General features: G+C 46.1%; 2 protein-coding genes across 2 annotated transcripts; both read left to right on the forward strand.

Moving 5' to 3' along the window:
• Positions 1 to 13,525: 13,525 nt before the first annotated feature.
• YTHDF2 (YTH N6-methyladenosine RNA binding protein F2) lies at positions 13,526 to 53,531 on the forward strand. The gene is made up of 5 exons (XM_066375621.1): positions 13,526 to 14,426; positions 14,933 to 14,957; positions 15,541 to 15,620; positions 18,922 to 20,508; positions 52,698 to 53,531. The coding sequence occupies exons 1-5, from the start codon at positions 14,400 to 14,402 to the stop codon at positions 52,719 to 52,721; spliced, it is 1,743 nt and encodes a 580-aa protein (XP_066231718.1). The 5' UTR covers positions 13,526 to 14,399; the 3' UTR covers positions 52,722 to 53,531.
• A 39,453-nt stretch (positions 53,532 to 92,984) lies between these two features.
• Positions 92,985 to 130,146, forward strand: OPRD1 (opioid receptor delta 1). The gene is made up of 3 exons (XM_066375657.1): positions 92,985 to 93,211; positions 126,138 to 126,487; positions 129,608 to 130,146. The coding sequence occupies exons 1-3, from the start codon at positions 92,985 to 92,987 to the stop codon at positions 130,144 to 130,146; spliced, it is 1,116 nt and encodes a 371-aa protein (XP_066231754.1).
• The last annotated feature ends 9,790 nt before the right edge of the window (positions 130,147 to 139,936 follow it).

Here is a 139,936-nt window from a genome sequence, read left to right on the forward strand (position 1 = left end):
TTTTATTTAACAAAATGTTTAGTTGCTCCTTAAATTCTGTTTACATTCGCTTGACCAGGTGGTGGCTCAGTGGATAGAGCATTGGACTGGGATGCAGAGGACCCAGGTTTGAAACCCCAAGGTTGCCAGCTTGAGTGTGGGCTCATCTGCTTTGAGCAGGGCTCAACAGCTTGAGCCCAAAGTTGCTGGCTTGAGTAGGGGGTCACTTTCTTTGTTGTAGCCCTCTGGTCAAGGCCCACATGTGAAAGCAATCAATTAACAACTAAGGTGCCAAAAACAAATTTTTTTTTTATTTACTTTCAACTTTCAGTACATTAAAATACATATTTAGTTTTAGGACTGAACCTAGATCATGATACAACTTAGTTGGAATTTCAGAGATCTGGGGCAGCGGGAGGTGACCAGATTTTCTCTTTGATGGGCAGCAAGTCCCATTCACCATCCCACAGGTGTATTGGAGCTTGGGAAAGTACATTTACCTGATGAAGGATTTTATATTTATTTATTGATTGATTTGAGAGAGAGAGAGAGCAAGAGAAACATTAATTTGTTGTTCCACTTATTTATGCATTCATTGGTTGATTGTATGTGCCCTGAACAGGGATCAAACCTGCAAACTTTCTTGCCAGGGCCCTTCATCTGATGAAGGATTTTATTTTTCATTTTATTTTATTTTTCTGATGAAGGATTTTAGAACTTAGACCATCTGTCTACCTGTCACAGGAAGTGCTGATTTATCACTTTGTTAATGATCCTATTTAAGATGATGCTGATGTCAATGTTCCTAGTTAAGAACTTCATTTTTTTGCTAAGCCCAACCCCACATACCAGTTGTTACACAGGAAACCTACTACATAGAACACTGATAGTATTATAAAACCCTTGCCAACTGATCAAAAAACAAATATTCTACAGCTGCACCAACAAAAATAAACTACTGTACCTCAGAAATGCTAAGTTAAGACTTCCATTGACTGAGACATTCTGGTTAGCCTTTCTGAGCAAACTGGACATGACCTCTCATATTCTTACCTTATTTAAGTTCTCTGTAGCTACCACCTGACGACCAAAAGGGAACATTTTAAAATTTATTTTAGAGGAGAGGTGAGAGAGAGAGAGAAGAGGGAAGGAGCAGGAAGCATCAACTCCCAAATGTGCCTTGACCAGGCAAGCCCGGGGTTTTGAACTGGTGACTTCAGTGTTCCAGGTTGATGCTTTATCCACTGCGCCACCACAGGTCAGGCAGGAAGGTTTTATCTTTAAAAAGTGTCAGAAATAAGGCCCTGGCTGGTTGGCTCAGTGGTAGAGCATCGGCCTGGAGTGCAGAAGTCCCGGGTTCGATTCCCAGCCAGGGCACACAGGAGAAGCGCCCATCTGCTTCTCCACCCCTCCCCCTCTCCTTCCTCTCTCTCTCTCTCTCTCTCTCTCTCTCTCTTCCCCTCCTGCAGCCAGGGCTCCATTGGAGCAAAGTTGGCCCGGGCGCTGAGGATGGTTCTGTGGCCTCTGCCTCAGGTGCTAGAATGGCTCTGGTTGCAACAGTGACGCCCCAGTTGGGCAGAGCATCGCCCCCTGGTGGGCGTGTCAGGTGGATTCTGGTCGGGCGCATGCGGGAGTCTGTCTGAGTGTCTCCCCATTTCCAACTTCAGAAAAGTACAAAAAAAAAAGGGTCAGAAATAGTTTAGATGCATTGACTGGTTTATCCTTTTTTTTTTTTTTTAATTTTTAAAAAATTTACTGATGGCCTGACCAGGCGGTGGTGCAGTGGATAGAGTATCGGACTGGGAAGCCGAGGTCCCAGGTTCGAGACCCCGAGATCGCCAGCTTTAGCGCGGGCTCATCTGGTTTGAGCAAAAGCTTACCAGCTTGGACCCAAGGTTGCTGGCTTGAGGAAGGGGTTACTTGGTCTGCTGAAGGCCCACAGTCAAGGCACATATGAGAAAGCAATCAATGAACAACTAAGGTGTCTCAATGTGCAACGAAAAACTAATGATTGATGCTTCTCATCCCTCCGTTCCTGTCTGTCTGTCCTTGCCTATCCCACTCTCTGACTCTCTCTCTATCTCTGTAAAAAAAAAAAAGTTTATTGACATTAGGAGAGAGAAGAAGGGAGACAGAGAAAAACATAGACTTGTTCCACTTATTTATGCATTCATTGGTTGATTTTTGTATGTGCCCTGACCAGGGATTGAACCCACAGCCTTGTTGTACTAGGCCAATGCTCTAAGCAACTGAGATACCTGGCCAGGGCCACACCTGCACTTTATTTTTATTTTATTTTTTCACACCTGCACTTTAAAAAGAGTCAGTCAGCAACTTATTTTGAGAGTTGCTTTTTTTCTTTCTTTCCTCTTTCTTCTTTTTAGGTGAGAGGAGGGAGATAGTGAGGCAGACTCCTACATGCGCCCTAAACAGGATCCACCTGGCAACCCCACCTAGGGCCGATGCTCAAGTACTGAGCTATTTTTAGCACTCGAGGCTGATGCACTCAGACCAATCAAGCTATCCTCAGCTCCTGGGGCCAATGCTCCAACTAATTGTGCCACTGGCTGTGGGAGGGGAAGAGGGAGAGAAGGGGAGAAGGAGGAGGAGAGAAGCAGATAGTTGCTTCTCTTGTGTGCCATGACCCAGAATCAAACCCAGGATGTTCATATGCCAGGCTGATGCTCTATCCACTGAGTCACTAGATTCTCAATTGAGTTAGAGACTTCCAAAGTAAAAAGCAATATTTACGTGAACAGATAAATTTAATATACCAAAATAAATTACGATAAGGCCAAGATTATGGGTGAACGAAGAATAGAGTACTTTTTGCTTGAGAGAAGAAATAAATCTTCACTGATCAGTCTTTTTTTTTTTTTTTTTTATAGAGACAGAAAGAGTCAGAGAGAGGGATAGACAGGGACAGATAGGAATGGAGAGATGAGAAGATCAACCATTAGTTTTTCGTTGCGCGTTGCAACACCTTAATTGTTCATTGATCGCTTTTTCATACTTGCCTTGACCACAGGCCTTCAGCAGACCGAGTAACCCCTTGCTCGAGCCAGCAACCTTGGGTCCAAGCTGGTGAGTTTTTGCTCAAACCAGATGAGCCCGCGCTCAAGCTAGCGACCTCAGGGTCTCAAACCTGTGTCCTTGGCATCCCAGTCCGATGCTCTATCCACTGCGCCACCGCCTGGTCAGGCCACTGATCAGTCTTGAAGGAAAGATAGAAGTGGGGTGGAGGAGATGGCAAAAACGTTTGAGGCAGAACAAATTACATATCTGGCCCTGGCTGGATAGCTCATTTGCAAGTGTCTTCCCAATATGCCAAGGTTGTGGGTTCGATCCCTGTTCAGGGCACATACTGGAGTTGACCAATGAATGTATGAATAGGTGGAACAACAAATTGACGTTTTTCTGTCTCTCTCAAAAAAAATTAAAACTGCATATGCGGAGCATGGGTTCCTGAAAATAAATGTGTATTTGGGAAAAAATTCAGTGTGGCTGGAGCATAAAATACACCGTGAGAAATGTACAGGGTGAGAGAGTAGTAAGCTTTGTACACTGTGTGGACTAGAGAGAGCCAGGAGAAATCTTTAAGAATAAGTTGTTACACTCTGGCTGGTGGTGCAGTGGATAGAACATCCTCCTTGGAGTGCCAAGGTCGCCAGCCCAACCCTGAGGTCGCCAGTTTGATCTCTGGTCAGAGCATGTATGAGAAGCAATCAATGGGTGCACAACTAAGTGGAACGAGTTGGTGTGCCTCTTTCTTGCTCTTCCCCACTTCCTCTCTCAAAAAAATATTTTTACACTGTCAGTTGTGTGAAGTATATAAGTATTTATCAAAGAAGTTCTCTTCTATTCCTGTCTTACTAAGAGGGTGATGGGTAATGAGGTCTACTGTTCTTGAAGAATATGTAAATCTAGCCTCCTTTTCTACTTCTTTTCTCTCTTATTCCCACTGCTCCTTATATATATCTAGAAAGAGCTCTTTGGTTTCCACATTCCAGAAGTTTAAAATGGTAGAACCAGCCTTAGCCGAATAGCTTGGTTGGTTGGAGCATCATCCCCAAACGCACCCAATTCAATTCCTGGTCAGAACAGATTAATATTTCTGTCTCTCCTTTATTCTACCTCTAAAAATCAATAAAATAAAATAAAAATAATAAAGTGGTGGAACTAGAAGGAAACTGAGAAGTTATTATGGTCTAACTTCCTTATTTTACAGTCTTTGAAATAACCTGAGTGAGGAAATGATTAACTTTCCTTGTTTTCTTACTTGCCTTCTTTTTTTTTAATTTTTTAAATTTTATTTTATTTATTCATTTTTAGAGAGGACAGAGAGAGGGAGAGAGAGAGACAGAAAGGGAGAGAGAGGAGAGAGAGACAGAGAGAGAGGGAAGGGGGGAGGAGCTGGAAGTATCAACTCCCATATGTGCCTTGACCAGGCAAACCCAGGTTTCTACCGGTGACCTTAGCATTTCCAGGTCGACACTTTATTCACTGCGCCACCACAGGTCAGGCTTACTTGCCTTCTTTATCTCTGGTTTGGTGCTGCGCCTTTTGTTCTCCCACTTCTGAGGAAATTTCATGGACTCCTTTGGCTTCAACTAACATTCCTATACCAAAAACTCCATGATTTGTATTCTCAGCCCTGTTTTTCTTTCTATGCCGCAAACCCCTTTAATTGTCTACATAACAATTTCTGTCTGATGGTTTACGTTCTCCTTAAACCCAGCATTGCTAAAGATAAATTTGTAATCGTTGCTCACTTCTACAAATCTCCATTCTTCCCCACATTAGAATGGGCACCTTGCCTGACCTGTGGTGGCGCAGTCAATAGAAAATCAACCTGGAATGTTGAGGTCACTGGTTCAAATCCCAGGCTTCCCTGTCAAGTCACATACTGAGAAGCAACTACTATGAGTTGATGCTTCCCACTCCTACCCCATTTCTCTCTCTCAAATCAATAAATAGCTTGACCAGGCAGTGTGCAGTGGATAGAGCGTAGACCTGGGATGCTGAGGACCCAGATTCGAAACCCTGAGGTCTCCAGCTTGAGCACGGGCTCACCAGCTTGAATGCTGTGTCGCCAGCTTGAGCATGACCCCAATGTCACTGACTTGAGCCCCAAAGGTTACTGGCTTGAGAGCGAGGGGTCACTGGCAAGCCCCCCAGTCAAGGGATGTATGAGGAAGCAATCAATGAACAAAGAAGCTGCAACAAAGAATTGATGCAACAAAGGAGCTGCAACAAAGAATTGATGCAACAAAGGAGCTGCAACAAAGAATTGATGCTTCTCATCTCTCTCTCTTCCTATCTGTCTGTTCCTACCTGTCCTCCTCTCTCTCTCTCACACACACACTAAAAATAAATGAATAAATAAAATGATAAAATCAATAAATAAAATCTTTAAAATATATACATAAATAAATAAAAGAAAAATGGCACCTTGCCATGGTTGGATAGCTCAGAGTGTTGCCCTGATATACCAAGGCTGTAGGTTCAATCCCAGTCAGGGCACATACACGAATCAACCAGTGAATACATGAATAAGTGGAACAATAAATTGATATTTCTTTTTTTAATATTTTATTTATTCATTTTTAGAGAGAGAAGAGAGAGAGAGAGAGAGATAAGAAGGGGAACAGAGAGTATCAACTTCCATATGTGCCTTAACTAGGCAAGTGCAGGGTTTCAAACCAGTGACCTCAGCGTTCCTGGTAGATGCCCCTATCCACTGTGCCACCACAGTTCAGGCAATATTTCTTTTTTTTAAATCAACAAATAATCATTAAAAAAAGGCACCTCATCCACCCAATTGCTCAAATCAAACTAGGTATCATTCTTGATACCTGCTCCTTCTTTAGTGCCCTCCCTCTAATCCATTCAATTACCAAGATTCTCATTTTACCTTCTAAACCAGTGGTTCTCAAACTTTTTGAAGTCGGGGCACATTTAAAATCCTACAAATAATTGTAGGTGCACTATATACAAATTTCTGAGAAATATGTTATAATAATTAAGTCAAATATTAAAGAAAAAATATAAAGTCCAAGTGTGCTTTTATGGTAATTAAATGAAATAAATACGACAAAATTAAATTTATTCAGACATTAAAAAACATTTTTGTTATATTTTTTGAGTTATGCTTTTTTTTTTTCATTTTTCCAAAGCTGGAAACGGGGAGGCAGTCAGACAGACTCCTGCATGCGCCCGACCGGGATCCACCCAGCATGCCCACCAGGGGATGATGCTTTGCCCCTCTGGGGCGTTGCTCTGTTGTGTCCAGAGCCATTCTAGCGCCTGAGGCAGAGGCCACAGAGCCATCCCCAGTGCCCGAGCCATCTTTGCTCCAATGGAGCTTCGCTGCGGGAGGGGAAGAGAGAGACAGAGAGGAAGGAGAAGGGGAGGGGTGGAGAAGCAAATGGGCGCCTCTCCTGTGTGCCCTGGCCGGGAATCAAACCCGGGACTCCTGCACGCCAGGCCGATGCTCTACCGTTGAACCAACTGGCCAGGGCCGAGTTATGCTTTTTAGAATTCATAAAAAAGAGGGGTTAAAAATTTAAAAAATGAGCCTGACCAGGCAGTGGCACAGTGGCTAGAGCATTGGACTGGGATGCCAAGGACCCAGGTTCAAGACCCCGAGGTCGCCAGCTTGAGCGCGGGCTCATCTGGTTTGAGCAAAAGCTCACCAGCTTGGACCCAAGGTCGCTGGCTCGAGCAAGGGGTTACTCAGTCTGCTGAAGGCCCGTGGTCAAGGCACATATGAGAAATCAATCAATGAACAACTAAGGTGTCACAATGAGCAAGGAAAAACTAATGATTGATGCTTCTCATCTCTCCCTTCCTGTCTGTCTGTCCCTGTCTATCCCTCTCTCTGACTCACTCTCTGTCTCTGTAAAATAAATTTTTAAAAAATGACAAAAAGTTATCTTTTTATATATATAGATACATTTTTAGTAAGATTTAGTAAATTCAACAGGTCTCAGCGCAAATGTGTTAAGTTTTTTCATTCTTGTGTTTATGAGAAACATGAGCCTGATGTGTCCTAGCAATTTCTTCAATGTTTGGGCATATATTTGAAAGGCAAACTTCATTTCCTTGTTAATACATTGAAGAATTCTTCTCTTTTTACTCTTAATTGTGTTGAATATAGAAAATCCTAATTCACATAAATAGGATGTTGAAAATTGTGGTAAAATGTTCAAAGCTTTTTTAGATATTGCCATATATTCTTCTTTTATAGAAATCCAAAAGGCTTCAAGAGACAATTACTTATGTTTAATCATCAATCCAAAACCCCCACCATACATATCATCTTAACTTTATACCAAACAAAGGATAGAAGAAACTTGCCTCCAGTCTTTCTGGGGAACATGGGGGGTAGTGTAAACAATCCAGCACCACAGCTTAACAGCCTTTTGCAACCTAATCAGGCAAGTGAGGGGGGGGGGGGTTGGGCAGACTGTCAGCTTACAGCCAATTCCTCTCACTTCTGTCCCCCAAAAATCTAAACTCCAAAAACTCTGTTGGTTATTTGGTCCCCAACAGGCATATATTTCTCTGGAATACCATAGGGCACACCTGGAAATCTTCTAGGGTGCACCAGTGCGCCCTGGCGCACACTTTGAGAACTGCTGTTCTAAACTGTCCATTTCTGACAGTTTTTACTGTCAGTATATTAGACCATTTTTTTGCCTGGACTTATTGCAATACTCTTCTAATTCCTAGTCTTCTCTGTTCTTCCTACATTTATTTCCCACACTACAATCAAAATTAGCAACAAAACATAAACCTGAGGATGCTATGCTCTTATTAACCTTTTACTAGCTGACCATTGTTTGTAGCTAACATCTGAAGTTTCTATTTTTCTCCTTTCTGCCCAATTATTATTATTTTAAAGATATTTTATTAATTGCCTGACCAGGCAGTGGCACAGTGGATAGTGTCAGCATGGGACTCTGAGGACCTGGGTTCAAAACCCCGAGGTTGCATTTTGAGTGTGGGGTCACCAGCTTGAGTGTGAGTCATAGACACAACCCCATGGTCGCTGGCTTGAGTCCAAAGGTCACTGGCTTGAAGCCCAAGGTCACTGGCTTGAGTAAGAGGTCACTGGCTCAGCTGGTGCTGCCCCTCCCACCCCAGCCTCTGCCAAGGCAGATATGAGAATGCAATTAATGAGCAACTAAGGCACTACAACTATGAGTTGATGCTTCTCATCTCTCTCCCTTCCTGTCTGTCTGTCGTCCCTGTCTGCCCCATCCTCATTCTTGCTAAAATAAATAAATAAATAAAGATTTTATTTATTGATTTTTACAGAGAAAGGGGGGAGTGAGAAATATCAATTCATAGTTGCTTCACTTTAGTTGTTCATTGCTTACTTGTTGCTTGTCGTATGTGCTTTGACCCAGCAAGCCCTGGGTTTTGAACCAGTGACCTCAGTATTCCAGGCTGCTGCTGTATCCACTGTGCCACCACAGGTCAGGCTTGCCCAATTCTTTAGTCTTATCTGGTGCCATCCTCTCTCTCATTATGAGCCAGTTGTGCTGGCCTTCTTTTGGTTCCTCAGCAGTGCCAAGCTCTTTCCCTGCTTCGGGCCTTTGTACCAATTGTTCCCTTACTCCCTTCCTTTGTTGTCTGGTCAATCTCTGGTTATCCTTCAGGCTTTAACTGGAGCTCACCACTTCAGGGAAAACTTCCTTTGCCCCCACTTCTGTGCTTTCTCATTGCACTTTGCACAACTGTATTTGCTTACAGCCGCTTTCCTTGATTAGTCTATAAGCTTCAAGAGAAAATTAACTCAAGAAATTTGTCCTCTCAAGCACATTGCCTGGCACACAATAAAGATCGAATGCTTTATCTACCCAGTTGCAAAGCTGAAATTAGAACATAGAGCCATTACTAGTAGTTTTGTTTTCTCAAACCATAAAGGGTCTGTCACATAAGATGGTATCTCACATTCCAGACTTTCTCTTCCTCTTTCCAGTGATTAAATACATCAATCTTGTTCATCCTGTTCAAGGGCCTATTAAAGCCAACCTGGTGAACTAAAATCTAGGTTTAGAGATTACCTTTCTCCCCAAGAATATTTGCATTTTATTTTTCTATTTATTATTTTTTAGAATATTTGCTTTTTTTTCTCCTTTCTTTTTCTTTTTTTTTTTAGAGAGGCAGGGAGAGTCAGGAACATTGAGCTGCTCATGTTTGTGCATTGACATGGGAATCAAAATGGTAACCCTGTGTTCCAGGACAATCCTCAAACCAATCAAGCTATCCAGCCAGGGCTTATTTTTTTTTTTTTTATTTTTTTAATTTTCTGAAGCTGGAAATGGGGAGAGACAGTCAGACAGACTCCCGCATGTGCCTGACCGGGATCCACCCGGCACGCCCACCAGGGGCGACGCTCTGCCCCTCTGGGGCGTCGCTCTGCTGCGACCAGAGCCACTCTAGCGCCTGGGGCAGCGGCCAAGGAGCCATCCCCAGTGCCCGGGCCATCTTTGCTCCAATGGAGCCTTGGCTGCGGGAGGGGAAGAGAGAGACAGAGAGGAAGGAGGGGAAGGTGGAGAAGCAAATGGGCGCGTCTCCTATGTACCTTGGCCAGGAATCGAACCCGGGTCCCCTGCACGCCAGGCCGATGCTCTACCGCTGAGCCAACCAGCCAGGGTCTTTTTTTTTTTTTTTTTTTTTAAGAGACAGAGAGAGTAAGAAAGAGAGGGGAGGGGTAAGAGAAGCATTTATTTATTGTTCCACTCAGTCATACATACTTTGGTTGTTTTTCATGTTGCCCTGACCGGAGAATCGAACCCACAACCTTGTCATTTTTGGACGATGCTCTTAACCAATTGAACTAAGCAGCCAAGGCTTAGAATATTTGTATTTTATTTTATTTTAATTAATTAATTAATTAATTTTTGACAGAGACAGGGAGAGAGTTAGAGAGAGGGACAGATAAACAGGAAGGGAGAGAGATGAGAAGCATCAATTCTTTATTTTTATTTATTTTATTTTTTTACAGAGACAGAGAATCAGAGTGAAGGATAGACAGGGACAGACAGACAGGAACGGAGAGATGAGAAGCATCAATCATTAGTTTTTCGTTGCGCATTGTGACACCTTAGTTGTTCATTGATTGCTTTCTCATATGTGCCTTGACCACGGGCCTTCAGCAGACCGAGTAACCCCTTGCTTGAGCCAGTGACCTTGGGTCCAAGCTGGTGAATTTTTGCTCAAACCAGATGAGCCCACGCTCAAGCTGGCGACCTCGGGGTCTCGAACATGGGTCTTCCGCATCCCAGTCTGACACTCTATCCACTGTGCCACTGTCTGGTCAGGCAAGAAGCATCAATTCTTAATTGCAGCACCTTAGTTCATTGATTGCTTTCTCATATGTGCCTTGACTGGGGGGCTACAGCAGAGCAAGTGACCCCTTGCTCAAGCCAGCGACCTTAGGTTCAAGCCAGCGACCATGGGTTCAAGTCTATGATCCCATGCTCAAGCCAGTGACCCCATGCTCAAGCTGGTGAGCCCGTGTTCAAGCCCCATGAGCCCACGCTCAAGTCGGTGATCTTGGGGTTTCGAACCTGGGTCCTTCGTGCTCCAGTTCGATGCTCTATCTACTGCACCACTGCCTGTTTAGGCTACAATAGTTGCATTTTAACTGGGAACTTCCATATGACAGAAAGTAATCCCCAAAATATTAATCAACATTTCAGGCATTAGGAAGATATCATTGGAAGGAGAGAATTTTCACTATCATGCCTTAATGCAATTATAGGGAAGGAATCTATAATGTACCAGACTTGCTTCAATGTCTCTCTTTTTTTAACTTTATCTTCACAATGAGCCTTTAAAGGAGATATTATTATCCTCTTTATCAAATGAATCTCTGAAAGGTCTACCTGATGTTGCATATCTAGTGGGGAAACCAGTATTTTGTCCCTCCCCCTCCCAGAATATGACTCCTGGTCAATCCTTCTTTTACGATACTGTGCTGTTTTCAAGGGTAACTGTAGGCAACTGCTTACAGTTTCCTTATTTTTTACAAAGATTTTTTTTTTTTTTTTTTTTTTTTTTCTGAAGCTGGAAACAGGGAGAGACAGTCAGACAGACTCCCGCATGCGCCCGACCGGGATCCACCCGGCACGCCCACCAGGGGCGACGCTCTGCCCACCAGGGGGCGATGCTCTGCCCATCCTGGGCGTCGCCATGTTGCGACCAGAGCCACTCTAGCGCCTGAGGCAGAGGCCACAGAGCCATCCCCAGCGCCCGGGCCATCTTTGCTCCAATGGAGCCTTGGCTGCGGGAGGGGAAGAGAGAGACAGAGAGGAAAGCGCGGCGGAGGGGTGGAGAAGCAAATGGGTGCTTCTCCTGTGTGCCCTGGCCGGGAATCGAACCCGGGTCCTCCGCACGCTAGGCCGACGCTCTACCGCTGAGCCAACCGGCCAGGGCCCAAAGATTTTTAAAAATAGATTTTATGGGGGGGGGCAGCAATGAAAAGTAGTTGCTTCACTCTAGCTGTTCACTGGTTGCTTGTTGTATGTGCCTTGACCAGGCAAGCCCAGGGTTTGGAACCAGTGACCTCAGCGTTCCAGGTTGATGCTCTGTTCACAACACCACAGGTCAGGGTGCTTACAGTTTATACATAAATCTGGGTCAGAGGTTAACTTGCTGAGTATCTTTAAAAAGGGTTATGGCGGCCCTGGCTGGTTGGCTCAGCAGTAGAGCATCGACCCAGCGTGTGGATGTCCCAGGTTTGATTCCTGGTCAGGGCACACAGAAGCGCCCATCTGCTTCTCCACCCTTTCCCTCCTGCAGCAAAGGCTCCATTGGAGCAAAGTTGGCCCGGTGCTGAGGACGGCTCCATGGCCTCCACCTCAGGCGCTAGAATGGCTCCAGCCATAACAGAGCAACGTCCCAGATAGGCAGAGCGTTGCCCCCTGGTGGGCATGCTTGGTTGATCCCGGTCAGGCACATGTGGGAGTCTATTTGACTGCCTCCCTGCTTCTAATTTGGGAAAAATACACACATACACAAAAGGGTTATGGCCCTGGCTGGATAGCTCAGTTGGTTAGAGCATTGTCATGATATGTCAAGGTTGTGGGTTTGATCACCAGTCAGGGCACATACAAATCAACTAATGAATGCATAAATAAGTGGAACAATCAATCCATGTTTCTCTCTTCTCAAAATCAATAAATAAAACATTAAAACATGGTTAGTAGGTTTCTTTTATTCCCTCGGTGGGATCTATTCTGTGACTTGACATTTTACTGTCCCTTCCAGAAGTCCATCACAGTTGGTGCCTGACCTTACTAAGTTTAACCGTAAGTACGATTATGAGAAGAAAAAAATTGAGCACTTAGAACATAACTGTGATACAAAACCCAATGTGTTGTGTTATTTTACTACTGAGTCCACCAAAGGCTCCTGTATCCAGGGAGGGGATGGTATCAGGTTGACACTTAACAGTGCATTATTTATCTGTTTACTACTATTTGCAATACCAAAAGCTATTAGGAGATGAGCTGTACTAGGATCAAATAACCCAGCATGAGTTGGGTTTGCCTCTGATTAAAAATGCTTTTGCCCATCCTTTGATTACCTCTGGATTCTGGTTCCCGAATGCAGGATTTCTCTTGCGGGGTTGAGGGACACTATTATATTCTTCTTTTTGAAAAAAATTTAAAAAAAATTTATTTATTCATTTTTAGAGAGGGAGAGAGAGAGAGACAGAGAGAGAGAAGGGGGGAGGAGCAGGAAGCATCACCTCCCATATGTGCCTTGACCAGGGTTTCGAACCGGTGACCTCAGCATTTCCAGGTCGATGCTTTATCTACTGCACCACCACAGATCAGGCCATGTTTTATTCTTCTTTATGTCAGATACACCAGTTTAACAGCTTTGTGACCCAGGACACATTACTTAACTTCTCTGTTTCTCCAACTGTAAAACGGAGAGACCAACAGCTATTTTGATGATGTTGAAAGCCTTTAAGGCTTTGAAAGCGCTTAATAAAACCTAACACTGAGCAGGTATTCAAGTAGCACTAATTTCCTTTCTTTCTCAGATAAGGATATTTCCTTTTGAAGTCCCTACACTTATAGATTCTCTGGACTCGTTAAAAGTACATGAAAAATTTTGTGTAGATGTGTCAGGTGTGTCTTCCTTGGAAATAAAGGCTACAGTTTAATATAGTGGTAGTCAACCTGGTCCCTACCGCCCACTAGTGGGCGTTCCAGCTTTCATGGTGGGCGGTAGAGGAGCAACCAAAGTATAAATAAAAAGATAGATTTAACTATAGTAAGTTGTTTTATAAAGATTTATTCTGCCAAACTTAGCAAAAATCAGACATAAAGTACTTGGTAAGTAATTATTATTATATGCTTTAACTTGCTGTAAATTTGCTTTATAAATTTTATAAAGTAAAGTTACTTTCCTACTTTATAAATCACCATTACTGTGGAACCGGTGGGCAGTTAGAAAATGTTACTGCTAACAGAGATACAAAAGTGGGCGGTAGGTATAAAAAGGTTGACTACCCCTGGTTTAATAGATTATCACAGCGGCCAGTGACTAACCTAAAAAATGGTCGTTTCTCCTCCCTGCAATACCAATGGATGACTTTCGCAGAGGACCACATTTTTGTGGATGTTTTTGTTCTCTGAGCACTTTTTTTTTGCAGTCTGCTTACAGGAGGATAACCAGGCCTCAGGTGAGGGGCTGTCTTTCTGAGGCAGGGCCCCCATGAATTTTCTCTGAGGGGCTCTGAGACCCTCTTTGGATTCCCTCCCAGATGGGGGTGGTGTGCCATTCTGCAGCTGGGAAGCAGGTTTATTTTAAGGTCTCTCAGATTTCGGAAGTCATTCCTCACTGAAAGCCGGGTTTCCGAGGGTTTCCTCTAGGTAAAGTTACTCTCCCCAGGTGTTAGTTGAAAATCTTGTGGTACGACCCCGCCGTCCCCACCCTCCTAGGCCCCAACCCTGAGGCGGTGGGGGCGGGGAGACCGCGCGCGCCGCTTCCGCTCCTCCAGCCCACCAGAGGGCGCTGCGGCCCCGCCTCGTCCTTTTCGAGTTGCTTCGCGCCCGGCCCCTTCCGCGTGGGTGAGTGAATGTGAGAGTCAGCGTCGCGCCGCGCTCGCGGTCCGCCTCCGCCGCTCGGCGCCCTTAATTCGGCTGCAAGGGGCGGGCGCGCGCGTAGGGGCATAGAGACGGGCGTTGAGCTCCCTGGCTAGAGCGTCGCCGAGTCAGAGCCGAAGCCTGAGCCGCGCGCTGTGTCTCCGCTGCGTCCGCCGAGCCCCCCGAGTGTCAGGGACAAAAGCCGCCGCCGCGCCGCCTGCTCCCGCCGCCGGGGCTCATCCGCTGCCGCCGACGGTGTGAGGAGAACCAGCCGCCCTCGCCCCTCGTGAGGATCCGAGAGCAATGTCGGCCAGCAGCCTCTTGGAGCAGGTACAGGCCCAGCCCGCATGCCTCGGCCATTGTGTGAGGCGAGAGAGAGCCCGACTAGGCCCGGTCCGCCGCCCCCGGTCGGCCAGAGCCGAGGCGGCGCCTTTCGCGGGCCGGGTTTCGGGCCTCTCAGGCCGGCCGCGCCCTGCGCCTCACCCTCAGCCTGCTCTTCCCGCTTCTCCCCGGTCCTCGGTGCCCAACGCCCGCTCCGTAATTCCTCCTCGGCGGGCCTCGTTTTTCTTCCCCGTTTCCTTCCTCTTCCTTGAAGCCCCGGTCCCGCTGCGCTGCTGCGGCGCGTCCCGGTTTTTTTGTCCGCGGGCCCCGCCGGCCTGGCGTTACTCCGCACCTCCCGTTTCCAGCCTGCCCCCTCTCACCGCCCCTGCTGACGCCTCCCCTCCCCGCAGGCCTGCTCCTTTATTCCCTCCTCGGGCCCGGCGTTAATTTGTCTTCTCTTTTTCATTTCTTCCTCGGACAAACTTGCTGCTTGGCGACATTTCCTTCGCCCGCAGAGACCAAAAGGTCAAGGAAACAAAGGTGAGCCCGGCCCCGCCGGTGGCCCCGGGCGGGAGGGGGGCGCCGAGAGTTGGGGGCGGGGTCTCGGGGAGGCGCCCCGGGCCGAGCAGCCTTCGGAAGCCCCTGGGCTCGCAGGTGCCTCACTCGTTAGTATTTGACCCTTTCGGCGCGCTCCTGCAGCTGGGGAGCGGCTTTTTCGCGAACAAGGAGTAATTCATGAAGGGTGGGGGTGGATTCGGTTTTGAAATGTCTCAGGTCCTTAGTTTCCTGTAGGTCTTAGAAGGCCTTTGTTTTTCATCCTCGTGGATCACACTCTGGAAGTACTCACATGTGACCGGGGTGGGGGTGGGGGAAGCGGGAGGGCATTGAAATCTAGAGGAGCCAATAAAATGACCTTTTTAGATCAACTTGCTCTGGGTGGAAGGAGACATTTTTACTGACCGGTACTGCTGAGCATTCACTCTCATTTTTATCCTTTTGAAATTCAAACTTAATTGTTCTGTTTAGTAAGGTTTATCTCTGGTTAGTATAGATCTGATGAATTTGGGAGGGAGAGTGTATGATTTAAGACACTCCTAATTTGAATTTTTTTTTTTAAATTTAGTACAAAACGGATCTGTTCATCAAAAGGATGGATTAAATGATGATGATTTTGAACCTTACTTGAGTCCGCAGGCAAGGCCCGTGAGTAGTTAACCATTTACATGCCTGATCAAAGGGTGTATGCTATTCTTCCTCTTCCCTATCAATACGTCTCATTTTCGGGGGCAGGGGGTGACTTTCTTACTGTTAGTCAATGTGTTATCAAAAGTTGTTACAAATGTTATAGACTGTTAAGATTTCCATCTCTCTTGTCAGCAAACATTGTACTCTGAGACTTGTTCTGATGACCTTTTACAGTGTACTAACAGTAACACCTGTTTGACTAATTCTTCCTCCCTACCAAGAATATTCAGTGTTTCCTGTGTTAAATGTTCTGAATTTTCACCCCCAGACCCTTTTTCTTTTCTGAAAATTGGATTTATATGTGATGGGAAGAACGAATAAATTACCTGAACTTTATTCAGGGCTGCTGAACTGGGTACTTTTCCTCTCCTCTCGGTTACTAGTTAGCGGTGTCTTAGATACAGAACTATTTTGGAGTTAGGTATTTGTTTTTTGAGTTGAGCTGTAACTAGAGACCAACTTTGTATATATCTGAATTCTCACATAAGAAGGATGCTGCAGGATTTACAAAATGGAGTTAAAAGAAGATAAAATATTGCTTAACACAAGATGAAGAAGTGATTGAGGGTTTTGCAAATTAATCTTCTAATGTGAATATTAGTGGTGTACAGGTACATGACCTGTGTAGGTAAAAACTTATTTAATGTGGCAGTTCTTTTGTGTAAATACTTTCTGCCGCAAAGTTGTAGTAAATATAATTCCCAAACTGGTAAACCAAAAGGAAAATTGTCAATAACTCATCCAAAATATCCTAAAAGAAGAGGAAAGTTATGGAACATTGATATAAATTCTGAACGGGTGCAGCATGATATATGGTAATAGTCTAGACATATGAGTGTATGTCCATTTTTGGACCTAAATCTTATATAAAACTTCTAGATTCCTTATGTAAGTTTTTTTGCATTGAATATATAGAAACCACTTAAGCAAAGTGATCGGAAAAATGTTTTTGCAGAAGACAACCAGTTAATCAGGAAAAGTAGGGAAGGAAATAGAGGAATGAACTATTAATAGGTTCCTGCTATTGAAGTAGTTTGCTTACATAATCATTATAACAGGGAGAGTGGGAGCATTTGGAAATATAATTCTAGGTAGTCTTGTGAAACATTGTGTAATTCAGATTTTTGAGCTCGGGCATGTGGGAACCTGCTAGTTCAGGTGTAGGCATTCAGCTATATAATGGCATAACATGTGATGATATTAAGTGCATTTGTTTTTTTCTTTCTCAAGTAAGCTAAAACTTAAATGTCTATTTTTAAAATATTGGGGGAAAGTAGAAATCTTAGTTGAATAGACAATCTGAGAATCTTTGTCTATTGTAGTTCACCTTGAAGAATAATTCATCTCTTTTTTTAATCAATTTTCATCACCTTATGTTGGAGTAATTCTTCAGGCTTAATCCAGTCATTATAGACTGAATTTTTTATACATAACGGGTTTGGGTTTGTTAAAGTTAATACCACTATCTTAGAGAGATAGCGCTTTTTTTTTTTTTTGAAGTGAGAAGAGGGGAGATAGACTCCTGCACTCGCCCTGACCAGGATTCACCTGGCAACCCTTGTCAGGGGCTGATGCTAGAATTAATTGAGCTATCCTCACTTGAACCAATCCAGCCACTGACTGTGAGAAGGGAAGAAAGAGAGAAGTGGGGGAGAGGGAGGGGTGGACAAGCAGATGGTTACTTCTGTGTGCCCTGACAGGGAATTGAACCTGGGACGTCCACATGCCTGGCTGACACTCTACCACTGAGCCAACCAGCCAGGGTGAGAGAGATCCTTAATTTTAAGAGAAGTCTCTGTGTGTGAAGACAGTTTTTTTTTTTAAAGGAAAATTTTAAACTGGCAGAGAAAAAGCACCACCATTTTAATCAAAACCACATTAGTAGAAACATTTAATCTTTAAGAGATACATTTTAGTGTCTAGGGAGAAGTACTCTTAACTTTAATAATACAGACTTTTAAGGCCTAAGATATAGTGGTGGTTATCCAAGTCTCTTAAGACTAAAATTCCCTATTTTGACTAGTTAATGGAGTCTTATTTATTAGAGCTATTTTGAAGTTAGGGTAAAGTTCTCTTGAGTTGAGCTATATGTACATCTGTAGAGACCAATTTTATGTATCCAGCTTCTTATTTAAGGGACTGTTTTGTGAGCTATTGGATTTTTTTTTTTTAAAAAGTGAAAGTACTTTCAGCACAAACTCAAACAGTGATGGAGGTTTTTGCAGTGTAATCTGCCTTCTGATGTGAAGACTGTTGCATGTAAGTTTACATTTCTGGTTATTCTTCAGGATGATTCCTTTTTTAAAGATAATGGACTGATGTCTAATGGACTAATTTTATTCCTGATTTTAATGTGCATTTTATTTAGTTTACAGTCAGTTTTATAGGAGAAGCAGAATAGGTAGCAACATTTTTTTTTTTAGTTTTAAATCCTCTGGAAGCTACTGTACATTTCCTTTCCAGGTTATAATTAAATAGTGACATCTGTTGATGTTCCCAGATGGTTTGCCAAGAGGCTATGACTGTAAACTAGATGTAGTGAACCGTGCTTTTTTAATGTAATCAGATTCATTTGATATATACCAAAATCCTGTCTTTAAATTTTGTATTTTTTTGTGCCTTGAAAATAAATTAATGCACCAGTATTTTAACATAGAATACAGTGCAGGAGTTATGAACATATATAAAATAACAAATGTGACTATTAAAGAGTTAAGTTTTCTTGACACACAGACACTCTTGCTCTTTAAATATAGTTGTAAAACCTTGCCTTTTGATTCATGGCTTAAGGAATGGCTGCACAGATTTTTGGGATAGAACTTTTAATTTCTAGTTCTCTTTGTTTTATTGTTTTACTTATTATAGTATGGTCTTAATAGGAAACTCTTGAACACTCCTTTGTTCTACCAAAATTTTCTCATCCAAAGATACTGGTTTAATAAAAGCATCTCAACACTTAAAGAGCAAGGCTTAACTGTGGTTGAGATTCTGGATTTTCTCTTTTCTGAATTATGGTGCTAAAGTTAAGGCCGATATTCACTGTGGAAGTTCAGCTTTAAATGCTTAAGCATTTCAATTATTGAACTAAAATTTCTTAAAATAAAACAGAAGCAAGTTTATGGGACAAGACCATCTGGAAAGGTCACTCTCCTTTTTTATGGTAAAGGATGGAACACTTGAATTCTGTGAATAATTGGGAAGGTTTCTGATTGTTTTATTTATTGTGTTTAGTTTTGATTTGCTTTTTTTTCTTCCACAGAATAATGCATATACTGCCATGTCAGATTCCTACTTACCCAGTTACTACAGTCCCTCCATTGGCTTCTCTTATTCTTTGGGTGAAGCTGCTTGGTCTACTGGGGGTGACACAGCCATGCCCTATCTAACTTCTTATGGACAACTGAGCAACGGAGAGCCTCACTTCCTACCAGATGCAATGTTTGGACAACCAGGAGCCCTTGGTAGCACTCCATTTCTTGGTCAGCATGGTTTTAATTTCTTTCCCAGTGGTATTGACTTCTCAGCTTGGGGAAATAACAGTTCTCAGGGACAGTCTACTCAGAGCTCTGGATATAGTAGCAATTATGCTTATGCGCCTAGCTCCTTAGGTGGAGCCATGATTGATGGACAGTCAGCTTTTGCCAGTGAGACCCTCAATAAAGCTCCTGGCATGAATACTATAGACCAGGGGATGGCAGCACTGAAGTTGGGTAGCACAGAAGTTGCAAGTAATGTTCCAAAAGTTGTAGGCTCTGCTGTTGGTAGTGGGTCCATTACTAGTAACATCGTGGCTTCTAATAGTTTGCCTCCAGCTACCATTGCTCCTCCAAAGCCAGCATCTTGGGCTGATATTGCTAGCAAGCCTGCTAAACAGCAACCTAAGTTGAAGACCAAGAATGGCATTGCAGGGTCAAGTCTTCCACCACCCCCAATAAAGCATAACATGGATATTGGAACTTGGGATAACAAGGGTCCTGTGGCAAAAGCCCCATCACAGGCTTTGGTTCAGAATATAGGTCAGCAGCCAACCCAGGGGTCTCCCCAGCCTGTAGGTCAGCAGGCTAACAGTAGCCCACCAGTGGCTCAGGCATCAGTAGGGCAGCAAACACAGACATTGCCCCCACCTCCACCACAGCCTGCCCAGCTCTCAGTCCAGCAACAGGCAGCTCAGCCAACCCGTTGGGTAGCACCTCGGAACCGTGGCAGTGGGTTTGGTCATAATGGGGTGGATGGTAATGGAGTAGGACAGTCTCAGGCTGGATCTGGATCTACTCCTTCAGAACCTCACCCAGTGTTGGAGAAGCTACGGTCCATTAATAACTATAACCCCAAGGATTTTGACTGGAATCTGAAACATGGCCGGGTTTTCATCATTAAGAGCTACTCTGAGGACGATATCCACCGTTCCATTAAGTATAATATCTGGTGCAGCACAGAGCACGGTAACAAGAGACTGGATGCTGCCTATCGCTCCATGAACGGGAAAGGCCCTGTTTACTTACTTTTCAGTGTCAACGGCAGTGGACACTTCTGTGGTGTTGCAGAAATGAAATCTGCTGTGGACTACAACACTTGTGCAGGTGTGTGGTCCCAGGACAAATGGAAGGGTCGCTTTGATGTCAGGTGGATTTTTGTGAAGGACGTTCCCAACAGCCAGCTGCGACACATTCGCCTAGAGAACAACGAGAATAAACCAGTGACCAACTCCAGGGACACTCAGGAAGTGCCTCTGGAAAAGGCTAAGCAGGTGTTGAAAATTATAGCCAGCTACAAGCACACCACTTCCATTTTTGATGACTTCTCACACTATGAGAAACGCCAAGAGGAAGAAGAAAGTGTTAAAAAGGTAACCAGCTTACCATTCTTAAGACTTAGGGAAGGGAGAGAAGAATAAGAGAGAACAGGAGAGGTATTATACTGAATAATAAAAGCTCTGTAAATAACACAGGTATCACGTAACAGTTCAGTGCTTTATGGGAGTATAATTGTTCTTAACTATTTGAACCTTGTGAGGGAATGTGGGAACATTAAAGGACAGAAATATAGGCTTAAAGGAAAACAATGTAGAGAAAATTTACATGATGCAGAAAGAGGTGCAGAGTGAGTCTGAAAGAAATGCAAAGGGGATGTTTGAAGTAGTAAAACCATGGATGTTGAGGGGAATACGGGAGGGGGGGTGCATTCCGGGCAACACTAGAATCTATGTAAACACAAATTTAAAAAATTAACAAACCATGGAAACTAAAGTAGGAAAAGATTGAGGCTGTAATAAGGCAAAGAAAAAGATAAAAGTTCTGTCAGAATTAACTTTTGGCCTCACAAGGGTACTGTGGTTTTTTCCAAGAGTTTGTGTGTCACCAAGCCCTGACCTCATCTTTCAGCCTGCCTTTTGACAACTGGCAATATTAAGAGGATGTTTTTAAGAACGAACTTTCTTGCTCCTACCCTTAGTGTTTGCTTGCTTTTTTCAAAACCTTTTTCCCATTGGAAAAGTTAGATGTTTATTATATAAAATTGAGGAAACAGGTCCCAGAAAAGGTTGACTTCTTGCTCTTAACATTTTTTGTATTCCTGAAGAGTCACTTTCTCTTGTTTCCTTTTTAACAAGTGGGAATCTTGGGCAGCGTGATGGACATAGGTCCATACTAAAGAGTTGAATTTATATATTTGAAAGAGTTGATAATGCTTGGTCCTTGTGTATTGAGTGAATGTAGACTTTAGGACCATAAGGGAACGATAAAATACTGGTTAGGGCAGATCATATATTATTCAGGACTTAGTCACATTTAAATGTAGGAAGTAGGTAGAAGGATTATGGGCAGGGAGGAAAATTTTTAAAGAGATCTGTAAAGGAGAGAATCCTGAGTGGTTAGCTTCAAATGTAAAATAAAACTGAGGAATGAGGGGAGGTAGAAGAGGGTATAGGTGGGATAAATGGTGATGGAAGGAGACTTGACTTGGGGTGGTGAACACAATACAGTATACAGATGATATATTATATAATTTTACACCTGAAACGTAAGTTTATTAACCAGCATCACCCCAGTAAATTCGTTATAAAATAAAAAAATAATCTAACAAGCTTATGTAAATATATTTTCCTTAAATTTGTTAAGAAATTATAGAGAACTTATATATTTGATCAAGGATCTGAGGTACTGTATTTGTTTTTCTATAAAAACTTTCTCCTTTGAGCAGTGTGGGAGGCATGCCCTTTGGTTTATTCTTCATCTCTATAACACTAGGATCAGAGGTTCATAGTTCAACTAAAGTAGGATGGTTGCCATTTCATATTCTAGTGTGTACAGGTAAATAAATGGAGATACACTTGTCAGTAATGCTAAAAGCATTGGAGATATGGAGCCATATAACCGAAAAGTTGGCTGTCAGAAACTTCCTCCTTACTCTGGCTGCGTAGGCAGTTGGTTAGAGTACCATCATACAAGCCAAGGTTATAGGTTCCATTCCCTGTCAGAGCACATAAAGAAGCAGCCAATGAATATATTGATGGATGAGTGGAACAACAGATAGATGTTTCTCTCGTTCTTTTTCTCTTTTCCCTCTCCCCCTCCCTCACTCCCTTCCCTCTCTCTTCTCCCCCTTCTCTCCTTTCTTGTCCCTGTCCCCTCCCCTCCCCATCTCCCCCTTCCTTTCTCCTTTCTCCCCCTGTCCCCAGTCCCCCACTTCCCCTTTCTCTTCCTCTCTCCCTCTCTCCCAAATCAATAAATTAAAAAAATTCCTAAAAAGAAAAAAAGAAACTCTCCTTTTTAGTTTAGTTCTTTAAACTCACTCCTTCCCCAATTTAACATCTTAACTTAAAATCTTCCATAATCTTGTAAAAAAGGATAGTTTACTGGTTATTTTTTGCCAGACATCTGAAAGGTCTAAAGATGTCTTCACAGGCTCCTAGAAGTACAAGAAAGGAGGACATGAACTTTTAGGCACGATGTAGTAGCATGGCAGATTTTGGCGTCCAGGTGCTTCGTTTAACCGCTTGAAACATACCTAATATCTATCTCATATTATCAATCTGCTTCCTTTTGTCTGCTAAGTTCTGTCATACCTCTTGCGATTAAAAGCAGGAAGGCAGAGACAGGAATGTTTTAGGACTGCACACTGGTAAATGAGAAGATAAACTATGTAATTTTTTTTTCTTTTTGTATTTTTTGAAGTTGGAAACGGGGAGGCAGTCAGACAGACTCCTGCATGTGCCCGACCGGGATCCACCTGGCATGCCCACCAGGGGGCAATGCTCTGCCTATCTGGGGCATTGCTCTGTTGCAACCAGAGCCATTCTAGCGCCTGAGGCAGAGGCCACAGAGCCATCCTCAGCACCCCGGCCAACTTTGCTCCAATAGAGCCTTGGCTGCGGGAGGGGAAGAGAGAGACAGAGAGGAAGGAGGGGGGGGGTGGAAAAACAAATGGGTGCTTCTCCTATGTGCCCTGGCCGGGAATCGAACCTGGGTCCCCCGCACGCCATGCCGACGCTCTACCACTGAGCCAACCGACCAGGGCCTAAACTATGTATTTTTTAAGATTTTTTTTATTGATTTTACAGAGGGCGGGGAGTGAGAAGTATCAACTCAGTTTTTTAACTTTAATTGTTCATTGCTTCCTTGTTCTAAGTGCCTCAGCATTCCAGGTCAATTCACTGCACCATCATAGGTCAGGCTAAGATAAACTAGTATGTGTTAAAATCATGGAGAAACTTGGGTTTCAAAACGAAGTAGCGAATTTGAAGATGGTCAATTTATGTAAACTTATAATCAAATATGTATTGTATTTGTATTACATTCACTTGAGTGGTTTAGTTCATGATAATTGAACTTCATAAGTAGGTGTAAGATTTATATTTTGGAATTGACCAGTCTTGGAATGTTTTGATAAAGTGAGTGTAATAATACTTAGGGTTTTTTCTTTTTTCTTTTTTTTTTGTGATAGAGACAGAGTCAGAGAGAGGGACAGATAGGGACAAACAGACAGGATGGGAGAGAGATTAGAAACATCAATTCTTCGTTGCTGTTCCTTAGTTGTTCATTGACTGCTTTCTCATATGAGCCTTGACCGGGGGGCTACAGCAGACCGAGTGACCCCTAGCTCGAACCAGCAACCTTGGGCTCAAGCTGGTGAGCCCTGCTCAAACCCGATGAGCCTGCGCTTAAGCTGGCGACCTTGGGGTCTCGAACCTGGGTCCTCCACGTCCTAGCCTGATGCTCTATCCACTGCGCCACCGCCTGGTCAGGCAGGGTTTTTGTTAACTATAGAATCTTCTTAAAACCATTTCATAAAGATATTTGAGTATTTTCATTGTTTTCAGGTGTCAGATAACTTTTTAGTTTATCTTCTGTAAGAAGAGCTTGCTGGGTTTTACTTCTAGACCTAGTTACTTACCTTTTCAGTCAGTATTACCTTACTCTGCTACCCACTGTTATTCTTAATATCCTTACATAAGTGACTAAACTGTTCTTTCAGTCTTTATTAGGCTTCTGAAACAAAACAGATTTCGTGAAAATGGAACTGACTGATAGCTCATTGAGGCAGTAGATCTCCTTAGGTTTTGTGTTTATATGTGTGCTTTTGTATTATTTACAACAGTGGCTGTAAATAATGGTACTTAGTACATAGGGAAATATTTAAATTTTATCCTGATAATGATGTCACAGCTGTTCCAAAGTTTTGAGATTGGGCATGTTATCTTGGGCAGAACACATCAAAACAGAATAAGTAATTTTTTCCTTGCATTATTACTGACTTGTTCTGTCACATGGTATAATTCAGTTTCATAGAACATTCAAGCATTGGTGCTATCTGGCCTGAAATTTCTCACACTCTGGATATGTAGTCTACTTTGTTGTATATTTCAGATAAAATTTATAACCTGCATTGGCTTAGAACCTTTCCCTAATTGTTAAATAGTCTCCTGTGACATTATTTAAATTTTTTAAAAATTTTACTTTTTATTGACTTTTGAGAGAGAAGAAGGGGTTGGGAGAGAGATACCACTCTGTTTCTGTATGTGCCCTGACCGGGGATTGAATCAGCAGCTTCTGTGCAGTGGGATGATGTTTTAACTGGTTGAGCTATCTGGCCAGACCTCCTGTAACATTAAAAATTATTAATTTTTTTTGAAAATTAATTTTTAGGCCCTGGCTGGTTGGTTCAGTGATAGAGCAGCGGTCCCTGTGTGTGGATGTCCCTGGTTTGATTCCCGGTCAGGGCACACAGGAGAAGCGACCATCTGCTTCTCCACACCTCCCCCTCCTTCCTCCTTCTCTCTCTTTCTCTCTTTTCCTGCCGCCCTGGTGCTGAGGATAGTTCTGTGGAGCCTCTGCCCCAGGTGCTAAAAATAGCTTGGTTTGCTAGCATGGCCCCAGATGGGGGTTGCCAGGTGAATCCTGGTTGGAGTGCAAGTGGGAATCTATCTATCTTCCTTCCTCTCACTCAGAAAAGAAAAAGAAAATTAATTTTTAGAGAGAGACACACGCATCGACTTATTCCTCCACTCATTTATGCATTTATTGGTTGAGTCTTGTATGTGAGGATTGATCCTTTAACCTTGGCATGTTGGGATGATGCCTCTAACCAACTGAGCCTACCCAGCCAGGGCCAGTAACATTTTTTTTTCTTTTGAGAAAGAGACACACACACAGGAAGGGAGAGAGATGAGAAGATCAACTCATAGTTATGTCACCATAGTTGTTTTTTGATTGCTTCTCTTATGTGCCTTGACTAGGGGTGGCAAGGGTGTTCAAGCCAAGCCAGTGTGATCCTGCGCTCAAGCCAGCTACCCTGGTGTGCAGGCTGGCAGGCCTGTGCTCAAGCTGGATGAGCCTGGGCTCAGGCAGGAAACCTTGGGGTTTCTAACCTGTGACATCAGCATCCCAGGTCAGTCGATGTTCTATCCATTGGACTAGCGCCTGAAGCAGAGGCTATGTAGCCATCTTCAGTGCCCAGGCCAGCTTTGCTCCCATGGAGCCTTGGCTGCAGGAGGGGAAGAGAAAGAGAGAAGGAGAGGGGAAGGGGTGGAGAAGCAGATGGACGCTTCTGTGTACCCTGGCTGGGAATCGAACCCGGACTTCCACACGCCAGGCTGACGCTCTACCACTGAGCCAACTGGCCAGGAGGGCCTGTGACATCATTTTTGATGGCTTCATAGTATTCTATCATAGATATAATTTATCAATTCCTAATTGCTGAATATTTCATCGTGTGTGTGTGTGTGTGTGTGTGTGTGTGTGAGAGAGAGAGAGAGAGAGAGAGAGAGAGAGACAGACAGACAGACAGACAGGGAGAGGGAAAGATAGGGATAGGCAGACAGAAAGGAGAGAGATGAGAAGCATCACTTCTTCATTGCAGCTCCTTAGTTGTTCATTGATTGCTTTCTCATATGTGTCTTGAATGGAGGGCAGGGTGGGGGTGACTACAGCAGAGCAAGTGACCCCTTGCTCAAGCCAGCAACCACGGGGTCATGTCTATGATCCCACATTCAAGCCAGTGACCCCGCACTCAATCTGGCAACCTTGGGGATTCAAACCTGGGTCCTCTGCGTCCCAGTCTGACACTCTGTCCACTGTGTCACTGCCTGGTGAGGCTGTCAGCTTTTTTATTTTATTTTTTTAAAGATTTTAATTCAGTTTAGAGAGGAGAGAGAGAGAGAGAAGGGAGACAGAAGGGGGGAGGAGCAGGAAGCATCAACTCTCACATGTGCCTTGACCAGGCAAGCCCAGGGTTTCAAATTGGTGACCTCAGCGTTCCAGGTTGACGCTTTATCTACTGCATTACCACTGGCCAGGCCCAGGCTGTCAGCTTTTTAGTAATTTTTCTCCAGCAAAATACCACAGCAGTAAACATTCTTATTTTTTTTTTCTTTTTGTGACAGAAACAGGGACAGATAGAGACAGACAGGAAGGAGAGAGATGAGAAGCATCAGTTCTTTGTTGTAGCACCTTAGTTCTTGATTGCTTTCTCATATGTGCCTTGATGTGGGGGGCAGGCCGGGGGTGGCTATAGCACACCGAATGACCCCTTGCTCAAGCCAGCGACCCCAGCTCAAGCTGGCGATCCTTGATCAAACCAGATGAGCCTGCGCTCAAGCTGGCAAGCTCTGGGGCCTCGAACCTGGGTCCTCTGCATCCCAGTCCGACGCTCTATCCACTGCACCACCACCTGGTCAGGCGGTAGTTATTTATTTATTTATTTATTTTTAAATGTCTTTTATTTATTATGTATATTGGTTTGTTTTTGTTTTACAGAGAGAGTCAGAGAGAGGGATAGACAGGGACAGACAGGAATGGAGAGAGATGAGAGCATCAATCATCAGTTTTTTATTGCGACACCTTAGTTGTTCATTGATTGCTTTCTCATCTGTGCCTTGACCGTGGGCCTTCAGCAGACCGAGTAACCCCTTGCTCAAGCCAGCGACCTTGGGTCCAAGCTGGTGAGCTTTGCTCAAACCAGATGAGCCTGCGCTCAAGCTGGCAACCTCCGGGTCTCGAACCTGGGTCGTTTGCATCCCAGTCTGACGCTCTATCCACTACGCCACCACCTGGTCAGGCTATTTCTTAATATATTTAAATACTGTGTAAATATTAATGAAAAAGTTGTTATCCTAGAACCGTGGTGGCGAACCTTTTTATAAAAAACCGCCACTTTTGCAGGTCAAAAGCCAGTTTGAAACCCTGGACTTGCCTGGTCAAGGCACGTGTGGGAGTTGATGCTTCCTGCTCCTCCCCCCTTCTGTCTCCCCCCTCTCTCTCTCTCTCTCTCTCTCTCTCTCTCTCTCTCTCTTTCTCGCTCTCTCTCTCTCTCTCTAAACTGAATTAAAATCTTTAAAAAAATAAAACCGCAGCGGGAGGGACCAGCATGACCTGCAAAAGTGGACGGTTTTTATAAAAAGTTTTGCAGTCATGGTCCTAAAATATACTCAAGATATATTTATTTTTTAGTTTTTATTTATTTTTAAAGAGGAAGGGGGAAGAGAGATTGAGAGACATTGATTTGTTGTTCCACTGATTTATGTATTCATTGGTTGCTCCTTGTATGTGCCCTGACTGGGGATCAAACCTGCAACCTTGGTGTATTGAGAGGATGCTGTAACCAACTGACCTACCTGGCTAGGGTAGAAACTTTTTCTTTTTTTAAGTGACTGCTGAGAGCAGTTTGAAAGGGACTTTATTTAGTGATTTTTAGAGAGAGAGGAGAGAGAGAAAGAAGGGTTGGGGAGAAGTGGGAGGCATCAACTTTTTTAGTAGTTGCTTCTTGTGTATGCCTTAACCAGGCAAACCCAGGATTTTTTACTGGCGACCTCAGCATTCCAGGTCAAATGCTTTACCACTGCGCCACCACATGTCAGGCAAGGCTTCTTAAAGAAATATAGGCATGATTATTAAAGAGAAATGTTTCCTTTTTTAAAAAAAAATTCAGTTTTTCTGTAGTATTAGCACAAGTAATGTTTTTATTTTTCTTTCATAAGGAAGTCTTTTTTTTCTTATGCCCATTATTTTTCTTCTAACCCTTTAATTAGGGCATTTTGCTCCTTGTTGAGAAACATTTGAAGTTAGCACCATGGCTCCATTTTTAACTTTAGAAAAAATTTAAAAATAGCCATGGTTTAGTGATACCAAAGTCAGAGAGGAAGAAAACATTATTTTAGCCAATTATATTGTTTTCTTATTAAATCCTTAGGAAATAAATAAATGTGGGTATTGTTTCTTTCCATTTAGTATTTTCCTATTCCACTGCTATTTTAAATTGCCTCTTCACAATTAGTGGATATCTTGTTTAAATTGAGATGACAAACCTGAACTTTTTGTAAAATTCTGAGGCTGTCTATGTCTACTTCTGTCTTGCCGATAAATTTGACTCATGTCTGCAAAAATGGTTGAGGAAATTCTATTTGTATTACTCATCACTTTCCTTGCTTTGTGACTGATAAAATGCCTTTTTGTAGCCTCTTTAAAGGGGGTCAAGAAGTTAGATGACACTGACTTCGCATCTTCTTGAACCATGTTCTTTGTATCCAACTTTCAACAAATGTTTTTGTTAATTACTCGTTTAGAATAGATAAACAAGGCACCATCTTTGCCTTAGGACCAGGTAGTGTTAAGAGGACAACAGAATAAATAAAATATGGAATGAGAACTGTAATAGAGGAATGAAAAATATTTTGGCTTTCTGGAAAAGAGTGATAAATTTGGAGAAATTAAGAAAGGCATCGTGGAGAAAATAACATTTGAACCATGTGAAATAGAATGAGTAATCACTGAAATGATAGCACAGTGCTTGGCATGTAGTAAGTGCTTGGCACATAGGGCACATAAAAGTTTAGCTGTCTCATCTAATATGTAATTCTCATATTTCAGATGAGGAAGCAGGCTCAATGTTATTTATGTAAGGTCTCATAGCTTATAAGTGGTTGAGTTGGTTATTTCAGTGTTAAGTCCAGTGATGTACGGGAACTCGTCAATTGTGGGCCAGTTGTTTAGCTTTTAAGAATTTTAGTACTTGCCTTGTGGTGGCATAGTGGATAGAGTGCCAACCTGGAACACTGAGGTCACTGGTTCGAAACCCTGAGCTTGCCTGGTCAAGGCGCATATGACAAGCAACCAAGGAACAGCTGGAGTGAAGCAACTACTTCTTGTTCTCCCCTTCTACTCTCTATAAAGTCAATAAATCTTAAAAAAATTTTTTAGCAAGCTGGTTGTTAAACATGGTCATTATAAAACAACTTATATAAATTTAAAAATAAATACATGTATTGCCTGACCAGGCGGTGGCGCAGAGGATAGAGCGTTGGACTGGGATGCGGAGGACCCAGGTTTGAGACCCTGAGGTCGCCACCTTGAGCATGGGCTCATCTGGTTTGAGCAAAGCTCACCAGCTTGGTCCCAAGGTCGCTGGCTTGAGGAAGGGGTTACTCAGTTTGCTGAAGGCTCCACAGTCAAGGCACATGTGAGAAAGCAATCAATGAACAACTAAGGTGTTGCAACACGCAATGAAAAACTAATGATTGATGCTTCTCATCTCTCTCCGTTCCTGTCTGTCGCTGACTCTCTCTCTGTTAAAAAAATACATGTGTATATTAAAACATATTACATTGAATTACATGATAATTATTTGTAATGTAAGTTACAATTAAACTACTTAAACTGCCAATATTGTTACCATAATAAATATTCAAATTCCTGACTCTTTTTTTTTTTTTTTTTTAACTGAGATGAAGGGACAGATGGATAGACAGGAAAGGAAAGAGATGAGAAGCATCAACTCATTGTTGTGGCACTTTAATTGTCCATTGATTGCTTTCTCATACATGTCTTGATTGGGGGGGGGGGCTCCAGCTGGACCTGTGATCCTTGCTCAAGCCAACTACCTTGGGCTTTAAGCCAGTGACCATGAGGTCATGTCTATGATCTCATGCTCACGCTGGTGACCTTGGGGTTTTGAACCTGGGTCCTCAGTGTCTTAGGCCAACACTGTTCACTGCACTACTGCCTGGTCAGGCCAAATTCGTTACTCTTGAGGTAACATTTATTGTATCTTATATAAAATTGCTGTTACACATGTCTTCTCAACCCCACATTCAGTGATACCACATTGGTATTTGAAATCAGCCTTATTATTTACACCATGGAAATTGGAAAACACTATATATACAAATCACAACTTTTTTTTTTTAAATTGAGAGCAGGGGAGGCAGAGAGACTGACAGACTCCTACATATGTCCTGACTGGGATCCACCTGGCAAACTCATTACCGGGCAATGTTCTGCCCATCTGGGACCTGTTGCTCCTTTGGTTGGGAACCGAGCTATTTTTAGCACCTGAGGTGAAGGCCACGGGAACCATCCTCAGCACCAAGGGCCAACTCGCTTGAACCAATTGAGCCATGGCCGCAGGAGAGGGTAGAAATGAGAGTGAGAGAGGGGTGGGGGGAGGTGTGGAAAATCAGATGATTGCTTCTCCTTTGTGCCCTGATAAGAAATTGAATGCAGGACATCCACACGTGAGGCCCACATTTTACCACTGAGCCAACAGGCCAGGGCCTTTTTAAAAAAATTTTTTTGAGGGAGAGGAAGAGAGACATATTGGACGGGAGAGAAGGTGGGAAGCATTAACTCATAGTTGTGGGACTTTAGTTGTTTCTAATATGTGCCTTGACCTGGGGGTTCAAGCTGAGCCAGGGACCTCTTGCTCAAGCCAGCAACGTTGGGCTCAAGCCAGTGACCATACAATCATTTTGATGATCCACACTCAAGCTGGCAAGCCTGTGCTTAAGCCAGCAACCTCAGGGTTTCAAACCTGGCACCTTGGCAATCCCAGATCAATGCTTTATCTGCTGTGCCACCATCAGTCAGGCTTAAAATTTTAAGGAAATTTAAACTTAGCCAGCTTAGCAAAGTTGTTGTTCAAGTCATTTATGAACCAGTGAAGTTCTGACATGTCTTTTTTTCACCTTTGTCTAAATAAATAAATAAATGTATGTATGTATGTATGTATGTATGTATGTATGTATGTGTTGGAACTACACCTGAAGTGCCACAGAGTCTTTCTAGCCCCAAAGCCCATGGACCACTGAGTGATATATATGGAGTTTTCCAGATAGAAAAGCGAGAAGGGCATTCTAGGAAGAGGAAACAGCATGTCAAAAATATAGTCTTTTGAATGCTTAGGTTATGTTTTCAGAATAATAAGTTTAATGTGGAAAAGAATGGTAAGTGATAAAGCTGAACCAGGTTGGTTGGGTCTAGTGTATAAAGACCTTTGCACTTTATCCTGTATTTTCATTGTAGTTGGATTGTAGAGGGAGGGTAGTTAATGTGCAGCGGCAGTTTGGAGGATAGGAAGGATGAAGCACTGTTGTTTATGAGAGAGAGAAACTTCAATTTGTTGTTCCCACTTATTTATGTATTTATCAGTTGATTCTTGTATGTGTTCTGACCAGGGATTGAACCCGCAACGTTGGCATATCTGGGTGACGCTCTAACCAACTGAGCTACCTGGCCAGGGCTGAAATACTTATTGAACATTGACTTTGTTAGGTACTTGAATAGTCTTTAGTCCTCACAACAATCCTGGAGGCAGAATCCCATGTTTACATACAGGGAGATGGAAACTCATGAGGGTTAGCAATTTACCTAAACTCATTAAATGAAGAGTAAATGGCTCAAAGATCAAAAGAGAAGCTTCTGTAATAGTCTGAGAGAAAAAGACAATGAGAGCTTAAACCAAGACAGTGGAAATGGGGAAGTGGATCTGTGGATTTGAAGAGTGTGATGGACATGTTTTCCATATCTTACTTTTTTTTTTTTTTTTGTATTTTTCTGAAGTTGGAAACAGGGAGGCAGTCAGACAGACTCCCGCATGCACCCGACCGGGATCCACCCAGCACACCCACCAGGGGGAGATACTCTGCCCATCTGGGGCATCGCTCTGTTGCAACCAGAGCCATTCTAGCGCCTGAGGCAGAGGCCACAGAGCCATCCTCAGCACCGGGGCCAACTTTGCTCCAATGGAGCCTTGGCTGCGGGAGAGGAAGAGAGAGACAGAGAGGAAAGAGAGAGGGAGGGGTGGGGAAGCAGATGGGCGCCTCTCCTGTGTGCCCTGGCCGGGAATTGAACCCGGGACTCCACACCAGGCTGACGCTCTACCACTAAGCCAACCAGCAAGGGCCTTCATATCTTACTTTTAAGAGATTTTATTTATTGGTGTTTTTAGACAGGGTAGAGAAAGAGAATTGTGAGGGGAGCATCAACTCATAGTTGCTTCTTGCTTTCTTTTTTTATTAAGTGAGAGGTGTGGAGGCAGAGACAGGCTCCCACATATGCCCCATAGGGATCCACTTGGCAAGCCTCTACCAGGTGATACTCTGCTGCCCATACTCTGGCTGGCTGTAGCTCCGTTGCTTGGCAACCAAACTATATATTTTAGTGCCTGAGGCTGAGGCCATGGAGCCACCCTCAGCACCAGGGGCCAACTTGGCTCAAACCATTCGAGCCATGACTGAGGGGAGGGGAGAGAGGGAGATAGGGGAGGGTTAGAGATGCAGATAGTTGCTTTTCCTGTGGGCCCTGACTGGGAATTGAACCTGGGACTTCCACACTCTGGGCCAATGCTCTACCACTGAGCCAACTGGCCAGGACCAGTAGTTGCTTCTTATATGTGCCTTGACTGGGCAACCACAGGGTTTTGAACTGATTACCTCAACATTCCAGGTAAGTGCTTTATCTATTGTGCCACCATAGGCCAGGCAGAGTTTGATTATTGAAGGATATTGTACATTGTCTAGCACACAGCTGTCTTGAATACTTTGCATATGTAAATTTTTATTTACTTCTCATATTATTGTAGGGTAGGTGCAACTATCCCAATTTTACAGATAAAGACAATGAAGCACAGAGCAAAGTAAGTAACTTTGAAAAGTCACACAAGCTAAGAAAGTAGAACTGATGTTCTACTTCTGCAGTGTGGTTCTAGAGGCAACATGCAGTGAGAGAAGGCAGCCACATAAAGAGCTCCTAGAAATAAAAAAATTTAAAGGAGTGTTCAAGTGGGAGCAAGTGAAAGAGATTGAGATGGAGAAGAAGGAAAAGGTTATATCTTGAATGGAATTTCAAGCAGTGGGATGGTATAATCAGTTTATTCAGGGACTGCGGAGAGGTAGATGATGATGACTGCAAATGTCAGTGGCTATTTGTTTAATAAAAGTAATATCAGAGTGCTTTGCTGTTAGCTGTTTGAAGGTTTTAGTCTCCACACATCAGTTAACAGACTGCATTTGTTGTTTCTATTGTTCTGTTTACCAGCTCACAAAGTCTTTCAGGCTATCTGTTCCAATCCTTAAAGAGATTTAGTGAAGTGAGAGCAGCTTTTATTTAGTTAGTGTGGGCTATTTTGGTAAATTTAAACCATATAAAAATGGCAGTTTCTGTTTTTAATATGGTTAAAGATTGGTTTTTCCTCAGCAGAATAGATATTTTAGCAATGCTAGAATCATTCAGTATCTACTCTGAATAGTTTACATTAAGAATTATTCAGGTGTGAGCCATTCAGCTTATATGCCAGAAATAAAGATTAGTCCTCTAACATAGTGGTTTTCAACCTTTTACACTTAGGGACTGGTGAAAATAGAATTATTTCGGGGACTGCTAAAGCAGAAATCACCCTGATAATAAGAGAAGTAGACTAAGATCGTTGGGTCTATAGTCTTCATACCATATTAGGGTGGTTAACTTTTTAAAATTTTTTAATTAAAAGTTTTTTGGTTTTTGTTTTTGACAGAGTCTCAGAAAGAGGGATAGGGGCAGACAGACAGGAAGGGAGATAGATGAGACGCATCAATTCTTTGTTGTGGCACCTTAGTTGTTCATTGATTGCTTTTTCATATGAGCCTTGACGGGGGACTACAGCAGACCGAGTGACCCCTTGCTCAAGCTGGTGAGCCTTGCTTAAATGAGATGAGCCTGTGCTCAACCTGGCGACCTCGGGGTTTCGAACCTGGGTCCTCTACATCCTAGTCCTACACTCTGTCTACTGTACCACTGCCTGCTTGGTTAGGCTAAAAGTTTTTTTAAAAAATTGATTTTAGAGAGAAAGAGAAAGTGAGTGGGGGAACAGGAAGCATCAATTCATAGTAGTTGCTTGTCTTATGTGCCTTGATAAGGGTTTCACTCTGGTGACCCCAGTGTTCCAAGTCGATGCTTTATCTGCTGCGCCACCACAGGCCAGGCAGGGTGGTTACTTTTTCATGGACTGGCACAATATTTCTGGTGGATTGGTCTGCAGATCTGTGGTTGAAAAACACTGGTCTAACAATTTTCAAACATTAGCAGTGGAATACCCCGTTCCCCAACCCAGCCCCCAAACAAAACTTTACTCAAATGGTTGACTTTATATGTGTAGCCTCCTTACCCCTGGAAAATCCCCCAAGCATCCCTTTATGAAACATAATGTGTAACTCATTGGATGACATGAATTTTTTAAAAATAGAGGAATGGTGGGTAGAAGTTGGGGTGGGAGATCTGCTTTGAAATTGAAGAAATGTAAGGATTCTGCAGCTTTAGCATCTCATGTAAGTATGTTAGTTTGCTTACTCTGGAGGGGGAGAGGATTAGGAAGACACATATGTCATAGGAGGTAGGGAGGCTATAGCATTGGCTTTTTTTGTTGTTGTTGACAGAGGGACAGATAGGAACAGACAGACAGGAAGGGAGAGAGATGAGAAGCATAAATTCTTTGTTGTGGCGCCTTAGTTTATTGATTGTGTTCTCATATGTGCCTTGACCCGGGGGCTACAACAGACCGAGTGACCCCTTGTTCCAGCTGGCAACCTCAGGGTTTTGAACCTGGGTCCTCTGTGTCCCAGTCTGATGCTCTGTCCACGGCACCACTGCCTGGTTAGGCTAGCATTAGCTTTGCCCTAGTTTAAAGGAAAAATATGATAAGGGACTCTTTTTCTTTTCCTCCTTAAATGAGAAGCAGGAAGGCAGAGAGACAGACTCCTGCATGCTCCTGACTGGGATCCACTTGGCAAGCCCACCAGGGGGTGATACTCTGCCCATCTGGGGCTATTGCTCCGTTGCAACTGGAGCCATTCCAGCACCTGAGGTGAGGCCATGGAGCCATCCTCAGCTCCTAGACCAACGTACTCCAGTACAGCCTTGGCTGCAGGAGAGGAAGAGAGAGAGAGAATAGAGAGGGAAGAGTGAAGAAGCAGATGGTTGCTTCTGTGTGCCCTGACCAGAAATTGAACCCAGGACATCCACATGCTGGGCTGACACTATACCACTGAGCCAACCAGCCAGGGCAATAAGGAACTCTTACCTGTAGCTGCTCAAGAGTTGAACATAGAGGAGAAAAGACTGTTTTCTGAATTACGACAAAAATGATCTCTTTTACTGTTGAATCTTACAAGTTTTTAAATGAGCAAGAAGAAAGGCTCTTGAGTGTGTTGGGGAGCTCAGATTATCCCTTCTGTCTTTCTACTCCACCTCCCCTGGACCAAATTCTTCTCTACTCACAAAAACTAGGGGATATTTCAAAATGAATATGAAGTGATAAAATATCCCCTAATTTTTTTGAGCAGTATAGTTATAACAAGTAGCTCAGTAAATTGTGCCTTAATGGGTTTTGTCCCTTGCTGAATAAATAATTCCTCATTGAATTGGTTTAACTCCAGTTAACCATAGGGAGAAGATACCGAGTTATGAGATGAACAGTATAGGAGTGTGTATTAAAGTGCCAATTTTACAGTATGAGACCCAAATGCAGAGGAAAAGAATAGAAAGACCAGTTAGGATGGAATCAAGACATTTTTTTTCTGACCCTCTCCCCATTCCAGAGTCATAGTTGCGTCACTTTAGTTGTTCATTGATTGCTTCTCATGTGCCTTGACTGTGGGGCTCCAGCTAAGTCAGTGACCCCCTCCTCAAGCCAGCAACCATGGGATCACGTCAACAAGCATGTGCTCAAGCCATCAACCTTGGGATTTTGAACCTGGGACCTCAGCGTCCCAGTTTTACGCGCTCTGCACTGTACCACCAGTTGTCAAGGTCAAGACATTTTAATGGGAGACTGGGTTTGAGTTTGGTCTGGAAAGATGGATAGGAAAAGATAGTGGAAAGCTGAGGGAAGAAAAAGGCTAACCCTTAAGTGAAGTGTGAACTAATATTAGATATGAAGGAGAAAGGGGAGAGGAAGGCAGTTGCAGTTGCTTTTCTTTTTAACTCATCTGTACTTACTGTTACCATTGTATCTGGTGGTACATGAGGTAATTAGTACTATTACATATATCAGAGTTAAACATTTGGCTGTATCACTTGTGTAAACATGAAGCCCATTTAGGAAAGACAGACTTATATAAGCTTTGATTTCATGTAAACTGCATATTTTCTGTTTCCAAATTTTGTCTTTGTATTTATTTATTTATTTATTTGTTTATTTTTTTATGAAGTATGGATAAGCAAAAGCTTTATTTAGTACAGCGCTTCCCACCCCATGAGGTTCTCTGGTCCGGGGGACAGGGTCCAGAGAAGTCGCATGGAGGAAACCGTGTGGGGAAAATTAAAAGGGTCTATAGGATGGAGGTGAGTTGATATGACGTGGCAAAATCTCACTGGCTGGTGGACAGTCGCTCTTTTCCCAAGGACTCCTGGGAAGTTTCTTTTGGCGTGCATGGGTGTGGGCGGTTCCAGCCGAAGTTCCCAGGTCTGGTTCCTCATATGACCCTTCCCCATTGTCCACCAACCTTACATTCCGATTTGTGTTAAATAGGGGCGCTGCTATTCGTCTGGCTACTTCCTGCCGATTAGGGGCGTCGTGGGGAGGGGAGATCGGAAGGTGGTGGTTTTGAGGGATATGTATTTATTTTTCATTATAAAATATAACCAAATTATAAAAAGTGTAGAAAATGAAAGAAAAATAACCCATAATTTCTTGACTCATTTTGGCATTTTGCTTTCTCTTTTCCTACACAAGTGGTTTCTATATATAGTTATTCAGGGGTCCCAAACTTTTTACACAGAGGGCCAGTTCACTGTCCCTCAGACCGTTGGAGGCCACCACATTCAGTGCTCCCCTCACTGACCACCAATGAAAGAGGTGGCCCTTCTGGAAGTGCGGTGGGGGGCCGGATAAATGGCCTCAGGGGGCTGCATGCGGCCTGGTAGTTTATTTTGCTTTTTCCACTTATTCAGGTATATACCCACATATTTAGTCAGTCTTTGGACATCTGTATATTAAGAATTTTTTGTATCTTTACCATAATCCTGTAAAAAAGTTTATCTTCATTTTACAGGTAGGGAACTGGGAAATAAGGAATATGGGATGAGCAGCAGGTTAGGGTTATTCAAAAAGGTATAAAATATACCTAATATAATATAATATACCTTTTTTTATAATATACCTACCTAACCAAAAAGACTGAGAAGCAATGAAAAAGGAATATAATATAAAGTTATTAAAAAAGGTATAACTTTTGCCCTGATCAGGTAGCTCAAGTTGGTTAGAGCATCCTCCCAACAGGCCAGGGTTGTGTGTTTGATCCCTGGGTAGGGCACATGCAAGAAACAACCAATGAATGCACAACTAAATGGAACAACAAATCAGTTTCTCACTCTCTTTCTCTTTCTCCCTCCTTCCCTCCCCCTCTCCCTCTTTCCCCTCTCTTTTCCTCCCTCCTTCCCTTCTCCCTCTTTCCCTCCTTCCTTCCCCTCTCCCTCCTTCCCCTCTCCCTCTTTCCCCTCCTTCCTTCCCCTCTCCCTCCTTCTCCTCTCCTTCCTTCCCCTCTCCCTTCTTCCCCTCTCTCTTCTTCCCTCCTTCATTCCCCTTCTCCCCCCTCCCCTCCCTCCTTCCCCTCTCCCTTCTTCCCTCCTTCCTTCCCCTCTCCCTCCTTCCCTCTCTCCCTTTTCCTCTCCCCTTCTTCCTTGCTCCCCCTCTTCCCCTCTCTCCCTTCTACCCCTCCTCCCATCCTCTTCTCCCCTTCCTCCTGTTCCCTTCCTCCTCTCCCCCTCTCCTCCCCCTTCGCTCCCCCTTCCTTTCTATATCTGAAATCAAAATTTTATTCAAAAAAAGGAATAACTTTTTTCATGACACATAAAGTTGTAGAAGAACTGGAATTTGTTTTGTCCCAAAGCTTTTTTGTTTTTATACCTAGCTACAGCTTCAAATTTATCATTTAAAATAATTAAAAATGTTCTGTTACCTGCTGATGCTAGTAGCCTGCCATGTTTTTGTGCATTTATGAGGAGAGCATAATTAATTGAGTGCTAAGGTTTAATTGTCCCTCATCATAAGCACCAAAATGCAGTGAAGAGGATCTGCTCTACCTAACCTTGTGCAAGTTGCTGTTAAGGCAGCAAGGATAAGTAGGAACACATTGTTCTGGATAATGTTATAAATTGCACGGGAAGGATTTATTCTACCTTACTCTTATTTGTACACAAATTGCAAGATTACTTCACTTTAGTGGCAGAGCTAGTACCCAGACAAGTTTTTGTGTAATTTAGTCACTATGGCACATGTTACTTTACTTGTAGTCCATAAACCTGCAAAGGGATGGGGAGGAGAACAGGGGGGAGTGCTTCAGAATATGTACTTCAAAAAATGGTATCAAAGATTTAAAACAAACTTTGAGTCATCTGCAAAGTCTTTATAAAAATACTGATAACTAGGTTTTGCTCCCAGACTTCCTAACCTAGAAATTTTATTTAGTAAACTCCCTATGTATTAAACGATTAGAAGTGACTGAAGAAAAGTTACTTAATTTGCACAAGTTACCATCTGGGAGTACTTAGACTGAAGATTTTTGTCCTCCCTCACCTACTGAATTGAGTGTCTTTGGGGGTGGGGCCTTGGAATCTGCATCTGTCAATTCTAGGTGATTCTCTTGCACTTCAAGTTTGAGAACTCCTTAATTATGTATGTCATTAGTCAAAAGTTTTGTGTGCTCTCTGCTTTACAAAAGTTCTGGGTTTTTTTATCATTTTTAAAATTTAAAGAGGAAGAGAGTGAGGGAGGGAGAAAGAGAAAGAAGCATTTATTAATGGTTTCACTTAGTTTTGCGTGTGTTGGTCACTTCCTGTATGTGCTCTGACTGGAATCGAACCCACAACCTTGGTGTTTTGGGTCAACACTCTAACCAAGCTTACTGGCTAAGACTTTTCATGCTTATTTTCTTGCAAGTTTGATTTCTAGTTTTCTTTCTTAGTACTATAGTCTTGCCCTGGCTAGACTCAAGAGTTCATCTTGAGAAACTGGTAGAATTCACGTGTGTCTGATAAGTCTAAATGTACCTTTTAATACTGTGGCCTCCTTAAGTCTGAAAGGGTGTTTTGTTTTTTTTTAGAGAGAGTCAGAGCGGGATAGATAGGGACAGAGAGAGATGAGAAGCATCAATCATCAGTTTTTCGTTGCGACACCTTAGTTGTTCATTGCTTTCTCATATGTGCCTTGACCGTGGGCCTTCAGCAGACCGAGTAACCCCTTGCTTGAGCCAGCAACCTTGGGTCCAAGGTGGTGAGCTTTGCTCAAGCCAGATGAGCCCGCGCTCAAGCTGGCAACCTCGGGGTCTCAAACCTGGGTCCTCCACATCCCAGTCCGATGCTCTATCCACTCCACCACCGCCTGGTCAGGCTTGCATATACTTTTTGTCCATTAAAAGGTGGCAGTGCCTTTGGTTTAACATTCTACATATGTTCTTCATGTTATAATCTCTTTAAGAGCATTCATATTATAATCTCTTTAGAGGCATTATGGCTACTTTTAAGAGGCTTTAATGTTTTAAGTTTTACATTTAATGTCCCTTTTATTGTGTCTTCCTTTTTGTGGGCACATTAAATTTTTAGAGTTGTTAGGTAATTTTAAGCTATGAGATGTAGTGGCCACTAGCCAACCTGAAGTTGTCCAAACTAAGATTTTTTTTTTTTTTTTTGTATTTTTCTGAAACTGGAAACGGGGAGGCAGTCAGACAGACTCCCGCATGCGCCCGACCGGGATCCACCCGGCATGCCCACCAGGAGGCGATGCTCTGCCCATCCGGGGCGTTGCTTTGTTGCCACCAGAGCCACTCTAGCGCCTGAGGCAGAGGCCATGGAGTCATCCCCAGCACCTGGGCCATCTTTGCTCCAGTGGAGCCTCGGCTGCGGGAGGGGAAGAGAGAGAGAGGAAGGAGAGGAGGAGGGGTGGAGAAGCAGATGGGCGCTTCTCCTGTGTGCCCTGGCCGGGAATCGAACCCGGGACTTCCTCATGCCAGGCCGATGCTCTACCACTGAGCCAACCAGCCAGGGCCCAAACTTAGATTTTTAAAGGTAATCAGTTTTTTGGAATGTGGGAAGGGATTCTGTTAAGTGTATTAGATTGACAGGCCTTTAAAAAATATTTAGGTACACATATATTAGAATCCCAGATTCTGTGTCTTGTTAACCTATCCTATGTATAGTTGTGGAAAGGCTAGGGGCTCTGGAAGAAGACCTGGTGTATTATCTTCCACTATCACTGATTTGAGCAAGTAAACTTCTGAGCCTTAGTATTTTTTTAGAAATAGGGAATATACCATATCAGGTTGTTAGGAAGATTAAATATATATATTGAGATTGTTTGCATAACGGTCTTTATGAATGATTACTGTGATTTACAAAGTCAGGCTTATATATGTATATGTACACATAAATATACACACACCTTTGTTTACTTTGAACTAATCATATTCTTCGATAACTTTTGACCTAATACTTAATAGTACTACTGGTTTTCTATTTTTTGGTCTAATGCTTAGAATAGACTTTTTTCTTTTTTTTTCTTTTTTTTGTATTTTTCTGAAGCTGGAAACGGGGAGAGACAGTCAGATAGACTCCCGCATGCGCCCGACCGGGATCCACCCTGCACGCCCACCAGGGGTGACGCTCTGCTGAGACCAGAGCCACTCTAGCGCCTGGGGCAGAGGCCAAGGAGCCATCCCCAGCGCCCGGCCATCTTTGCTCCAATGGAGCCTTGGCTGTGGGAGGGGAAGAGAGAGACAGAGAGGAAGGAGGAGGGGGTGGAGAAGCGAATGGGCGCTTCTCCTATGTGCCCTGGCCGGGAATCGAACCCGGGTCCCCCCCGCACACCAGGCCGATGCTCTACCGCTGAGCCAACCGGCCAGGGCTGCTTAGAATAGACTTAAGAGAGCACAAATGCAGAATATGTTTATGCTGGGAATAGGGAGGGATTTGACAAGCTACTAAAAACCTTACCTGTTTAATTGTATTATGAAGTGTTTTGAGAGATTGGTTTTGTTGTGAAATTAATTTCGGTTCAAATGTAGTTCCTGTTGGAGAGCAAAGGGATGATACTGAGAATGGTCAAACCTGTCCAACCATTCTATTTGGATTTCTTTTTTTTTCTTTTTTTCTTTTTGAGAGAGAGAGGCAGGAACATCTCCTATATGTGCCCTGACCAGGATTGAACCCAGCAACCTCTGCTCTCTTGAGATGATGCTCCAAGCAACCAAGCTATCTGGCCAGGGCTTTATTTGGTTTTCTAATTTACTTTTAGTTAAGCTGAAAAATCTTCATGTACCTAACTTATTCTTTGTTCTGTGTTACTAGTCAGATTGCTTATTCAGGCACTGAAAATAGTGGATTATCCAGACTTGACTTCAGCCCCTTTTAGTGAAATGTATATAGGGGTTCAGCTACTAATTAGCAGTTTTGGATTTGATGGTAGGAAAGGTTATTAGTTAATGCATTTACTTCATCTTGGTGCTCTTACGTCAGTTCCCAGAAATTATTCCAACTAGATGTCCTTTTCTACACCTAGAAAAATTCAAAAGGGGATGAGAAGAAGGAAGTTTTTTTTTTTTTAAAGAGAGAGAGGGATAGATAGGGACAAACAGGAACAGAGAGATGAGAAGCATCAATCATTAGTTTTTCGTTCTGCGTTGGGACACCTTAGTTGTTCATTGACTGCTTTCTCATATGTGCCTTGACCGCGGGCTTTCAGCAGACTGAGTAACCCCTTGCTGGAGCCAGCGACCTTGGGTCCAAGCTGGTGAGCTTTGCTCAAACCAGATGAGCCCACACTCAAGCTGGCGACCTTGGGGTCTTGAACCTGGGTCCTCCTCATCCCAGTACGATGCTCTATCCACTGCGCCACCGCCTGGCCAGGCAGAAGGAAGATATTTTTAATAAAACTATTACAACCCTGCTTCATTTATTTTTATTTTCTATTTTTCTTTAAGTGCCCTGACCTGAGGATGGAACTCACATCCTTGGTGCATTGGGACAACATTTGAACTAACTGAGCCACTCTGCCTGCTTTAAATTGGAGAACTGATGGAAAATATTTTTGTTCCTTCACCTATGGAAGACATAATATTATATGTAACTCAGTCTTTCTGCCATTAGACTCATTTAACTTCTGTTAATAGCATCAGAGACTATAAAGATTGATTTTATAAGCCATATAAAGCAAATAAAGGAATGAAAGTGGTTTTAATAAAATTACATTTTTTTCATGTTCACCTATCTTAAGCATTCTCATCTTTGGCCAAGGGTACTGAAATTTGTATGAGATGCAATCAGTTAACAACTAAAGTGCTGCAGCTGTGAGTTGATACTTCTCATCTCTTTTCTCTCTCTCTCTAAAAAAAAAAATTACAAGTTGATTTTCAGCAGACTGTATGTTGGGGGGGGTTCCCCTAACCCCCTCTTGTTCAAGGGTCAACTGTGTATGTCTTATAGGAAGAAATTTCAAATATATAGACTTTTAAAGTAACATTGCCCCTACAGGCTTTTAGGGTATTTCCTCTAGAGACAGCAGCTTTGTATTTTATAATTATATAATAGATATAAAATGGGGAAGTGGGGTGGGTAGATAGTGTGAGTATTATATGAATCAGATATTGAAGGCTAGAATCTTCTCCTTATTTATAGTTTCTTAACACCTTTAGATTTATTTAAGATTGTTTCTTTAGTCTCTTTACTGTACTCTTTGAGGTGTGGGCTGATTTAAAGATTAGAACAAGTGTCCCAGTAGAACTTTTTTTATGGAGTTGTGAATTCATTAAAATCTTAGGGAATACATCTTTCCTTTTTAACATTAGGGCTGTTTTTTTGGTTAACTTGGACTTTATAATTAATTTTTGTATTTGTGTTTGAAGATCTTAGGTTAACCTCTTTGTACCGTGGACAGCCAACCTATGGCAGGAGATTGACCTGGATTGGCTACTCTGGCCTGTTCCTGCAACATCTCACTGTACCTGCCTTGCATGTGGCTCCAGGAACATAGGTTAAAAAAGTGTGTTAGGCTCCACATGGCAACTCTACAGGGAAAACCAGCTTACTACACTAGTTTTCCTGTTATGATGAGTCAGTAGCATCTTCATGCATAAAAGCTGGAATATCTGGCATACCAAAATGTTATGTTGTGCTTATGGCAGTTCTAGCTGGAATTCAGATCCATAGGAGGTCCAAGTTTGCTTTAATGTGGTGTTCTGCCTTTTCCCTTTTACTGTATAGTCACATCATTCTTGTCTGCCTGCCCCCCCCCCCCTTTCCTGCTTTTTGTTTATTATTATCATGGTAGGTAGGACTGGTTGATTAGAAATGTCAAGTACAGCTAACCTACAGGTGAAGCTCTTTGACCATAATTGTCAAAGTATTTAGTGGAATTGTTCACAGTGGTAATAGGAAAATAGTCACAAAAATGAAAGAAAACCTGCTGTAAGGGAAGTCTTTCATAGAAACCTGAAGATAACTTTTTAAAATTGATTTGAAAGAGGGAGGGGGAGAGAGAAACATCAATTTGTTGTTCCACTTACGCATTTGTTGGTAAATTTTATTTTTATTTAAATTTTTTATTGATTGATTTGAGAGAGAGACATTGATTAGTTTTCCACTTATTTATATATTCATTGGTTGATTCTTTTTTTTTTTAATTTTTTTATTTTTTACAGAGACAGAGAGTGAGTCAGAGAGAGGGATAGACAGACGTGAACAGAGAGAGATGAGAAGCATCAATCATTAGTTTTTCATTGCGCGTTGCAAACACCTTAGTTGTTCATTGATTGCTTTCTCATATGTGCCTTGACCGCAGGCCTTCAGCAGACCGAGTAATCCCTTGCTGGAGCCAGCGACCTTGGGTTCAAGCTGGTGGGATTTTGCTCAAACCAGACGAGCCCGCGCTCAAGCTGGTGACCTTGGGGTCTCGAACCTGGGTCCTCTGCATCTCAGTCTGATGCTCTTTATTCACTGTGCCACCACCTGGTCAGGCCATTGGTTGATTCTTGTATGTGCTCTAATAGGGGATTGAACCCACAGCCTTGGTGTATCGGGAGGATGCTCTAACCAACTGAGCACCTGGCTAGGATCTGTTGGTTTTTTTTTTTTTTTTGAGGTTTTATTCATTTTACAGAGGGAAGGAGAAGCAATAAGTGTCAAGTCATACTTGCTTCACTTAAGTTGTTCATTGCTTGCTTGTTGTATATGCCTTGACCTGGCAAGCCCAGGGTTTCGAACTGGTGACCTCAGCATTCTATGTAGACTCTCTTATCTACTGTACCACCGTAGGCCAGGCTCCATTGGTTGATTTTAAGATAACTTTTTAAAAAAATTCTTTTAATTTTTTTTTAGATCTTATTGTTTTTACAGGGAGGTGGGGGGGGGGTGAGAAGTAGTTGCTTCACTCTAGCTGTTTGTTGGTTGCTTGTCGTATGTGCCTTGAACAGGGCAAACCCAGGGTTTCACACTAGTGAACTCAGGGTGCACTCTATCCAGTGCACAACCACAGGCCAGGCATTAATTTTTATTCATTTTAGAGAGGAGAGAGAGAAGGAAGGAGGAGCAGGAAGCACCAACTCCCATTGTGCCTTGACCAGACGAGCCCAGGGTTTTGAACTGGTGACCTCAGCATTCCAGGTCGACGCTTTATCCACTGCACCACCACAAGTCAAGATAACTTTTTAATGAAGCCAATTTTGCAGAAGAATTAACAGAAAATTGTTGTTTCCCCATTTTATTAACTTCCTGTTTTGAAATAATTTCAAATTCAGAGAAATTTCAAGAATAGTACAAAGAACTCTAATATACTCTTCACCCAGATTTACCAATGTACTATTTTGTCACTCTTGTTTTAATATCCTTTTTGGAGCTTTGCATGTAGTTTTTTTGGAACAATTTAAGAGTAAATTCCAGACATGATTTTTTCTCCTAAATATTTTGTTGTGTGGTTTTTAAGAATGTGTACTTAAAACTACAGTGTGATTATTATTATTATTATTATTATTTTTCATTTTTCTGAAGCTGGAAACGGGGAGAGACAGTCAGACAGACTCCCGCATGCGCCTGACCGGGATCCACCTGGCACGCCCACCAGGGGGCGACGCTCTGCCCACCAGGGGGCGATGCTCTGCCCATCCTGGGCGTCGCCATGTTGCGACCAGAGCCACTCTAACGCCTGAGGCAGAGGCCACAGAGCCATCCCCAGCGCCCGGACCATCTTTGCTCCAATGGAGCCTTGGCTGTGGGAAGGGAAGAGAGAGACAGAGAGGAAAGTGCGGCGGAGGGGTGGAGAAGCAAATGGGCGCTTCTCCTGTGTGTCCTGGCCGGGAATCGAACCCGGGTCCTCCGCACGCTAGGCCAACGCTCTACCGCTGAGCCAACTGGCCAGGGCCTACAGTGTGATTATTAAAATCAGGAAATTTCATACTGACATAGTACTGTTATCTAACCAACAAATATTCATATTTTACTAGTAGACTTAATGTCCTTGATAGCAATATTTGTTTGTTTATTTATTTATTGTATTTTTCTGAAGTTGGAAACGGGGAGGCAGACAGACTCCCGCATGCACCCGACCAGGATCCACCCGGCATGCCTTCCAGGGGGTGATGCTCTGCCCATCTGGGGCATCGCTCTGTTGCAACCAGAGCCATTCTAGCGCCTGAGGCAGAGGCCAAGGAGCCATCCCCAGCGCCCGGGCCATCTTTGCTCCAATGGAGCCTCGGCTGCGGGAGGGGAAGAGAGAGACAGAGAGGAAGGAGGGGGGGGTGGAGAAGCAAATGGGCGCCTCTCCTATGTGCCCTGGCCGGGAATTGAACCCGGGTCCCCCGCACGCCAGGCCGACGCTCTACCACTGAGCCAACCGGCCAGGGCCTATTTTTTTGTTTCTTTATGGTGGCCCAGGTTACAGTACAGCAGTGGTCCCCAACCCCAGGCTGTGGACCAGTACCAGTCCGTGGGCCATTTGGTACCGGTCCGCAGAGAAAGAATAAATAACTTACATTATTTCCATTTTATTTATATTTAAGTCTGAGCGATGTTTTATTTTTTAAAAAATGACCAGATTCCCTCTGTTACATCTATCTAAGACTCATTCTTGACGCTTGTCTTGGTCATGTGATACATTTATCCGTCCCACCCTAAAGGCCGGTCCGTGAAAATATTTTCTGACATTAAACCGGTCCGTGGCCCAAAAAAGGTTGGGGACCACTGCAGTACAGGATCTTTTAGTCTTCGTGTCTTTTTGTTTTTTTAATATGCAATTGGTTATACACATACCCACACCCTACCCTGTTTTGTTTTGTTTTTTTTTGACATTGACATTTCTGAAGTATATATGCAGTTTATTTTTGTGTAATGTCCCTCACTTTGTCTAGGTTTTCTCATTAAATATATTCGGAATAAGCTTTTCTGGCCAGAGTACTACACATAAGTGACTTTTGTCCTCAGTGCATCACATTAGGGAGGTATATGAGATATCTGTTTATGACATTATTGGTAGTGTTACCTTTGATCACTTAGGGTGTTCACCAGGTTCTTCACTGTAAAGCTACTATTTTAATAAGTGGGAAAATAGTTTGAGACTATATAAATGCCTTATTCATCATATTTTCACCCTTTAGTTTTAGCATTCAGTGCTAATTCTTGCCTATTTCACATATTACTATGATACTTGCTCATTTATCTAAGGTTATATAATGCTCAAATTGTCACAGATATGGGCAGTGGGAGGCCCTTCAAGGTCATACTGACTCCTGTTTCCAATTCATATTTTTTAAAAATGATAATGTTTACAAATATAATATATTTAAAATCCTCTGGATCATTTATTTTTTTAATTGGTACTAAATTTTACTTTGTAAGATGGAATGATATAAATGCTTGCATATCTTTATTTGAGAAGATGGATGTTATAAGCTTGTGTGTGTATACATCAAAACTACGACAGCCTGACCAGGTGGTGGTGCAGTGGATAGAGTGTCGGACTGGGATGCGGAAGACCCAAGTTTGAGACCCTGAGGTTGCCAGCTTGAGCGGGTGCTCATCTGGTTTGAGCAAAAGCTCACCAGCTTGGACCCAAGGTCGCTGGCTCGAGCAAGGGGTTACTCAGTCGGCTGAAGGCCCATGGTCAAGGCACATATGAGAAAGCAATCAATGAACAACTAAGGTGTCTCAATGAAAAACTGATAATTGATGCTTCTCATCTCTCTCTGTTCCTATCTGTCCCTGTCTATTCCTCTCTCTGACTCTCTCTCTGTCTCTGTAAAAAACAAAGAACTGTACGACAGCTCCCCCCCTTATCTGTGGTTTTACTTTTCATAGTTTTAGTTATCTGTAGTCAGCTAGTCCAAAAATGTAAAATCCTAGAAATAAAAAATTGTAAGTTTTAAATTGTGTGCCACTATTCTGAGTAGTGTGATGAAATCTCATGCTGTTCTGCCTCATCCAGGAGGGCATGTGAATCATTCCTTTGTCCAGCATATCCATGCTGTGTATGCTAACACCCCAACACACACACATTAGCTGTTCAGTAGCCGTCTTGGTTATGAGATTGTTGCAGTGGATGGACCTAGAGGGTATTATGCTCACTGAAGTAAGTCAGCTAGAGAAGGACAAATACTTATATGATTTCCCTTATATGTGGAATCTAAAGAACAGAATAAAAGTAAAACAATATTGAAACACTCATAGACATATAACAGACTGATAGTTGCCAGAGGGGAGCGGGGGTTGGAGGGACTGGGTGGAAAAGGTGAAGGGATTAAGAAGTAGAAGTTGGTAGTTATAAAACCGCCTTGGGGATGTAAAGTACAGCATAGGAAATAACTTGTGTTTGCTTCCAGGTGGGTTCTGGAAATACCAGGGGAACACTTTGTAAAGTAAATGATTATATAACCGCTATGCTGTACACTTAAAACTAATACAAAATAATACTGAGTTTTAACTGTAATTGAAAAATAAAAAATAATAGAAAGATTGACTACCACAGTATGGCAGTGCTGTGTTCAAGTTACCCTTACTTGAGGCCTGACTTGTGGTGATGCAGTAGATAAAGCATTGACCTGGAACACTGAGGTTGCCTGTTCGAAACCCTGTACTTATCTGGTCAAGGCACATATGGGAGTTGATGCTTCCTGCTCTTCCCTCCTTTCTCTCTCACTCTCAGTCTCACTCCTCTGTAAAAATAATTAAAAAAATACATTAAATAAATAAACCGCACAGAAAAAAAAAGTTACCCTTACTTGATTTGACAGTGGCCTTAAAGAGCAAGAACAGTGGCGCTGGTAATTAAGATTTGTCCAGGAGAAGCTAGCTGTCAAGTGCTTCATTTGAGTGAAAAGGTACTTATGTATAGGAAAATACGTAGTATATATAGGATTTCCAGAGTAAGTTCGTTACCTTGCTGCAGTGGCCCAAACTACGGCCTTTGGGCCACATGCAGCCCCCTGAGGCCATTTACCCAGCCCCCGCCGCACTACCAGAAGAGGACCTCTTTCATTGGTGGCCAGTGAGTACTCTTATATGGCGGCTCCGCAAAGCGCGGCGTCGCTCACATGCAGTACTACTTCCAGTGACGCGGGATGGACGCGTCAGGGCTCCGGAAGCGGAAGCGCATCATATCACTTGTTACAGCTAACAGTGACAAATATGGAACTGAACATTGAGCATCTCGTAAGTCAAAAGCAGACCCATAGGTCCCATTGAAATACTGGTCAGTTTGATGATTTAAGTTCACTTGTTCTTTATTTTAAATAGTGTATTCCCGTTTTGTTTTTTTACTTTAAAATAATATATGTGCTGTATGCATAGGGATTTGTTCATAGTTTTTTTTATAGTCCCGCCCTCCAATGGTCTGAGGGACAGTGAACTGGCCCCCTGTGTAAAAAGTTTGGGGACCCCTTGTTGCTGAATTGTACCAATGTGATGTTTTCTTGATGCTGAGCAGGAAGTCAAGAAGGCTAATGCCATTTGATTGTATGTAATTTGCATAATTTAAACCTGGCATACAGGTTTACATTAAGGCATAGGTTGAACTTGCCTTCTTGATATCATTGTATAGTTAAGATTCAGGAATAGTTTTATGTTATATTTGAGGCATAACTGAACAAAAGTAGTTGTGGACTTGGTGGTACATAAAGAGGAACAGATTTTATTTAAAAATGAGTTGATGCTGTATGTGCAATTACACAATGCTGTTTTGATTTTTTCTGACAACTCTAAATGGCTGGTATTAAGCATGCTGATGAACTTACATATATTCGTGTTTCTTAGGGAAAAATGGATTTGGCAAAGTCTAGGTTTTCTTTTTTATCAATGCAGTTTGGGACACATTGTTTTCCTGGGGTTATATTACATTAAAATAATAGACAGAATATTTTTCCAGTTTTATTGAGATATAATTGCATGTTTAGCCTGACCAGGCGGTGGTGCGGTGGATAGAGCATTGGGCTGGGATGCCGAGGACCCAGGTTTGAGACCCCGAGGTCGCCAGTTTGAGCGCGGGCTGATCTGGTTTGAGCAAAGCTCACCAGGTTGGACCCAAGGTTGCTGGCTCGAGAAAGGGGGTTACTTGGTCTGCTGAAGGCCCATGGTCAAGGCACATATGAGAAAGCAATCAATGAACAACTAAGGTGTCGGAACGAAAAAGTGATGATTGATGCTTCTCATCTCTCTCCGTTCCTGTCTGTCTGTCCCTATCTATCCCTCTCTCTGACTTTCTCTGTAAAAAATAAATAAATAAATCTCTAATTGCATGTTTGACATTGTATTAGTTTAGCAGGGGTCCCCAAACTTTTTACACAGGGGGCCAGTTCACTGTCCCTCAGACCATTGGAGGGCCGCCACATACAGTACTCCAGTACACTGACCACCAATGAAAGAGGTGCCCCTTCGGAAGTACGGCGGGGGCCAGATAAATGGCCTCAGGGGGCCCGCATGCGTCCTGCGGGCTGTAGTTTGGGGACGCCTGGTTTAAAATATACAATATAATTGTTTTATATATCTATATAGAATTGATTACCACAATATTTAGTTCATATCCATCATCTGACATAGTTACAATGTTTTCTTTTGTGATGTGAAGTGGGACATCACAAAAAGAGAACTGTTCTTTCTGAATAAAGTACCATTTTTTTATATTCATGGAGCAATTTAGTTTTAGGGTAGTAAATTTATCATAAAGCCTCACTTTGTTGACTTTAACATAAATATTTGTAATAACATGGTATAGAAAAAGAGCCATATATTCCTAGGTTTGAATTTTGGTGTTTAGGTAACATTTGTTAAAGTATTTTGATTGAGCTTTTAGTTTCTTATGTCTAAAGCAGGAATCTTTGTGGGGTGGATATGAAGATCATTATTATAAACAGTGCCTGGAACATGGAAGTCTGTAACTGCTAGTTGATATTCTCTCTCTCTCGCTCTCTTTTTTTTTTTATTTTTATTTTTTTTATTTTCAATTTTTTTTTTTTTTTCCATTTTTCTGAAGCTGGAAACGGGGAGAGACAGTCGGACAGACTCCCGCATGCGCCCGACCGGGATCCACCCGGCACGCCCACCAGGGGCGACGCTCTGCCCATCCTGGGGGTCGCCATATTGCGACCAGAGCCACTCTAGCGCCTGAGGCAGAGGCCACAGAGCCATCCCCAGCGCCCAGGCCATCTTTGCTCCAATGGAGCCTTGGCTGCGGGAGGGGAAGAGAGAGACAGAGGAAAGCGCGGCGGAGGGGTGGAGAAGCAAATGGGCACTTCTCCTGTGTGCCCTGGCCGGGAATCGAACCCGGGTCCTCCGCACGCTAGGCCGACGCTCTACCGCTGAGCCAACCGGCCAGGGCCTCTTTTTTTTTTTTTTTTAATTTTATTTATTGACTTTTAGAGGGGAGAGCAGGGAAGTGGAAAGCATCAACTTATAGTAAGTAGTTACTTTTGTACGTGCCTTGACCAGGCAAGCCCAGGGTTTTGACCCGGCGACCTCAGCGTTCCAGGTTGATGCTTTATCCACTGCGCCACCACAGGTCAGATGTTGATATTTTTTTTAGTAGGAGTCATATTTAACTTTAGAACCATAGTTACTATAGTGTAAATGTGAGCGAGTGACTCGACTCAAGTTAGATTGATGAATCAAGTGTAAGTTCAGACATGTACTTCTAACCAGTTAAGGCTTTTGCTTTTAAAAGGCTTGTGAATTGAGGCATATTTTTTAAAATTTCAATACATGAGTAGTTTGTGACATGGAAGCTGTTTAGAATAGATCTATGAAAGGCTTAAAGAATGATTCTTAATAAGAAATAAGCATTTAAATTTATTTCCAGGAAAACTTATATATTGCAATCAGTTTTAAAAATCTGTCTTTAAATGGATTTTAAACCATCTCTAGGGGAAGAGGATAATTTTATTGCCTGCTATAGACTAAGCCAGAGGTAGTCAACCTTTTTAAACCTACCGCCCACTTTTGTATCTCTGTTAGTAGTAAAATTTTCTAACCTCCCACCACTTTCACAGTAATGGTGATTTATAAAGTAGGGAAGTAACTTTATAAAATTTATAAAGCAGAATTACAGCAAGTTAAAGCATATAATAATTACTTACCAAGGACTTTATGTCAGAATTTTGCTAAGTTTGGCAGAATAAATCTTTATAAAACAACTTACTATAGTTAAGTCTATCTTTTTATTTATATAATTATACTTTGGTTGCTCCACTACCACCCACCATGAAAGCTGGAACGCCCACTAGTGGACGATAGGGACCAGGTTGACTACCACTGGACTAAGCTTTCTATATGTCAGCTCATTAATTCTCTCACAACTCTGTGAGATACATATCCCCACTTTACAAAAATGGAAATTGAGGCTTGTGAATATGTCTAAGGCTCTGGGACTACAATGGGATAACGCTAGTACTGTTAGGTTTTCTTCAGTATACTGTATTTTATATATATATATATGTATATGTATATATACATACATACACACGTACTTGTGTTTGTGTGTGTGTATAGCTTCTGTTAGGCACATATTTTGGGGACTGACGATTGTATTAGCCTAAACCAACTATAATAGGAAAATAAATCCTGTGAGAAATTTTAAAGTGAAAAAAATTTTGTATTAATTGGGATACCTGGGTGTTACTACTTTAGTTTAAAATATAAAAAATAAAAGTTTTTATTGGTGGGGAATAGTCTATCTAGCACAAATAACTAAATTTCTATAGAGTTATTCTATGAAGTTTTAAGTATATTTAGATAAGTTTTAACTAACCATTTCAATTTTTTTAACCTCTAGGAACGTCAAGGTCGTGGAAAATAAAAGGCAGTTCTGCACAGACCACAACAACGGTTGCATCTGCATATCCTAAGAGGAAAAAAATGACCTTCAAGAGAATTAGGACTTTTTTCTTAATTTCATTGACTTCAAAGACGATTGCAGACTTGCAGTTTAAGTATTGGAATTTCACAAAAGACATAGGACTTAACTGGAAAATGAAAAGAAAAAGAAAAAACTAAAAAAATCCCTCTAGGTAGTTTAGATGAAAAATGTCCCTTTTATTTTGGCTTTGGTTGTGATTTCAGAGCATAATGCTTTTTTTTTTTGTCTTTTTACTATGTTTTTCGGATTTTAAAATCCGTAAGCGCATACAGTTTTCTCTAATTTTTAAACCCTTTCCTCCCCCCATTTCGACATTTGCACTTGGAGACACCTGAGTTTCGAAGGTATGGGCCTCCACCCCAGAAAGTGGGAATTTGGTTTTTCCCTTCCGAACTGGAAGAACATTTTTATGAAGAATTTTTGTCTTGGAGAATTTAACAGTGTTACCCAAGGTTGTGTCTTTAACGGTGGTTCATTTTCTCTGACCCTTTGTTACTCAAAGTAAAGTACTAGGAGTCCTACAAAATGTTCTGTTGTACATTACACTGATTAAGTCAGGGTTAATTTTATTTCACAGCTAAGAACAGTGGAAAGAACTTGTTTACAGAAATGCATTTTGGAAGAGAAAAATATTGTAAAACGTGTAGTGACTGTTTCTTCAGTTTCTTGTTCAGCCAATGAGGAAAGGGCATTGCCTTTCTTTTTACCATTAATCACTTCTCAATAAACGTGAGATCCTGTTGAGCATCACTCTTAGTACCATTTATTAGTATTATTTGAGTCTGGCCTGTTTTATGAAAGATTTAGAGTGAAAGGAGTTTTAAGACATGAGACATGAGAAAGTTTGCTGAGATGAAATAGTTCAGGTTTACTTTTGTACCCAGAGCTAGATAACCATGACCTCTGCAAAGCAAGGTGGGCCAAAATGTAAAATGGCTTTATTTCTGGGTAATTCCCAGAGAAGGTAGAGCTGCTGCTAAGACATTTAACAAATATTTGATTGTAAGTGCTCATTAGGTGCCAGTTACTGTGCTTACCCTGTCGAAACCTGGCCAGGTAATTGTGTGCAAAATATATAGAGCCCAGTGTCAAGGATTTACGTGTTTAATCTGAAATACAGCATGTTTTGACAATTCCTCCTGGATACAGGTCCAAGAATAAGAAATTTCAGTGGCTTCGGGTCTTTGTGAACCATATAATTGTAATGGTATTGTGATTTTATTTTCTAAGATTTGGGGCTGCTCTGCCTTAAACATTTTTAGCCCTTAAGGTGTCCCAGTGTTGGGGAGTTAAATGTCTGAAAACTGCTGTAATAATTCTGAAAATGGGTTTAATACTGTTAGTGTTTGGCCTTCAAATGAGTCATTCATCTTAGTCTATACAGCCCAGGCTACTAAATTAAGGATGTGACAAAATTAATCTGCTAATGTGTAATTAGCATTATAGTTGACATTTGAGGTTGAGAACTTTTCTCTGCCAGAGACACAGTACAATATACTCAGATATTCTAATTTTCCAAGCTTATTGAAAGTTTTCCCAAAATGAGGAAGTCCTTTGTGCTTTCATCAGTTTGAAAATGTCCAGTCGCCAAATTAGAAATGTGACAGTGTTTTCAATTTTAGCTCAAATCTCTGACTTGAATTTCACCTTCAAAAAGGAAAATATCCTGAGGAAAACAAATTCAAAAGCAATTTTTTTTTTAAAGATTTTATTTATTCAGGTTAGAGAGAAAGAGACCGGGGTGGGGGGGGGGGGGTGGGGAGCAGGAAGCATCAACTCCCATATGTGCCTTGACCAGGCAAGCCCAGGGGTTTTGAACTGGCGACCTCAGTGTTCCAGGTCAATCCTTTATTCACTGCGCCACCACAGGTCAGGCAATTCAAAAGCAATTTTACCTAGATTTTCCTACCTTGTATTGAGGTTGGATGTGAGATCATTCAAGATACTTCTTTGCGATTTGAAGTGTTAGTTTAGTTTAAGCCAGTACTTCCCAGTGTTTATTTTCATATCCCATAGAAAATACCGGTATAGCTTTGGGTGCACACTGAAAGGAATCTGGAGCCCCTAACAAAGCTGCTTGCCTAGCTCTCCCTGAATTTTTGGGGGTGTGGGGGGATGCCAGGATGTTTAATTTGCATATTTGGGGGAGGATTGGCGTTTTTTATATTATAAATAATTAAGACTATGTTCACTCCTAAGAGTTTGGCCCAAAAGTTGGTTTGGTGAAAACCCCAAAATGCAGCTAAACTAGCCCTGGCTGGATAGCTCTGTTGGTTGGAGCATCATCCCAATGTATAAAGGTTGTGGGTTTGATCCCCCGTCGGGGCATATACAGGAACAAATTGATGTTTCTGTCCCTCTATAATTAACTTAAAAAAATACAGCTAAACTAGCCCTCTTATTTGCTAATGACAATTTTGCCAGTGGAAATTGTTGACTTTTGACTATTTGTCCTAAATGATTTGTTCTGTTGTCATTTGTGAATGTAAAACTTTGAATAGACATGTTTATTTACTTTTGTCCTTCCTTGAAGATGAGGAAACTGAACAATCTCACCATATATGATTCATGTCAGTTCAAAGCATTTTTAACTTTCAATATGAACAAAATGTACCTTATGTCACTCAATTTAATCTGAGTTACATTTGATTGGATATTCCCCCAACATGTTCCATTTTAAAAAAATCTTATTTTGGAATAATTTTCCAGATTTTTGCAAAAAGAATATGGAGTGTTCCTATATATCCTTCACTCACCTTCCTCCAAATGTTAGCATTTTACATAACCATAGTACAATTATAAAAAATAGTAAATATTGGTACAGTACTATTAACTAATCTACAGATCTTATTTGGATTGTACCAGTTGTCCAAGGAATCTTTTTTTCTGGCTCAGCATTCAACCCAGGATCCCATATGCGTTTAGTTGTCTCTAGCCTATGAGTTCTGTTTTTAAGTGAGAGGAGAGGTGATAGTGAGACAGGCCCTGACTGGGATCCACCCAGCAACCCCTGTCTGGGGCTGATGCTTGAATCAACCGAGCTATCCTCTAAGCACCTGGGACCGATGCTCGAACCAATCAAGCCACTGGCGAAGAGAGAAGGGGGAGAGGGAGGGGAAAAGAAACAGATGGTCCCCTCTCATGTGTGCCATGACCAGGGATTGAACCTGGGACATCTGCATGCCAGGTTGACACTATCCACTGAGCAAACTGGCCAGGGCCACCTGTGAGTTCTCGAATCTTCCCCTTTTATGATTTTGACATTTTTGGTGAGTACTAGCCAGTTATTAGAGATTTCCTCTCAGATTTGTCTGATATTTTCTCACTATTAAATTGAGGTTAGTTTTGGCAAGAATGCACAAAAGTCATGTGCCCTTCTCTGCATTATATCAAGATACATAATGTCCATATTACTGGTGATGTTAACTTTGATCACTTGGTTAAAGTAGTGTCTGCTGGCTTTCTCCACTGTAAAGTTACTGAATTTTCCTTTGTAATTAATAAGTAACTCATGGAAGTATATGCTTTAAAACTTATCAGTCTTGAGTTCACTAATTTTGACATCTTTGGATTGTTTATTGCCTGTAACAAGTGACATTTGCCAAATGTTAATTCACTGTATTATTCCTTCTACATTTATACTAATTTTGTAAGGAGAAGCTGTCTCCTCTCCCCATTTTATTTATTCAATTCTATCAGTATGGACTTAGGGATATTTTATTCATGGATTAGTGCTGTCATTTTGTTGCTCCAGTTGTCTCTGCTTTGGCTGTTGGGAGCTCCTTCAAGTTGGTTCTTGTCTTTAATGACTGCTCCAACATAAAAAAAAAGATTGATTGCTTTTAGAGGAAGGGAGAGAGAAACACTGATTTGTTGTTCTGTTTGTTTATGCAATCATTGGTTGATTCTTGTATGTGCCCTAACCTGGGATTGAACCCTCAACTTTGCCAAATCAGGACAATGCTCTAACCAACTGAACTACTCAGCCAGGGCTGCCCCAACATTTTTTGAAGCCCTTTCTTTCTAATCCTACAAGATGTTACTGGATAGTTCTGTGTTTTCACTGTCCCAGCCCCATTTCTCTAAGGAGTAAAAGTTTCCTTTATTGGACAATATTTAGAAACCATCCCTTGAGTTTTTAAAAAAAACCATTCTTTAAATTATAAGATTATTAAAGTGGGATTCTATTACTGATAGAGGGAATACTAGCCTAATCTGAACATCTAATCATTTTATTTCTTTTATAGCACTGAATATGAATCTTCTGGAGTTATGGAATGGGCTTTCACTTGGCATACTTCACATCGAGTGAGGCCCACTGAATGTGTGTTGCCTTGCACTCATAATTTCTACCTGTAACCTAGTGAACAGAGACCCAAAATGTTGGATCCTCTGGTTTCTATCCCATCTAACCTATTTTAGGGATTTGGAGCTTTTTCATTCTGTGAGAAAACAAAAAGTCATACTAAAAATTTTGTTTTTCATTATGGAGGTAATATACAGCGCTTGACTATTGCCACTTATTTGAAAATGATTTATTTGAAATGTCTGTGTCATGAATGTAGGACCCTCCATTCTGAAAATGAGAGTTAAAGTGTTCCTAGGATTCAGCTCTGGTAAAGTCCTTTTGCTTTGGGAGGTACCCAATTTCTTTTTTTTTTCTTTCTTTTTAATTTTTGAATTTTTCTGAAGCTGGAAAGGGGAGAGACAGTCAGACAGACTCCTGCATGCGCCCGACCGGGATCCACCCGGCACACCCACGAGGGGCATCGCTCTGTGGCGACCAGAGCCACTCCAGCGCCTGGGGCAGAGGCCAAGGAGCCATCCCCAGCGCCCGGGCCATCTTTGCTCCAATGGAGCCTCGGCTGCGGGAGGGGAAGAGAGAGACAAAGAGGAAGGAGAAGGGGAGGGGTGGAGAAGCAAATGGGCGCTTCTGCTGTGTGCCCTGGCCGGGAATCAAACCCGGGACTTCTGCACGCCAGGCTGACGCTCTACCACTGAGCCAACCGGCCAGGGTGGTACCCAATTTCTTATAACATCATTTGTTGCTAGTGGTTTCTGAACAGTTGGTGAAACTTTTAACCACTGAGAAGCCTTTGTTTGGAATGTAATACTAAAGCTGCTGGGTTTGCAGGTGGAAGGCTGACATGACTGGTAGGATAAGCCACCCACAGTCAGGTTAAGTGGACTGGAGACCCCACAAACCTGCAAGCCTCTGCTTCCATGTTTCCAAGACTGGGTCTGTAGATCCGCCAGTGGGGATGTAGAGCACAGGGTGGCACTTGTAACTAACTTCCCAGCACCACACAGTTACTGCTTTGCCTCTGCCACTGGGCTTGGCAACTGGACAGCGCAAGCATGCTGCCTACAGCTGTGCTGTAGGCTGCAGGCTCGAGCCCACTGGAGGTCAGATCCCTCCAGGTTACCTAATCCTCTCTATACTCCTGAACTCCGGTAACTCTAGCTGTTGCAGCCTGCAGAACGACTGCATACCCTCTAGTTTTTAGTATGCTTCCCGCCCTGATCAGGCATACATGCTGTGCAAAAAACCGTGGGTTCAATATGGTGTCTGCTATTGCTTTTAGACCTGCGCAAAACCTCTCCTGTGCCAAACGCCTTACCTTCACAGGTGAGCTAGCTCAGAAGTAGAATTTTGGGCTAATTGGCTGCTAGAGGGACAAAAATGTCATTCCTGCCTTGTGTGGCTTATTGCTCTAACGTGGCTGGCTAACGGTTGGAAAGCTATTACTTTGGCCCCACCTGCTGGCCATAGGCGCTGCTCATGAGCTCAAAAAGTTTATTTAAAAGTTACTTCCCTATAGAAACTCCTAATTTTGCTGCTTTGTTCAGTTGTGCATGTTAGTGGACTTAATCTGTCTAGTCATTTAGCCTGTATTTTGTGAGTTCCTGTTGGTGCTATTGTTGGTCACTGGGGGAAAAGGAAATGAGTAAGAGTCCTTTCAGAATTCAGTTTAAGGAGTACATTGTAAAAACAGTTTGGAGTTGTGGGAGATACACACAGGGTGCTTATACAAAGAGAAGAGGGGCTTTTACTCAGAAGCTTGCCTCTTCGATATTGGATTATTCTTTCTAGCTTTTCTTATCTTGGAAACCACATGAGCCCCTTGCCTTTTCACCCTCTTTGCTTCAGCTTTTGCTTCAGTCCTGCGCTATCATTTATGAGCTGTGTGGTGTTGGGCAAGTTGGGATTGCCCTGTAATACTCACTTATTGGAAAGTAGAAATGGCCTCTGAAGCCACATATTGTGTGATTTCTTTTTACAGGGATTTAAATTCATTTTAACTAGTAGTGCTTTTCTAATTAAAAGCAAAAACAGTTACATATATAGAATACTGCACCTTGGTAAAAGTTTGCTATTCTTTTAAACCTTATTTTTAAACTTTTTAAAAATTTGGTTAGCTAAAGAAGGACCCAAGTCTTCTATGACAATCTTCTATGGGTGGCCTTTTACGATTTTAGCATGAGCAATGACTGCCTCAAAGGCCTGGGTCTCTGTCATCAAAAGCAGTTTGGCAGAAGACTGACCTAATCTTGTCCTCGTAAGCAATGAAACAAACTTTTTCAGATTTCTCCTCCCCCAAAGCCTCTCAACTTGAAGAGTTAGAAACTCACCTTTTATTTTTAATTTTTAAATTGTTTTTTAGATGAGAGGAGTGGAGATAGTGAGTCAGACTCCCTCCCGCATGCACCCTGGCTGGGTTCCACCCGGCAATCCAATCTGGGGCCGATGCTTGAGTTCTGAGCTAGGCACTCAGTTTTTAGATGCATGCCATTCCAAATCAAGGCATTTTGATGCAGAAGTATAAGGACACGTCCTGGGCCTGTGGTTCAAGAGTAAGCTGGCCAGGATTGGGTAGAGAGGATAGTGTGGGGGAGGGCTGCTACAAACCAGGCAGAGTTCTAAACAGCAAAAAACTAAAAGCCTTTGCCTTCAGTGGGACTTGAATTCTGGTGGAAAAACAAATTTGTCAGGTAGTGATGAATACTATAGAGAAAAGTCACAAGGGTTTGAGGCTGGAAGAGAGTCATGCTAACAAGCCCAGAGAGGTGAGAGAGGACAAAAGGTTGGGTAAGGCTTTGAGAAGAAAGAACCCACTTTTTGAGGAAAGTATCACCTTTTCATTTTCTCTCACCATTCCTCATGTCTCCTTTTCCAGGTTAAATTTCATAGTCCACTGTAATCCACTTCCCACCTTGTAATCATCATAATTTCACTTTCCCCCTTCTCCTTCATCTAATTTAATTGACCACAATCTTGGTTACATATAAATTTCCACTTACCTGCACCTGAACTGAGTGGTTGGAGGAAAATATTCAACCAGCGTCTCATTTTAAATTCATGGTCATTAACTTCAGGAGGGAAATCATTAACATTTTCCCCATCTATTCACTCTCCTATTCTCAAGACAACCATTTCAGACCTTTCCCCCTTTCCTCAAAACTCCAGTATTTCCTGTCTCATCTTTACTCTCAGTTAATGACTTCCTACTTAGAAAATTGAAGCAATCTGAACAAAACATCACAGACTTCACCACCACATCTATTCACTTCACATAATTGTAGATCAGTGTTTTTTGAAGCCCTCTCTCCTGGCATCAGCACCATGGGGGAACTTGTTATATACACAAATAATTGGGCCCTACTTCAGACTTACTGAATCAGAGATGAAGGCGGGTTGGGGAGGAGACTGGTGCAGCAATCTGCTTTAATAAGTGCTCCGGGTGATTCTGAGGAACTTAGAGCTTGAGAAATCATGTCCTTGTACTCATGCAGGCGTCTGTCTATATAAAGTCCCTGCAGTTGTGGTCCAGCACTTAGTCTGTCACCAACTCAAGAACATGGCCCCATCAAATCTCCCCAACTTGACCTCTCTTGGGCCATCTCCATAAGCATACAAACGCCACAAAACCCCCAAGAAGTGGTTACTGGCCCCATTTCTCCTTCCATTCTCTTAAACCCATTCTGGTCAGGCTTGCATCCTCTCAATTCAAGGTCTTGTCAAGGTCTAGTGATGTCATATTCTAATTCTCAGTCCTAATTTAGTTGACCTATAAACAGCATGTAGTATTGCTCTTTCCTTTTTATTTTATTTATTTATTTATTTATTTTTTTCTCTTTTCTTCTTGAGACAGTTTTTTTTTCCAGTTGGTTTTAGCACAGCATAACTCCTGATTTTTCTCTTGCTTCACTGGTTGTTACTTAGTTTCCTTGGCTTGTTCCTCCTCTTGCTATTTGTCCTTTGATGCCAGAATGAGCCAGGGCACAGTACTTGACCCTTTGCACACTAGATGCCATCCAGTCCTGTGGCTTTAAACACCATCCATGTGCTAACGGTTCCCAAGTGTAGAGCCAGTCCAGGTCTGCCTCCTGAACTTTGGTGTATTCCACAGCCTGCTCAGCCTGCCCACTGGATGTCTCACCAACATCTCAAACCCAACACTTCCAAAGCCAAACCCCTTCCTTATTTGCCCCATCTCGTTTAATGACAAATCCATCTTGCCCGTGTCTCAGGCCAAATCCTGGGAGTAATGATTGGCTCCCTTTCTCACATATTTATCAGGAAATCTTCTCTGTTGATCACGTTTCACCATATCTATGGGTAAAGTCGTCATCCTTGTCACCTAGTTGACCACAACAATCCCTTAGTTGGTCTCGACTTTTATGTTTGCTTCCTACAGTCTTCTCTGCACAATAGCGTAGGGTCCTATGAAAATGTACAGATCCTGTCACTTCTTAACTCACCCCCTCCTGGCTCCCACCTTATTCAGAGTAAAGTCCATGTCTTCTACAGCTCACAAAGCCTTAGCTGTTCTTTCTGCTCACATCTCCACTGTTAATCTGCCCCACTCACCTTGACATCCAAGAAAACCCTTCAAGCATCTCAGGTTCCTGTCAGAGGGTCTTGACCCCAAGGATACCTTCCACCTGCAATACCCTTCCCTCATATATCTGTAAGACCCAGTCAAACCTTCAGCACCTTCAGGCTTTTCAGCTGATGTTACCTTATCAGTGAGGTCACCCCTGACCTGTTTATATCCCCTATCTGCTATCCCATGGAGCTTTCCACACCACCTGTCTCTCTTACTCCAGGCTTACAGTCGGCAGTGGTGGACCTGTGGTTCCATTCTGTCTCTTTCTAGTCTGAGGTGGGGAGTCAAGAAAGCTAATAAAAAGTGAAACAATTTAAAATTTGAATACATCAGTAATTACTGGTTAACAGAATTTTAAAAACACAGTTTTCTATACTCAAGTTCCCACTCCTACTCTCCTAGAGTGATAGAACACTGACCTGGAAGTCAGAACCTCAGACTGTGAGCCTGGATCTCTCACTAAGGAGCTCTCTGACTCGTGGCAAGCAAGTCCCTAGGCTTGGTCAGCTTGGGAAGTAAGGGAACTGGGCTAAGTGGTCTGGGATCCTGTCACCTCTACTTCCAAAATAAACCCCAGTGCTGTCAGTGTGTCCTATCACCACCTCTTTCCATGCTGTCATGGCTTGCTAGGCTACTGCACCATCCTCCTCACTGATCTCCTTTCATTCTTTCCTTTGACCCACCTTCCACATAGCTGCTTAAGTGAAGTGGTTTGGTTTTTTTTTTTTTTTTAATTATAAATCAGAGCATGCCCATTTCTCTCTTGAACTCTCCAGTGGCTTCCCATATGGTGGCTTCCCATTGCACTTAGAATCACCGCCATTCTCCTCACCCTGGCCTGTAAGGCCCCTCGGCACCTGGCTCTGGGCTTCCTCCAGCTCCCTGGGTTCCAGCCACTGTGGTTTCCAGCCCCTCCCACGTGCCAAGCTCATGCTTGCCTTGGCAGTCCTTTGTTTTGCTTGAACGTCCTTCCTCTTCGTGTTCCCCTGGTGGATTCCCTCTTATCTTTTTTAGGACTCAGCTTCAGTGTCATTTTCTGAGTGTGTACTTCCTTTCTCAAATACCTTCTCTAAAGCAGGATATCCCTTGTTATTTAAGAATGTAATTATTTTCTGTTTGCATCATAACATCACAATATTATATTATTTTAAATCATGCACTATTCACACCGTAGAAAACCATACAACTATAAAAATTATATAAATCTATATATTGCTCTAGAAAAATTAAAAAAAACTTCCCCATTGATTTGAGAGAGAAGGGAAGGGAGAGAGAGAGAGAGAGGCATCAACTCATTGTTCCACTTAGTTTTCCCATTTAGTAGTGCACTCATTGGTTGATTTTTGTATGTGCCCTGACCAGGGATCTAACCCACAACCTCTGTGGGCTGGGTCGACGCTCTATCCATTGAGCAACTCAGGGCAGAACAGTTTCATATTTTTTTTAATTAAATATATATTATTTTAGCAAGAGAGAAAAGAAAGAGAGAGAGAGAGAGAGAGAGATTGAGACAGGAACCTTGATCTGTTCCTCTATGTGCTCTGCCTGGGGACTGAACCGGCAATCTGCGCTTCCAGACGATGTTCTAACCAACTGAACTATCCAGCCAGGGCAGGGCAGAACGATTTCTTAAGGTATATTGTTAAGTGAAAAAGACCCAACGTGCGGTACAGAGTGTGTAGAATACCACCATTTGTATGATAAGGGGGAAAGAATATATTTGCTTGTATATGCATATGTTATCTCCTGGGTGGGTACAGGAGAAACTGCTAATATTGTTTGCTTCTTTGGAGGGGACTAGGTAGTTAGTGGTGAGAGTGGGAAGTTTTTAACTGTGCATCTTTTTGTATTTTGAATCATATAATGTACTACCTATTAAAAATAAATAAGTCAATATTTGAAAGTCGTTTACTTGCTTTGTTTCCCATCTCTCCAAGGAGGACGTAAACCCATGAGAGTGTATATACCATGGCCTTTTTTATTTTATTTTAAGATTTTATTTATTGATTTTAGAGAGAGGATAGAGAGTGAGAAATGGGGGGAGGAGCGGGAAGCATCAACTCATTGTAGTTGCTTCTGGTATGTGCCTTGATTGGGCAAGTCTGGGGTCTCAAACGAGCGACCTCAGCATTCCAGGTCGACGCTTTATCCACTGCGCCACCACAGGTCAGGCTGCCATGACTGTTTTTGTTCACTATTATGTTCTCAGCACTTAACACAATGCCTAGACCTAATAGTACTCAATAAGTATTTACAGAAAGAATGAATGAATGAAGTTCTCTTCCAGCTCAAACATTGTAGGTGATTTTAATGTTAGGACTTCAAGAACGTAAGATATGGATTCCAGGACCCAGCCATTTGGAGGCACTGAGACACTGACTAGTTTTGTAGTGTGGTGTATTGTTTGTTTTTTGTTGTTATTAATAAGATTAAAAAAGAAAAAATGATGGGAGTATATGGGAGGGTGGAATGTGGAGGACCTGCTTGACACAGATGTGCTTCCTAAGTGAGAGTCCAGGTAACCACAGGAGGACAATTTCTTGCTCAGGCCATGCCCCAATCATGACCTCTGGGCAAGACAGACTTAGGGACAGGCAAAGAAACCCTTTTTCCGGTGATCTAACATTCAGGATCTGCTTTTACCACATTGCAGTTCTAAGACTGTCTTTTGCCCTAAAATTCCTAAGTCAGGAACTGAGTCTGTCTTTCTCTTCAGTATACTCAAATCCTGGCATAGAACAGACGAATAAATTAACAGAAGTTGAGGCTAGGGGACAAGAACAAGGAGAGCCCTGAATCAGGAGTACTTACACCCCATTTAGCCAGAAGGTGGCACTAAAGGAGCATTTTCTGAGTGTCATCTCACCCTGATCTTAACTACAGTCTGGGGCTGAGTCCTATTTTGACCAGGGGAGGAATAGCTGACTTGACAAATTGCACTAAGCACTTTATATTTTCTTTTGCTTTTTTTTTAGCAAGAGAGGCACAGAGAGAGAGACAGAGAAATAGATAGGGACAAACAGGAAGGGAGAGAGATGAGAAGCATCAATTCTTCATTGCGGTACCTTAGTTGTTTATTGATTGCTTTCTCATATGTGCCTTGACCTGGGGGCTCTAGCTGAGCCGGTGACCCCTTGCTCAAGCCAGTAATCTTGGGCTCAAGCCAGTGACCATGTGGTCATGTCTGATCCCATGCTCAAGCCAGCGACTCCTTGCTTAAGCCAGATGAGCCCGTGCTCAAGTCGGTGACCTCCAGGTTTGGAACCTGGGTTCTCTGCATCCCAGGCTGATGCGCTATTCACTGTGCCACCACCTGGTCAGCGAACTAAACATTCTAGATTTAGGGACTAGGGATAGTAAGAAGAAGCACAGCTGGATCACTTCCAAGGGAGACAGCAGTCCCACTTGGAAATCAACACTGTATAGGAACATAAATGCTATTCTGACCCTTAGGAGTCCTGAAAAGGGAGTTGTTGTTTTTTTTGGCAGAGACAGAGAGAGTCAGAGAGAGGGACAGATAAGGACAGACAGACAGGAAGGGAGAGAGGTGAGAAACATCAGTTCTTTGTTGCAGTTCCTTAGTTGTTCATTGATTGATTTCTCATATGTGCCTTGACTGGGGGGCTACAGCAGTTAGTAAACCCTTGCTAGAGCCAGCGTTCTTGGGTTCAAGCTGGTGAGCCCATGCTCAAACCAGGTGAGCCCGCACTCAAACTGGCGAGCTCCGGGTCCCAAACCTGGGTCCTCTACATCCCAGTCCGATGCTCTATCCACTGTGCCACTGCCTGGTCAGGCTGAAAAGGGAGTTTTAAGTTTGTTTTAAGCATTTGGGGCAAGTGCACAGAGTAAGAAGTGGGCCTTGAAAATGAAGAAGTTTTATGCAGTTGGAGGACATTCTAGGATCAAGGAATTGACTCATGGGAAATTGGAAGAATGATGAATTGCCAAGAATGACTGGATTATCCCAGTTTGGGGGAAGAGAAAAGATAAAGTTCTGCTTTCTGAGAGTTTACATTTTTATGAAAGGATAAAAGACTTATGAAATTAACTAATTCAGTGCATACAGCAGAGGCTCAAGAAATAGTTAATAGATTGAGATTTATGTATCAGGTGAATAGTAGAGGCTCGATAAATGTGTTGTTGAAAATGAATCATGGAACTCTGGATGTTTTTTTTGTTAAATCATGTGTTCTTTCTGTGTTTTCCAAGACCCTTTCCCCCTGTGTCTGAAGATCTTCACAGACAGCTTTTCTTTTCTGCAAACACAAGAAACCCTGGCCCCAGGATTTCTGTGAGGTCCCTGGCATTAGCTATGTTAGAGGATACACAACTCCTATCCCTAGAACTTGGTCTCCTCCCTTAGGGCTGGGACAATAGTAATCATAACTTACATTTTTATAGCAACTGATGTCATCCATCCCAAATCCACTGGAAACATTTCAATCCTCATTTTTACTTCACTTGAAGACTGCTTCTTTTTTTGAAACATTCTTCTTCCTACTTGTGTGGCCCTGTGCTCTCCAGTTTGCCAGCTGCCTTTTCTTGGTTTCCTTTGCCAGCTTCTCTCATTCTTCTCTGTAGCCATCACAGGTTGAGTTCTAGGCCCTAGCCTCTCCTTATTTTATTCTCTCCCTCAGTGATCTCATTCTTCCTCGTGGGTTCAATTACCATCTAGATGTCAACAGTCCTCTCCATAGTTCTCTCTCTGAGCTCCAGCCCACGCAGCCAGCAATAGCCTACTTGACTTTTTTTATTTGGATGTTTCTTAGGCATCTTAATCTCAACAAGTATAAAAATTCCTCATCTTCCTCCACAGGAAGAACCTGCTTTCCCTGCAGGGTCCCCATGGTGGTGAGTGGCCACATCACCCAGCCTGCCGCTTCAGCCAGAAGCCTGTATGAGTCATCCTTGACTCAAGGCCTGATCATTCCACCCCCTCAGTTTCTCCAGAATATTTCCACTGCTCTCCGTCCCCACTGCTGCCATCGACATGAGCCGCCCCTCCTGCAGGCCGTTCTCTCTTCTGTAGCCAAAGTGACTATTTAAAAATGCAAAGATAGCCCTGGCCGGTTGGCTCAGTGGTAGAGCGTTGGCCTGGCGTGCAGGAGTCCCGGGTTCAATTCCCGGCCAGGGCACACAGGAGAAGTGCCCATCTGCTTCTCCACCCCTCCTCCTCTCCTTCCTCTCTGTCTCCCTCTTCCCCTTGCGCAGCCAAGGCTCCACTGGAGCAAAGTTGGCCTGGGCGCTGAGGATGGCTCCATGGCCTCTGCCTCAGGCACTAGAATGGCTCTGGTTGCAACAGAGCAACGCCCCAGATGGGCAGAGCATCGCTCCCTGGTGGGCATGCCGGGTGGATCCTGGTCGGGCGCATGCGGGAGTCTGACTGCCTTCCTGTTTCCAACTTCAGAAAAAATAAATAAATAAATAAAAATGCAAAGAGCCTGACCTGTGGTGGCGCAGTGGATAAAGTGTCAACCTGGAATGCTGAGGCCACTGTTTCAAAACCTTGGGCTTGCCCTGTCAAGGCACATACGAGAAGCAACTATTAGGAGCTGATGTTTCCCGCTCCCCCTCCCATTTCTCTCCTTTCTCTAAAATCAATAAATAAAATCTTAAAAAAAAAATGCGAAGAAAATCATGCCATGTCTAAAAATTCTTCCAATACCCTCCCATTTCCCTTGTATAAAATCCAGTTCCTTTAACCATGACATGTAAGACCCTGTATGATCTGGCTGACGCCCACCTCTCAGGCTTCGTCTCATGCTATTCTTCTCCACACTCCACTTCAGCTAGTTTGAATTTCATTGAAGCATTCATTCATTCATTCATTCATTCATTTGTTCGTTCAGGTAACAAGATATTTATAGAGTGTTTCATTTGCGCCAGGTGTGGTGCTAGGCGCCTGGGCATGAACAAGGTGAATGGCTCTGTCCTCACAAAGCTCCGCCTCCCTAAGGTTTCTCTTCAGGGTCTTTTCACATGCTATTTCCTCTGCCTGAACCCCCTTTTCCAAGACTCAGACTCATCATTTGGGTCAAAAATAAATCTCATTTCCTCTCTGAAGCTTTCCCATACCTCTCAGGTGCAGTTAGACACCTCTGTTATAGCTTCCTACGGTCCTCAACTTGCCCTTCGTCACTCATGTCTGTTTCCCCCACAGGATCCGAGGCTCCACGAGACCTAAAACCAGATCTGCCTTGTTCCCCAATGCCTGACACCACGCATTACTCATATCATCAACTCAATTCGTGTTGGTTTAATAAAAGGACATGCCATTTTCGTGTGGATCTGTTTGTAGAGCATTTGAGGGTGACACAGACATGGCCACCCTTGTAATAGCCTTGCACAATCAAGGCTACCATGCTCCAATGCTGTGCTTTTAAGGAGACCGCTGATTGCGACATCTCCCTGGTTCAAGAAAGGAAACACCCAGCCTGCACAGAGACTTGCTGCTGGAGCCCTTTCATATGGTCAGTTCATCTTACAGAAAGGTGGCCCATGGTGTCCCACAGAGAACATGGGCTTTAGGTTGAAAGGGATCCTAGTTTCCAGTCTTGGCCACTTGTAGTTGTATGAACAACTAAGTCATTTAATGCTTCTGACCTTCAGCCTTCCTTTCTGTAGGAAAGACAGGCATAAAAATGTGTGCATTGCTGGGTTAATGGGAGGGGTTGATAGCTATCACAAAGGACACACACACCATTAATGTTAGCTTCCTTCCTAACCACGAGGCATTGTGGGCTAGTGGTGAGCAGTCTGGGTTCTGGGTCAGACAGACCATGGTCTGAGTCTTGGCTCTGTCACTTCATAGGAAGCTGACCTCAGGGGAAGTAATGTAACATCTCCAAGCATCTGTTTCTTCATGTGGAAGATGGGGACAAAGTCATCCCTGCATCTGGGTTGTGAGCACTAACGTGATGCTAACGTGTGTGAAGAGCTTACCCTGGAGACTGGCACACAGTAAGCTCTCAATACACGTGCACAGCATGACAGAGGGGGTAAGGGGGACAGAGAAATTGGGCCTGTGGTTCTGATCTTCATTGGGAAATTCATTTGTGAACTATTTATTGAGCATCTATCTACTTTGTGGAGGGTCTGGAGGAAGGAGCTGTCCAACATGGACCCAGCTCCCAAGTCTAGCAGAGGAGAGAAGACATGCACGTAAGTGGGGAAGCTTTCATGTGCAAAGCGATCAAGGCTATTAAAAAAAGTCAGAAGACCTGGTGGCGCAGTGGATAGAGCATCGGACTGGGATGCGGAGGACCCAGGTTCGAGACCCCAAGGTCGCCAGCTTGAGCATGGGCTCATCTGGTTTGAGCAAAAGCTCACCAGCTTGGATCCAGTGTCGTTGGCTTGAGCAAGGGGTTACTCGGTCTGCTGAAGGCCCGCAGTCAGGCACATGTGAGAAATCAATCAATGAACAACTAAGGTGTTGCAACGAAAAACTGATGATTGATGCTTCTCATCTCTCTTCGTTCCTGTCTGTCCCTATGTATCCCTCTCTCTGACTCTCTCTCTGTTCCTGTAAAAAAAATAAAAAATAAAAAACTTATTAAAGGAAAGAAGATACGAGCAAAAGAGTACATATACACGACTCTATTTTTACAAAGTTCAAGTACTGGCAAAACAATCTATGGCGATAGAGATCAAAACAGTATTTCCCGCTGGTTGGGAGGAGACATGAGGGAACTTTCTGGAAATGTTCTCTGTCTTGATCTGAGTAGTAGACTCCTGGGCATAGGCAAAATATGTAAAAATTTATCCAAAAGTTCACTTGAGATTTGTGCACTTTTCTGTATGTAGATTATATTTGGGAAATAATTTCACTAGAGGACTTGAGAGAAAGTGATTTTTTTTAGCAAAGTGGGCAGCGAAGGCCACCTGGCCTGGAGATGGAGCTGCTGAAGGGAAGTGGCCGCAGTCTCCCTCTTGGTGTCTCAGTAACAGGATCTAAACAAAGCACTTAAACTTCCCTTAATGGACTCAGGAATCATCGGTAAGTGGTTTTGGAGATTATTTGCTATTTGTTTATAGTGCAAAAAAAAAAAAAAAGTTTGGAATTATATAATTGCAAAATTCATGTTCAGAGAGGTAATTATCAAGTGTAACTTGAGTGATCTATTTTTGGGCCTCATGGCTCGCTCTTCTGGCCCTTCACTCCCTTTGGCTAATGTGATTGCGAGTTGTGTCGCTGGTTCTCTTCTGTCGGAAGCAACTGGGTGATGGGAGGAGGCGGGCCGGGAATACAGAGTGGAATGAGAAATCACATTTCTGCCGGGCTCCACTGTTCACAAACACCCGTGTACACAGCATCTCATCTGATAGCAATCTAGAAGGAAGGCAGGGGTATCGGTCACGGTTATTGATTGCAAGCTACAGAAACCAATTCTGGGTAGCGTCAGCAGAGAAGGAATGTATTGGGAATTTATCAAATAGCTCACAGAATCAACAGGAAAACTGGGGAACGGGGGGGTCAGAAAACAGGGAAGAATCAAGCAAAGCTTACACAATTTTATTTTAGGGTATCTTGGTTTCAGCAGCTTAACTCATTACACTTACATTTGGGAATGACCAAGAGGGATTTTCAAGGAGGTGGTAGCACGGACGTGGATGATGGAAAATAGTTTGACCCGCAGTGAAGGGCGAGTCCAGGAGGGGTCCGTGCTTGACAAAGGCAGGGAGGAATGGCGGGGCTGTGCTTGGGGAGACACAGTCTGTGCAGGCTGTTCCGTGGGGAGCTGTGAGCCTGGGCGGTGAGTTTATACTGAAGCCGGTGGGCAGTGAGCATGTCTGGAGGTTTCTGAGCAAGGGAGAGAGATGTTCTATTTGTACTTTAGGAAAAATAAGCTAGTACCCACAAGAGGACTGTGAGAAGCGGGAAGCGTCTGGGCCCTGGCCAGCTGACAGCAAGCAGCAGTCAGCCATTCCTGAGAGTTTGGGGAGAACAAGGACCAGAAAGGGCTCTGGGCCCTGCGTCACTGGTAACCACAGAGAAAGCGGTTTCAGGAGTGTGGTGGCATCGCCTGTCACTCCCAGCAGGGAGGCCACCAGGCCGACAGAGCAGGATCTCAAGAGGTGCCATGCCACCTGCTGGGCTCTTGAGGCCACTTTCCTGGTAAAAGATTGTCCTTCCAGTCCCCTTTCCAGCCCCTTGCCATTCACATTTTCCTCAGACTTAGCAGGAAGGAAGAAAAAAATGCTATTTTATTTATTTTTTAAAAATGTAATTCATTTTTGCCCTGGCTGGTTGGCTCAGTGGTAGAGCGTCGGCCTGGCGTGCAGGAGTCCCGGGTTCGATTCCCGGCCAGGGCACACAGGAGAAGCACCCATCTGCTTCTCCACCCCTCCCCCTCTCCTTCCTCTCTGTCTCTCTCTTCCCCTCCCGCAGCCAAGGCTCCATTGGAGCAAAGTTGGCCCGGGCGCTTAGGATGGCTCCATGGCCTCTGCCTCAGGCACTAGAATGGCTCTGGTCACAACAGAATAACACCCCAGATGGGCAGAGCATCGCCCCCTGGTGGGCGTGCCGGGTGGATCCCGGTCGGGCGCATGCAGGAGTCTGTCTGACTGCCTCCCCGTTTCCAACTTCAGAAAAATACAAAAAAAAAAAAAAAAAGGCCCTGGCCGGTTGGCTCAGTGGTAGAGCGTCAGCCTGGCATGCGGGGGACCCGGGTTCGATTCCCGGCCAGGGCACATAGGAGAAGCGCCCATTTGCTTCTCCACCCCTCCCCCTCCTTCCTCTCTGTCTCTCTCTTCCCCTCCCGCAGCCAAGGCTCCATTGGAGCAAAGATGGCCCGGGAGCTGGGGATGGCTCCTTGGCCTCTGCCCCAGGCACTAGAGTGGCTCTGGTCGTGGCAGAGCGACGCCCAGGATGGGCAGAGCATCGCCCCCTGGTGGGCAGAGCGTCGCCCCTGGTGGGAGTGCCGGGTGGATCCGGGTCGGGCGCATGCGGGAGTCTGTCTGACTGTCTCTCCCCGTTTCCAGCTTCAGAAAAAAAAAAAAGAAAGGAAAGGAAAGGTAAGGAAACACCTGGACTTAAATGCAAGAGTATTTTTAGTAATGGTCCAAGTGAGAGAAATGATAATCAAGATGAAAACAGCTGTCACCTAAGAGTTCCCTCTTTTCCACTTATCCTGGCTCCCCTTTTCCTTGAATATCAGAACCAAATAGTTCAGTCTTTCCTTCTGGGTGACTGCAGGCAGTCTTGCCAAGAGGCACTTAATAATACTAATAATAACAGCAGCAACAATAACAATAATAATGTCCTGTGCTTATTGGTTCCTTATTAGGTTCCATATGAATTTGTCTCTCTTAAACATATTTGAACACAAAACAGCAATGTCACATGATTGGACCGAAGTCTATGCGACATGCAGTATGCTCAGTGATGTATATACAGTATCTCTTAATCCCCATCCTGCGAAATAGAGACTGTTATGTTCACTTAACAGAGAGTAAAAGTGAGGCTCAGGGAAGTTGAGTTCACACAGCTTTTAAGGTACAACCAGGAATCAAAACAAGACTGTCTGAATCCAAAACTCCTAGCTTAACCACAGTCACACGTCTTGTTCCCATGTCATCGGGACACCTGCTCTGGTGTTTGTCCCGACTGTTCCAGCTCATCTTGTAATCATTTGTTCTGGCTGCTGCCATGCTTCCAATCACTTCACCCAAAGACAGGGCCACTCTTCTCCCCTTTGGTCCCCAAGCAGCCCTGGCCCCAGGCTGATTCTGGGTTGTGGTACAACCAAGAATACAAAAAAAAAAAAAAAAAAGTAATTCATTTTTACAGAGAGGGAGAAAGAGAGAGAGAGAGAGAGATTGATTTGTTGTTCCAATTGTTCATGCCATTGTTGGTTGCTCCTTGAATGTGTCCTGACCTAGAATTGAACCCACAACCTCAGCATGTTGGAACAACACTCTAACCAACTGAGCTACCCAGCCAGGGCCAAGAAATGCTATTTTAAAAACCTGCCTGAAATAGTAAATTTTATGTATGTTTACTATAAATTTAAAAAAAAGCAACCTGGTAGCATTTTATATACCAGGGCAGATTTCATCTTGGTGGAAGTTTGCCTTTTTCTTTTTTTTAGATTTTTAAAAAATTTTATTTATTCATTTTAGAAAGGAGAGAGAGAGGGGAAGAGAGAGGAGAGAGAGACAGGGGGAGGAGCTGGAAGCATCAACTCCCTTATGTGCCTTGACCAGGCAAGCCCAGGGTTTCGAACCGGCGACCTCAGCATTTCCAGGTCGACGCTTTATCCACTGTGCCACCACAGGTCAGGCCTAGATTTTTTTATTTACTGATTTTCGGAGAGAGGGGAGAGAGAGAGAAAAGATGGGGGAGAAGCAGGAAGCACCTACTCATAGTAGTTGCTTACTGCATGTGCCTTGACTGGGCAAGCCCAGGGATTTGAACCAGCGACCTCAGGGTTCCTGGTCAACACTTTATCCACTGTGCCACCACAGATCAGGCAGAAGCCTGCCTTTTTCTGACCATCAGACCTACCTGGGGTCGAGGTATGCAAAGCAAGTCTGGCAATGAATGTGGAGGAACAGCTGAGGCCAGGAGAGCTCAACACTTTGCACCATGAGATTAAGGGGGATTCTTTTTTGGGTGGCAAGGTGGTCGCTTATTGTCTGTGTTGCTGTTGTTTGCTTTTGTTTGGTTATAAATGCTATTCTTGTTTCCTTTCTCTGGAGGACCCAGGAAATGCATGTGGGGCACGGTTTGGTCACAGAAAAGACAGAGCAGGGACAGAAGATCTGATCTGAGCAGGGAAGGCCCCACTCACATGGCAGGGGTCATGGTGGAGCTGTGGGGAGGCTGAGGGACCAGCTGTCATGATTGAGGGGCCTCAAGATATCTATATTTGAGTTTTCCAGCAAGACATTAACTTTAAGTTTTTATAAACTGCATTGCAATTTCTTTTTCTTTTTTTTTAACAGAGACAGAGAATCAGAGAGAGGGATAGATAGGGACAGACAGACAGGAACGGAGAGAAATGAGAAGCATCAATCATCAGTTTTTCGTTGCAACACCTTAGTTGTCCATTGATTGCTTTTTCATATGTGCCTTGACCGTGGGGCTACAGCAGACCGAGTAACCCCTTGCTCGAGCCAGCAACCTTGGGTCCAACCTGGTGAGCCTTGCTCAAACCAAATGAGCCCGCGCTCAAGCTGGCGACCTTGGGGTCTCAAACCCGGGTCTTCCGCATCCCAGTCCGATGCTCTATCCACTGCGCCACCACCTGGTCAGGCATCTTGCAATTTCTTCATGACTTACCCAAGTTGTCAGCAAGACTTGTTAGCTACCACAACCCAGAATCAGCCTGGGGCCAGGGCTGCTTGGGGACCAAAGGGGAGAAGAGTGGCCCTGTCTTTGGGTGAAGTGATTGGAAGCATGGCAGCAGCCAGAACAAATGATTACAAGATGAGCTGGAACAGTCGGGACAAACACCAGAGCAGGTGTCCCGATGACATGGGAACAAGACGTGTGACTGTGGTTAAGCTAGGAGTTTTGGATTCAGACAGTCTTGTTTTGATTCCTGGTTGTACCTTAAAAGCTGTGTGAACTCAACTTCCCTGAGCCTCACTTTTACTCTCTGTTAAGTGAACATAACAGTCTCTATTTCGCAGGATGGGGATTAAGAGATACTGTATATACATCACTGAGCATACTGCATGTCGCATAGACTTCGGTCCAATCATGTGACATTGCTGCTTTGTGTTCAAATATGTTTAAGAGAGACAAATTCATATGGAACCTAATAAGGAACCAATAAGCACAGGACATTATTATTGTTATTGTTGCTGCTGTTGTTATTATTAGTATTATTAAGTGCCTCTTGGCAAGACTGCCTGCAGTCACCCAGAAGGAAAGACTGAACTATTTGGTTCTGATATTCAAAGAAAAGGGGAGCCAGGATAAGTGGAAAAGAGGGAACTCTTAGGTGACAGCTGTTTTCATCTTGATTATCATTTCTCTCACTTGGACTATTACTAAAAATACTCTTGCATTTAAGTCCAGGTGTTTCCTTACCTTTCTTTTCCTTTCTTTTTTCTTTTTTTTTTTCTGAAGCTGGAAACGGGGAGAGACAGTCAGACAGACTCCCGCATGCGCCCGACCCGGATCCACCCGGCACTCCCACCAGGGGCGACGCTCTGCCCACCAGGGGGTGATGCTCTGCCCCTCCGGGGCGTCGCTCTGCCACGACCAGAGCCACTCTAGCGCCTGGGGCAGAGGCCAAGGAGCCATCCCCAGCTCCCGGGCCATCTTTGCTCCAATGGAGCCTTGGCTGCCGGAGGGGAAGAGAGAGACAGAGAGGAAGGAGGGGGAGGGGTGGAGAAGCAAATGGGCGATTCTCCTATGTGCCCTGGCCGGGAATCGAACCCGGGTCCCCCGCATGCCAGGCCGACGCTCTACCGCTGAGCCAACTGGCCAGGGCATCCTTTCAACCCCGTCCTCAAATGCTCGTTATAACCGGATTTTACCTGGACCATCATTGGAGGAGGAGGCTGGTCCTGTGGAAGCAGGTGTGAAGGAGTCTCTGTAACCGGGGTTTCCAAGCGGTAAGGTTTAGTGTGTGTGTGTGTGTGTGTGGGGGTCCTCCAGGAGGGAGAGAGAGGTTGCCTTGGCTTCCTCCCAGGCGGCAGCCCTCTCTGCCATCAGGGCCTGTGGGCAGGAAAGCCTGGTGGGGGGGGCTTCAGGGGCCACTGGAGGCTGCAGAGAGAGGAGGCCCCCTCCAGAATCCAGGCCTGGGTATGAAGCTGGGAGGGAGAAAACGTGGACCAACATCCACCTCATTAGCTGGCCTGGCCTGGAGTGTGCGTGGGAGGCAGGCCCGGTCTGGCAGGCAAGACCTGGAAATCGCTCTCTGGAGAGAAGGGCAGGGAAATTCGGTTCCTCTCACCCTCACGGAGGAGGGGGGGGGGGGATGGGCCATTTGCTGGTCAGAAGAGATGAGTCACATTTCCAAGTGCAGTGGAGCAAGGAGACCCTGCCTGCCCTTCCCAGCCCCCCTCCAAGAGCCTCCTGGTGAGGGGTCTGCTGTTTGGGCCACTTTAGCAGGTCTGGCAGCAGAAGGAGATTGTCTTCTAAAAATGAAAATGGTGTTGTTGGATTTTTCTGCTTATTGTAAAAGACTTACAGTTGCATAAAGATATATATAAAGTAAACAAAATCCCGTTATTCCATCATGCAAAAATAGCTCCTGTTAGCCTTTTGGGGTCAGTCAAGCTTTCCTCGCTTTGTTTTCTTATGCATTCATATCCAGGTCACTAAACCTCAGCCGAGTCCTACGACTGAGATGAAAAGGGCTGAATCCTTCCTTCTGTGCCCACTGGAAATTCCAAGTCCCTCTCAAAACCAAGTTTCTCCAGGGGGCGGCAGTGGGCACAGTCACCTCGGGCTCCTGCCTCCCAATTCTGCGGAGTCTTAGCCTCTGCTCTGCACACCCTTTGGCTGTTCTGGTCTGTGACTCCGGGGCAACACGGCCTGGTGGCAGCCGATACCTGGAATTTAGCTCCTTTCCTCTATTTCTAGAAAAATCTTCATTACAAGAAGTCATGTGTGTGTTGCAAATATCCCTAAGGCAGGAGGGACAAAGAGGGTACAGGTTACGTCACAGGAATACAAACCACATCAAATTGAATGTTGACATGCTGCTAAGAAAGTTTTTGGGTCATTTCCTCTCTGCCTTGCAGCTCCCTCCCCAGGGCTCCTTGTTTCTGACGCATCTTTTACAGGCTGGTCTGAGAGCCACTGCCTGTGGGTGCATGGGCACTTCCTGCCTCAGGTGGTTTATCAAAGTGTTATCATAAAGAGAGACACAATTCTCTCCGGAAGGAGCCTGCTGCCATCTGTTAAGGCGACAATTTCTTCCATCCACCTTTATTTATTTATTTATTTATTTTTGTATTTTTCTGAAGTGAGAAGCAGGGAAGCAGAGAGACAAATTCCCGCATGCACTGGACTGGGATCCACCTGGCAAGCTCACCAGGGGGCGATGCTCTGCCCATCTGGGGCATTGCTCCATTGCAACCGAAGCCATTCCAGCACCTGAGACAGAGACCATGGAGCCATCCTCAGCGCCCGGGCCAACTTTGCTCCAGTGGAGCCTCGGCTGCAGGAGGGGAAGAGAGAGACAGAGAGAAAGAAGAGGGGGAAGGGTGGAGAAGCAGATGGGCACTTCTCCTGTGTGCCCTGGCTGGGAATCAAACCCAGGACTTCCATACACCGGGCTGATGCTCTACCACTAAGCCAACTGGTTGGCCAGGGCCCCACCCTTTTTTAAAAAACAAAAATGTGCTCATTCTACACATTCTCTATGACAACAGCTGAGACTTTTTCTCCATTTTATAAAGGTGGAAATGAAAGCCAGGCCTTTGCCTCAATGCTGCTCTGCCCTGACTCTTCACCTGGCCAGGCCTTCAGTCCATCAGAGTTATGCCTTGGGGGTCTACACACTTGCAAACATCTGTAATTAATGTGTTTAATGTTGTGTTTGCTGTTTTATTTTTGTAAGTATGTTTGTTTGTTTTTTATTTATTGTTTCCTTCTCCCACTAGAATGTAAACTCAGTGGAATCACAGACCGTGTCAGTTTTGCTTATTGCTCTGTCTTCAGAATTAATCAGATACTAGGCTGTAGTTGTCAGGGTTCTCCAGGGAAACAGAGGCAATCGGATATGTATATATAATGAGGGAGATTTATTTTAAGGAATTGGCTCAGGTGATTATAGAGGCTGGCAAGCCACAAATCTGTAGGGTGGGTTGGCAGGTGAGAGATCCAGGGAGGAGCTGATGTTGCAGTCCAAGTATGAAGAGGTCAAGCTGGAGAGTTCCCTCTTGCTTGGGGGAAGTCAGTATTTTCTTCTACCCAGGCCTTCAACTGATTGGATGAGGCCCACCCACATTATGGAGGGCAATCTGGCATACCCAAAGTCCATCGATTTTAATGTTGATTTCATCTAAAAACACCCCCACAGAAACATCCAGAATAATGTTTGACCTAATATCAGTGCACTGTGGTCCAGCCAAACTGACACATAGAATTAACCATCATCAGATTGGGATGTGGAGGACCCAGGTTTGAAACCCTGAGGTTGCCAGCTTGAGCACGGGCTCATCTGGTTTGAGCAAGGCTCACCAGCATGAGCCCAAGGTCACTGGCTCAAGCAAGGGGTCACTCAGTCTGCTGTAGCCCCACGGTCAAGGCACATATGAGAAAGCAATCAATGAACAACTAAGGTGCCACAACGAAAAACTGATGCTTCTCATCTTTCTCCCTTCCTGTCTGTCTGTCCCTATCTGTCCCTCTCTCTGACTCTCTCTGTCTCTGTCACACACACACACACACACACACACACACACACACACACACACACACACATACTTCTTAAGCACCTACAAGGTGGCAGGTACTATCTTTGCATGGGGGACACAGTGATGAACAAGAGAGCTGAGGTGCCTGTCCTTCCGGAGCTCACGTTCTAGTACTGAGGAAACAGACACAACTCAAGCCACTAAGTGAACAAGATAATTTCAGGTGGTGATAAATGCTGGGAAGAAATCCAGGAGGTAATAACAGGTTGCAAACAGGCTGATGAGAAAGATCATGTTGAGAGGGGGATGGGATGTCATTTAGATGGGAGCTCAGTGCTGGTGTTTGAGGATAGACCCGAATTGGTTAGAGGAGCCAGTCACGGGGGAACTGGGGAGAGAACATTCTAGGCAGAGGGAACAGCAAGTGCTAAGGCATAGGGTAGAATAAGCTTGATGTGTTTGAAGAACAGAAAGAACAAATTTGCATTAGGTACTTTCTGTCAGGCATACGCTAGGTTCTGAGGCCACAAAGTCAAAAAGGGTATGGTACTTTCCCCTGAAAGGTTATTATTTTGGCAGAAGGCAGAAATTATAGCTGACACCTTTTGGGGGATATACTTGGACCATGAACCATTGACTCCATTCCTTACTTTCTCCAGGAACTTCCACCCTCCAGGGTTGCTGGTCCCTGGAAGTTGTGTTTGTACTCTGAAAGCCAATTATTCAGCTATAGCTGATTGGCCCAGGAGGGTCACCTGATTTAAGCAGGACCAATCAGGTTTCCTTCTCCCAGAACTAGCATGGGGGTTCAAACCCTACCCTGGTTGCAGCGGGCACTAGAACATTAAATCAAAATAGCTTGAGCAGCTACTGTTAGAGTGACCAACCCTTTGATTTTCCCAGTGCTGAGAGGTGTCCGTTGTAAAACTAGGAGAGTCCCAGGCAAACTATGTGGTTGGTTGCACTGTCTGCTGTGTGCCAGGCTGTGTGTTAAGCCTGAGAATTTAGTTGCTGTGTGTGGTCAGATCCATCACTGTGACTGGAGCAGAAGAGGAGGCTGGTTTGCAGAGAGAGAAGAATGGAGGAGAGAAGGGGAATGGAGAGTGAGTCCCCGGGATTGATTCTCCTCTTGGCCCCAGGGCCTTCCCAAAGCCAGTCTATGTGCAGGGGTTTCTGTTACTGGCAGCCAGAGTCCTAACTGATAGAGACAATGTCTGTAAGTAACTGTAACCTGGTTGCTGCATGCATTCCCAGAGGTGTCCGGCGCCCAGTGTGCAGCAGTGGTACCTGTGGATGTGGCCTGCCTTCTTGGCTACGTCCCTAGGAAAACCTTCCCCAGCTCAGTATGTGGGTTCTGTCTCTCAACTCCCAACAACTTCATCTGACTCTCTCTTTTAAAAAATTTTTTATTTATTTATTGATTTTAGAGACAGGAGAGAGAGAAGAGGTGGAGCAGGAAGCATCAACCCATAGTTGCTTCTCATATGTGCCTTAACCCAGCAAGCCCAGGATTTAGAACCAGAGGCCTCAGTGTTCCAGGTCAATGCTCCATCCACTGTGCCACCACAGGCCAGGCCTGACTCTCTTTCATAACACTTACTGCCTCCTCCTGTCTACCTTATATGTTACCTTCTAGTCTCAAAAAGATTCATGTGCGCCTGACTAGGCCGTGGCGCAGTGGATAGAGCGTCGGACTGGGATGCAGAGGACCCAAGTTCGAGACCCCCGAGGTCGCCAGCTTGAGCACGGGCTCATCTGGTTTGAGCAAAAACAACCCCACCAGCTTGAACCCAAGGTCGCTGGCTCCAGCAAGGGGTTACTCAGTCTGCTGAAGGCCCATGGTCAAGGCACGTATGAGAAAGCAATCAATGAACAACTAAGGTGTTGCAACGCGCAATGAAAAACTAATGATTGATGCTTCTCATCTCTCTCCATTCCTGTCTGTCTGTCCCTGTCTATCCCTCTCTCTGACTCACTCTCTGTCTCTGTAAAAAAAAAAAAAAAGGATTCATGTGCGATTCATCTTCGTACTTCTCCCCAAACATTTGTCTTTAACATTTGTCTTTTGTATGGAAAAGTGCTTGGTTCAATTATTATTTGCAGTAAGGTGTTCTATCTAGACAATTAGGGGAGTGTGAATATTCCTAATGGGTAATAATAATCCTTGCACTTGTGTGGTGCTGCAGGATATAAAGCATTTTCAGGTTCATTTTCTATTGGGCACCCTTCAGAATTTAGATATCAGTAATAATAATAATAGCAGCTGCTATTTATTTTGTACACGTTCTAATGCTAGATAAGAAAAAAATAAAGAAGCTCTTCAGGCTCAGAGAGAGTTGAGTGATTTGCCCAAGACCCTCAAATTGATGTCACAAATCTGACCTCAGGGTCTTATTTTTAGGATGCAAACCCATGCTCTCTCTGCCTGAGCAGCAGGACCTCGGGGCAGAATGCAGGCTGCTCGACCCCTCCCTGGGCCCCCTTTGGTCTGATTCACGTCCTCTGGGCAGGTCCTGGCTCTGCCCTGACTCCCATGGGACAGCAGGCTTAAGGTCACTCGGTTTGCTAGTCTGGTTAAGTCAGGCGAATTCTGCTCTTGGAGCCACTGTGGTTACCATGGCACCTTCCCTAGGCTCCTCTCAGTGTAAACCTGGGGGCGAGCTGTTTTAAAGCAAATGGGGAAAACAGAAATTCTCCCACTAATGCAGGCAACTAGCAAACAGCCTGCTTCTCCTTGAAATTCCTTTCAATGCCTCACAGGTGAGTTGTGGGGCCATGTAGCCCAATCCCTCCATTTCACAGGTGAGGAAACTGAGGTCCAGCATGCTTAGTGTTTGACACAGAGGTTTTCTCCCTTGTCCAGGAGGGTCTTTGGAGTCAGAGAGACCTGGGTTCCAATGCAGCCCCTGCATGACATTGGACAAGCTCTTGAACTACTCTTGAGTCATGAACTCCTCATCTGTAAACTGGGGATTATGACCCTTCTTCCTGGGAAGAATTATGTGAATTAAATCAAATCACAGACATAAAAGTGCTTCTTGCCTGCCCAGGAGGTGGCGCAGTGGATAAAGCGTCAGACTGGGACATGGAGGACCCAGGTTTGAAACCCCGAGGTCGCCAGCTTGAGCGTGGGCTCATCTGGTTTGGGCAAGGCTCACCAGCTTAAGCCCAAGGTTGCTGGCTTGAGCAAGGGGTCACTCAGTCTGCTGTAGTCCCCCGGGCAAGGCACATATGAGAAAGCAATCAATGAACGACTAAGGTACCGCAACAAAGAATGAATGCTTCTCATCTCTCTCCCTGCCTGTCTGTCTGTCCCTCTCTCTGTCTCTCTCTGTCTCTGGCACAAAAAAATAAAAATAAAAAAGTACTTTTCAAAGTATCTGACATGTGAAGAGACGCGGCTGCCCAAGGTCACCCTGCCTGATATGGGAGAAAGTGCACTGTTACAGGATTCAGGGGGCATGTGTTCTGGTCTTGACTCTGCTCCTAACTGGCTTGACCACTCTGGACCTCAGCATCCTTTTCTGTGAATGAAAGGAGATGATGCCTAAGCCTGTTTCCGGGTCTGAATCCTGTGCATTTGGTGACAGAATGCTCTCCTAGGGCTCCTAGAGCTGTGTTTCTTTCACCACACAGGCCTGCCAGCATGGTTGTGGGACCCAGCCGGGAGGCTGCCACCCCGAGCCCCAAAGGTCCTTTGCAGGAGAAGGAGAGAAAAAGCTGATGACCTCTGAAGACAAGAACTTTCCATGATGGCTGGGGCTGTCAGCATTCAGTCTGGCTCTCCAGTGCCCACTTCTGGGTCAGGGTCCTGCCCAGACATTGTGGGGACAGGCTGGGGAGTACAGGGACGGGCAGGGAGAGAAGGATACCTTCAAGAAGGAGACTGGACCCATCTGACAAGATCAACTGAAAGCAATTTTTAATACCCTGTGCATCAGAGAGATGAGCGGTGGGCAGCCGCCATGCTCCAGAGAGGAATTACGGAGGCTGAAGGTGGGTATTCCGGGGCAGGGAATGGGAACTCCAAATGGGAGGGGGGAGGAGGTTTGGGATGGGGTAAGAAGCTGAAGGAAATAAGCAGAGAAAATAAAAAGGAGAGAAAAGAAAAGGAAGAAGAAGTTTTGTCTAAAGAAAAGACAGGACAGGCCCTGGCCGGTTGGCTCAGTGGTAGAGCGTCGGCCTGGCGTGCAGAAGTCCCAGGTTCGATTCCTGGCCAGGGCACACAGGAGAAGCGCCCATCTGCTTCTCCACCCTCCCCCTCTCCTTCCTCTCTGTCTCTCTCTTCCCCTCCCGCAGCCGAGGCTCCACTGGAGCAAAGATGGCCCCGGGCGCTGGGGATGGCTCCTTGGCCTCTGCCCCAGACGCTAGAGTGGCTCTGGTCGCAACAGAGCGACCCCCCCCCCGGAGGGGCAGAGCATCACCCCCTGGTGGGCAGAGCGTTGCCCCTGGTGGGCATGCCGGGTGGATCACGGCCGAGCGCATGCGGGAGTCTGTCTGACTGTCTCTCCCCGTTTCCGGGTTCAGAAAAATACAGAAAAAAAAAAGAAGAAGAAGAAAAAAAGACAGGACAGTATTCACTTCACTATCTTGTTCCTCACTGCCCCCCAGGGGGCAGGTGGGAGTTAAGCTCTGGAGCAGGCCTTCTCCCCACTGGTCACACTTGATTGCCTGGGCTGCTGGGGGCCCATGCCTCAGGGGCCCCTTGCTTTCTGCCTGTGGCATCTCGGCCTCTATTCATGCAGATCTAGTTGGCACTGGGCTGGGGAACTCGGAGCCTGTCATGTACACTCCTCCTAGCCACAGTCTCTTCCTGCGGCTGCTCACTCATCTTTCAAGTCCCTTCTAATCCCTCCCCTCATCACCCTCTACTCTGAACAAACAAATCCTGCAATTTGACACTTGAGACTTACCTCCAGGCAGGACCCAGCACACCATTCAGTACATGTGCCCAACACTGGCTAAATCCCAGGGGTGGATTCATCTAAGTCTGGGATCACTTTGCCTTGCAAGATCAAAGAAGGAAGGTTTATATAAACATGGTTATTGGAATAACAGTACCAGCTAAGACAAGAGCTCATTGGATGTTTCCAATGTGCCAGGCAGGCATTGCAACAGCTTTGTGTTTGCACCACCTCATTCATCTGCTTCACAATCCTAGAAAATATATATTATTATATTTTCTTCTTAACAGGTAAGGGAATGGAGGCTTTGTAAAGTTGATAAACTTAACCAAAGTCATGTAACTAACATGTGACAGACCCAGTGTTCAAACTGAGTGTTCAATACTCTTAACCACAGAATTCCATGTCCCAGTCTCAAAACAAAGATGTATTCATACCAATAAACCATGTTCGTTTATTTCTGGGTCATTCTTCTTGGGATGTAACCCAAACACTGGTGCATCCTTTAGGAATGCTTTAAGCTACAAATAAGAACAACAGCAATTACAAAAAAATGACAAGTCATTGGCCCTGGCCATTTGGCTCAGTGGGTAGAATGTTAGCCTGGTGTGTGGACGTCCCAGGTTCAAGGTTCAATCCTGGTTAGGGCACACATGAGAAATGACCATCTGCTTCTCTTCCCCTCCCTTGCCCCCTTCTCTCTCTCTTCCCCTCTGGTAGCCATTGGCTTGATTGGTTTGAGTGTCAGCCCTGGGTGCTGAGGACCAACTGAGTGTTGGCCTTAGGTGCTGAGGATAGCTTGGTTGATTCAAGCATCAGCTCCAGATGGGGGTTGCTGTGTTGATCCCAGTTGGGGTGCATGAGGGAGTTTGTCTCTTTATCTCTCCTCCTCTCACTTAAAAAAAATTTAAAAAGACAAGCCATTAATGAGTGGCTTAAACAAGAGGTCTTGAAGCGGCTAATCCAGAGGTAGTGTACTAAGAGCTCAACAACATCACCAGACTCAGGCTATTTCTGTCTTCTCACAGAAAACCTTAGCACATTAGCTTTTCATCCTCATGCTTATTGCTTCATGATTGCAGGATGGCTGCTACAGCTCCAGGCATCATATCAGCATCCCAAGGGGTTTAGTCAAACAGTTTTCTTCTGATGGGGCTTTGCTTTGTATAGTAGAAAAAAACCCTGTCTGCAGATTTTTTTTTTTTACATTGGTTGCATATCCCCCCCTAGACCAATAACTGATGTAGGAAAGTATGTATTATCATGGCTCCTGCTTAACAAATCATCCCAAAACTTAGTGGCTTGAAACAACAGCCATTTATTATCCTTCAGCTGTCTATGAATAGCTGAGTAGTTAGTTCTCTGATCTGAGCCAGGCCTGGCTGATCTTTACTGGGCTTACTTGTACACCTGTGGTCACCTGCCTGGTCTAGGATGGCCATTCTTTTTTTGTGTGTGTGTGTGACAGAGATTGAGAGAGGGACAGACAGACAGGAAGGGAGAGAGATGAGAAACATCAATTCTTTGCTGCGGCACCTTAGCTGTTCATTGATTGCTTTCTCACATGTGCCTTAACTGGGGGGCTACAGCAGACCGAATAACCCCTTGTTCAAGCCAGTGACCTTGAGCTCAAGCTGGTGAGCCTTGCTCAAACCAGATGAGCCCACGCTTAAGATGGTGACCTCGGGGTTTTGAACCCAGGTCCTCTGCGTCCCAGTCCAAAGCTCTATCCATTGCACCACCGCCTGGTAGGGCTAGGATGGCCATTCTTATTCACATGTCTGGTGTTGGCTGGTTGTCAACTGGGGTGATGGGTAACTGGGTTTCTAATCCTGCAGGCTAGCTCAAGCTTGTTTCCATGGCAGGGATAGGGTTCCAAGAGATTGGGGGAAGAACGCAAGGCCCCTTGAGGCCCAGACTCTGACCTGGCACTGTCATTTCCATCCCAAAGGAGTCACAAAGCCAGCCCAGGTATGAGGGGTGGAGAAATAGATTCCACCACTCATTGAGAAGGGCTGCAAAATCACATTGCAGAGGGCATAGATGTGGGGAATAATGAAGAACTGTGACTATTTGCAATCAACCACAGATTACCATGGTTTATTTAGGCCAACTCATCCCATGAGGTAAAGAAGAGGCTCCCTTCTCCCAAATCAAGGGAATATTCCTACCCCTGATCAGGTACAGTTTCAGGGAATAAGGCAAAGACATAACAATATCTGGACAGGGTGCTAACTCAGGCACAAGGAGGGTGGGGGATTTTGCAGCTTGTTTCTCCAAGTCACTATCCTTTTTCTGAAGTGACTTCCTTCCTTCCTTCCTTCCTTCCTTCCTTCCTTCCTTCCTTCCTTCCTTCCTTCCTTCCTTCCTTCCTTCCTTTCTTCCTTCTTTCCTTCCTTCTTTCCTCCCTCCCTCCCTCCCTCCTTCCCTCCTTCCTTCCTTCCTTCCTTTCTTCCTTCCTTCCTTCCTTCCTTCTTTTCTTCCTTCCACAAAGGAAGAGAGAGAAACATCAATTAGTAGTTGCTTCACTTTAGTTGTGTATTGATTGCTTCTCCTATGTGCCTTGACCAGGTGGCAGGGTAGGGGTTCAAGTCACTGAGCCAGTGACCCTTTGCTCAAGCCAGCAAACTTGGGCTTCAAGCCAGCAACTTGAGGCTTGATCTCGTGCTCAAGACAGTGACCCAACACTCTAGCTGGCAACCCCCCTTCCCCTCTTCCTTCTTTCCCCCTACCCCCTACTTTGCTCAAGCCAGCAGACTGGCAACCTCAGCATTCCCCACTGATGCTCTATCTAGCGTGCCACCACTGGTCAGACAGGGTGATTTTCATTTGTCATATTTTTTGTTTTTCTTTTGAGAGAGAGAAAAAGGAAAGAGATGAGAAGCATCAACTTGTAGTTGCTGCACTTTATTTATTCATTGATTGCTTCTCACACGAGTCTTGATTAGGGGGCTCCAGCTGAGCCAGTGACCCCTTGCTCAAGCCAGCAACCTTGGGCTCAAGCCAGCAACTTTGGTCTTCAAGCTAGTGACCTTTGGGCTTAAGCAAGTGACCATTAGATCACGTCTATGATCCTGCAGTCAAGCTGGATAAGCTTACACTCAAGCTAGTAACCTCGGGGTTTTGAACCTGGTACCTCAGCATCCCAGGCTGACCCTCTACCCACTGCACCACCACCGATCAGGCTTATCTGTCTTTAACTGATGCCTGGTCTGAGCCTCATGATGTTTCGTCCCACAGGTATATGCATTTCCTCCACGAAATTCAGGTGCAAAGGTAATTTTAAAATAAATAAATAAAATGAACTCTGCTTTTGCCCCCATCTGCCAGGGCTGAAAAGTCCAGTGTCGGTCACTGAGGATGACCTGGGGGTGGGTAGTCTGGTCCTTCTCCTTGAAGTTTGCATGACCCAGGAAATAAGGGGCAAAGATCTTTGGCATTTGATCCATCTAGGTCACCTCCGAAGTACTTTTGTCCAAGCCCCACGGATCCATTAGAAAGTGGGAGACCTTCTCTGCTCCCTTGACCTTGAACTTGTTGCAGAAAACTTCAGGTTCTTATTACCCATCAAAGTATTCACTCACAGAACTGACAACCTTCTCTGCCCCCCGCCCCTTCTCAGGGAGTCAGACTCTTTGCTGCCTTGCCACCATTCCTCTTCAACTCCATTCTCTCCTGACAGACACAGCTCTCCCCAGCAACATCGGATGGGATGGTTTTCTGGGAATCCAGGACCTGACTGTGCTTCCAGGAGGGAGACATATCCTAAAGGAACAGAAAATGTGTGATATAAACTAATCTGGGGAAGGGGGGCAAGGAAGGCAGCAACCTCTCAGCTGGAATATAATGGGGGTTTAGGAGTAGGTTAGGTGGCAAAGGGCTGGGGAGACTACAGTAGCACGTTCCAGGCAGAGGAAACATCACCACAGCAACCGCTAACACATATTGAGCACCACCTATATGCCAGATGCTGTAAAGCAGATACTTTATGAAACTCAAGAGACTGAGTTAAGTAACTTGGCCAAGGTCACGGCAACCAGAAGTGACTGAGCTGGGATTTCAGATTCAACCAATCTGATCCCAAAGTCCCCCTCTTAACCATTTAGATGAACCTGGAGGTGAGAGAAGCAGGTTATTTGAGACACCCAAGCAGTTTTTTTAAATTTTTATTTATTTATTCATTTTAGAGGAGAGAGAGAGAGAGAGAGAGAGGGAGAGAGAGAGAGAGAGAGAGAGAGAGAGAAAGGGGGGGAGGGGCAGGAAGCATCAACTCCCATATGTGCCTTGACCAGGCAAGCCCAGGGTTTTTGTTTTGTTTTTTTTTGTATTTTTCTGAAGCTGGAAACGGGGAGAGACAGTCAGACAGACTCCCGCATGTGCCCGACCGGGATCCACCCGGCACGCCCACCAGGGGCGATGCTCTGCCCACCAGGGGGCGATGCTCTGCCCCTCCGGGGCATTGCTCTGCCATGACCAAAGCCACTCTAGCGCCTGGGGCAGAGGCCAAGGAGCCATCCCCAGCGCCCGGGCCATCTTTGCTCCAATGGAGCCTTGGCTGCGGGAGGGGAGAAGAGAGACAGAGAGGAAGGAGGGGGGGGAGTGGAGAAGCAAATGGGCGCTATGTGCCCTGGCTGGGAATCGAACCCGGGTCCCCCACACGCCAGGCCGACGCTCTACCGCTGAGCCAACCGGCCAGGGCAAGCCCAGGGTTTTGAACCGGTGACCTCAGCATTCCAGGTCGACACTTTATCCACTGTGTCACCACAGGTCAGGCTCCCCAAGCAGTTTATTTTGGCTGAAGCACAGTGTGTGAAGGGAAAGGTGGTATAGCAAGAGGCTAGCAATGGAGAGAGGTGAAAGCGTAAGCATCCAGCAGCCATGTTACTGATTAAAGGCAGCAAGCCTGGTTTCAGTGAGGTCATTTCAAAGTATTTCAGTAGTTTCAGCAAGAAGAGGTGGTGCATCCAGCTGCAAGACGGTAGCAAGAATAAAGAGCAGTGGCAGAATTTATGGGTTATCTGGGAAGACTGGACAGAACTGAATGATTGGTTAAAGCTGAGGGATTAGGGGCAAAGAAAGAGAGGAGTCAAGAATGACTCTTGGGCCTGACCAGGTGGTGGCGCAGTGGATAGAGCGTCGGACTGGGATGCTGAGGACCCAGGTTCGAGACCCCAAGGTCACCAGCTTGAGCGTGGGCTCATCTGGTTTGAGCAAAAGCTCACCAGCTTGGACTCAAGGTCGCTGGCTCGAGCAAGGGGTTACTCTGTCTGCTGAAGGCCCGCAGTCAAGGCACATATGAGAGAGCAATCAATGAACAACTAAGGTGTTGCAATGCGCAACAAAAAAACTAGTGATTGATGCTTCTCATCTCTCCGTCCCTGTCTATCCCTCTCTCTGACTCTCTCTCTGTCTCTGTAAAAAAAAAAAGAAAAAAAGAATGACTCTTGGGTTTCTGGCTTGAACAACTAAATGGATGATATCAATCCTATTTCTTTTCCTGATTTACTATGTATCCTTGGGGATCTCGCCCAGGCTCTCTAGATGTCTGTCTTCCTAGCTATAAAATGAAGATAATGAAACCTGACCTTCCCGTGTACCCAGATGGTGTCAAGATAAGATGAAGTCATCAATCTGGAAGCGCTTGGAAAAGTCAAAAGTACTTTGCAAATGTATGCGGTTATTATTTTATGGTTATTGTTAAGGTCCTCTCCCTCCTGGGCTTTGCAGATGGAGCCCGACTGCAAGGCAACCCAGGGGAGCTGCCTGCTCACTGTGTTTTCCATCAGGCAGATCTCTCTTTGGCAGGTGGGAGCCACGTTCCCACATACTGAATTGTTAATAGCTTCCCCAGGGAGTTCCTTTCTGCTCTGACTCCTTCTGTGGTTTCTGTTTCTCCACTGCTGACACCCTTCTGATGCCTCTGTTGGTTCGGGATTTCCCATGCCTTTACGTTTCTGGTTTTTTCCCTTAGAGTCAAGGATGGGGACAAGCCCCAAGCAAACTTGGATTACCATTCTGTAACCCAGCCATGCAGGGCTGTGGAGGGATGTGTCTACTCTGTGCTCAACCAAGAACAGGGATGAACTCCAGGGGAAAACTGACAAGCAGGGGCAGGAGCGATGGGTTCTTGTGTTTCATGGGGGTGATTTCCCAGTCTTTGCTCTGAAGGGCAATATAGTGTGGTGGTCAGGAGACTGGCTTTCAGAGTGGCACCTCAGCTGTGGCTTGGCCAAGTAAGCTAAGCTCTGCAAAATGGAATAATAATAGCAGGGCCTCACACCTCTGGGGCTGATGAGGATTGAAGGAGATAATCCACGAGGCACTTGGCCCAGTGTCTGGCACATAGCAAATGCTACAGATGGTAGCCAACAGGAGCATTACAAGTTCTGTGACCACAGAAATGAGACAGCCTTTTAAAGGTAGACAGACTAGAATGCTCACATCCAAGGGTTGATCTCTGAAGGAAGATATTGGGGGAGCCCCTTTCAAGTTTCCATTCATTCTCCCAATGTGTCCTCAATGGGGGAAATCCACATGCACTTGGCATGCTGCTACACCAGAGTACCACAGACTGCCTTGTAAACAGCAGACATTTATTTCTCACAGTTCTGGACACCAAAAGTCCACGGTCAGGGCTCCAGTAGGGATAGGTTCATGCGAGGGTTCACTTCTGGGTGGCAGATGGCTGACTTCCTGTTGTGTTCAGAGCAGAGTCAGCAAGCAAAACTCTTAAAAGGGGCCATCCATAACAGCATAGATGTTTTTTGGCAATTACAATATGCCATTCATGTCCTTGGTCATTTACATACCTTTCACATCTTCTTGCCTGTAAGCTCCCCGAAGAGAGCAATGGTCTTACTCATCCTCGTGGTCTAATAGCGCATGCTCAGGTGGCCTTTCTCAGTTGGCAGAGTATCAGTTGTTTCACCAGATCCTCACCCAATCCTGCACCTCTCTACCTTATAGATGAGAAAATGATGGTTCAGAGAAGTGAAGGGAATCTTTTTCAGTCTGTTGCCTCCACCATAGCTAGGGGTTTCCACGATAGCATCTCTGTACCCAGGAGGGACTCAAAAACACTGTAAAATACGATTTAAAAAAATTCCCTTCAGCCCACGGTGGCTGGAGCATGCCATTGGGGTGAGGATAAGAGATGGAGTTGGAAGAGGACAGCAATAAATCCTGGTTGGGACCACATTAGGAGGATTCCAAATTCAAGGCCAAGGAGGAAGGTAGACTCACTTGGTGATGGCTCAAAACCAAGGGAGGGCATAGAGTTGGGATCTAGTATTTCAGTTCCAAGTAAGATGAGGTTGCAGGGTTTGTGCAAAGGGTTTCAGTTGCTTAGCTATGTCTGTTCTGTCGCCTCGCCAAAATGGGAGCTCACCAAAGTTGGAATTGAACTTCCTATTCAATCACTCCCTGAGCTCCAGGGACTGTACTAAGGTGGAGGTACAGAAGTACACAGACTCATTGTAAAGGTGATGCACAAAAACCCAACAACTGCATAAATGACCATGTGGGACATTCTGTAAAGATGTACATGATGCTTCAAGAATGAGTAACAAGCCTGACCTGTGGTGGCGCAGTGGATAAAGCATCAACCTGGAAACACTGAGGTTGCCGGTTCAAAACCCTGGGCTTGCCTGGTCAAGGCACATATGGGAGTTGATGCTTCCTGCTCCTCCCCCTTCTCTCTCTCTCTCTCTCTCTCTCTCTCTCCTCTCTATAATGAATAAATAAAATCTAAAAAAAAAAAAAAAAAAAAAAAAGGATGAGTAACAAGGCCTGACCTGTGGTGGCACAGTGGATAAAGCGTCGACCTGGAAATGCTGAGGTCGCCGGTTTGAAACCCTGGGCTTGCCTGGTCAAGGCACATATGGGAGTTGATGCTTCCAGCTCCTCCCCACCTTCTCTCTCTCTGTCTCTCCTCTCTGTCTCTCCCTCTCCTCTCTAAAATGAATAAATAAAAAAATAAAATAGAATAAAAGAATAAGTAACAAGAGGACCTGGTCTACTTGGTGGGGTGGGGGCAGTGAGCGAAGGGATAGTGAGTGAAGGGATAGTTAAGCTAAAACCTAGAGGACGAATAGCATTTAGCTCGAGGCAGTGGCTGAGCCTTCCAAGTGGAAGAAATAAGAGTGTGCAAATACTCTGAGCTAGGAAATAATTTGGCTTGTTGGAAGGATAAGAAGGGAGCCAGAACTCGAACAAAGTAGCTCTCCTCTTTCCTGTCCCAACTTCTTTCCCCTGGCACCAGAAATGTCTCTGAGTACCAGGCCCTTTGGGACAGGAAAGAGAGTTCTGGCAGCACATATGACCACGGAGCAAAAATCACCTCTCTGATGATTCCTTAGATGGTTAAGTGCAAAAGCCTTGGGGTGAGGAGACTACTGTTGCTGACCAAGGGGCCTGGGCAGCAGCTGGGGGGGGGGGGGGCAGAGAGAATGGAAAGGAAGGTGAGTTTGGGAATTCTGGCTTTGTTCTTTCTGGGAAAGGGGTAAGAGCCTTGCATATAGATGGATGACTCAAGCCAGAGATGGGTAAGGGGTCCTTGCCCAGTCACTCTCAGGACCAAAAGCATCGCCACAAAGCCTAAAGCTCAGAAATCCCAATGTGGTCTCATTTCATTCCCCCATGGGACCTTTATTCATCTAACCAATATTTTCTGGGCACTCGCTGTAACCCTGGCCCTCTACTGGGTTCAGGGATCAATCAGGCCTGGTTTCCCCAAGGAGGAAACAAACTCAGAAATAATTGCGATATGGGATAATTTAGTGACTAGCCTAGTCTTCTCATCTGTAAAATGGGTACACGAATAATAGAATCTTCTCCGAAGTGTTGATGCATGGATAAAGCGTATATCACGGTGCCTGGAACAGAGTCATGGTTGGTAGAGAGACTGTTCTGGGAAGGACAGGAGCCCCAAGGAGGAGGATGGTTCTGGGTCTGGGCAGGTCAGGTTAGGGAAGGAGTATAGGAAGTGACCTTCTCCCGATGGTCTTTGAGACCCTGCTCACCACCTCATCCCATTCTCTCCACATGCGCTACCTGCCTTCTCCTCTTCCTGGCCTCTTTTTAGTCCCTCTGAGCACAGAGTCTTTGCACATGTGGGTTTGTGTTTCCTTTACCTGGAATGCTCTTTCCTGGTTTATTCCCTAAGTTAGTTACTCCCCAAACATCACATCTCACTTTAAGTGTCATCTCCTCAGGGAAGGCGTCCTGACCTCTACCTCTGCGTTTTGTAGGCCTTGCCACGGGAAGGGCTTGCTTTCCTTCACTTTCCTCAATGTGTAACTGTATCTTTATTGGTGTGATTTTAGGATTGATGTCTCTCCTCCCCTGGGTTGGAAGCCCCAGGATAGGGGCCGCATCTGCTAATGGGACCTGGCTCTTATACCTAGCACCCACCCCCCAAATCTGTTGAGTGAATGAATGGGGTGCAAGAAAACCATAGACCATAAATGGAGCACTTACTGTGTGCCCGGCACTAAGCTAAATTCTTTACACCCATCATCTTAACCTCCCCAACAACCCTCCCAGCCAGGTGGTGCGATTATCCTCATTTTACAGACGAGGTAAATGAAGTAGAGGGAAGTTAAGAGACTCGCTCAAGGTCACTGTTCGTTGGTGCAGGGGCGACAGGCGGAATTCACCTCTGGGTCCTTCTGACTCTGGAAGTGGCAAAGGGATGTGTGTGTGGAGGGTGAGTGTCGCCTGCGGTGGGGTACACACGAGCCCGCGGAGCGTCTCTAGGGAGGGAGTGGGAAGCTTCCTCGGCCCGGCTCCAAGCCTCTGGTGCAGCACCCGCCCCCGGTCGCGGGCTCAGACTGGCGGCAGCCTCGGGGCCACGTGGTGCGCGCGGTGGGCACGTCCGAGGAGCCCGCAGCGGTTCCCAGCTCAGAGCGCTCGCGGCGAGAAGAGCGGGCAGGAGGGCGTCCGAGGCAGGGTCTGTGCGGGCAGCGGGGCGGCCAGCGCGCTGCAGCTGGTGGCGTCGGAGCCTTGGCCTCCGCCCCTGGCACGCTCCTCAACCCTGGTCTCTGCGCCCAGGGCGCACGGTGGGGAGGAACGCGGCGCCGGCAGCCATGGAGCCCGCCCCATCCACGGGCGCCGAGCTGCAGTCCCCGCTCCTTGCCACTGCTCCGGACGCCTTCCCCAGCGCCTTCCCCAGCGCCGGCGCCAATGCGTCGGGGCCGCCGGGTGCCCGCAGTGCCTCTTCCCTCGCTCTGGCCATCGCCATCACCACGCTGTACTCAGCGGTGTGCGCCGTGGGGCTGCTGGGCAACGTACTCGTCATGTTCGGCATCGTCCGGTGAGTCCGCTGCCCGCTGGTGCCACGGGGCCGGACCCGTGTGAGTGTAGAGACCGAGGACTTGTGACCCAGTCCTCGGACCAGGGACTCCCCGGGCCTCTGTACTTTCTGCAGGGAGTCCATGGAGCCCAGCGGGAAGACCACTTCCATTGGAAGGAGGACGCTGGAATTTGTATCAGTGTGTGTGTGTGTGTGTGTGTGTGTGTGTGTGTGTGTGTGTGTGTGTGTGTGTTTAACTAAATAACATTTGATCATCTGTTGTCCCCTTGCTTTTGCATCAGCTTATGCGGGACAGTTTGGCGACAGCTTGTGTATCTGCCAGCTTGTGATTCTGTGTTTGTGACAGTACAAATGCACTGTGTGTTTGAACCTCTGAAACCCATAGGGGTGGGCAGAGATGCCTGAGGTGCCATGGGCCTCTGGGGAAACAGCTGTGCATGGGCTACCTGTGCAGGTGGGGGGACAGGAGAGTGTGTGTCTGCTCCAGGCTGCGGGGGCACTTCCCAAATCACACCTGGTGGTCGGCTGTTAGTGTGTGCTCGTCTCACACTGTCAGTTTGGGATTCTCTCTGTATGAGAATGGGACAGTGTGTTGTTTCCTGTCAAGCCCTCAAACCCCAGAGAGAAGGGAGCATCCAGAGTAGCCTTGGACAATTGTGTTTGTGCACTTGTGTGTACATTTGCCAGTGGAGAGCCCACAGTTCCTGGGTACAGTGGGCAACAGCTGTGGGTCAGCCAGTCAGTTCTTTGCTCCTGTTCCCAGTGGCCATCTGGTCAGGAGCTCTGATGTGATTTTTTTTAAAAATTATTTTTTAGAGAAAGAGGAAGGGAGAGAGAGAGAGGGGAACATCGATATGCTCCTATATGTACCCTGACTGGCAATCGAACCAGCAACCTCTGTGCTTTGGGGTGACTCTCTAACTAACCGAGCCATCTGGCCAGGGCTCTGATGTGATTTTGAGAGGCCTCAGGTCCTCTTCACAGATGCCTTCCCGTTTTCTCCTCTCCTCCTGTAACAGTCTTTTCTTTTCTGCCAAAGGCAGCAGAGGTTTGTTTGGGCCGGAGTTCGTGCTTTCACATTGGAGAGTAAGGCTCTCTTCTAGGTGTCTGTGGACCTCTCAGAGGGTCTGAAACATCACAGGCTTGCCCCTGCAGCAGCCCCCAGCCCAGCTTTACTAGTTCAGACATGGGCAAAGCATTGCAAGGAAACTGCTATTCTTATGACAGCAGAGGTGCCTGGGTATTTACCGTTAGTTAAAAATGAGTCTTCTGGCCTGACCTGTGGTGGCACAGTGGATAAAGCGTTGACCTGGAATGCTGAGGTTGCCGGTTCGATACCCTGGGCTTGCCTGGTCAAGGCACATATGGGAGTTGATGCTTCCAGCTCCTCCTCCCTTCTCTCTCCCTTTTCTCTCTCTCTCTCTCTCTCTCTCTCTCTCTCTCCTCTGTCTAAAATGAATAAATAAAATCTTAAAAAATATATAGGTCTTCTGTGCTGGTTGATTGAGGCCATAGCCCTAGACCTCTCTGGACTGCGGTGCCACCAGGCAGGGCAGAGGGCAACAACTCAGAAGTTGGAGATGTGAACTGTGGTCTCCACCCAGTCACTGATGCCCATCAGAGCAGGAGCAACCAGCCCCCTGGCCCCACCTCCCACCTGTCTCAGTTTCCCTGTCTGAGGGATAGAGAGCCAGATCTCCTTGACTGGGAAGTACTGTATGAGGTTTCTGCAGGACAGGGCTCAGTGCACTGTACTCAGTGCACTGGAGTACAGTATTGGATGGGTATGTGAGTGTTGAGGGAGCTTTAACATCCATGATCGCTGGGGGATCTTTGCTCCCCCAGGAAGAGTGGAAGATACAAAAATTTCCTGTGTTTTCAATGACTCATCACCAGCTACTGTGGGAACATTCGCCCAAGCACAGGCAGCATTGATCTTTGCTTTGTGTTTCATCAGTGATTCTCCACATTGCCTTCGGAGATAGTGTAGGGTTTAAAGTTGGGCTAACCTGTGTATGTGTTAATCCCAGCCAGCTCATGAACTGGCTTTGGTACTTGGGTCTCTTTGAGCCTCACTTTTTTTTTTTTCATCAGTAGAATAAGGTAATAATAAGGCCTTCTTCAACAGAGTTTTTGTGAGGTGTCGAGAGAGCATGTGTAATGCAGCTGGCCTGGTGCCTGGACCCAATAAATGGAAGCTTTCTGGGCGATGAAGAGGAGGAATTTTCCAGATCCTTTAGAATCCAGTGCTTGTTAAAGCAGGGAGAGGAAGGGAGGCACTTGTCCTAAGGTGGGCCTGAGAGTAGCCACTGTCCCGAGAGTTCCAGGTTCCTGGCACATACGCTCTCTTGGCTTGCGACTCCACCTCTGAAGCTCATGGGTGCACTGTGCTAGATGCTGAGCTGAGGCAATGGTGAGGAAAGACATCCACATGCTCTGGTCTGGGGAACACTGAGTATCAGTGTATTCAGTCCCATTTCCAGTCTCTTCCCCAGGGCCTCTGGCTGGTGGGCTGATGAGCACAGCGCCCTCAGTACCATTGAGCCTGGGGAAGACATCTCACGTCTAAGGGTCCACTCAGGGAAGGCCTGGGCTCAGCCTGCTGGGGTGCTCCCACCCAAACTTCCCTCAGTTGCATTGTCAAATGTGTCTTGCCAGCAGTGTAGTTTGCCCCCATAGGTCCTCCCTTTGTTGAGACATCTCCCTGGCTAACCATCTCTGTGATATCTGTGTATCTGGGTCTGAACGATTTAATCCTCACCTACCTCTCTGTCATGTAAGCATTAGAATCCTTATCATCATCATCCCTATTTTGCAGATGAGGAATCTGTGGTTCAGAGAGAGGCAGGGCTACTTGTTCTCCTAAGGCTCCACAGCTCTCCTGGACCCAGAGCTAGAACCCTGGTCTTGTGACTCCAAGTCCAGAACTTTTTCCAGAGCTGCCTAGGATAGGGGACAGTCGAAGAAATTCATGGAAGGAGGGGGCAGAATCCTGTCTCTCTCTTATCCTAGAATCCTCAGAAAATGATGGAAACAGAAGGACTGTGATCCTAAACGTTACCCCGCCCATATTTCAGGCTGCTATTCTTGGAGGAGGGGGAAGGAGGGAGGCCCAATGTTAGTCCTTCCCCAGTGAGTGGCAGACTAGGGACAGGGTGACTGCCTGGGACCCGGCTTCTGCTGGTAAAGTCCCAGGAGCAGTGGTGAAAGGGGACAAAGACAAGCCTCTGCTCTATCTGGATGACACTCCATGCAGGGCCTAGCATAACCAATAAGTGAGTCAGTTGATGGGTTGAATGAATGAATGAAAGAATGAATAAGTGCATGAATTCTTTTTTTTTTTTTTCATTTTTCCGAAGCTGGAAATGGGGAGGCAGTAGGACAGACTCTCACATGTGCCCGACCAGGATCCACCCGGCATGCCCACCAGGGGGTGATGCTCTGCCCCTCTGGGGCTTCGCTCTGTTGCATCCAGAGCCACTCTAGCACCTGAGGCAGAGGCCACAGAGTCATCCCCAGCGCCTGGGCCATCTTTGCTCCAATGGAGCCTTGGCTGCGGGAGGGGAAGAGAGAGACAGAGAGGAAGGAGAGGGGGAGGGGTGGAGAGGCAGATGGGCGCCTCTCCTGTGTGCCCTGACCGGGAATCGAACCCGGGACTCCTGCACGCCAGGCCGACGCTCTACCACTGAGCCAATTGGCCAGGGCCTAAGTGTATGAGTTCTTATCAGACTTGAACTTGGGCGGTGAGGGGTGGGGAGGGTTTGCAAGGGAAGGTCCGGAGGACCCTTGGGGCAGAGTGGCAGAGGTGGAGGTCTGAAGCCAGATATACCTAAGTTCAAAGCTACATATTTACTGTCTCTCTGGGCTAGTAACCTCACCTCTGAAGCTCATTTCTTGGCCTGTAAAGTGGGAATACAAAGCATCCTGGTTTGTGAGGATTAAATGTGATAACGTGTTGTATCTGAGCCTTTCAAGCCCTTTGAGAACAGGGAGGGGTCCTGTGTGAGACCCTCAGGGAAATTCTGTGGGTGCACTGTGCTAGATGCCAAAATGAGGCAATGGTGAGGAACGAAATCCACGGGCCCTGCCTTTACGGAGCTTAGGGTCTGGTGGGAGAAATAGACGTTCATAGGCCATCATCCGACAGGCTTACTTTGAATTGGTGGAAGAATATGCGGGAGCTTTGGGAGCCCACACTGGGAGGAGGGTCTCCTCTGAGCCGGGAGCTCAGAGGAGGCCTCTGAGGAGCTGAAGGATGAGTAAGGGGAAACTAAGTAAAAAAGCTGAAGGAGGAGCCTCTGAGGGGAAGACTAACGTGGATGTGGTGCTGGAAGAAAAGAACACAAGGGATCTCAGACTCCAACATCAGGAAGCACTCTCCACTCCCTCCTCCCCACATCTTCTCCTCACTTCAGGGGCCTGCCTGCTAGCCCAGTCCTCCTCCTGCATGCAGGGAGGGGCTCTGGGAATTGCATTTTCAGCAAACAGCCTGTGGTTCCTGAAGCACGAGCAGGATTTTTTTGGGACAGCTGGTCCCCAAGCAGAGCATCACTGGTCCTGTGGTGTGAGTTCAGCTGGCGGGTGACTGTGGGTTTTCAGGTCACACGCTGGACAGCCCTTGTTTCTGGGCAGATTCAAGGCCCTGAGCAAGGCTAGCATCTCTCATTCTCTCTTTTAAAAAATATTTTATTTATTGATTTTAGAAACTGGAGAGAGAGAGATAGAGAAGGGGGAGGGAAGAGGAAGCATCAACTTGTACTATTAGCTGTTTCCCATATGTACTTTGACCTGGGGCAAGTCCAGGGTTTCAAACCAGCGGTAGATACTTTACCCACTGAGCCACCACAGGCCATGCAAAGCTGGCATCTCAGAGTTCCCTTTGGCAGCCCTCTGGGCAAGGTGGAGTGCGAAGAGCTTAGCAGGAGCCCCTCCCCCACTTTCTGACAGGTGACTCCATCTTCTGTCTACACGGCCCAGAACTTCCTGGTGTGCCTGCTCCAGAGTCCAGATACATGAACAACGGAGTCGGTGCTTTTCTACTTGACCTCTTGTCTGTTCCCAGCCTGCGCTGTCTCCCTGCCTCCACTTCTCCTTGATCCTGGTTTCAGGCAGATTTGCACCCTGCTGTGTCTCTGACCACTCCCACTCACTCTCACCCTGTCCCCTGGCCCTGTCCAGTCTGTGTGGCCCTGTTTTAGGTTATGTGTTTCTTTGCCCCTCCAACTCTCCCTCAGCTCATGTCTCCTTGTATTAAATGCTGGCTCTGCCACCTCCACCTACTAAGATCTTCAGCAAGTTGGACAGACACTCTGCATCTCAGTTTCTTCATCTGTAAAGTGTAGGTCTTAGTACCTGCCTCATAGGTACCTTTGTCCTAAAGAGAAGCGCTGTGTTTTCCCTCCCACCTCTGGACTGCAGCACAGAGCAGGGAGGGAAGGTTGGGCCAGGCAACATGCTGGGGCAGATTGCGACAGGTTCTGGTTGTCCCCTCTGTCTACTACCGGGTGCCAGGAGTTGCTGGGATAGGTGTTCAAGTGTCAACTTTGCAGGATTGGAGCTCTGAGTCCCCGTCTTGATTTTGGGGACCCAGCATGAGCTCTTTGCCTTTTGTTTCCCTCCTCTCTCTTGTGACCTGGGTTGGGGTCCACAGACCCAGTGCGTCTAGGCCGGGAGAGACCCCAGTGAGGTGACACAGTGCAGTGGTAGAGGTCACAGCTGGGGTTCAAGTAGTGCCCAGTCCCAATCCCAGCTCAACCACACCCTGGACAAACAGCTGAGCTCCTCTGAGCCTCATTTCTGCATTTGTAAAGTTGCAGGTGATCATTGTAGATTATTGGGAAGATTAGTGAGCTCATGCATTTGAAGGGCCACAGCCCAGCCCTTGGCCCATTGCAGGCGCTCAGTACTGGCTGGCTGTGGCTGACCAGCTCCCTGCGGCTGTTCCAGGCATGCAGAGCAGGTGACTGTGAAGCCTGATTGTCTGCATTTTCCACCTTGGACCTGCTCCTGCTTCCTGCACTGTCTGCACATTTACTCACTCTGCACGTTTATTCATTCAACAAGCATTGGCCGATGCTGACCTCTGCCAGGCCTGTCCAGCCGTGACTCTCAGCTTAAGCCTCAGCATGGCTACTAATACAGCCATGCCCCTCAGGAACCCCTGGTTAGTTACAGCTGCAGGGACAGATACAGAGTCCCAAATGTGGGGGTCCGGGGGGCCTCTGACCCAGCCGGAGGACGAGGTACCTGTGCTGTGTTGTGATTGGGAGCAGCAGTTGACTACAAGGAGGGGTGGGATAGGACATTCCAGGCAGAGGGAACAGCATGTGCAAAGGTTCAGCGGATATTCAGGAGCTGCAGAGGGGCTGGAAGGTTCATCATGACTGAGCTGAGGCTATAGGGACTAAAGCAGGAAAGGCCTTGCCAGCAGGTGTCCTCCTCGCCAAGGCTGTCTAGGTGCCTGCTGTGTGCTGAGTGTTGTTCAGGCTCTGATGAAACCACCAACAGTGGTCTCTGCCTTCCAAAATTCCCAGTGAGATGCAGATACTAGAGGAACTCTGTGGACCAGCCCCGGTAATGCAGGGAGTCATTCTGGTGGGGAGGGGGAGGGGAAGGTAGAGGGAGAACTGAGGAAGGAGACAGCCTGGCAGGGCTGTGTTAGGGACCAGAGGCCATACTGAGGCTTCAGTTTCAGGTCTAGATAGTGGGAGTGAGGGTTGGACAGGTTCTCGGGTCCCACGGTAAGGTGGCCATACTGGGAAATGAGGGAGCTTTGGGTCATAGGCCACGGGGGAAAGGACTTTGGGAGCAATCAGTCTGTCCAGAATGGCGTTCAAGAGAGTGAATTTGGTGTGGGTGGGTGTGAGGTGAATTGGATGGGAGGGCCCTCAATGTGGGGGAAGCAGAGAGGCCAGCTCAGGGTGATGGAAGAAAGCTGTGTGACCTTGGACTGGTCACCAAAAGCCTGGCCTCAGTTGTCCCCTGAAGTGCTGTCGGACATACAAGAAGGCAGAGTGCTGGGCCAGATGCCCTCTGGTGTGGAGGAACAGGGTGAGTGAGCAGCAGGCCTGGCGGAGTTCCTGCGCTGACTCCTGGCCTTGCCCTCCAGAACCAACGCTTCCCAGATCTGGGTCTCATTCCCTGGGGAGTGTGTGTGACTCAGACACAAGAGACAGAGTTCAGAGGAGTCACAGAGGGCACTGAGGAGCCTCTCCTGAGCTTTTGCCACATGCTAGAGGCTCTGCCATGGGAACTGTAGGTTCTCACATATAGATGAGGGAGTAGGTGCCTGTCACAGTCAGACAGGTGCAAACCCAGACCGCTCTGCCTCCAAAACCACTCCGCTTCGATGCTGCTACTGCTGTCTGTGAGACGCAAGAGGAATGGGGGCAAGAACTGGGGATGTCTGTTGGACAGGGTTAGGAACAGGGCAGATTACACACCTCTGAGGCCTCTGCATGGGGTAACAGGTGTTGAGAAACCTAGACATTGGAGTCAGACTGATCTAGGATCATATCCCAGCTGTGCTACTTACTAAGAGAGTTAGCTTAGGCCATATATGCACAACTTCTCTGAGCCTCAGTGTTCTCATCTGTGTAATGGGAGTAGCAATATAGAGTAGTTATGAGAAGTTTATGAGGCATGATGTGAATGACTTCAGCACAGAACCAGGCATTTAGTTAGCATTCAATAAACATTTTTATTATTATGTCTGTTTAGAAGAGGAGTGAAACTTGCTTCTCATTCTTTCGATTGATATTTATTGAGCCTCATAAGAACTAGAATTACTGGGTGCATACTATAGGGAAACTTTATCAGTTCAATATTACAAATATTTTTTTACTATAAAGGTAACACAGTAGTTATTTCAGAGAAGAGCTTTGTCATTTTGGTATATTTTCTTCCCATCTCCCCCTCCCCCCGTGTTTTAATGACATTGGGATCACACTATATTGAAATATTGATCATATTATATACTATATTTTGTAAGCTGCCTTTTCACTTAACATTATGTCATTAGCACATTCTTGTGTTATCAAACATTCTCTGAAAACAAAAAAAATTCTCTGAAAACATGATGTTTTTCTTTTTCTTTTCCAAGTGAGAGAGAGGGGAGATAGAGAGACAGACTGCCACATGAGCCCTGACCAGGATCCACATGGCAACCCCCGTCTGGGGCCGATACTCTGCCCATCTGGGGCAATGCTTGCAACTAAGCTATTTTTAATGCCTGAGCCGGAGGCTCCACAGAGCCACCCTCATCTCCTGGGGCCAATGCGCTTACACCAATCAAGCCATGGCTGCAGGAAGGGAAAAGAAAGAGAGAGAGAGAGAGAGAGAGAGAGAGAGAAGGGGGAGGGAGAGGGATGGAGAAACAGATGGGCACTTCTCCTGCGTGCCCTGACCGGGAATTGAACCTGAGACATCCACATGCCAGGCCAATGTTCTACCACTGAGCCTACCCACCAGGGCGAAAACATGATTTTTTTGATGGGTGCATTATGTGAATGTGTTCCATTTGAGGGGACTTATATTATTTTCAATATGATGCCAATCTAAATAATGCATCTGTGAACATTCTTGAACACCTACCTTTATGCACATTTCGTATGATTTCTATCAGAAATTTTGCATCTGTCAAATGAGCAAAAATGTATGGGCTGCTGTGCAAGGTAAGAAGCTTCCCATCACTGCAGGCATGCAAGAGGACACTGGACAACCACTGGGTGCAGGTTTGGCACTGCATATTTGGCTGGAGGAAAGATAAGGCAGAGAATTCCAGGCTCCTCTCACCATGGCTAAGATGTGAAGACTGCTTCTTAGATGCTGTGATCTTAGATTCCCTTTCTGCCCTTCCTGGCAGATGGTGCCTGGACTTTGAGAGGAAGGGGGCTGTGCCAGGGCAAGGCGTGATTTTATTAAGCTCAGAGTCCTGGGACCTCTAAATCCAATTGGCTACCCAGAACATCATAACATGCCCAGGAAGAGGGATAATTGTGGGGTTGGTCAAGCAGAAAGCCTGGCTAAAATGAATAATTTAGCATCATGCAGGCTTCAGCAGCCCCATTACCAACCAGCTGGGGGGTCCGAGGTGGGAAGGGGCATCTGGGCGGTGCTCTGTTGATTTATAGCTCCCAGCACAGCTGCAGAAATCAGCAGCTTTGTCTCTGGCCTGGGTGGATGGGTGTGGAAAGAGTTGTGTCTTTTGTAGATTTCTGAGTCTTTCTTTTTCTTCCTTTTTTTTTTTTTGCATTTTTCTGAAGCTGGAAACAGGGAGAGACAGACAGACTCCCGCATGCGCCGGACCGGGATCCACCCGGCACGCCCACCATGGGCGACGCTCTGCCCATCCTGGGCGGTCGCCATGTTGCGACCAGAGCCACTCTAGCGCCTGAGGCAGAGGTCACAGAGCCATCCCCAGCGCCCGGGCCATCCCCGCTCCAATGGAGCCTTGGCTGCGGGAGGGGAAGAGAGAGACAGAGAGGAAGGCGCAGCGGAGGGGTGGAGAAGCAAATGGGCGCTTCTCCTGTGTGCCCTGGCCGGGAATCGAACCCGGGTCCTCCGCACGCTAGGCCGACGCTCTACCGCTGAGCCAACCGGCCAGGGCCTCTTTTTAAAAGAAGTTTATTTATTGATTTTAGAGAAAGAGAGAGAGAGAGAGAAGCATCAATTTGCTGTTCTACCTAGTAATGCATTCATTGGTTGCTTCTTCCATGTGCCCTGACCAGAGACTGAACCCACAACCTTGGCACATCGGGATGACACTCCAACCAACTGAGCAACCCGGCCAGGGCTCTGAATCTTTCTGGATAAGTGAAAAGAACTCATATTTCAAAGTCCTTTGGGGCCACAGAGCCCCTTTCAATAAATACGCAGAGTGGTAGAAACAGCCTTGCTCTTCTCTCTGCAGAAGTAACCCTTTTCATCAAGGTATAGAATTTTGAATTGTAGATGGTGATTCTCTTTTGTGCCAGGTGCTCTGCTTAGAGATGTATATATAGTATCTCATTTAATCCTCATACCCACATGAAGTGAGCGCCCATCTTATAGATGAGGAAAGGTGAGGCTCAGAGAAGTGCTATAACATGTGCAAAATCTCAGAGTCAGGTTGAAATCAGGTCATTCAGATCTTAGATCCCACACTTATAACCCCAGCCCTGTTTTCTGCCACCTGTATGTCAAGTTTAGCCCATCTGATTTACAAATGAGGAAACTGGGACCTGGACATGTTCTGTGTTTTTCTTTCTTTGAGTTAGTGGCCATGTCAGGACTGGAGCCTGCCTTTCCTAACACCTTGCTCCCTCTTCTTGCATCTCTTTCTACACCTGGACTTACCTGGGCTAAGGGAGAGCCATGGGCAGCTGGAAATAGTAGTACCCGGGAGCATGAAAGGTGGATTCCTGCACAGGGCAATCCAACTAGGGGGCAACTGACAATACCTGATAGGCCCCAAAGAACCCCCAAATTTCATGTTTCCTGGGGCAAGGCCAGCAACTGGTGAGACAGCCACATCCTTCAGAGGCAGAGGGGTTGGGGTTCAACTCCAGGTCTGCTGCTTACTGGCTGCCCACACTTGGGCTCCTCTCTCTGAGCCTGTTTCCTCATCTGTGAAATGGAGATGATAAAAAACCACCTATGTTGCAGGGTTGTGGTAGACACACATGCAGCAGCCCCGCCCAAGAACTAAGAGCGGGGCTGGCAACAGTGAGCAAGACACAGTCGCTGCCCTCGTGGAGCTGACATTCTTGTGGGGAAAAGATAGACAATAAAAAACTAGATGTGCCTGACCAGGTGGTGGTGCAGTGGATGGAGTGTCAGACTGGGATGCGGAGGACCCAGGTTCAAGACCCCGAGGTTGCCAGCTAGAGCCCAAGGTCACTGGCTCGAGCAAGGGGTCACGTGGTCTGCTGTAGTTCCACCCCCCCCCCCCCCCCATCAAGGCACATATGAGAGAGCAATCAATCAACAACTAAGGTGCCACAACAAAGAATTGATGCTTCTTATCTCTCTCTCTTCCTGTCTGTCTGTTCCTATCTGTCTTTTTCTCTGACTCTCTCCATCTCTGTCACAAACAAACAAACAAAAACTAGATGTGAGGTCCTGGCTGGATAGCTTGGTTGGTTAGAGCCTCATCCTGAAAAAGCTAGATATGAGGCCAAGACTATGGGCAGTGAAGTCAACAAAAACAGGCATGAGAGAGCATCTGGTGGGCTGCGAGGCATGTGGTGAGGCTGGTAGGAGGAGGCAACTAAGCAGAGGCCTGTTGCTGGGAGGAGGGTAGAGGGTACAGTGAGGGGTCAAAGGTTAAGGGAGAAGCTACATGGCCTTAGGGCAGGGCCTGGCCCCTAACAGGAAGTTGTTGGTGATAATGATGCCTTTTGGCTGGTTGCTTAGCACGTGGGTACCAGGGAGAGGCATTAAGCCAAGGCAGAAAAACTGTTTCTCTAGGCCAGTGGTCGGCAAACTCATTAGTCAACAGAGCCAAATATCAACAGTACGATTGAAATTTTTTTTGAGAGCCAAATTTTTTAAACTTAAACTATATAGGTAGATACATTTCTTATCAAGGTAGTGCCCGCACGTGGTATTTTGTGGAAGAGCCACACTCAAGGGGCCAAAGAGCCACAGTTTGCCGACCAGGGCTCTAGGCCAGCCCAGATACCCCGCAAGACCGATGGATATACTCTATTTCCCTGTGCTACAAAAACTTATCCTCCTAAAGTGTTAGAAAATGCCTCTCATCTAGTGATTTTCCATTCCTCCATGGGGAAAGGGAGCAAAGCCCTGTACATGGCCAAAGTCAAGTTACTTCCCTACTTTATAAATCACCATTACTGTGGAACTGGTGGGCGGTTAGAAAATGTTACTACTAACAGAGATACAAAAGTGGGCGGTAGGTATAAAAAGGTTGACTACCCCTGGTCTAGAGCCTGTCACAGGGAAAGAGGGAAGATGCACACAGAATAGATGGTCATGAAGTAGTGTTTGCTGATTGCAGTGTAATTGTTTGTTCCCCTGGTTGCCTTCCCTGGTACAGCGGCTGCTGCTGCTCCTGGAGGCAGGAACCGTGTCCCATTCATCTTCTACCCTGTTTCCTAGCTCAGTCCCTGGCCCCAAGGAGCCGTCACTAAGTGTTTCTTAAATATCCAGTTGACACTTTGTTAATGAGATTCCCTCTGTTGAGTTGGGATTTATAATAAAAATCCTCCAACTACTAGACAAGAGGGAAATAAAATGTGCAGGGATCTTAGGCCTCGGTTCTCTCTAGAATAACCTCTTCTCAGTTTAGAAACTCTTTCCTCCAGGGGGCCTTCTTTGATCCCTCTCCTCTGTGTCCCCACAGCTCTGTGTGGCCCCCCTCAGAGCAGGGACCACGCACATTTTCAAACTTGTGATTGCTCATCCCTTTCCCTCCCCCCTAAATGAGCAGATGTGGGATGGAGGGAGAATCCTTTGTTCCCGGCTGGAGCCCCAGCCTAGGGGCTGGAACCCAGTAGGCATTTGTAGGAGGGACATGTCCTATTTTCAGAGACCCATGGGTTGACAAGTCTCACTTGAGGAACCCTGCTTTCTTAGGGCCTCTGTTGTGTCCAGCTACCCCACCCCTTGGTCCAGCCATCCTTAATCCAGAAGCAGAGCCAGGGTGATGGAGAAGAGCTTCTCCTCCCTGGCTTCCACGAGCATACTGTGGTTCTTGATCTGAACTGGAGTTTACCCTGTTTATTGCTGACCTGGCCGGCCTCCCTACTCATGTTCAACTCAGGGGCTCTGTGTTTCCATATTCCAGCCCTTAATCTTCTCCCGTGACACACTCTCTGGGTCTCAATATAATCAACCGCTTTCCTTCCTGAGGTTTTGCCAAAACTGAGACAGCTAATTAATTTCTGGCCACTCGCCACTCTGTGGGCAGGGATATAGTTTGCAGCCTTGCTACCCAGTGCCTTGTTTCCGGGCAGAAGAGCAGCTGCCCTTTGTCTGCAAACAGAGGGATCCCCGCTGGACCCTGGCTGGCCTGCAGCTGCTGAGTGGTTCCCCACTGTGAGTGGAGCCTTTCTCCTCACTGCTCTAGCTGTTCCTCTGTTTCCTCATTCTAAAACAAAAGGATTGACTTAGACATGCAGGGAGAAGAAGGTGTGGTAGAGGTTAGGAGTGTGGGTTCTTTTTTTTTTTTTTGTGGCAGAGACAGAGAAAGTCAGAGAGAGGGACAGATAGGGACAGACAGACAGGAAGGGAGAGAGATGAGAAACATCAATTCTTCATTGTGGTTCCTTAGTTGTTCATTGATTGCTTTCTCATTTGTGCCTTAACCACGGGCCTTCAGCAGACCGAGTGACCCCTTGCTTGAGCCAGCGACCTTGGGTCCAAGCTGGTGAGCTTTTGCTCAAACCAGTTGAGCGCGAGCTCAAGCTGGCGACCTTGGGGTCTCAAACCTGGGTCCTCCGCATCCCAGTCCGACGCTCTATCCACTGCGCCACCGCCTGGTCAGGCTAGGAGTGTGGGTTCTGAAGTCAGAGGGACCAGAGGTCCAGCCCAGGCCCTGCCACTCCTACTTGGGGGACTTTGGGCAAGTTACTTCACCCCTCTGAGCCTCAACATGCCTCACCTGTAAAATGGGGTTAATGCCGCTCACCTCCTGTGGTGGTTGTGCAGATTCAATGGGATAGTGAACACATATGTGGCACTTATTTAGTAGGACAACTGGCACCCAGTAAGTGCTCAATACAGGCTCTCATCAGCCATCTGTCCTTTCAGTACTGACATTCTATATTCCTGATGAAAAAAGTCCTTTTATTGGGAGAGCTGGGGAGGGGAGGAATCTTAATGGACATTGCTTCTGTGTTTTAGGCCACAGCTGGCAATATGGTGGACCCCTCTGTATTTGTTTCCTTGGGCTGCTGTAACAAATTATCATAAACTGGTGGCTCACAGCAACAGAAATGTCTTCCTCACAGTTTAGGAGGCCGGAGGTCTGGAACCAAGCACGGCCACGCTCCCTCCGAAGGCTGGAGGGAAGAACCCTTCCTTCCCTGCTTCCGGAGCTCGCGAGCGCTCTGTGGCCTCTCTTGGGCTTGCAGCTATGTCACTCCAGTCTTTTTCTTTCTTTATTTCTCTTCTTTCTTTTTTCTTTTTCTGTGACAGAGACAGAGAAGGACAGAGAGAGGGACAGATAGGGACAGACAGACAGGAAGGGAGATGAGAAACATCAATTCTTCGTCGCAGCACCTTAGTTGCTCATTGATTGCTTTCTCATATGTGCCTTGACCGTGGGAGCTACAGCAGACCGAGTAACCCCTTGCTCAAGCCAGCAACCTTGGGTCTAAGCTGGTGAGCTTTTTGCTCAAACCAGATGAGCCCGCACTCAAGCTGGTGACTTTGGGGTCTGGAACCTGGGTCTTCCACATCCCAGTCCAACGCTCTATCCACTGCGCCACTGTCTGGTCAGGCTGTCACTCCAGTCTTTGCTTCTGTTTTTGCAAGGCCGTGTTTCTTCTGTCTGTGTGTCTCTGTGTTTTTTCTGTTTTTATTTTATAAGGACAAGAAGTCATATTGGATTTAGGGCCCACCCTATTCTTGGATGACTTCATCTTAATGAATTTCATCTGCAAAAACCCTATTTCCAAATCAGGTCACATTCTGAGATTCCAGATAGATGTGAATTTTGGGGGCACCTAGTCAACTCAGTGCACTCTTCAAGGCTCACTTTCCTCCTGTGTGTGAAGATGATAATAGTAGCAATTTCATAGGGTTGTTGTTGTGATTAAAAAAAGATCATCTCTCCTGGCCGGTTGGCTGGGTGGTAGTGTTGGCCTGGTGTGTGGATGTCCTGGGTTAGATTCCTGGTCAGGGCACATAGAAGAAGCGTCTATCTGCTTCTTCACCCCTTCCCCTCTCATTTCTTTCTCTCTCTCTGTCTCTCTTCTCCTCCCCTCCTGCAGCCATGGCTCGATTAGAGCGAGTTGGCCTTGGGAGCTGAGGATGGTTCCATGGCCTCCGCCTCAGGCACTAAAAAATGGCTCTGGTTGCAAGGGATCAAGGGCCCCAGATGGGCAGAGCATCGCCCCCTAGTGGGCTTGCCAGGTGGATCCCGGTTGGGCGCATGAGGGAGTCTGTCTCTGCCTCCTCTCCTCTCACTAAATTAAAAATAATAGCCCTGGCCGGTTGGCTCAGTGGTAGAGCATCGGCCTGGCGTGCGGGGGACCCAGGTTCAATTCCTGGCCAGGGCACATAGGAGAAGCGCCCATTTGCTTCTCTACCCCCTCCTCCTTCCTCTCTGTCTCTCTCTTCCCCTCCCGCAGCCAAGGCTCCATTGGAGCAAAGATGGCCCGGGCGCTGGGGATGGCTCCTTGGTCTCTGCCCCAAGCACTAGAGTGGCTCTGGTTGCGGCAGAGCGACGCCCCAGAGGGGCAGAGCATCGCCCCCTGGTGGGCAGAGCATCGCCCCTGGTGGGCGTGCCGGGTGGATCCGGGTCGGGCGCATGCGGGAGTCTGTCTGACTGTCTCTCCCCGTTTCCAGCTTCAGAAAAATATAAAAAATAAATAAATTAAAAAAAAATTTTTAAAGAAAGAAAGATCATCTCTGGCCTGACGCAGTGGATAAATCTTTGACCTGGGATGCTGAGGTCACTGGTTGGAAACCCCTGGCTTGCCTGGTCAAGGCACATACAAGAAGCAACTACTACGAGTTGATGCTTCCCACTCCTCTTCCCTCCTTTCTCTCTATCCTCTCTCTAAAGTCAATAAGTAAAATCTTAAAAAAAAAAAAAAAACAGAGAGAGCCTGACCAGGCAGTGGTGCCGTGGATAGAGTGTTAGACTGGGACACAGAAGATGCAGGTTCGAAACCCTGAGGTCTCTGACTTGAGCGTGGGCTCATCCGGCTTGAGCATGGCGTTGCTGGCTTGAGTGTGGGATCATAGACATGACCCCATGGTCGCTGGCCTAAGCCCAAAGGTTGCTGGTTTGAGCAAGGGGTCACTCACTCTGCTGTAGCCCCCCAGTCAAAGCACACATGAGAAAGCAATCAATGAACAACTAAGGTGCCACAGTGAAGAATTGATGCTTCTCATCTCTCTCCTTTCCTGTCTGTCCCTATCTGTCCCACTCTTTCTTTGTCTCTGTCACAAAAATAAAATAAAATAAAATAAAATAAAAAGTCATGGGACTGAGAGCATAGGCATCTATTAAGAGTCCAGAGCCGCTTAAGGAATTCTGAGGCCTTGGACAGGAGCCCCCTTTCCCTTTGGCCTCAGCTGTCTTGACCCCTCATCTGGGACTTAGCTCCTGGGAGAGCAGCTTGGAGAAGCAGAAAGAACTTGGCCTCCCAGAAGTCAAGAGAACCAGTACTCTGTGTAACCTTATGCCTTACATCGTTCCTGGTCCGGGCCTCAGTTTCCCTATCTGTAAAGTGGGAGAGGAGTTTTGAATTCATTGTTAAAGATCAGAGCCTCGGCCCTGGCCGGTTGGCTCAGTGGTAGAGCGTTGGCCTGGTGTGCAGGAGTCCCAGGTTCAATTCTCGGCCAGGGCACAAGGAGAAGCGCCCATCTGCTTCTCCACCCCTCCTGCTCTCCTTCCTCTCTGTCTCTCTCTTCCCCTCCTGCAGCCAAGGCTCCGATGGAGCAAAGATGGCCCGGGTGCTAAGGATGGCTCCATGGTCTCTGCCTCAGGTGCTCTGCCTCAGATGGGCAGAGCATCACCCCCTGGTGGGCATGCCAGGTGGATCCTGGTCAGGCGCAAGCGGGAGTCTGTCTGACTGCCTCCCCATTTCCAGCTTCAGAAAAAAAAAAAAAGATCAGAGCCTCTTCATTGTCCTGAAGCATGTAGGCTGCTGGTTCGATCCCCAGTCAGGAACGGATGTTCCTGTCTCTCTCCTGTGCTTTCCCTGTCTCTCTCTAATAGCAATAAAATAAACATTAAAAAAATTAAAAGTTGCCTGACCAGACAGTGGCACAGTGGATAGAGCATCAGACTGGGATGTGGAAGGACCCAGGTTCGAGACCCCAAGGCCGCCAGCTTGAGTGCGGGCTCATCTGGCTTGAGCAAAGCTCACCAGCTTGGACCCAAGGTCACTGGCTCGAGCAAGGGGTTACTTAGTCTGCTTTAGCCCCACGGTCAAGGCACATATGAGAAAGCAATCAATGAACAACTAAGGTGTCACAACGAAAAACTGATGATTGATGCTTCTCATCTCTCTCCGTTCCTGTCTGTCTGTCCCTATCTGTCCCTCTCTCTGACTCTCTCTGTCCCTGTAAATAAATAAATAAATAAATAAATAAATAAATAAAGAAATAAATAAAAGATTCGAGCCTCTTCCAGTGCTCAAGTTCCACCATAGGGCTCTGTGTCCCACCCCAATGGTGGTAGGTTATCAAGGGCCAGCATAGGAGTCAGGTTCCTGGGACTCTCAGAGTAGCTCAGCGGGTGTCATTGTGGGCACATTTTCTCCATCTGGACAAAAAGAGAAGCTACTGTTATAGGAGTGTGCCTAGCAGTGTGCTAGGGACATTGGCATGAAAACCACCGCTGGTTATGGGTGGATGCAGCCAGCCTTGGGGCAGAAACCTGGAAACCTATCCTCAGAAGCCATCTGTGTGCATATGTCCACGTTAGTGGATTGAGATGACAGATCCTACAGAAAATGGCCTCTTTTATTTGCCTGAAGAGATAGGAGAAGTCCAGCCTGAGTACCGTCTGTGTGCTGGCGATGTGATTTACCTGCATCATCTCAGGCCTGCCATTAACCTAAGAGGTGTCATCTTCACTCAGATAATCACATTAATGAATACATGAGGGCAGATCAAGCTGGGGCCTCCAAGAAAGGCCACGCAGTGCTGAGAAGGCAGCTACCCAAGCAGCAATCACAGTTAACTGTATCGAGCACCTTTGTGTACTCAGGGCTCTCCACAGCTGGATGAAGTGTGCCATTTTCCAACACGTGGAAGGGAAAGGGTTAGGTTTAGATTCTGTGGTTCCATGGGCAGAACCAGGAAAAACAGTACCAGGTAAGGAGGAACTCTTTAGCTCCCCAATCCCCCCAAAAAAAGAAAAGAAAGAATTTACCTACCCTATAAGTTGTCCCAACAATGGGTTATATAGCAGTATTAGAGCAAAATCCCAATTATGTAAAACAGGGTATGTGTGTTTGCATATTATCTGTAATGATGGTCTACAATATTAATGATGGTTTTTAAGCTTTCTCTTTTTTTGTGTGTGACAGAGACAGAGAGAGACAGAGAGAAGTACAGATAGGAACAGACAGACAGGAAGGGAGAGAGATGAGAAATATCAATTCTTTGTTGCGGCACCTTAGTTGTTCATTGATTGCTTTCTCATATGTGCCTTGACCGGTGGCTACAGCAGACGGAGAGACCCCTTGCTTAAGCCAGTGACCTTGGGCTCAAGCTTGTGAACTTTGCTCAATCCAGATGAGCCCGCGCTTAAGCCAGCGACCTCAGAGTTTCAAACCGGGGTCCTCTGGGACCCAGTCCGACGCTCTATCCACTGCACCACCGCCTGGTCAGGCTTAAACTTTCTTCATTAGATGAATGAGTCTGTATTGTTTGAACATTTTATAGTGAGCAGCTGTTATTTTTGAGATCTCAAAAAGCATTTAGGAATAAACTTAATTCTAAATACTCTAGCAATCCATGCTGTTTGGAACCAAATGAGTTGGGTATTTTTGTGACAGAGACAGAGAGAAGGACAGATAGGGACAGACAGACAGGAAGGGAGAAAGATGAGAAGCATTAATTCTTCATTGTGGCTCCGTAGTCTCCTTAGTTGTTCATTGATTGCTTTCTCACGTGCCTTGACCTGGGGAGCTATAGCAGAACAAATGACCCCTTGCCCAAACCAACGACCTTGGGCTTTGAGCCAGTGACCTTTGGGCTCAAGCCAGCGACCATGGGGTCATGTCTATGATCCCACGTTCAAGCCAGTGACCCTGCAATCAAGCTGGTGAGCCTGCACTCAAACTGGCGACCTTGAGGTTTCGAACCTGGGTCGTCTGTGTCCCAGTTTGATATCCACTGTGCCACTGCCTGGTCAAGCCCAAATAAGTTTTGATCTAGGTTGGAGCCATTTTGCTTGATTTGGTTCCTCAGGTACACAAGATTGATCAGACTGAGGGTTGGTGCTCTTACCTTATCTCTTGCCTTGACTTTGATCCACATGGGTTTTTGTGCATAAATGGAAAAAAAAATTCTCCTCAGTTTGGTTGAAAACAAATTAGCTACTTTGGATAAATGATCTGACAATATTTCCCTTGGCTGCTGCAAAGCTGAGTCACTTCAGATTCAGGGCAGACAGGGTCAGGCTCAGATGTCCTTCAGGGAGCCTGGGCTGGTCCAGGTTGAGGACAGAAGGGAAGAAGGGAAGAAGGAAGAAAGGAAAGAGGCAGGGAGGGGGGAAGGGCTGTGCTGATTTGAGCTTTTCACTCCATGACTGGTTACTTCCAAGGATCAGGGCACCTTGTCCACAGGGAGTCCTCCAGTAAACACTATGTCCCCTCTGTATAGCATGAAGGGGACATGGTTTCTGCCTGAAGGTGTTCCAGTCCAGTTTGGAAGACTGACTCATAGACATTCATTTGTTCACCAGGAGTGTTTGAAGCACCAACTTTATGCTAGGTGCTGCTGTAAGTTCTAGGCCAGAGATTCTCAACCTGTGGGTCGCGACCCCGGCGGGGGTCGAATGACCAAAACACAGGGGTCGCCTAAAGCCAAAATATGTATTTCCGATGGCTTTAGGCGACCCCTGTGTTTTGGTCGTTTGACCCCCGCCGGGGTCGCGACCCACAGGTTGAGAACCGCTGTTCTAGGCACATAGTGGTGACCAAGATAAATACCATGCTTTGGGGGAGCTTTCATTTTAATTGTCAAAGAGAGTATACGAGGGGCACATGGAGTACTTTTGGTCCCCAAGGCAGAAGCTGAAATCGAAGTCAAAGGAAAGCACTGGGGTTTCAGGGAAGAGCACTGGTTTGAATCTCTGAACAGCCTCTCTTTGATGGTGCAACCTTGGGTAAATTCTATGTGAGTTGAGATTAATAAATACCGTCTACCCCATAGGGGGTTCTGGGAGGATTCAGTGATGCAGGACGCTTTCCTGGTGCCTGGTACATAGTCAACGTCCAACAAATGTTTATTAAAAAAGCAAAACAAACACAGGTGTAAGTCGTGCATAAAATCATGCCTGAGAAGACCTTATACATTGTTGTCCACTGTGACCATTGTACTCCCTTGTGACCAGAAGTGTATGTTTTGTGCTGAATCGACCTCTTCTCCTTGTCCCATTGGGCTGCATCATTGTGCCTGTGACATTGTTCTGATGTCTGTAAGTCTGTTTCTCCCTGACTACACCTGGATTGTGAACAGATTGTCTCCAGACTCCTGGACATAGCAGGACTGAAAGTATAGGGAAACCAGACAAATGCTATGGAGGCAGCCCACCTCTGGACCTGTTACTCCACTCGGTCCTGGCCTCTAGACTGGGCCCCTTACCATGGCCAGTGTTTGATAAAGTAGTACAGGTGGCAAGGAGACTGGGGGACAGTGAACGCAAAGCACAGACCTGAGGGGTTACGAGCACAGGCTCTGCAAGCCAGATCTAAGTTGGTATCCTGTCACTGGCCCTTCCTAGCCACGTGTCTCTGGGTGAACCATCCAACTTAGCTCATCTGTAGAATGAGGATGGTATTAACCTCAGGACTGCAGTGAAGATGAAATGAAATCATGCATTTGGCTGCTTTTGGCCTGGCACATGACAGAAAAGACACTCAGAGACTATTGCTTAAAGGAAACAAACAACCCACTCAAAGCTGTCAGACCAATCCCATCAAGGCCTTGCGCAAAGGAGGGAATGTTTTTAGGCTTCTTTTGAATGCCAGGCATTAGGACATCAGCCAGTCTAACCAACTGCCTTGGGTGTGCCTGAGGGAGAAAATTCTTACAAAAGAATTCTCATCTGAGAAGCCCAACTCCTCTGAGGCTCAGGAGGGTATGTGGATTTAATGTGGTCCTCTCTGTGCTGCAGTCACAGAGTGTGCTCAATCTCTGTCAAATTAAAGGAAAATGAATAGAGGTGGTGATGATCTTCCCTGACAGTGGGGCTGTTTGACAGAAGACAGGATGGGTTTAGAACTCTGAAAGTCAGTGCTGTGTATAAAGAAAGCCTCGCCAAGGACTGACATGTTTGGGAGCAAATTCCCTACCAGCTGCATAATTCACGATGAGCAAATGAGATTTTGACTTAGAAAGAAAGCAAAGGGTTTCCCAATGCTTCTCAGAGTTAATGGAGGTTCAGCCAGAGTACTGTTCTCACCCCCAGGATGGGGTCCAGTGGTGAGGACTGAACCTATTGAGAAAAGGCAGAAAAGCATCAGAAAAAGAAAAAAACATCCAAAAGGTCTGCCAGTTCTTTTTTTTTTTTTTTAAATTCAGAGACAGAGAGAGAGGGATAGATAGGGACAGACAGACAGGAACGGAGAGAGATGAGAAGCATCAATCATCAGTTTTTTGTTGTGACACCCTAGTTGTTCACTGATTGCTTTCTCATATGTGCCCTGACCACGGGTCTTCAGCAGACTGAGTAACCCCTTGCTTGAGCCAGCGACCTTGGGTCCAAGCTGATGAGCTTTTTTTGCTCAAGCCAGATGAGTCCGCGCACAAGTTGGCAACCTCGGGGTCTCGAACCTGGGTCCTCGGCATCCCAGTCCGACGCTTCCTCCACTGCACCATTGCCTGGTCAGGCCTGCCAGTTCTTGTCTACATACTGGCTAGTAAGATAGCCATTCTCACATGTTTTGGCCACTGAAGAGCATGATTATACTGAAATTGCCAACAAGAAAACAGGTTCAGAGAGGTGAAGTAATTTATCCCAGATCACACAGCTAAGTCTGTTGAGGACCCAAGATCTGAATGGCTCTGAAGGATTCCCTCACCACATTCTTCAGCTTAGAAAGTAGACAGAGACTGCTCTTGATTATACACAACCTTATTTCTTTTCTTTATTAAGTGAGAGGAAGGGAGGCAGAGAGACAGACTCCCACATGCACCCGGGTATCCACCCAGCAAGCCCCCTATGGGGTGATGCTCTGCCTATCTGGGGCTGTTGCTCCATTGCTTGGCAACTAAGCTATTTTTAGCATCTGAGGTGGAGGCCATGGAATCATCCTCAGTGCCAGGGGCCAATTCACTCGAGCCAATCGAGTCAAGGCTACAGGAGAGGGAGAGAGAGAAAGAGAAGGGGAAAGGATGGAGAAGCATATGGTCACTTCTTCTGTGTGCCCTGACTGGAAATTGAACCTGGGACATCCACACGCTAGGGCAATGCTCTACCACTGAGCCAACCAGTCAGAGCCCACAAACTTATTTTTTTATTATGGTAAAATACACATAACAAAAAATTTACCATCTTAACCATTTTTAAGTGTACAGTTCAGTGACATTAAGTGCATTCATGTCGTGTAGTCATCACCACCATCTGTTTTCAGAAATCTCATCTTTCCAAATCGAAACTCTGTTCTCATTAAATAATAATTTTCCATTCTCCCTTCCCCCAGCCCTTGAAAACCACCATTCTACTTTCTGCCTCTGTGAATCAGACTATTCTAGGTACTTCATATGACTGACTTGTTTCACATTGCATAATGTCCTTAAGGTTCATTTATGTTGTAGCACGTGTCATAGTTTTCTTCCTTTTTTTCCCCCCAAATTTTATTTATTGATTTTACAGAGAGAGGAGGGGAGTGGGAGTGAGAAGTATCAACTCAGTTGCTTCACTTTAGTTGTTTAGTGGTTGCTTGTCATATGTGCCTTGACCGGGCAAGCCCAGGGTTTTGAACTGGTGATCTAAGTGTTGCAGGTTGATGATCTATCCACCGTGCCACCACAGGCCAGGCACAGTTTCCTTCATTTTTAAGCATAATATTTTTTTTTTCATTTTTCCGAAGCTGGAAACAGGGGAGGCAGTCAGACAGACTCCCGCATGCGCCCGACCGGGATCCACCCGGCATGCCCACCAGGGGGCAACACTTCGCCCCTCTGGGGCGTCGCTCTGTTGCATCCAGAGCCATTCTAGCACCTGAGGCAGAGGCCACAGAGCCATCCCCACTGCCTGGGCCATCCCCGCTCCAATGGAGCCTTGGCTGCGGGAGGGGAAGAGAGAGACAGATAAGAAGGAGAGGGGGAAGGGTGGAGAAGCAGATGGGCACTTCTCCTGTGTGCCCTGGCCGGGAATCGAACCCGGGACTCCTACACGCCAGGTGGACGCTCTACCGCTGAGCCAACCAGCCAGGGCCAAGCATAATATTTCATTGTGTGATTATACCACATTTTGTTTATCTACTCATCCATCCATGGACACTTGGGTTGCTTCCAGTTTTTGGCTATAGTGAATAATGCTATGAATATGGGTATATAGATATCTGAGATCCTACTTTTAATTCTTTTGGGCACATGCCCAGAAGTGGAATTGCTGGATTATAGAGCAATTCTACTTTCAATGTTTTGAGGAATCGCCATAGCATCTGCACCACCCTACATTCCCACTGACAGAGCACAGCGGTTTCAATTTCTCCACATCCTTGCCAGTACTTATTATTTTTTTATAGTGGCCATCCTGGTAGGTGTGAAGTGATATCTTATTGTGATTTTGACTTGCATTTCCCTGATGATTAATGATGTTGAGCATCTTTTCATGTGTTTATTGGCTATTTGTCTATCTTTCAAGAAATCTCTATCCAAGTCCTTTGCTCTTTTAATAAATTTGGTTGTTTTTCTTATTGTTGAATTGTAGGAGTTCTTTATGTATGTTGGATATTAATCCCTTATGAGATATGTGGTTTGCAGATATTTTCTCCCATTCCATGGGTGACCTTTTCACTCTGTTGATAGTGTCCTTTGATGCACAAAAGTTTTAAATTTTGATGTAGTCTAATTTATCTATTTTATTTTTTGTTGCCTGTGCTTGTGGTATCATATCCAAGTAATCATTGCCAAATCGAGTGTCATGAGGCTTTTCCTATGTTTCCTTCTAAGAATTTTATAGTTCCAGCTCTTTTATTTATTTTGAGTTAAATTTTTCTTTTTTAACAGAGAGTGAGTCAGAGAGAGGGATAGACAGGAACAGACAGACAGGAACGGAGAAAGATGAGAAGCATCAATCATTAGTTTTTCATTGCGCGTTACAACACCTTAGTTGTTCATTGATTGCTTTCTCATATGTGCCTTGACCACGGGCCTTCAGCAGACCGAGTAACCCCTTGCTGGAGCCAGCAACCTTGGGTTCAAGCTGGTGGGATTTTGCTCAAACCAGATGAGTCCGCGCTCAAGCTGGCGACCTCGGGGTCTCGAACCTGGGTCCTCTGCATCCCAGTCCAACTCTCCATCCACTGCACCACCGTCTGGTCAGGCTTGAGTTAATTTTGAAAAAAATGTTTGTTTTATTGATTTTAGAGAGAGGTAGGAAGAGAGAGAGAAAGAAAGAAACATCAATCTGTTCCTGTATGTGCCCTGACCAGGGATGAAACTGGCAACCTCTGTGTATCAGACAATGCTTTAACCAACTGAGCTACTGGCCAGGGCCATTTTGAGTTAATTTTTAAATATGGTATAAAGTGGGATTCCAATGTCATATCCACAACTTTTTGAAATAGGAAAAAAAAAAAAAAAGAATTAGAGACCAACAGTAGGATTTTAGGAGTGGGCAATAAGCACTTTATCTTTCTAGAAATTTCAATCTCTTTCCCACTCTTGCTCTGCCCTCCATCTAGCCTCCACAGAGTAGTCAGAGTGATCTTTAAAGAAACACACACACCCACACACAAAGAAAAAACAAAACAAAACACACATAAATCAAACCATACCACACCTCTGCTTAAAATCTCCAATGACCTGCCCTTGCACTCAGAATAAAACCCAGACTTCTTGCTGTGGGCCCGAGGCTCTGCAGGATTCAACCCCCGCTGACTTCTGCTGCCTCATCCCCGGTTGCTTCCTCTCTGGCTCACTACCCATTAGCCACACTTGGTTTCTGACTATTCCTGCAGCTCATCAAGCTCTTTCCTGCCACAGGGTGTTTGCACGTGTTGTTCTTTCTGTCTGAAACAACCTACCTCTTTATCTTCACACAGCTGACTCCTCCTCATCTTTCCAAACTGGAAGAAATGTCATTTTGTCTTAGTTTGAACTGCCATAACAAAATACCATAAACTGGGTAGCTTAAACAACAGAAATTTATTTTCTCATAGTTCTGGAGGCTAAAGTTCAAGATCAAGGTGCCAGCATGGTCGGTTTCTGATGAGAGCTCTCTGCCTGGCTTGTCGCTACTGCTGCCTGGCTGTGTCCTCACGTGGAAAGGAGAGAGGGAGACGTAGGGAGATTGTAGGGGGAGGCGTGGAGGGAGAGAAAGAGACAGAGATTAAAGCTCTTATAAGAAGAGACTCTCAGGTGTCTCTTCTTATAAGGGCATGAATCTCGTCACAAGGGCACCTCTCAATCTATGCCGGGTCCCTTCCACAACCCCGCCTCCCCATACTCTCACTGGCAGTGGCCATCACAATACCCTGCTCTTACCCTTCATGGAAGAGTGGTAATATTGGTAACTCTACATTAATATAGCAATTTATTCACTGTCTCCCCCGCCCTACAACCATAAATTTCAAGAAGCCAGACTGTTATCTTCTCTCCTATATCCCTTACTCAGTGCCTGGCACATACCAGGCGCTTGATTAATACCTATTGGATAAGTGAGTAAACCTCAGCATATGCTCACATTCCTTGACTTTTTCACTAACTACGAGAGGTGGGGAAGGAAGGAAAGTAACAAGCACTGCAAGGCAGTATAGCAAAGCCATTACCAGGTGTGCTGGCACTAGACTGCCTCAATCAAATACCAGCTCTGCCACTCACAGTCATGTGACTTGGGCAAGTCACTTTACCTCTTAAGCCTCAGTTTATGATCCTCAACAGATGTCACACATACACTGCTCACAAAAATTAGGGGATCAGGAACGTGCAGATACTCCAGTACTTTCAGCCTTTTGTATTGTGCATTTTCACCAATGAAATAAGAGTTGGTTTTGCATCTCATTTGCATAATTGAACAACTTTCTTTGACTTGTCGTTTGCTTTTCTGATGTTCTTGTTTAATAAACAAAAAAATCAAATGCTTCTTTTTTTTAATCGCAGCATATTCATTTTGAAACATCCCCTAATTTTTGTGAGCAGTATATTTGGATGATGACAAGCAATTGGAAGAGGAGTAACAGGCTAAGCAGGGGTGAGGTATGGGACTGAAAACAGGGGCAGGGGACTAATTATCTATAGAGGGAGCAGTGAGACCCTTAGGCCTCCCACTCTTGGACCCTGCACAACCACGTGACTAATCCTACTCTGCGGGTGTTTTTTCCTAGAGAAGTTAACCTGGAGATGCTCTGAACTTGCGCCAGCAGACACGCAGAGGATCAGAGTGAGATACCAAATAGAGAATGGAGGGGTCCACAGATGCCTTCTCTGTGTCTGCTCCCAGAATCCTGACAGCCAGATGTGTGCTGCCCAGGTGGAAGATGGGAGAACTCTTTCCAGAAGGCTCCGAGAAGAGAACCACAGACACTGGTATTTAGGTGTCCCCTAGTGTCAAGGTGGATCTTTGCTCAGTAGTCCCCCTACAGTGAAGCCGACCAGTTCATAGGGCCCCTGCACAGAGCCCCCCTGACACACCTGCCAGTTAGTTAGTTAGTGCCCACTGAAACGCCCACCTTTACCCACAGAGCACCAGTGTTTTAAGGTAGTCTCCAGCATAGAAGAGAAAGGCCAAAACAGACACATAAACAAAAATGTTTGAAGCAAAAAAACAACAATAAAAAAAGCAATGCAGAGAGCAGAAGAAAATACCAAAAACAAAAACTATTATATCCTTAGAGAAGAGAAGATATTGTATCCATGAAATAAGATGACATAGAAAAAGGAATAAAAAGAAAGGGCACTGAGAAAATAAAACCCAAGAACCATAACTTTAAAAAAGTCAAAGTAAAGATTGAGAGATAAGGAAGAGGAAGTTTCCCAGAGGATGTACCAAAAAGACAAAGAAATGGAAGTAAGAAAATTAGAGATCAATCCTGGAGGCTCCATGTCTGACTAATGGATTGTCCAGGGTTCCAGACAAAGCAGAGGAGGGGAAGTGACCAAATAAATGACATGAGGACAGTTCATACTGAAAGACATGAATCTCCAGACTGAGAGGGCCCAATAAAAATGAAATAGAACCATCCAAAGGGACATAATCAAAATGTCAGAATTCTAGGGATAATGAAACAATACTAAAAGTTTCAAGGGCAGGGAGGACAGCTTACATACACATCACCAGGAATCAGAATGGTTCAGATACTTCAGTGGCAACATGGAAGTTAGAAAATGAGGGAGCCAGGTCTTCAAAATTTGAATGGAAAATGATTTCCAACAGACTTCCTTGTACAGTCAAAGAAATCAAAAGTGAGGAGAGAAGAAAGACATTCTTATACATGCAAGAGTGTAAAATTTTTACTTTTTGTGTGTCCTTCCGTAGGAAGTGACTAAAGGATGTGCTCCACCAAAATGAGGTCATAAACCAAGATAGAAAAGACTTGCAAGCCATGAAACAGGAGCTCTAACATAGGAGGACAGGTGTGCAGCTGGTCTAGAAAGCAGCCACTCCCAGATGACAGGGGAGGGTGGCTCCAGGCAGTAGATCACTAAGAAAACCAAAGGAACTGTTAGGTTAGGTGACTGTATGGAAAATGCATTTTACAGGTCCGCTGGAGTGTTTGAGGAGATTTAGCAATATGTACACAGAACTGAGCAACTGAAAAAAAACAGAGGCAATTATTAATTCTAGGAAAAACAAAAACTTGTAGTAGAGAATAAATGTGATTATAGCATTTAGCTCAGCAGTGGACAATATCTACAAAGTCATAAGACTGTAAACCAAGCCTGACCAGGCGGTAGTGCAGTGGATAGAGCGTCGGACTGGGATTTGGAGGACCCAGGTTCAAGACCCCGAGGTCGCCAGCTTGAGCGTGGGCTCATCTGGTTTGAGCAAAGCTCACCAGCTTGGACCCAAGGTTGCTGGCTTGAGCAAGGGGTTACTCGGTCTGCTGAAGGCCCACAGTCAAGGCACATATGAGAAAGCAATCAATGAACAACTAAGGTGTCGCAACGAAAAGCTGATGATTGATGCTTCTCATCTCTCTACCTTCCTGTCTGTCTGCCCCTATCTATCCCTCTCTCTGATTCTCTGTCTCTGTAAAAAACAAAACAAAACTATAAACAGTAAAAAAAAAAAAAAAGGTATAAATCCTGAATATCAATTTAACTTAAAATTTAAAAATTGTGATAAAACTATATTGGGAGGACAGCGAGGGGGAGTGGAGTTGGGTAGTGTAAGAGTTAATCCTCATCTACTTTAATAGGGAGTTGTGGGGGACATTACTGGTATTCACTAATATCTGCTCCTCCTTGCTCCTGGGCACAAAAAAGACTGTACTTCTCGGGTCCTTGCTGTTGGTTGGGGCCACTGACTAGGTGCAGTCAGTTGACTTCAGGTGGAAGTGCTATGTTGCAGCTAGACCAAAGCTTAGATGACCCTACGGCTGTCTTTTCTTTCTCAGAGATCAAGGAAGCCTCAGGCAGAGCCACAAGATTGCAGCAGGCTGGAATTGCCTCATGGCATATAGTCCTGGAGGCATCCTCTGCAGGCGAGATAAAGAAACCTCTATTGTGTTAGATTTCAGGATTGCTTGTTACCGCTGTATCGCCTGGCTTAACCAAATACAAACTTCAACAATTCCCGTCTAAAATTGCTACATTTAGCTATTTAAGTGTATTGTTTAGAGTTTATGACAATACCACTAGAAGAATAACTTAAAACATGAAGCATGGTGGTCTCTGGGGAGCAGGACGGGGGAATGAGGAAGTGGAGGGCAGAGGGGCACCTATTTTCATTATAATACTATGTGACTTTTTATATTATGCAATTGTATTACATTGGCAGAAATACAATTTTATAAAAAGCTATATGCATGTATGTGGTTTGGAAGGATTCCCACCAAACCATTACAGTGACTGTCTCTTAGGAGGGAGGGCACGTGAGATTGAATGTCTGCGGAACTATAGGATGTGGCTGGACGTGGGCAGGCGCTATGGGAGAGAAGCCCCTGCAGGTGGAATGCCAGCCTGAGGAGTCTGGATTTTATCCAGATGGCAATGAGGAGCCACAGAAGGGTTGTAAGCAAAAGAGAGCCCTGAGCAAATCTGCTTTTATCGTGAGCATCCCGACTTAGATGATGAATAGTGGGGTGGAGAGGCTGCTGTAGTGGTCCCCGTGAGAGCAGACAAGACCTGAGCTATAACAAATGTCTAATGAAAGCTTGCTGTTTGCCAGGCACTCTTGGTAAGGCCGATGATACAGCAGGGAACCAAATGGACAAAGTGCCCTATCTTCAGGGAGTTTACATGGGTGAGAGAGGCATATGGAGAGAAAAGGAGATAAATATTAAGTCAGGTGGTAGTTTGTGCTATAATGAAAAATGAAGCTCTAGCCAGGTAGCTCAGTTTGATGGAGCATCCTCTCAATACAGCCAAGATTGTGGGTTCGATCCCCGGTCAGGGCACATACAGGAATCAACCAGTGAATGAATAAATAAGTGGAACAACAAATCTCTCTCTCTATCTCTCTCTCTCCTCCCTCCCCCTCCCCTCTTCTTCTCTCTCTAAAATCAATCCATGAAAAAAATCTTAAAAAAAGAAAAATGAAGCCATTTTAGGAGATAGAGAGTGACAGTGGGGAGAGGGCTACTTTAGATAAGGAGGTCAGGGCAGCCTCTCTGAAGAGGTGACATTTGAATAGAGTCCTGTGTTAAGCGAAGGAGCAAACCATGCAAACTTGGGGGGTTGAGGCTTTCAGGAGGAGAGAGCTGCAGCGCAGAGGCCCTGAGGTGGAAGTGGGATCGATGGTCCAAGGAACAGGAAGAGGCCAGGCGGTGGGGACACCCATCAAGGGGAAGTCCCTGGGAGCTGAGGCCCGAGAGGTGGTTAGGGCCAGTGGTGGAATGTGGAGAGACCTTAGGGATGCCACTGGGACCTTGAGAGCAGGAGAGCGGCCTGGTTTGTCAGAGGCCAATAGGACAGGGCTTGGTGTCAGATAGCTGTAGGTGGGGAGGCCTGTGAGGAGAGGAGAACCTGGGGCCCTGGCTGGCCATCAGCCCTGGCCTCTCAGCCCTGCCTGGATCAGCTACAGCAGCTTCACCACCCGCTTCCCAGCATCCCAGCCCCCTCTGGGAATTGAAAGATCTTTCACAAATCAAAATAGCAGGCAAAGAACAGCCTCTAATTGTTCTGCGTAAAAGAAGCGAAATTAGACGAGTCAGCTGTGGGGTTAAGGCAGCCTCCCACACAGCTGTGATCCCATACCCCACCCCGCTGAAGACAGACTTCCCAAGACTCGCAATTCTGCTGTCTCTGAGCAAAACTTTCTGCTTCTCCAACTGCAGGGCAAAGACAGCTATTTGGGGTGGGGTGGAGGATGGGACAGATGCTGGTCCAGGAAGACAATGAGTGAGTCAATATCTTTATTTTTAAACCAAACAAATCAGTGACTTCATGAAGGAACAACCTTAGCAGACAGAGTTCATCCAGTCATTGGAAAAACCTTGAGGGCACTCATCAGCATGGTGCCCGGGGGATGCCATTCTAGAGGAGGGGTAGACACAGCATTGGTCTGAGAGTCAGGAGGTCTCAGTTCTTAACTTGGCTCTGCCCCTGTTGCTGTGCAACTTTGGCTCAGTTTCCCCATCTTTCCTCAATATGGGCTTTAGGCTACATAGTGTTTCTCAAACTTTAGAGTCCATAAGAATCACTTGAGGGGGAGGCAGTTCTTGTTAAAGATGAAGATTTCAAGAGATTAAGGTTTAGATGCCCTGGCCAGATAGCCTGGCTGGTTAGAACATCATCCTAAGACGCAAAGGTTGCAGGTTTGATTCCCAGTCAGGGCACATATAGGAGCAGATCGATGTTTCTGTCTCTCTTTCTCTTTGCCTTCCTCTCTCTCTCTCTCTCTCTCTCTCAAATCAATAAATAAAATAAAAGCAAGCCAAAATAAAAGATTTAGAAAGTCTGGAGTGGGGTCTAAGAACCTGCATTTCTTGATTCTGAGGGAAGTCCTTGGACCACACTTTCATAAAATCACTTCCCCTCAACCTCTCAGGGCTCTTCTGCTCTGAAATTTGAGGAGTGGCTGATACAAGTCCTCTCTGGGTTTCTCTGATCATTCCAGGGGTGTGAAAGCTGTCCTTACCCTTGCCTTGACATACCTGTGTGTGTCTGTGATGCTCTCACTGCTCTGGGACTGTTTTAGTGCATGTGGCCTCCCCCAGGCTGCCTGGTGCCCAGCCCAGGCCCTGGTACAGAAGGGACCACGACGGTAAGTGTTGGCCAAACAAGGGGCCGGTTGTAGCGCAAGCAGCTGGGCGGCAGCACAGAGCGTGGGGAGATGTTGGAGAGTTTCAGGTGCAGGGTTTGGTTGCAGACATCCGGCTTGGACACCTTGGCACGTGCTCTGTGTCGGATGTCTGACACCATCACCTGCTCCCCTTCCCTACAGCTGGGTGGGTCCAGCTGCATGGGAATAAGATGGTCTGGATAGGACCGCAGAAAGGACTGGGCAACCTGATCTACCGTGGAGGACACCCCAGGCGGTCTAAGGCCCCAGTCGTTCTGTTAGGGAGAGACCCCTCCCTCAGAGCTGCCCAATCATATTCCCAAAAGGCCAGGTCAGTGGGCAGAGGGTCAGGTCACTCTGGTCTAGCTTCCAGCTTCATTCTTTACATATGAAGAATAATAACAGTTATCAGTGCTGAGCACTTATGCTTTGGGCTTTGGGCTTAGCACTGTATCAACTTATTAAATTTCATAATAACCCAATGAGGTTTGTAAAAGTATCACCTCTCTTTTTACCAAGGCTTAGAGAGTTGAAGTTAATAGCCCGGAATCACTCAGCTGACAAAGAGTAGAGGCAGGATTAGAACCTAGAACTGTTTTCCTCTGGAGCACAGGTTTTTTTAATTTTTTAAACAATTTTATTTATTGATTTTACAGAGACGAAGGGGGGAACTAGAAGTATCAACTCATAGATGCTTCGCTTTAGTTATTCACTGATTGCTTCTTGTAAGTGCCTTGACCTGGCAAGCCCAGGGTTTCAAACCTGCAACCTAAGTGTTCCAGGTCGATGATCTATGCACTGCACCACTACAGGCCAGGCAAGTGCACAGTGTTATTTTATTTTATTTTATTTTTTTGTATTTTTCTGAAGCTGGAAATGGGGAGGCGGTCAGACTCCCGCACGTGCCCGACCGGGATCCACCCAGCATGCCTACCAGGGGGCGATGCTCCGCCCATCCGGGGTGTCGCTCTGTTGCGACCAGAGCCATTCTAGCGTCTGAGGCAGAGGCCATGGAGCCATCCCCAGCGCCCGGCCATCCTTGCTCCAATGGAGCCCCGGCCGCGGGAGGGGAAGAGAGAGACAGAGAGGAAGGAGAGGGGGAGGGGTGGAGAAGCAGACGGGAGCTTCTCCTGTGTGCCCTGGCTGGGAATCGAACCCGGGACTCCTACACGCCAGGCCGACGCTCTACCACTGAGCCAACCGGCCAGTGCCAGTGTTATTTTTAAAGACAAGTGCTTTTCCTAAAATATTTTCTGTCAAAGTCTGTCCCAGCCAGAGAAATGCTCTTGCAATCTATTATGGTGGAAAGGAAAGATGCTAAGTTGGGTAGGTCAAGGTTCCAGTCCTACCTCTGCCTGACCTTATGTATGACCTTAGACTAGTCATTTCACTGCTCTGAGTTTCATGTGAAACTGAAATCTATGAAATGGAACAGTTATACATGCACTTCCTTTTAAGGTACACTAAGATGAAGACAGCCACCAATATCTACATCTTCAACCTGGCTCTGGCAGATGCACTGGCCACCAGCACGCTGCCCTTCCAGAGCGCCAAGTACCTGATGGAGACGTGGCCCTTTGGGGAACTACTCTGCAAGGTTGTGCTCTCCATTGACTACTACAATATGTTCACCAGCATCTTCACGCTCACCATGATGAGTGTTGACCGCTATATTGCTGTCTGTCACCCTGTCAAGGCCCTGGACTTCCGCACACCCGCCAAGGCCAAGCTGATCAACATCTGCATCTGGGTCCTGGCCTCAGGTGTTGGGGTACCTATCATGGTCATGGCCGTGACCCGTCCCCGGGGTGAGTGGTCAGAGGAGGCAGCACACAGGCCTTTGTGGGTTTACAAGCCACTTACCAGGGTATGGATTGCTGATCAATGAAAGCGTGGATGACTCGCCAGTGGGAGTATGAATAGTCAACCAACAGGAATGGGAATGGCTGGCCAGTGAGGGATGTGAATGGTTGACTGTGGTAAGGATGAATGGCTGGTCAATGGTCATATGGGTTCCTGGCCAAAGGAAATTATAAATGGGATTATAGATGGCTGATCTATGAGTATGTTGCCACTGACCAGAAGTATGTGAATGACTGATCTTTTTATTTTATTTTATTTTTTACAGAGACAGAGAGAGAGTCAGAGAGAGGTTTAGCTAGGGACAGACAGGAACGGAGAGAGATGAGAAGCATCAATCATTAGTTTTTCGTTGTGACACCTTAGTTGTTCATTGATTGCTTTCTCATATGTGCCTTGACCGTGGGCCTTCAGCAGACTGAGTAACCCCTTGCTTGAGCCAGCGACCTTGGGTCCAAACTGGTGAGCTTTGCTCAAACCAGATGAGCCCGCACTCAAGCTGGTGACCTTGGGGTCTCGAACCTGGGTCCTCCACATCCCAGTCTGACACTCTATCCACTACGTCACCGCCTGGTCAGGCTGTGAATGACTGATCTTTAAGGAGATAGTTAGATGGGCAGTGGGGTGAGGGTGCCACTGATCAGTGAGCAGTAGAGGCCACAAGATCTGCAATCCCATCCCAAACTCCCTTCTACCCCAATTTGAAATCATTAGCCCAAATGACTAAAGCAATGCCTAGAGATTGGCCTTCAGAGAATGACAGATAGGTGCATTTCCTCAGAATAAAATGGTAATTATTATTAGTATAGTAACCACCTATGTCAGTCAGGGTAGCTGCTCAGTGGCTTAGCGGAAGCTTATTTCTCCCTCACACTATAGTTCAGTGTGAGCAAGAAGTGGAGGGTCTCTGCCACACAGCTGTTCTGGGACCCAGGCTCCAGGTGGTGGTTTTGGAATCCTCCACTGCTGGCATCTGGCCAGCAGATGAATCTGGAGAGGGAGTGGTGAGAAAGCACAACAGCTTTTAAACATTATGGCCCATCTCTTCCCAGTGATAGCTGGTCACATGACTCCAACTTGATGTAAAGAAGTGAGAAAAGTAGTTCAGCAGGGTGCCAAAGACACTAATGCTAATCACTAACCTATCTGAGTCACACTACATCATGGGGTGTTGAGAAGATTAAATGGGGGTGTATGTGTATACTTAGGACAAGTCCTGGATCATTGCCAAAGCCCAATAAATAGCGTCAATTAGAATGATTAAGCCTATGAGATAGACAAGGCGGGGAGGGACTCCTACCTTGAGTTGGCTGTAAGAAAGATGAGAATCAGAGAGGTCAGATGGTTTACTTAGGGTCACACAGCCAGACATTTGGTGGAATTCAGCCTAGAACCCAGGGCTCCTGCCCCTGTATCTGTTGCTCCTTTGGCCCCTGTGGTGAAGGTTTGCAGATCATCAATGCTGTGGTGGGAGAGGGAAACAGGCTCGGCAGGAGGCTTCTTGCCCACCATTGACTCTCACAAAGGTAGAGACCTTATCAAGTCTCTGAGCTATTGATCTTGACTCAGCAGCTGGGCCCTATTCCTCACTGTCAGCCTTCAGTTTTCAGGTCATTAACTGCAGCCCTGTGGGGTGGGGTGGGGGCTGGGCCAGATGGGCCTCCTCACTACACACACACACACACACACACACACACACACACACCACTTCCCCACTGTGTGCAGTTGGCACTTGCATGCCACTTGCTGTGTGACCTTGGACAAGTGCTGCAGTGCTGTTCCTTTCTGGGCCTGGTTCTACCATCTGTACAGTGAAGTCCTTGGACTCAGTCACTCCTGTGGATCCTGTCACCCTGATGTCCTGGATCCACTCTGTGGATCCCCAGCCCCCTTTGCACAACTCTCAGGCTCCAAGTCTACTGTGTAGCTCCTCAGCTTCCAGAATTCCGAAAGACCTCAGGAGTCTTCTGAGCCAGCCTCAGTCCTGTAACTATATCTCCCAACATCCCTTGAGGTTCTCATCCAACTCATGCCCACACTTCAGGAACAGGGAATGCATTCCATCCTGGGTATCCCTCTATCTCTGGTCCATTTCTGGCAGTCAGAAAGGTTTTGCCATTAAGCTGAGATTTGCCTCCCCAGCCTGGGGACTCCTGCAGGTATCTACCCTCTGCCCCTTGAATGCACCATTTAGTTTGAACCCCACTGTGCTAATGCCTTAGCCCAGGGGTTGGAAACCTATGGCTCATGGGGCTGCATCTGGCTCACAGACAAATCTTTGATAAAAAAATAATAACATTATTAAAAATATAAAACATTCTCATGTATTACAACCCATTCATTTCCTACCGCTCATGTTCATGGTTGCAGGTGGCTGGAGCCAATCACAGCTGTCCTCCGGGACAACACCAAATTTTTATTGGATAATGCAGAACGTACAAGGGTCATTGTATGGCTCTCATGGAATTACATTTTAAAATATGTGGCATTTATGGCTGTCTCAGCCAAAAAGTTTCCTGAGCCCTGCCTTAGCCCGTATAATCCTCACAACAACCCTATGAGATTTAAATGCTGTTACTACTGGTTCCACCTTAGGAAAGCTCTGGAATTTTGAATAATTTGCCCAAGGCTACACCACACAGCTAGTAGGACCTGAGTACTGCTCTTAACTCATGCTCTCTGTCGGTTTAGCAATACTGTCCCCACTGAAGCTACTTTGGAAATGTGTGAGCTGTTCTGAGTTATAATAACTAGCATTTAGTGGGCTTGGACTAAATTATATCAGTATTGTTGCCCAAGGACTAGAGGTTTATAAAGGTGCTGGGAGAGAGTCTAGGAAGACCTTATACACAAGCACCAATCCTGCTGGGGTCTTGAAGGATGAGTATGAGTTCACCAAGTGCAAAAGGGAAGGAGAACATTCCAGGTAGAGGAATCACCCTGAGTGAAGGCCAGGAGGAGGCAGTGGGACTTGACCAAGTTAAGGAGGGTGGGTGAGCAGGCAGGCAGGGTCCCTTAGGTCCCCAAGCCTCTTATCCCGTATGTTTTTCTTTGTTTCCTTGACCCAGACGGGGCAGTGGTGTGCATGCTCCAGTTCCCCAGCCCCAGCTGGTACTGGGACACAGTAACCAAGATCTGCGTGTTCCTCTTCGCCTTCGTGGTGCCCATCCTCATCATCACCGTGTGCTATGGCCTGATGCTGCTGCGCCTGCGCAGTGTGCGCCTGCTCTCAGGCTCCAAGGAGAAGGACCGCAGTCTGCGGCGCATCACGCGCATGGTGCTGGTGGTGGTGGGCGCCTTCGTGGTGTGCTGGGCGCCCATCCACATCTTCGTTATTGTCTGGATGCTGGTGGACATCAACCGCCGCGACCCGCTGGTGGTGGCGGCGCTACACCTGTGCATCGCGCTCGGCTACGCCAACAGCAGCCTCAACCCCCTGCTCTATGCCTTCCTCGACGAGAACTTCAAGCGCTGCTTCCGCCAGCTCTGCCGCTCGCCCTGCGGCCGCCCGGAGCCTGGCAGCTTCAGCCGCGCCCGCGAAGCTACGGTCCGCGAACGGGTCACCGCCTGCACCCCGTCCGATGGTCCTGGCGGCACCGCCGCCTGACCAGGCCCGGCCGGCCCACCGCGCACCCCACCGGAGTGACCTGGTGGTTACACCGAGTTCTAGTGGGGGCGGGGGCCACGACGGGAAGGGGGCAAAAGAGGGCCTTTGTTTTGAGAAATGGGCCGGGCTTGAGATGAGGCTGAGGCCAAGAGAAGGGGCCCCTGCAGTGGGTGGACCTCTGAGCCCCCGCAGAGAGCAGGACGGTGGGCGCAGTGCCTCTGGACTGTGCATGGTCAGGGGCTCTGGGTTGGGGACGGCAGGAGGAGCTAGTGACCCCCTAAGGAGTAGGACCAGTGGCTCTAGAACTGGGTGGATAAACAGGGCCTCTACAGGGGGCGGGGACTCAACCTTGGGACAGCTTCAAGTTCTGACCCTGAGCTGTGCTTGCCAGTGGGAATACGGACTGAGACCTGAAGATCCTGGGCCCAGGACACAGGAGCGGCAGTGGTAGGGATGGTGGCTAGAGAATTGAGCTGCAAGATGGGGTCTTTGTGTAGTGAGGAGGGGGCCTCTTCCCCAGGCAGGTGAGAAGCCAGGACAAGACCGTGAGCGTGGCTCAAGATTGGGCCCTGAGGCCCTGGCCGGTTGGCTCAGTGGTAGAGCGTCGGCCTGGCGTGCGGAAGTCCCGGGTTCGATTCCTGGCCAGGGCACACAGGAGAGGCGCCTATCTGCTTTTCCACCCCTCCCCCTCTCCTTCTTCTCTGTCTCTCTCTTCCCCTCCCGCAGCCGAGGCTCCATTGGAGCAAAAGATGGCCTGGGCGCTGGGGATGGCTCCTTGGCCTCTGCCCCAGGCGCTAGAGTGGCTCTGGTCGCGACAGAGCGACGCCCCGTATGGGCAGAGCATCGCCCCCTGGTGGGCGTGCCGGTGGATCCTGGTGGGGCGCATGCGGGAGTCTGTCTGACTGCATCCCCCTTTCCAGCTTCAGAAAAATACAAAAAAAAAATAAAAATAAAATAAAAAAATACACACACACACACACACACACACACAAAATAAAATAAGAAAGATTGGGCCCTGGCATAGGGCCTGTGTTCGGGCGATAGGGGCCTCAACTTTGGGGTAGAGTCCCAGCCCTGAGTTCTAGCAGGAGGTGGGGCTCAAGGTTGGGCTTCCTGAGGTCTAGGTCCACCTTGACATCTTTATAAATGAAAAAGGAAACAAAACAGGGAGAGAAAAAAAATACCTTTTCACTCCTTGACAGTCATTTCCTTGGAATGGGCTGGGGTTTCTCAGCATCAAAGTAGTGTCCCCAGTGCTGTATCTCAGTGGGAGTTGGGACAGGACACTGGAGCAGGGTGGGTGGCTCCAGGATGGGATAGCAGAACAGGACCTCACTTGGGGAGAACATCAGCCCCCCAGTCTCTAATGAGGCTCAAAAGGAGTGAGCCGGACTCATGGCTTCAGTTCCAGAACCAAAGCTGCAGGTTGGTCTCTGCCAAAAGGTGGTGGGGGGTGGGCTGAGGCAGGAAGTGGGGGAATGGTCATGCTTTGAGGTTAAGTCCCAAAGCCAGAGGGCAGATGCTTTTGAGGGACTGGCTTTTCTGGCCCTGGTGCTGGAGGACAGAGGACCTTGCAGTAGAGCTCTAGGGGCTGGGTGGGGCATCTGAAGTGTCAGTGCAGGCTTTCCCTGCCCCTGGCTCCGGGTCTAGGGTTCCTGAGAAGAACCTCCGAGAAATCCTCTTTCCCTTCTCCCTACATCTGGCTGCACCACTGTGTCCAGTGTTTCCAGTGAGCTAGAACTGCCCACATGGGAACGTGACTTCGAAGGAACTGGGGAGAAGAAGGTTTTTATAATTGCAATGCTAATGCCAATACGTGCTCCCCTCTGCCTCTTCCCTGGGCCCCCAGGTCCCCCACCTTAGCTGCCCCCTTCAAGCTGCTGAGAGGGGCATCCAGGCAGACCTAGGCATTCTCATTTGTTTGGTGTTGTGTTGTGTTTTTTTTTTGAGGCAAACCCAGATCTTTGCTTCCCTCAATATCAGGGTTGGTCCTTGTTCCCTGTGCCCCCCCTGCTCCCTTTCCCCCCACCTTCATCCTCATCCCCCCACCACTCTCCCCTTCCTCACAGGTGCAGTCTTAGGCATATACCCTGACTCCCTATTGAAGCAGTGTTCTGACATCCTTGTAAAAACAAATTTAATCTTTTTCCCTTTTGGGGACAGATGGAAAGAAATTGACGTTTTTGTCTCAAGAAAAAGAAAAGGGAAAAAAAGGAACAATGTACCTCTTCTCCCTTTGACAGTCATTTCCTTGGAACAAAAGCCTTTCACCTGTCTGGGAGGCTGTCACTCCCGCAGGGCTGAACTAGCATTCAGAGGGGTGGGGCTCAGGCACATAAACGGGCTTGGGGCACATTAGGGGTGGGAGATCCTTAATGGACAAAGCCCAGTCCCCTTCTCAGGAGACACTCCTGAGAACTGGACCTTCCTCATCACTTGGGACCCCTCCTGCGAATACCTTAAGGAGATGTCAGAGGAAGTGGACAATTTAGAGACCAGGGAAGATTCCTAAAGGAGTTGACATTGGAACCAGGTCTGTTTTATTTTCCTTGCAAGGACTGTGTTCCCTTCAACCCCTTCTAGAGCATGCCTGTCTCAAGGCTGCTGTGGGTCCCCTCATGGCTGTTTCCTGTGGCTCTAACAAACTGCCCCCCTTTCACCACTTTCCATATATAAATTTGTCTGGGGGTCAGTAGGGTCTGGGTTAACACCACGTGCATTTAAGGTAAAGCAATTTGTAGTGAAGTCTGTTTACTTCATGCCAGGCTGGGTGCACGCGGGGCGCTGGGACTCGGAGATGCATGAGGCACAGCCCTGCTCTCGGAGACTTGGAGCCTGTGCTGGGAGGTGAAGCATAGATAGATCATTGCTTCTTCCCGAAATGCATGCAGTGACAGGGAGCCCCAGGGAGGGTGTCACAGGGAAGTGCCTTTTCTAGCTTTTTACTGAAACATATTTGTAGCAATTTTGGAAGAATTGGAAAAGGGTCAGGGGGCCTTAATGGGTGACTAGGAGTTGGCCACCAAGGAGCGGGAACAGCGTGTGCAAGAAAGCAGGGAAACGTTCAAGTGCTTGGCAAACCGGAGAAGTTGTGCGCAGCCGGAGCATGGGGCTTCACTGAACATGTCTGATGACACCCCTGGGGGAACACGGTGGGAGAGTGGGGGTAGTACTAGTACCCTTATCTTAGACAGGAAGTCGGGCTCAGAGAGGTCAAGAGCTTGTTAGAGGTGACAGAACTCAGATTAGTGAAACTCCAGGGTCCTGGTTTTCAGGAATTTAATGCTGAATTCCAGACATCATTGAAGTAGAAGAGCCATAGTAGCTGGAACCCTGGGGTGAGGTTTTTGAAGACTTAAAACCAAATGGAAAAACCTGAAGGAAAAAGGCAATTTCCCAAACTTTTGTTCCTCCTGGCACTCTCCAGCTCTTCACATTTTAAAATGTACTGTGCTTCATGCATTTTAAAGCTCCAAATTGACAGTGTGAGTCCAAAGCATTGTAGAGCTCTCAAAACTAAAGCATTGCAGGGCTCTCAAAACTAGAGTTGGTCTGCCCTGGCCGGTTGGCTCAGTGGTAGAGCGTCGGCCTAGCGTGCGGAGGACCCGGGTTCGATTCCTGGCCAGGGCACACAGGAGAAGCGCCCATTTGCTTCTCCACCCCTCCGCCGCGCTTTCCTCTCTGTCTCTCTCTTCCCCTCCCGCAGCCAAGGCTCCATTGGAGCAAAGATGGCCCGGGCGCTGGGGATGGCTCTGTGGCCTCTGCCTCAGGCGCTAGAGTGGCTCTGGTCGCAATATGGCGACGCCCAGGATGGGCAGAGCATCGCCCCCTGGTGGGCAGAGCGTCGCCCCATGGTGGGCGTGCCGGGTGGATCCCGGTCGGGCGCATGCGGGAGTCTGTCTGACTATCTCTCCCTGTTTCCAGCTTCAGAAAAATGAAAAAAAAAACAAAAACAAAAACAAAAAAAAACTAGAGTTGGTCTGATTTCCCCCAAGATTTCCATTCTTCTCTCTTCAGGAGGTGGGAGGAAAGGAAGTTTTGTCTCTGGTTTCAAAATACCCTACAATCTCATATCTCTTGTTGTAATAGAAGTAGTGATTGAGGCTGGAGTCAGATCTTGGCTTTCTCTCTCTGTGCCTCAGTTTCCTCATCTGGAGAATGAACTTCCTTCATGGGGCTTTAAGAATTTAATGAATTTTAACATACAGCAGCAAGTCCTCCCTTAACATCTATAGTTTCTTGGACAATGCAACCTTAAGTGATATGATGTGTAACAAAACCATTTTGCACAGGCTAATTGATATAAGCAAGAGTTAAGTTCCTACAGGATATTTCTAGCCACAAAACATTACACAGCTTCTAAATAAAGACCCAAAACACTTCTAATATTAAACATTAAAATCCATGTAAGCCTGACGAGGTGGTGGCGCAGTGGATAGAGCGTCGACCTGGAGCTCCGAGGACCCAGGTTTGAAACCCTGAGGTTGCCAGTTTGAGCGTGGGCTCAGCCACTTGAACCACTTGAGCGTGGGTTCATAGACATTACTCCATGGTCGCTGTGTTGAGCAAGGGGTCACTGGCTCAGCTGGAGCCCCTCAGTCAAGGCACATATGAGAAAGCAATCAATGAGCAACTAAGGTGCCACAACTATGAGTTGATGCTTCTCATCTCTCTCCCTTCCTGTCTATCTGTTCCTGTCTGTCCCTCACTTTGTCTCTCTGTGTGTCTCTCGCTTAAAGAAAAAGAAAAAGTTTAAAATCTGTACCCAGAAAAAAAATCTCACAGACCTGAGGAGAATCCTACACAAACAGTGGTCTCAGGTGGGAATCAATTTTTTTCCTCATCAATGTTATAATAAAATGATGTTGAATGAAACTGTGTTATTTGGAAACCTGATGTGTAGGGCCCAGCATATATGTAAGCTTCTAGCACATGTTAAGTCATTGTTACTTAGAAGTGGAGCTACAGTGCAAGGTCAGAGCTAGAGACCAAGAGGGAAAGTAGATCATTGTCCAGGGCCAGTCATGAGAGAGAAGAGACTGGGGACCCAGCCTAGGGATCTCTGGGCTCAGGAGCCACTGTGGAAAGTGAGAAGTTGCCAAGAAGCTGGAGGAGGATGGGAGATGTGCTGCCATGGAAACTGGAGAAGGAGGGCGTTCCCAGGGGGAGGGAGTGATGGATAATGTCAAGTGTCATATAAAAGAGATTGGGGGTGGGGAGGGCAGGAGGGTGGTGGGAGTAAATCAGCGTCCTCAAGTTCAGTCTCCTACATGGCCTGGTAAACCCCAAAATCTGCATTCAAGTCTCTGCTCTGAAGCTAACTGGCTGTGTGACTTAGGCAAGGGATTTTCCCTCTCTGGGCTTCTATTTCTTCCTAGACCTAAGTCCAAGGAATGAGTCAGTCTCTAATATGATGCTCACTCTCATAAGAGTACTGATTTGGCTGGATTCCTGGACACTTGCTAGCAGTGTGATCTTAGGCAAGTCACTTTACTCCCAAGATCCCACTCTGAGGGCTGGAGATGATGCAAGTGATGCACTTACCAAGTGCCTGGACCAGAGCGGACCCGCACCCCCCAGACATGGTTAGTCTGTAACCATGGTGGCGGTGCCAGAGGCAGCTGTCTAAGGAGGTTTGCTTGGCTTGGAATTTGAAATGCTCCTCAAAGTGGAGAGGGGCCGCCCGTGTCCTGAGAGGACTTGGAGGATCAACACCAGGCTGGTCTCCCACTATAGACCAGTGCTCTGTTTGCAGCAGCAGCTCCCGAGCCTGTGGCCTGGCCTCCGGCTGTTTTCCCGGCCTGCGGACTACTGCCATCCGGTGGGAACTAGCTCCAGAGGTTCCAAAGCCCCTCGGTGGTGGCTCCAGCACTTGCACACAAAACACAGACACTCACCTTTCTCTCATCATTTATTTATTTATTTATTATTGTTTATTCTTTTCTTTCATTCTTGGGAGCTGGGGGAAATGACAGGCGAGAGTCAGGGCCCAGCTCCTCCACTCCAAGCTTGCAGACCTTGGGAGACAGGAGACCAGGACAGCTGGCTGTGTGGCTCTGGCAACAGGCAACTTGGGAGTTCTTAAAGGAGCTGGTGAGGGTCTTTAAGATGGACATCCTGATGGAGTAGAGCGCTAGGCTGAGGGGTTGCCCAGGCTCTAGCTCTGTCATCGCCACTGGCCATGAGTCCTCCTGGGAGCCAGCTCTTCCCAGAGTGCAGAGCGCTTTCACACAGCCATCTCAGCGTAAACTAGGCCCCTGTAGTTAGTAACATGTAATATGCAGCACGTAGTGCTCATCATGGCTCTAAGCACTTCACATGGGTAATTTATTTAATCTTCAGAGGTTGACTATGAGGTAGGCATTTTATTATTATTACCCTGATTTTACAGATGAGGAAACTGAGGTGCAGAGAAGGAAATGACTTGTCCAAGGCCGCCACATGGCCTGTCAATAGCTGGGCCAATAAGGATATAACCTTGGGTCTGTCAAGTTCCCTTCTTCTGCTTTCCTCCTCCTGCATCCCAAGAGGAAGCTCTGTGATTACACAGAGGACACTAGGGAGACTGAGCGTCCAGCTCGCAGGCATGCCTGAGCCCGTGCCAGCTTCTGTGCCTCATCACCTTGGCAGCAGAGCCACATGCCAGCTGCCCAAGAAACTGCTGTGACCTTGGCAGGTTCCTCTCCCCATCGACTTCCCCTGCCTTGGAAGGCCTGCTTGTTTTGTAATTTTTCAACTGCCTGCGTGACTTTGCTGTATGATTTTGGGCAAATCACTTCACTCTGAGCTCATATCTGCAATCGTGGATGACAGTGCTCACCTGGCAGGAAGTGTGAAGATTTGTAAAGAGGCTGTGAGTGAAGGGTCTTGTCTGTTTTGGTCAGAAAAATGTTCCCAGAAAATGGCTCTGCACATGGTAGTTATTCTACCCAGTGGATGAATGAAGTGCCTGGTACATAGTAAGTGTTCAACAAATGGAGCTTTTTAATATTATGTAGTGTTTTAGTTTACACATGCTCCAACCTGTGTCTCTTAATGCAGTAGGTGGTTCAGGAGCAAAGGTGTGACAAAATGCATTGGAAGGCCCTGTCTGAGTAGCTCAGTTGGTTACAGTGTCGTCCCAATACACCAAAGTTGCAGGTTCAATCCCTGGTCAGGGCAAATATAAGAGTCAACCAAGCATAAATTAGTGAAACAACAAACTGATGTTTCTCTCTCTCTCAAATCAATTAAAAAACCACTAGAAACGAAACAAAAGAATGCATTGGAGAAGAAATTTTCAAGAAGATGATTTCACCTCAAGTACCTTATACAGAACTGCCCCCTTTTGTTCTCACCAAGACTGTCCTCCCAGGAACCCAAGAGGTGGGCACAGCCTGGGAGGGAAGAGAGGTCCCCGGGTGGCACTGGCTTAGACTTTCCGGTTTAAATGTCATGGGGATGGAGTCCCTTGGTGGATGTCAGTGCAGGTAACATCCATCTGATGGGACTCATGTTCTAGAATCTCTTCTTGGAATGAGTCCCAAGCCAGGAAATGGAATGTGAGTTTCACTCTTTTCTCCACTCCCTTGCTGTGTTACTTTGGGCAGGTCTCTGTCCCTCTCTGGGCCTCTACACAATGAAGGGACAGAGGTAGAAGTTGATAAACTCTGGGGATTCTACCAATCCTGGGAGAGAACAGAGACATTTCCTTCTTGTTCCTTGACCCCAGAAACAGACATCTATTGGTAAAATCCCCTGGGCATCTTCCGAGAGGCAGAGAAAAGGATGCCTGGGGGTCTGGTGTTTGGAGCCGCCCACGTTGGGGATGAGGAAGCAGCCATGTCACAAATGAAGCTTGGATCAAACACCTGGCTTTTGCCAATCCCAGGTCCCATCTTGGTACCAAGGACCCAACCGTCTGTTTCCCCAATAAAGTGAGCACTATTCCCAGTGTCCATATCTCTGGTTGTGTCTTCTGTGATTTCCGTGTGTGTGCGCACGCACGTGCATGTGTGCGTGGGGCAGTTTGGAGGTGACAGACCTGCCTGCTCAAACAGAGTGGTAAGTATAGCTCTGCACTCAGGACCCGTCTCGGAGGTAAATATAGCACTTTCCTTAAGAAACCCATCTGGGGGAGAGACAGACACACAAGGCAGCTGTAGCTAATTCTACAGTATGGCCCAAACCAAACCGGGCCTCTAGGCCTCCCTTCCTCCTCCGACCTCCAAATTGGCTCTTCCTCTCCCCTGTACTCCCCCCGCCCCCATCTAAGTCTCTTTTCCGACAGAGCCCTGCCCACCCCACATCTCCCACTAACTCCCCTTTCCATTCACCCTCCTCCTACCTCCCTTCCATCCCCCTGTCCCTTGGCGACCTTGCCTTTGGGTATAGAAGCCCCAAACCTCTGTGCATTCAAGGCAGTTCTGGGTGTGGGAATTAGAGTCTGATGCCCCCAAAGACCTTCTCCACCTCCTCAGTCTCTCCTTCTCCAATAGGTGTTGGCACTGATGGCTAAGTAACTCTCTGGGAGGAAAACTTCCCAACTCGGAATCTGCCTCCCCACTGCGTGTGAGCCCTTAAGAGGGCACCAGGGCACAGAGCCCTTCTTCCTTTTCTGGGACAGTTTCCCTTCAGAGAACCAGAGCTGCAGCCCAGGGCTGCCCACCCGGGGCTGCTGTGCCAAGGTGATGAGCACCAAGGCGTCGGGCTGCCCTGTCCCAGACTGGGATCTTAGTCCTACTCAGCTGCAGATTGTGTGGGCAGCAGCCTGGGCAGGGCCACCTGACTTCCCAGGGTGGGGAGACTGCTTGGCCTCATCCTGCCCACAGAGAGTGACTCAGGTCAGGGGGACTTCATGGAGGCCTGGCAGCTCCACCCCCAGCCAGCTCCCACTGAGGCTGGGAAGAACATCTCTGAAGGTGAGAGAGTGTTTGCCAGCTTGCTCAAGAGCACCTGGGTGTTAAGGTGAGTACGTGTGCAAAGTGGAGCTTTCCTATTCCCCGAGGAAAAGCATCTGTTTGACCACCATGGGCATCCCTGTACTGTTTTGTAAAATAAGATAACAATAATTATAACGAACTCACCAGGACTTTCCCGAACACCCAACAAGACAACAGCTGTGCATGGTAACTAGGGCACACTGTTACCGTTGGGGAAACACATTCTGCCTTTAACCCCCAATAGCTGCTAGTTGCTTGAAAAACCCAGATGACCTCTCATGTTCCCTTCCAGTGGGGGAATTCTAGGATTCTACATTCAATCTTGCTTGCCTGCAACCTCAAACTCCCTCGGAGGGAGAAGGGGACCCTCTATAAGAAAAGGACTGTGGGGGCCCGGCCCAAGGGCAGGCTGTTCTCAGAGAAGTGGAGTAGAAAGGGCAGACTCCTGTCATGTGCCAACTTCAGCACCCTTCCAGGTCAGTTCCACTTCCTCTGCCTCCAGGAAGCCTTCTCTGATTGCTCTGTACTGACCCTGTGGCCTGGTTGGATATCCCACAGCTGCTCTCAGGGCTCCCCCATGCTGAGCAAGGCCTGCTCTTTCTCACTGGCTGCTGGGCCCCACAGAATTACCAGACTCGGGGGAACTGCACCATACCCTAGGAGGAAAAGGAGACTACTGGGAAGGAGCATGGTTCTTTTCTTAATAATGTTTATGGTTCTTATAGAATGCTTAATATAGAAATCTGAGAAACTTAATAATCTTGAAAAAAAAAGGGAGAAAACATCACTGATAGTTCCCCATTCTATTAACATCTGAGTGTACTCCTTTACCCAGGGGGACCCCCTAGGAGGTCCACAGGTGATTCCAG

This window comes from Saccopteryx leptura, chromosome 3 (genome assembly GCF_036850995.1).
Source record: "Saccopteryx leptura isolate mSacLep1 chromosome 3, mSacLep1_pri_phased_curated, whole genome shotgun sequence".
NCBI classification, from domain to species: domain Eukaryota; kingdom Metazoa; phylum Chordata; class Mammalia; order Chiroptera; family Emballonuridae; genus Saccopteryx; species Saccopteryx leptura.

What these genes read in the sequence shown, in the direction of transcription:
- YTHDF2 (XM_066375621.1), top strand. Translation starts at nt 14,400, where the DNA reads ATGTCGGCCAGCAGCCTCTTGGAGCAG. An exon ending in AAAAGGTCAAGGAAACAAAG is followed by an intron (nt 14,958 to 15,540) that starts GTGAGCCCGGCC and finishes TTTTAAATTTAG; the next exon opens with TACAAAACGGATCTGTTCAT. An exon ending in TGAGTCCGCAGGCAAGGCCC is followed by an intron (nt 15,621 to 18,921) that starts GTGAGTAGTTAA and finishes TTTCTTCCACAG; the next exon opens with AATAATGCATATACTGCCAT.
- OPRD1 (XM_066375657.1), top strand. Translation starts at nt 92,985, where the DNA reads ATGGAGCCCGCCCCATCCACGGGCGCCGAGCTGCAGTCCCCGCTCCTT. An exon ending in GTCATGTTCGGCATCGTCCG is followed by an intron (nt 93,212 to 126,137) that starts GTGAGTCCGCTG and finishes CTTCCTTTTAAG; the next exon opens with GTACACTAAGATGAAGACAG. An exon ending in GGCCGTGACCCGTCCCCGGG is followed by an intron (nt 126,488 to 129,607) that starts GTGAGTGGTCAG and finishes TCCTTGACCCAG; the next exon opens with ACGGGGCAGTGGTGTGCATG.